The 144,179-nt window shown below is 46.3% G+C and overlaps 1 protein-coding gene across 2 annotated transcripts; it reads left to right on the top strand.

Annotated features, from left to right (window-relative positions):
- Window positions 1-22,294: 22,294 nt before the first annotated feature.
- ARSA (arylsulfatase A) lies at window positions 22,295-107,566 on the top strand. Of its 2 annotated transcripts, XM_063926634.1 has the most exons (10): window positions 22,295-22,472; window positions 22,678-22,842; window positions 23,610-23,931; window positions 25,801-26,041; window positions 26,194-26,412; window positions 66,521-66,690; window positions 85,351-85,475; window positions 86,365-86,492; window positions 102,597-102,699; window positions 106,721-107,566. In XM_063926634.1, the coding sequence occupies exons 3-10, from the start codon at window positions 23,711-23,713 to the stop codon at window positions 107,038-107,040; spliced, it is 1,527 nt and encodes a 508-aa protein (XP_063782704.1). In that variant the 5' UTR covers window positions 22,295-22,472; window positions 22,678-22,842; window positions 23,610-23,710; the 3' UTR covers window positions 107,041-107,566. The 2 variants fall into 2 exon arrangements, with proteins under 2 accessions (XP_063782704.1, XP_063782705.1); XM_063926635.1 differs by having other exon boundaries at window positions 22,295-22,842; window positions 23,613-23,931.
- The last annotated feature ends 36,613 nt before the right edge of the window (window positions 107,567-144,179 follow it).

Consider the following 144,179-nt stretch of genomic DNA (forward strand, 5'->3'; position numbering starts at 1 on the left):
GTTGGTCGACAGTAAGTAGGTCAACATGGTTTCTAGGTCGACAGGGACTCTAGGTCGACATGAAAAAAGGTTGACATGAGGTTTTTTTACATTTGTTTGGTGTTGTTTTCTTTGTACAGTGACGGGGAACCCCAATTAGTGCACTGTATACCCTCGCATGGCATACTTCGCTCGCTATGCTTCGGGCGCGGTGTCTCGCTGCGCTCGGCACAGGTTACCGTTCCCAATTGTAGTCCACGTGGAACGTAAAGTATAAATAACTTCACAAAATGAAATTTTTTTTAACTCATGTCGACCTTTTGTCATGTCAACCGGCTAGTACATGTCGACCTAGAGTCCCTGTCGACCTAGAAACCATGTTGATGTACTTACTGTCGACCAATAGTGGTCGACCTAGAGACCGAATCACCCTCTGATTGACTCTTCTGTCCTCCTTCCAAGTTCCAACTGTCAGTTGTATGTGTTTATATCTTGGCTCCCTATGGCCTCAATTACGATAAGGAGGGTGTGTGTGTGCTGTGTGTGTGTGTGTGTGTGTGTGTGTGTGTGTGTGTGTGTGTGTGTGTGTGTGTGTGTGTGTGTGTCTCGACACCAGTAGATAACCATGTTGAGCTCGGTGTATGCCATTCTTTGAACTTGTTCTGGAGGCAGATCATTTGTGTTACTCATTTAAGCGAATACCTTATCCTTTGCAGCAGGTATGGTCAGCAGCAGAGGGCCAGCAGTTCTCATTTCCAAGAGAACCGCAGAATGAGTATGACCAAGGGCGTAGCTACCATAGATGCAGGGAGTGCAGCTGCTATGAGGCCTAGAGCTGAGAGGGGCCCACCTTCTTTGCAAAAGTTAAATGTGTTATATACATTTTTCACCACTGGGTGATACATTGGTGCCCTACCAAACTTTTGCCTAAAGGGTCCCATACACTAGAACGAAAATGACCGATTTTAGCCAATTTAGGGAATTCGGGTGTATATGTATACGATGCGATGCGCGTTCCTGTGAGGGTCGGATCGGCTCCCCTAGATCGTTAGTGCTATACTTGTGATATGTCAGTTCCCGCAGGCATGGCTGGGATTGCATACGATATATTGCATGCAAAATGTACCAAATCGTATGGAATCGTATGGAACCACTCCCGGGACACTCCCAGCAGAGTTCAAGGGAAATCGCCTCCGACTTCAGCCTCAGACATATCGTTCTAGTATATGGGGCTCTTTAGGATCTGCAATATATCTTGGTATACCCTGGACCAGTTCTGGTATGAACGGTCAACCATATTAAGGTCGACATAGACATGGTCGACATGGACTTATAGTCGACACATGAAAATGGTCGCCACATGGCAGGTCAACACATTAAAATGACGACATGGATTTTTTAACTGTTTTTGGTGTCATTTTTTCCATAACATGACCAGGAACCCCAATTAGTGTACCATAGGGGTAATTCCAAGTTGATCGCAGCAGGATTTTTGTTAGCAATTGGGCAAAACCATGTGCACTGCAGGGGAGGCAGATATAACATGTGCAGAGAGAGTTAGATTTGGGTATGGGGGGTAATTCCAAGTTGATCGCAGCAGGAAATTTTTTAGCAGTTGGGCAAAACCATGTGCACTGCAGGGGGGGCAGATATAACATTTTCAGAGAGAGTTAGATTTGGGTGGGTTATTTTGTTTCTGTGCAGGGTAAGTACTGGCTGCTTTATTTTTACACTGCAATTTAGATTGCAGATTGAACTCACCACACCCAAATCTAACTCTCTCTGCACATGTTACATCTGCCCCCCTGCAGTGCACATGGTTTTGCCCAACTGCTAAAAAAATTCCTGCTGCGATCAACTTGGAATTACCCCCATGGTGTGTTCAATCTGCAATCTAATTTGCAGTGTAAAAATAAACCAGCCAGTATTTACCCTGCACAGAAATAAAATAACCCATGCAAATCTAACTCTTTCTGCACATGTTATATCTGCCTCCCCTGCAGTGCACATGGTTTTGCCCAATTGCTATCAAAAATCCTGCTGCGATCAACTTGGAATTACCCCCCATGTCCCCTTTCATGCGGGCAAGGTTACCGTTCCCAGTTGTAGTCCACGTGGATGGTAAAGTATGAAAAAGTTAAGAATCTATTTAAAAAAAAAGCCATATCGACCTCTTCATGTGTCGACCTGTCACGTGTCAACCATTTGTCCATGTCGACCATTTCAATGTCGACCTAATGATTGTCAACCTTAACATGGTCGACCATCCAAAAGGATACCTCCTGGACTGGCTTATTGTAATGTGGTATAAAATAAACTGGAGGACATTATAATGTTACATAATATGAATTGGGGCAATGCAATGTGCCAAATATGAAGTGGAGGCACTACAGTGTGGCATAATGTGAACTGGGGGCACTTTAGTGTGGCATAATGTGTATTGGCAGCCCTACAATGTTACATAATGTGAACTAGTGCACTACTATTGTTCAGAAAATGCACCAGGGCACTATTATGTGGCATACAATGAACAAATGCTCTAGAAAGGAGTCTCTCTTGAACCACATGGACAAGGCCCCCTTCAATATGTTGCTATGGGGCTCACAAAGTTCTGGCTACGCCCCTGAGTGTGACACAAACCGGGATGGGATCGGGAAGGTCATTACTCCAAAAACTTAGGGAATTTAGCATACTAAGGGCATTTGTTTCTGTCTGTAAGGTCACAGTATGATTCTTTTGAGAGATGATGAGCACATTGGCTCAGAGGATGAATATAGAAGCAATAAGGAAGCAAATACTTCTCCTATTCATACTAATGGCAGAAAATAATTTTATAGTGCTCAATACTGTGCTCAAATGTTCTGTGACTCATGGTTATGGGTTAAAGAAAGTTTTGTTGGTGTTGATCATAAAACTAAATGAAGTGGAATCCTCCATAGCTTTTAAAAATACATTTGGCAAATCTTTCCTTATAAAACATGGGCAGAGTAATGCTCATAGTAACAACATGGAAGCTTTGTCCAGGTGCCAATCTGCTTGTTTAGACATACAGTACTCCCACAAACAGCAACTATAGACTAAACAGAGACAATGCTTCTGGGAGCTAACGTGTAGTTTTATGCTAGAACAAGACATGTCAGTGTTGAAATTAGAGGCTTTTCTAAAGTTTCTAAAGAGTTTGCTGAAGAAAGAAGTAATAGAAAAGTCCAAGCTAGGAAAGCACGCTGTGGGTCGTCAAAGTATTGCAATTATATTTTGTGAACAACTTTGAATAATCAGGTATTTTTTGTTGTGATAGACGAGACAACTGATATTTCTTTTATAAAAAAAACAGCTTGCATTTTGTGTTCTTTTTTGTGACAATAATATTGACAATAAAAGAGATCTGTTAGATCTTGTGGAAATTGCTGACTAATGAAAATTATATATTTTTGGCAAAGAAGAACAGTAGCACCCCCCCACCCCCCTCTTATTGACCACATTTTTTTTCCAGAGACAGACGTGTCTCTGTCGTTCCAATGGCCGCAGGCCCGGCTGGGCAGCGCGCTCACAGATCTGAGCTCTGAGAGGGAGGATCTCCACCGCCAAGCAGTCCAGCAGGGTCACGAAGGAAGTCCACAGCTTCTATTGCAGCATCAAAGGACAAGCTTTATGAATACCCAGAAACCACCACCACATGGGATAATTGTTTTACATTTCACAATGGCTATGAGAGCATGCACTATGTTATTAGGGGGCCAATAACACATGTTCCATTGTATCCCAGTCCTCTCCTAATAGACCTGTGAATCACTGCATTTTGCAGTGAGTGAGAGGTGCCTACTAACATGGCACCCAGTCCTGCCCATTAGCAACCTGCAGGTGCTGAAAGGTATGTGTGTTAGATTTATGACATATACATGTGTGCCATATAGATAGATAGATAGATAGATAGATAGATAGATAGATAGATAGATAGATAGATAGATATACATCTGTGTATGACCGGCGCTCAATATCATCTGTGCAATAGCCCCGGTGCATTCGCTTGCTGCATGCAATAACGAGTTTTATGGTAAGAACTTACCTTTGTTAAAACTCTTTCTGCGAGGTACACCGGGCTCCACAAGGATAGATATAGGGGGCTGTAGAGTAGGATCTTGATCCGAGGCACCAACAGGCCGAAAAGCTTTAATTGTTCCCAGAATGCATAGCGCCACCTCCTCTATAACCCCGCCTTCCTGCACAGGAGCTCAGTTTTTAGTTAACCAGCCCAATGCAGTAGCAGGAAAAGAGACGACAACGGTTAGTAGCCACATACACCACACTCTCACGACAGGAGAAGTGTCAGCGGCTATACTCGTTTTCTGCTGCGGGGTACACTGGGCTACACAAGGATAGACATAGGGGATGTCCTAAAGCAGTTCCTTATGGGATGGGATGCACTGTAGCGGGCACAAGAACCCTGCGTCCAAAGAAAGCATCCTGGGAAGCGGCAGTATCGAAGGCATAGAACCTTATGAACATGTTCACAGAGGACCACGTAGCCGCCTTGCACAATTGTTCAAGGGTCGCACCACGGCGGGCCGCCCAAGAAGGTCCAACAGACCGAGTAGAATGGGCCGTAATGTGAGCAGGAGCCGAGAGACCAGCCCTCACATAAGCATGTGCAATCACCATTCTAATCCATCTGGCCAAAGCTTGCTTGTGAGCAGGCCAGCCCCGTTTGTGAAATCCAAACAGCACAAAGAGAGAATCAGATTTTCTAATAGAAGCAGTTCTCTTCACATAGATACGGAGAGCCCGTACCACATCCAAAGACCGCTCTTTGGGAGACAGATCAGGAGAAACAATGCCGGAACCACAATCTCTTGGTTAAGGTGGAACGAAGAAACCACCTTAGGTAAATATCCTGGACGAGTCCTAAGAACCGCCCGGTCACGGTGAAATACCAGATATGGGGAACTACAGGACAAGGCACCCAAATCCGACACTCTTCTAGCTGAAGCAATAGCCAGCAGAAACACCACCTTAAGGGAAAGCCACTTAAGATCAGCTGAAACAAGAGGTTCAAACGGAGACTCTTGTAATGCCTCCAAAACCACAGACAAGTCCCAAGGAGCCACAGGCGGGACATAGGGAGGTTGGATACGTACACACCCTGAGTAAAGGTATGCACATCAGATAAGGTCGCAATCTTTCTCTGAAACCACACCGACAAGGCAGGTATTTGAACCTTGAGGGAGGCCAGACGCAGGCCTAAGTCCAGGCCCTGCTGAAGAAAAGCCAACAACTTGGCTATACTAAACTTGGAAGCGTCATAATTGTTAGATGCGCACCAAACAAAGTAAGAATGCCAGACCCTATAGTAAATCCGAGCCGAAGCCGGTTTCCGGGCCCTCAACATAGTTTGAATGACCGCCTCAGAAAACCCTTTAGCCCTTAAGACGGAAGCTTCAAGAGCCACGCCGTCAAAGACAGCCGGGCTAGGTCCTGGTAGACACAGGGGCCCTGAACGAGGAGGTCTGGGTGTTGTGGAAGTAGAATTGGATGCTCTGACGATAGGCCTTGCAGGTCTGAGAACCAGTGCTGTCTGGGCCACGCTGGAGCTATGAGGAGCAGAATTCCTTTTTCTTGCTTGAACTTCTGAATTACCCTGGGCAGGAGTGACACTGGAGGGAAAACGTACGGCAGTTGAAACCTCCACGGCACCGCCAGCGCATCCACGAATGCTGCATGAGGATCCCTTGTCCTTGCTCCGAAGCCCGGTACCTTGTGATTGTGTCGAGATGCCATCAGATCTACGTCTGGAAGGCCACACTTTTCCACTAGGAGTCCGCTTCCAAATTCAGGACTCCCGGAATGAATATTGCCGATATGGCCGGTAGATGGCGTTCCGCCCAATGTAGAATCTGTGAGACTTCCTTCATTGCCAAACGGCTTCGAGTGCCGCCTTGATGATTTATGTAAGCCACTGTGGTGGCGTTGTCCGACTGTACTTGAACAGGACGGTTCTGAATTAAATGCTGGCCCAGGTTCAACGCATTGAAGACCACCCGCAATTCCAGAATGTTGATCGAAAGGAGGGATTCCTCCTTGGTCCACCGACTCTGAAGGGAGTGTTGCTCCAGCACCGCGCCCCAACCTCTTAGACTGGCATCTGTTGTCAACAGGACCCAGTCGGATATCTAGAAGGGACGGCCCCTGCACAATTGTCGGTCCTGGAGCCACCAGAGCAGTGACAGACGGACCTCTGGAGTCAATGAGATCATGTGAGACCTGATCCGGTGAGTCAAGCCATCCCACTTGGCTAGAATCAGCTTCTGGAGGGGGCGAGAATGGAATTGAGCATACTCCACCATGTCGAATGCTGACACCATGAGGCCCAGCACCTCCATCGCCGAATGTATCGACACTTGCGGACGAGAAAGGAAGCAACGAATCCTGTCCTGAAGCTTCAGGACTTTCTTCTGAGACAAGAACAACCTCTGGTTGTGAATGTCCAATAGCGCTCCCAGGTGCACCATGCTCTGAGCAGGGACCAGGGAGGATTTCTTCCAGTTGATGAGCCACCCGTGGGCTTATAGAAACCGGACAGTCATATCCAGATGACGTAGGAGAAGTTCTGGGGAATTTGCCAGGATTAACAAGTCATCCAGAAATGGCAGTATCCTGACCCCTTGACGGCGGAGTACCACCGTCATAACTTTGGTGAAGACTCGCGGAGCCATAGTTAAACCAAAAGGTAACGCCTGAAACTGGTAATGGAGGTTGCCAATCGCAAACCTCAGGTATTGCTGATGTGACGCTGCTATAGGAATATGCAGGTAAGCATCCTGTATGTCCAGGGAGACCATGTAGTCCCCAGGTTCCAAGGCCAGAACTATAAAGCGAAGGGTTTCCATACAGAACTTGGAAACCTTCACAAACCTGTTCAATGCCTTGAGGTTGAGAATGGGCCGGGAGGACCCATTCGGTTTTGGGACTAGAAACAGCGGAGAATAGTACCCCCGGCTCCTCTGCGCAAGAGGCACCTGTACTACGACTCCTGTATCCAGGAGGGTCTGTACCACCGAATGTAAAGCGTTTGCCTTTGTCCGGTCCAACGGGACGTCTGTCCGGCAAAATCGATGAGGGGGTCGGTTTTTGAAGGCTATGGCGTAACCTCGAGTGACGACTTCCCGTACCCAGGCATCTGAAGTGGTCTTCAACCATATACCCTAGAAGCCAGCCCCCCACACTAGGATCCCCCAAGGGGAGGCCCGCCCCGTCATGCGGCAGGCTTATCGGTCTTGGAAGCTGGCTGACAGGCCGCCCAGGCTCTTTTGGGCTTCGACTTACCAGGTTTGGAAGTTCGGGCCTGCTTGTTGTACGCCTGACCTTTTGCTGTACCTGAAGGATGAAAGGGGCGAAAGGAAGTACCTTTAGCCTTCGACACCGAAGGAGCGGTACTTGGCAGACATGCAGTTTTGGCAGTAGCCAAGTCAGCCACTATCTTATTTAAGTTCTCCCCAAGCAGAATATCTCCCTTGAAAGGGAGTACCTCCAGGGTTTTTCTAGAGTCCAGATCCACAGACCAGGATCTCAGCCACAATATCCGGCGAACCAGTACTGATGTAGTAGAGGCCTTGGCTGCTAAGATACAGGCATCAGAAGCCACCTCTTTAATATAGCGAGAAACTGTGACAATATATGACAAGCATTGTCTAGCATGGTCAGAGGAGATTTCAGTTTCTAACTCCAAGGCCCATGCTTCAGTAGCCTCTGCAGCCCATGTTGCTGCAATAGTGGGCCTGTGTGCAGAACCCGTGAGGGTGTAAATCGCTTTCAGACAACCCTCCACACGTTTATCCGTAGGCTCTTTTAGAGATGTGACGGTAGTGACAGGTAGAGCTGAGGAAACCACCATCCTAGCCACATGTGAGTCTACTGGAGGAGGCGTTTCCCAATTTTTAAACAGCTCTGGAGCGAGGGGATAGCGAGCGAGCATCTTTTTTTGAGGCAGAAACTTCTTACCCTGGTTTACCCAGGGTTCCTGACGTATATCCACTAGGTGGTCAGAGTGAGGTAAAACTTGTTTAACCACCTTCTGACGCTTGAACCTATCTGGTTTCTTAGGAGGGATGGATGGCTCGGGATCATCCGTAATCTGTAAAATTAATTTAATAGCCTCCAAAAGATCAGGAACATCCACATGTGAACTACCCTCCCCATCAGCAGTATCTGTGTCAGAATCTGTGGGGTCAGTGTAAGTGCCATCTTCATCAGACGAGGTGTCAGTGATAGCAGTGGATTGTGAGGAGATAAGAGCTCGCTTAGAGGACCCCTTGGGTTTAGGCGAGCGAGGGTCAGACTTTTTAGTAGTCACGGACTGGTTCAACTTCTTCAATTGAGCAGATAAATTGTCCGCCCACGGCGGGTTAGCTGCAGGGACCACATACGGTTGCACCGGCATAGAGGGTCACATAGGGGGTGTTAGTTTATTAACTAGCGTATGTAGAAGTGTGGAAAAAGCAGCCCACGGTGGGTCATTATGTACCTCCGTTGCCACAGTCCCACTGGGGGGCAAGGAGCCCCCAGAACCAGAGCCCACAGCTGCTATATTCTCCTCATATGGATCTGTGGCTTCAGCAACACCGGCAGTGTGTTCCGCCCCAGAACCGTTACCTTCAGAAGCAGACATGATATAACTTGCAGTATCAGGTAACACAGTACAATTGGTAGGCAGCACAGTACCTCTTACCCAAACCCCTGCGCAGTGTAGTCAGCACAACCAGAGATATAGGAGAGATATGGTGACTAAAATCACAGAAAAATACGTATCAGAGTATATCTTGTGAAAATCCTATATAAATGTAAAAACCTGACGCACCAAGCCCCCTATAGAATATAGGGATAGCAAGTTGAGTGAGAGACACGAATGGAAACCACTCAGCAAGCTAATGCACACACATATAGGGCCAGATGTACTAAGCCTGAAAAGTGATAAATATCACAGAGATAAAGTACCAGCCAATCGGCTCCTAACTGTCATTTTTCAAACACAGCCTGTGACATGGCAGTTAGGAGCTGATTGGCTGCTACTTTATCACAGTGATATTTATCACTTTTCAGGCTTAGTACATCTCCCCCATAGTCACATTTGTACAATGCAGAGGTTATTACTAACAATAATACTGCACTGGACCAGCTTTTATAGCTATGTAGTCAATAGATATAACACTGCACAGTAAGAACTGGATGTATATCACAGGGTAATTGTACTAGAAATCCTTGCCTAAATGCACTCTTTCTTAACTAACACTGTCTAATTGACAGGTAGAATACTTAAGTGTCATGTAAAGTCACAGTGTAGCTGAGAGAAATGGTGCCCAAACACTGACAGGGAGTGAGGGAGAGACAGATATGCAGCTCCAGGGCGGGAACATTTGCGGGAAATGGCGCCCTGGGGCTGGGGGAGGGGCTCCAGGTCTAAGCCTTATCCCCCTGCTGGCAAAACTAACGGGTACTGCGGGCTACTAGTAAAATGGTTTTAAGGGAAAACCTTACCTGCACCCATGCCCTGGTGATCTAGTGGGATCGCCTGTACTGCCACAGTGTCCACCGCCAGCGCGCGCGGCCCGCCTCCCACTGACCGCGCCGGATCGCGATAAAGTACGGGTCCCGCAAGCGGGACCCACTCACCATCTCCCGAAGCGCGGCCACGTGATCCCGGAGAGCCCCCGTCGTGTGTGCCTGACCATAGAAGAAAACCGGAGCCTCCTGCTGTAGTTACCCGGCAACCAGGGCTCAGGAGTGTACAGCACCGCTGGGGAGAGATGGAGCTGCAGCAGTGGATTTCACTAGATATGTACACACTGCTGCAGCCCTTGAAGTCTTCCCTTTTCTTCTCAAAAGCTCTACTTAGGGCTTCCCAGAGCAGCCCCTCTGTTATGTGCCTGCTATCTGCGGCACCAACTACAAAACTGGGCTCCTGTGCAGGAAGGCGGGGTTATAGAGGAGGCGGCGCTATGCATTCTGGGAACAGTCAAAGCTTTTCGGCCTGTTGGTGCCTCGGATCAAGATCCTACTCTACACCCCCCTATGTCTATCCTTGTGGAGCCCAGTGTACCCCGCAGCAGGAAGTATGTATAGAGAAATGGGCGGCACTCACAGAGGAATGAACAACCAAAGTAAACACGGAGACTATGCTCTCTATTGCGTTAACGTTTCAGTTATATTTGAACTTTCGTCAGACCAACAGAACATTAACAATGTCATACCTTTGTACCTCCCTCGAACCTCGTGCAGCGTCCTTCTCGGACCGGTGCGCCGGCGGGGATAGATCATGCCATCGCTCATCACCGTGTGAGACATGCTCACATCCCCTGCCACGTTCCGGTAACCTGGGCAACCCATAAACAAAAAGACATAGTGTGAAACAAACCAATCCATTACATGAAACAAAGTACTGTCAGAAGAAAATACAAAATATTTAAAAAAGAAGATATAAACAGATTGTTACACAAGAGGACATATTAAACCAATGTCGTTAAATATAACAGTTCAATACCAACTGTTAATTAAGTCCTGCTAGAGATATTGTATTGAGGCGATGGATCCATCTTGCCGCTCGCTGTAATAGCAACTTATTCCTGTTGCCACCCCAAATATTTTCTGGCTGCTGTTCAGTAATTTAATATTTCAGGCTAGACAAATTATGTTTATACCTGGCAAAATGCCGTGCCATTGGTTGTGCCTGACTCTCCCCGCCTAATGCTGCCCTTATTGCGGACCTGTGCATGGCCATCCTCTCTCGAAATTGTCGGGCTGTCTTCCCCACGTACAGAAGCCCACATGGGCAGCGAATAAAATATATAACGTGGGTGCAAGTAAAAGTCAAAACTTTGTCTATTTTAGTAAATCTGCCTGAGTGTGGATGCGAGAAGCCGGGTCCTACTTCCATGTAGCTGCATGTAGTACAGCCTACACATCTGTAGCACCCCGGCTTCTTGGTAAGAAATGTCCTTACAGGGATAGATTTATAACCTGAAATATCGTTATGTACGAACAGATCTTTCAAATTTCTATTCCTAGTATAACTGGGTAATAGTGACTTATCTTTCAGTGCCTCTAAATCCTTGTCATTGGTTATTACTGGCCATGTCTCCTTCACATGTTTATTAATATCCCTACTAATCGCAGAAAATCTCTGTACAAAGAGAATCTTATTGTGAAGTGTTCCTACTTTTTTAGTAGACTCCTGAAGTAAAATCCTTCTATCAATGCCCAAGACCTTCTTCTTGGTACGCATTAATTCTGTCCAGTCATAACCCCTCGTCCTAAAACTCAGAGCCATTGCCTGGATCTCAGACTCTGTGTTAATGAGATTGTCCGATATCCTATGGCCCCTGAGAAATTGAGAAAACGGTAAACTATATTTCGTAGATGGAGGGTGAAAGCTAGCCGCTTGTAACAAATACAATATCTCCAGCAGGACTTAATGAACAATTGGTATTGAACGGTTATATTTAACTACAGTGGTTTAATATGTCCTCTTGTGTAACAATCTGTTTATATCTGCTTTTTTTAATTGTTTGTATTTTCTTCTGACAGTACTTTGTTTCATGTAATGGATTGGTTTGTGTCACACTATGTCTTTTTGTTTATGGGTTGCCCAGGTTACCGGAACGTGGCAGGGGATGTGAGCGTGTTGCACACGGTGATGAGCGATGACGTCATCTATCCCCGCCGGCACACTGGGCCGGGAAGGACGCTGCATGAGGTTCGGGGGAGATATAAAGGTATGACATTGTAAATGTTCTGTTGGTCTAACGAAAGTTAAAATATAACTGAAACGTTACCGCAATAGAGAGCATAGTCTCCGTGTTTACTTTGGTTGTTTCAGTCCTCTGTGAGTGCCGCCCATTTCTCTCTCTCTCTCTCTCTATATATATATATAACAGCAGTCAGACGCTACTCACGGCGAGAAGAAAGAAACACAGACACCTTGCGGAGCTGTCAACGTTTCAATGCATACAATACATTTTCGTCAGGACAACAAGGCATAAGAAACCAACATACCTAAATAGTCTTCTCCGTCTGTGCATGGCGCCGTCCGCCCGCCGCGTCCCGCTCAGCCGAATGACGTCATCCACAGGCGCCGGCGTCCGGCGTCATGACAACCAGACAAGATTCACCATACATCTAGTACAAAAAGAAGGAAATTACATACACACAGTGCTCATATAGAAAAATCTAAAAGCACCATACAGAATCAGCTATCTCCGCAAGTCTGTGTACAGTAAATCTATAGCTACTAGGAGATTTCTATACAAAATAAACTTCAATAACTTATATAGTAAATACATAGTACCAATTCCGCAATAGGAGCACTTCTCCTTGTTGCAGAGTTGGTCCAACAATCCAGCAAGAGATTTCGGCAGGTATATGTACCAAGACAAGTTTATGACAAAGTACAACAGAAAATCATAAAAGAATATAAATTAATAAACAGTGAAAAACATATGGAGAACATCCAAACACCACACCTAACAAAAAAATATGAAAAAATGAAAAAGAAAAAAACCCACAAGGTTATGACTGTAGAACACAGGTATCAGATAAACCCAGATGAATCAAGTAAGATAGACCAACCCATGATGTATCAAATAAAGCAGGCTAGCCCATGATGTTCGTTAAGGCCCCGAGGGGATAACGTATCTAATAAGTGAATCCACTTCGCTTCCCTTTTTAACAAAAGCAGACCTCTATCCCCACCCCGTTTAAGGGGCGGAATGTGGTCTATAATACGGTAACGCAATTGTGCCAAGGAATGGCGTGCTTCAATAAAGTGGCGGGGTACCGGCTGGTCACTTTTACCTGTATTTAAAGCTGCCCTAATGGAGGACCTATGAGCTGCCATTCGCTCTTTGAAGGCACATTCCGTCTTCCCTATATAGTGAAGACCACAAGGGCAGCTGAGTAAATACACCACAAATCTGGTGGTGCATGTCACCCGATGTAGAATCTTGAATTTTTTCCCGGAATAGGGATGATGGAAACTATCCCCCGCAATCATATGGCTGCAAGTTGTGCAACCTAAACATTTGAAGCAGCCCAAACGGGCGGGGTTAAGGAAACCTACATCCCTAACATTACTCAATGGTGGAAACTGTATGTCTGTTTTTATAACAAGGTCTCTAATGTTCCTTCCCCTTTTATAAGCTGGCATAATTCTGGTTTTATTGAGGCTCCTAAGCTGTTTGTCTGATCTGACTATACGCCATAAGGATTTACTGAGATTATTGACCTGATTACTTTGGCTGTGAAACTTGTTAACCCAGATCAAGCGATTCTCAGTTTTCTTCACAGCAGGGGTTAGTGCCACAGATCTAGGAATCTTAAGCACCTTAGTCTTAGTTGCCAGAAGATCCTCTAGGGGGTAGCCTCTCCGGTGGAACTTAGTTACCATAGAATCTAATATATTCTCTACCTGGCTCTCCTCATTGATAATTCTGTGCACCCGCAGCATCTGTGAATAGGGAAGGCCTTTTTTAAGGGATACAGGGTGATGGCTCGAAGCCAACAGCATGTTATTCCTGTTGGTAGGCTTCACATAGAGCCCAGTGTTAACCTTTCCATCATTGATGGTAATGCGTACATTCAGAAAATTGACACTATTATGGTCAATGGTATGGGTAAGCTTTACAGGAGAGTCCGAAGAGTTATGATCTATAATCAAAGACTCAAGATCCTCACGTGGCCCTCCCCATAAGACCAATAGATCGTCGATATATCGTACATATAGTACGATCTGTCTGCTGATTCGTGGGCATTTAAAGAACAAGGACTCCTCCACCGCAAACATGTAACTGTTCGCGAATGAAGGGGCCACATTGCTGCCCATGGCACAACCCTGGAGTTGGAGGTAGTACGCATTATTGAACATGAAATCATTCCATTGCAGTGCCAGTTCAAGTAAACGCATGAAAAGGTTAACATCTGGACCCTTGTACAATGGATTATCCTCAATGAGTGATCTAACCGCCAATAACCCCTCCTGATGGGGTATGCATGTGTACAAGCTCTTAACGTCAATAGTAGCCAAAAGACAATCAATAGGGATGTCATGAAGCTCATCCAGCCTTTTTTAAAGCATGGTGGTATCCTTCAAGTATGACGCCTTGGCCTGTACACATGGCTGGAGAAAATAATCCAAATATATGGAAATTTTCTGATACATAGATCCTCTAGCCGATATAATGGGCCTAGCAGGGGGACAGCAAGGATCTTTGTGGAGTTTGGGTAGCGAATAAAGTAATGGTGTTACCGGGAAGGTAGTGGTCAAGGCATCACAGGTAGACTGTAAAATAAACCCATCAGAAACCGCACCCTTCAAAATTAGATCCAATTCTACTTTGAAACTTGAGGTGGGATCCGAAGGAAATTTACAATAGACACTGCCATCACTCAATTGTTTATCTAGTTCCAAAACATAGTCGGGTACATTTTGAATGACTATGGCCCCGCCTTTATTGGCGGGCCTAATAACGATATCATCATATTTACTGAGTGACTTCAGTGCCTCCCACTCTTCACGTGAAAGATTGGAATGTTTCATAGTAGGATTAGATGTAAGCTGTTGTACAGAGCTATCTAAAGTACGACAAAAGATCTTAATAGATTGATTATGGGAAACAGGATCAAACCTTGATTTTTTACGTAATGCCAGAGGGAGATCAACACAAGAATCTGAAGTTATAGACTTATCATTAAAGTATTCCTTGAGACGTAGCTGTCTCCCTAACTTGTGCTGTTCAATCTTCCACTCAAACGGGTCAAACCGGTTGGTGGGTACAAAGTTAAGTTCCTTGGATAATACCAAGGTTTCCGCAGGTGTCAGAGTTCTCCCTGATAAGTTAAATATTACTTGTTCTTCTTCTTGTAACGGGGACGTCCGGCCCCTCGACCTTTTGTTCTGCCCCCCCTCCGCGTGCGTTGCCTCCGGGATTTGCCAGCTGGGCTCTTGTAAGCACCCCTAAAGGGGGACGACCAGAGATGTTCCCTTGTAAATCCACATCACTTGCAGATCCATTCCCATCCGTGGAGGTATCTGTATCCAATGGGATCTGGTTATTATGATGGGGGTATCGTCTTCTGGTAAACCTGGCTGAATTTGATGTGCCAGTAATCCATGGATACACTTGCTTGCGGGTATAGTCCATATTGACTTTTTCAAGCTTGTTACGTTTATATTGGATAAGCTCCTTTCTGTATTTATCCACTTGCGTGGACAAGCTTCCCAACCAATCATTAGTTTGATCTGCCGTGAGAGTAGATTTGTGGGAATTTTCAAATATCTCTATTTGAGCTCTGATACTAGCCAACTCACGTGTGACCTCTTCTATCACCAATAAAATTAAGTCGTAAGAACACTTGTTCAAAATGGAGATCCATTTTTTGCAGAATGGTACATTGAAGCGACCAATGGTGGGAACATTTTTTATCCGAAAACCCCGGGGAATTTTCCCATCCCGGTGGTAGTCGGACAGTGTTACACCATGATAGTAGTAGTCCAATTCGCGCTTTTTTAATTTCAATAGATCTCTAAACAAGTGTAAATTGTCAACAGCACCACTCGTGGTGCTCAATTTATCTTTAAATCGAATGGAATCTGCGTCCCCATCTGAGTAACTGAAGGTCTCACCCTGTGTGAGATCAATAACAGCCAATAATGCGTCCAAATCTGTGTCAGCATGATATGTCATAATGCCAAAGTACACAGCCGTGTCCCAGCTGACTCACAGGATGATGCAACAAACAAACAGTGATAGTGAGCTAAAATCACGTCCGACCAGAGAAGATCCAAATGCTATAATGCAATGGCGGGTGCCTTCCACAGGTTCATTCAAACAAGCTTGCTTGTAAACGAACCATATCCACCCTGCATATCAGGCGGCACTCCATAAACTCGAAGTATAATCAGTAATGCCGGTGCCCTCCACAGGGAAAAGGGACAATCCCCCTCCAAATGTATAACAGCAGTCAGGCAGCACTCACGGCGAGAAGAAAGAAACACAGACACCTTGCGGAGCTGTCAACGTTTCAATGCATACAATACATTTTCGTCAGGACAACAAGGCATAAGAAACCAACATACCTAAATAGTCTTCTCCGTCTGTGCATGGCGCGGTCCGCCCGCCGCGTCCCGCTCAGCCGAATGACGTCATCCGCAGGCGCCGGCATCCGGCGTCATGACAACCAGACAAGATTCACCATACATCTAGTACAAAAAGAAGGAAATTACATACACACAGTGATCATATAGAAAAATCTAAAAGCACCATACAGAATCAGCTATCTCCGCAAGTCTGTGTACAGTAAATCTATAGCTACTAGGAGATTGCTATACAAAATAAACTTCAATAACTTATATAGTAAATACATAGTACCAATTCCACAATAGGAGCACTTCTCCTTGTTGCAGAGTTGGTCCAACAATCCAGCAAGAGATTTCGGCAGGTATATGTACCAAGACAAGTGTTTCTTTCTTCTCGCCGTGAGTGCCGCCTGACTGCTGTTGTACATTTGGAGGGGGATTGTCCCTTTTCCCTGTGGAGGGCACCGGCATTACTGATTATACTTCGAGTTTATGGAGTGCCGCCTGACATGCAGGGTGGATATGGTTCGTTTACAAGCAAGCTTGTTTGAATGAACCTGTGGAAGGCACCCGCCATTGCATTATAGCATTTGGATCTTCTCTGGTCGGACGTGATTTTAGCTCACTATCACTGTTTGTTTGTTGCATCATCCTGTGAGTCAGCTGGGACACGGCTGTGTACTTTGGCATTATGACATATCATGCTGACACAGATTTGGACGCATTATTGGCTGTTATTGATCTCACACAGGGTGAGACCTTCAGTTACTCAGATGGGGACGCAGATTCCATTCGATTTAAAGATAAATTGAGCACCACGAGTGGTGCTGTTGACAATTTACACTTTTTAGAGCTCTATTGAAATTAAAAAAGCGCGAATTGGACTACTACTATCATGGTGTAACACTGTCTGACTACCACCGGGATGGGAAAATTCCCCGGGGTTTTCGGATAAAAAATGTTCCCACCATTGGTCGCTTCAATGTACCATTCTGCAAAAAATGGATCTCCATTTTGAACAAGTGTTCTTACGACTTAATTTTATTGGTGATAGAAGAGGTCACACGTGAGTTGGCTAGTATCAGAGCTCAAATAGAGATATTTGAAAATTCCCACAAATCTACTCTCACGGCAGATCAAACTAATGATTGGTTGGGAAGCTTGTCCACGCAAGTGGATAAATACAGAAAGGAGCTTATCTAATATAAACGTAACAAGCTTGAAAAAGTCAATATGGACTATACCCGCAAGCAAGTGTATCCATGGATTACTGGCACATCAAATTCAGCCAGGTTTACCAGAAGACGATACCCCCATCATAATAACCAGATCCCATTGGATACAGATACCTCCACGGATGGGAATGGATCTGCAAGTGATGTGGATTTACAAGGGAACATCTCTGGTCGTCCCCCTTTAGGGGTGCTTACAAGAGCCCAGCTGGCAAATCCCGGAGGCAACGCACGCGGAGGGGGGGGGGGGGGGCAGAACAAAAGGTCGAAGGGCCGGACGTCCCTGTTACAAGAAGAAGAACAAGTTATATTTAACTTATCAGGGAGAACTCTGACACCTGCTGAAACCTTGGTATTATCCAAGGGACTTAACTTTGTACCCACCAACCGGTTTGACCCGTTTGAGTGGAAGATTGAACAGCACAAGTTAGGGAGACAGCTACGTCTCAAGGAATACTTTAATGATAAGTCTATAACTTCAGATTCTTGTGTTGATCTCCCTCTGGCATTACGTAAAAAATCAAGGTTTGATCCTGTTTCCCATAATCAATCTATTAAGATCTTTTGTCGTACTTTAGATAGCTCTGTACAACAGCTTACATCTAATCCTACTATGAAACATTCCAATCTTTCACGTGAAGAGTGGGAGGCACTGAAGTCACTCAGTAAATATGATGATATCGTTATTAGGCCCGCCGATAAAGGCGGGGCCATAGTCATTCAAAATGTATCCGACTATGTTTTGGAACTAGATAAACAATTGAGTGATGGCAGTGTCTATTGTAAACTTCCTTCGGATCCCACCTCACGTTTCAAAGTAGAATTGGATCTAATTTTGAAGGGTGCGGTTTCTGATGGGTTTATTTTACAGTCTACCTGTGATGCCTTGACCACTACCTTCCCGGTAACACCATTACTTTATTCGCTACCCAAACTCCACAAAGATCCTTGCTGTCCCCCTGCTAGGCCCATTATATCGGCTAGAGGATCTATGTATCAGAAAATTTTCATGTATTTGGATTATTTTCTCCAACCATGTGTACAGGCCAAGGCATCATACTTGAAGGATACCACCATGCTTTTAAAAAGGCTGGATGAGCTTCATGACATCCCTATTGATTGTCTTTTGGCTACTATTGATGTTAAGAGCTTGTACACATGCATACCCCATCAGGAGGGGTTATTGGCGGTTAGATCACTCATTGAGGATAATCCATTGTCCAAGGGTCCAGATGTTAACCTTTTCATGCGTTTACTTGAACTGACACTGCAACGGAATTATTTCATGTGCAATAATGCGTACTACCTCCAACTCCAGGGCTGTGCCATGGGCAGCAATGTGGCCCCTTCATTCGCGAACAGTTACATGTTTGCGGTGGAGGAGTCCTTGTTCTTTAAATGCCCACGAATCAGCAGACAGATCGTACTATATGTACGATATATCGACGATCTATTGGTCTTATGGGGAGGGCCACGTGAGGATCTTGAGTCTTTGATTATAGATCATAACTCTTCGGACTCTCCTGTAAAGCTTACCCATACCATTGACCATAATAGTGTCAATTTTCTGGACGTACGCATTACCATCAATGATGGAAAGGTTAACACTGGGCTCTATGTGAAGCCTACCAACAGGAATAACATGCTGTTGGCTTCGAGCCATCACCCTGTATCCCTTAAAAAAGGCCTTCCCTATTCACAGATGCTGCGGGTGCGCAGAATTATCAATGAGGAGAGCCAGGTAGAGAATATATTAGATTCTATGGTAACTAAGTTCCACCGGAGAGGCTACCCCCTAGAAGATCTTCTGGCAACTAAGACTAAGGTGCTTAAGATTCCTAGATCTGTGGCACTAACCCCTGCTGTGAAGAAAACTGAGAATCGCTTGATCTGGGTTAACAAGTTTCACAGCCAAAGTAATCAGGTCAATAATCTCAGTAAATCCTTATGGCGTATAGTCAGATCAGACAAACAGCTTAGGAGCCTCAATAAAACCAGAATTATGCCAGCTTATAAAAGGGGAAGGAACATTAGAGACCTTGTTATGAAAACAGACATACAGTTTCCACCATTGAGTAATGTTAGGGATGTAGGTTTCCTTAACCCCGCCCGTTTGGGCTGCTTCAAATGTTTAGGCTGCACAACTTGCAGCCATATGATTGCGGGGGATAGTTTCCATCATCCCTATTCCGGGAAAAAATTCAAGATTCTACATCGGGTGACATGCACCACCAGATTTGTGGTGTATTTACTCAGCTGCCCTTGTGGTCTTCACTATATAGGGAAGACGGAATGTGCCTTCAAAGAGCGAATGGCAGCTCATAGGTCCTCCATTAGGGCAGCTTTAAATACAGGTAAAAGTGACCAGCCGGTACCCCGCCACTTTATTGAAGCAAGCCATTCCTTGGCACAATTGCGTTACCGTATTATAGACCACATTCCGCCCCTTAAACGGGGTGGGGATAGAGGTCTGCTTTTGTTAAAAAGGGAAGCGAAGTGGATTCACTTATTAGATACGTTATCCCCTCTGGGCCTTAACGAACATCATGGGCTAGCCTGCTTTATTTGATACATCATGGGTTGGTCTATCTTACTTGATTCATCTGGGTTTATCTGATACCTGTGTTCTACAGTCATAACCTTGTGGGTTTTTTTCTTTTTCTTTTTTTCATATTTTTTTGTTAGGTGTGGAGTTTGGATGTTCTCCATATGTTTTTCACTGTTTATTAATTTATATTCTTTTATGATTTTCTGTTGTACTTTGTCATAAACTTGTCTTGGTACATATACCTGCCGAAATCTCTTGCTGGATTGTTGGACCAACTCTGCAACAAGGAGAAGTGCTCCTATTGCGGAATTGGTACTATGTATTTACTATATAAGTTATTGAAGTTTATTTTGTATAGAAATCTCCTAGTAGCTATAGATTTACTGTACACAGACTTGCGGAGATAGCTGATTCTGTATGGTGCTTTTAGATTTTTCTATATGATCACTGTGTGTATGTAATTTCCTTCTTTTTGTACTAGATGTATGGTGAATCTTGTCTGGTTGTCATGACGCCGGACGCCGGCGCCTGCGGATGACGTCATTCGGCTGAGCGGGACGCGGCGGGCGGACCGCGCCATGCACAGACGGAGAAGACTATTTAGGTATGTTGGTTTCTTATGCCTTGTTGTCCTGACGAAAATGTATTGTATGCATTGAAACGTTGACAGCTCCGCAAGGTGTCTGTGTTTCTTTCTTCTCGCCGTGAGTGCCGCCTGACTGCTGTTATACATTTGGAGGGGGATTGTCCCTTTTCCCTGTGGAGGGCACCGGCATTACTGATTATACTTCGAGTTTATGGAGTGCCGCCTGACATGCAGGGTATATATATATATATATATATATATATATATATATATACTTCATACTTGCCTACTTTCCTGGAGTGGCACTCCCGACCACCTGGAAGAGAAGGCAAGTCTCCCGGAGATGGTCTGATGCCGGCTCCATCCCTACATTCGCCTGCACCCCCCCCCCCCCACTCCCCTCCAACATCCGCCCTCACACTGCCCGCGTGTAGACTAAAAGAGGGTGGGTTGATGATGCAACTTGTGCTGAATCGCGTCATCGTAACCCTGTCCCCCACTTTGCAAGCCGTTAATCTCTGCATTTTAAAGCGCTGGGGGAGCCACGATTGCATCTCCATGCCCCTATATATGGGTGCTTCAATAAGCAAGATAACAAGACCTCTCACTTGTGTAATGTTCTCTATTGTATTCTCATTTCCCTCCAGGCCAGAGCAGGTAGACCACTGCTCCCCCCTCACGGCCATTAGACTGCGCCTTATATCAGTCATACTGTCCCAACATCAGTGTAAGATGGCGGGGATGGTGGAAACATGGTCAAACATTGAGGCGCAAAGTGTGATCAGATTTCTGCGTGTAAAGGGCACATCAGCAGCTGAAATTAATGACCAACTAATTACGGTGTACATATATAATATAATCGGCAGGATGTACTAATTGACATCACCGTCAATCATGCGATGCTAATCGCATATGCACTTACATATGTGATTAGTATTTTGAAGGACAGTTCTTCTGATAACAGCTGTCCTTCATGATCTCCGGCGAGCCCTGGACTTCCATTTTTGACCTGGGACTCGTTCTGCGCATACGCAGAGTAACGAGGTGGCCGCTGGGCATGTTGGGATCCCTCACACCAGCGCTGCAGAGAGAAGCCCATAGGCTTCTACGGGATAACAGTAGCAAAGGTTGGCGTTCCCATCCGCGGCAGTGCCCAGTGCATTTGGAAAATGTGGTAAACGGGGGTTTTACCGCATTTTCCATTTAGTAAATCCTGCCCCATGTCACAGAAACAGGTTTGGGTTTGGTGCACTGCCTTTGATAACAGCAGCACATACATTCAAGACGCCAAGCACTAAACTGTTATGTAAGTACAATTAAGTTTACCAAGCAATAACACATACACAAGTAACAGAATTGTTTTGACAATGGAATTACCACAAAAGTCTTATGTTATCCTCGGGAATATGCATTTGCAATTTTTGCAAAATACAAAAGTCAGTTATAACAAAATCTGTATTTGAATTTAAATTCACTTAATTCCAGCAGTAGCTCCAGCCACTGGTACACACAGCACTGCTGATCCCCATGGGAACCAGCCAGCACATATACTACATACATCAGAACATGTATGTTTATATGTGCTAAGTAGTTCCCCCCTGCACTATAAGGTTGGCACTGCAGCCCAGGGATTGCACCACTGCTTAATTCTGGGATTTTATGAGGGTCAGTCTCTATATGGGTATTTACTATTTAGCATAGGGAGGGGGTGGAGACAGGACACGAAAGGCGAAAGGAATGGGGAGGGGTAGAGTAGTTGAACAGTGCAAGCAACAGCAGGAATCTAGTCACTGTAGCTTTTTGTTGCTGACTGCAATAACAAAGAAAATCATACAGAGATTTTCATTTTGTACATTCTGAGATTACATTTGGCTTTTAAAGCATCTATTGCAGTGTTTTAACTGAACGGAATGTACAGAGTAAAAAAAAAAGGGAATTCTGAGATTTTGACCAGGGAAAACAGGTCACACCAGGGAATTCTGAGATTTCAAAGAGAAAACACTGAAGGTAATTGAACACATCGATTATGTGTGTACAACAGCAGCAGCCTCTTCTCCCAGCCTCTATAACTACTCCCTGAGGCGGGGAGAGAAGCAGAGACCCTGCACAATACACACACACACACACACACACACACACACACACACACACACACACACACACGTCTAGAGAGGAGGAGATCATGGCATTGTCACTTCCATCTCGCAAACAGGAAGTAACAATCACATGAGGTAAATGAGAAATGGGCAGGACGCCTGAAGCAGGGGACAAGGACATCAGCAATATCATTGGTTGGATCCCTGTTGGTACTTTTTAGAGAATACTACAATTCCCTATATACTTTGCGACCTGCTGACTGGATGAGGAGACAGCTAAGGTACTTAATACTACTACTACTACTACTACTACTACTACTACTACTACTACTACTACTAATGATGATGATGCCAGGGCATGAATTTGTAAACCATACAGGGAAGTGACAATACTGATATTTATATAGTCAGGCCCTTATGGCACAATGCACACTGTTTACATACAGAACTATTCCAGGAGGGACAAAATGCTCTGTTCCTGGACTCCCTTCTTAAATTAGGATTGCCGTCACGTCTGGTGAAACACCTTTATTATTAATATCCTAATTCAACACAGGTGATGGCAATCCTAAATTAAGAGGGCCCAGGAACAGAGCATTCTTTTCCTCCTGGAATGGGTCATGTTGGGAGGTATGTGTGTGTTTGGAATGATGCTGCAGAAAGTTGCTTGGAACGCTGATCTATACACAGTGAGTGGAAGCAATCACTGATGTCATGCTGCCACCTCTCTGCCGCAGCTGCTGTTCTATTATGTTGCTGCTTTGCTCTCATACTTCTACAGCAGAGGTTCTCAAACGCAGTCCTCAAGGTAACCCATTGGTCCAGGTTTTAAGTATGTTCATGACTCAGCACAAATGTTTAAATCAAATTGACTGAGGTACTAATTAAGTCACCTATGGCCAAGCATAGATTTAGTTAAAACCTGGACCATTGTTGTGCCTTGAGGACCACATTTGAGAACCTCTGATCTACAGTACATTAGTCCTCTCCTCTTTACCTTGGTTACTGGTATCAGTTCCTAATGATGTCTAACTTTGTCTTATGCCAGCAGTGTATTTCCTTCTCTCTGAGCGCTCAGACTTCTTTTCTGTTGGTAAGAGAAGAGACAAGGAAGCAGTTCTGCATTCCCCACACAAAGAAACACTAAACATGACACCCTGGATCATCTGTACAGTTGGGTTTCTTCTCTGCCCTGTTGTATCATCTGACCCCCCAAACATCATCCTGATACTTGCTGATGATCTGGGCTATGGTGACTTAGGGTGCTATGGACACCCAAGTTCCCTGACTCCTAACCTTGACCTAATGGCAGCAAAAGGACTACGGTTTACAGATTTCTACTCTACGGGTGCTGTGTGTTCACCTTCCAGGTAAGATATTCATTAATTCTATCCATCCATCCATCCATATGTGTGCTTATCATAATTTCCCACATTAATCCTCATTGTTTAGGACTAGTTCTCAGGATTGGAGGCTACAATACAGATTTTATAATATGTTCCTTGGAGACTGGGGGGGTATTTATCAAAGCTTGGCAAGAGATAAAATTGTGAGAGATAAAGTACCAACCAATCAGCGCCTAACTGTCATTTTTCAAACACAGCCTGTAACATGTAAATAAGAAGCTGTTTTGTTAGTACTTTATCCCTGACAATTTTATCATTCTTCAAGCTTTGATAAATACCCCCCAAGGGGCCTATTTATCAAGTGGCAAAAAGTCCCTTTTTCCCTGAGTTTTTTTTGCAAGAAAATGCTCTGTTCTTCCACTTCCCAGTGGACTGGTGGTCTGCACGGAGGTCTCCTGCTCTGATGAAACACCTCTGAGAGACCAACAAACAATTTATAGTTATAGTTTATGTTGTAACTTTAATGTACTTAAGTACATTTTAGATGATAATTTCTATATTTAAATATAAACAAATATGCCAAGTAGGACAAAAATGTAAATTGTGAAAGCAGATATACACAGTTTTTTATGATACATGATAATTTTATTCATTTTCTTGTTTTCATTAATTTTCTTGTTTAAAGCAATGTTTACACCACTACCTTAAACTGCAAGACCCATAAAACAGGGTGGGTGCACAATATATAGTACATATAGCATATAGCACCTACTTTGCTGCCTTGCATGTACAAAAGAACGCGGCCATAGTACACTTGCATTTCTGATCTTGGGGGTCATTCCGAGTTGATAGCACGTAGCAACTTTTTGCTGCCCGTGCGATCAACTAGACGCCGCCTATGGGGAGGGCTTTTTAGCATAGCAAGGCTGCGAACGTTTGTGCATCCCTGCTGTGGAAAAAATGTTTTGTGTAGAAGTAGAGCAGGGTAAGAGTTACTTACCCTGTGCGATCGATCCAGCAATGTAGGTCCCGGAATTGACGTTAGACATCTGCCCTCCAAACGCCTGGACACGCCTGCGTTCAGCGCACCACTCCCAGAAAACGATCAGTTGACACCCCTGAACGCCTTCCTCCTGTCAATATTCTTGCGGTCGCCACTGCAACCGCTTTCTTCATTCGCGGCGTCACTGCCCGACGACGGCTGTCGCCAGGCAACGACATGCCTGTGCAATGCGGCCACCACGTATGCGCATTTCTGAACCAATCGCAAGGCTGCGAAGAACTGCAGCGTGCGATCGGGCTAGAATGACCCCCCTTGGACAAAGTATAAAGTCAGTCCTGATCTCTTAGACCAACCCTTAATTACGTTCAAGTGTTTTCCTTTTTATTTTTTAATATAATTTTTTTTATTATAAAATACAACATCTTGAATACTCGCTTAGGTCTTAAATCATGAGAATAATTATCTAAATTTTTTGTGATTGAAAAATATTTAAATCACAAAAAGTCATATATAAAGTATACTGGCCTTTTTAACCCCTTCACCACTGAGGCTTTTCTCACTGAACCTATTTTGTCACTTGGAACTTGTGACATACCAACATCAATATCCATATACACAAATGACACCTTGTTTATTTTTTCAAAATATTTATTTTCAGAAAATACTATTAATTTGTTTCATATGTCCACAAAAATGGCAAAAAAGAGGGCAAGTAAGCCCTCCCCCTTTGAGCTCCTACAGTGTTTAGGCCAAGTTTTGATGAATATTTTGAGGACGGGTTGCACTTGTCTATATAACTGATGTTGTTAAAATTTAAAGCCACGGCCTATTTCCACTATAACTCAGAACATGAAGGGAAGACATTTTACTTTATCCTTGGTTTCTTGCAGAGCCAGTCTTCTGACAGGTCGCTTTCAGACTCGTTCTGGAGTGTACCCTGGGGTGTTCTACCCCAGCTCAGTAGGTGGACTTCCTCTCAGTGAGATAACAATTGCTGAGCTACTAAAATCGCATGGATATGCCACAGCCATGGCAGGCAAATGGCATCTGGGCCTAGGGCAAAATGGAAGTTTCTTGCCCACGCAACAGGGATTTGAGCACTTCTTGGGGGTTCCCTATTCACATGATCAGGTAAATGGCTGGCTTGAAGACTGTACGTTTATTTTGTAACTCACTGGGTCAGTGTTGTGTGGTCACAAGTATAGTGAGAATGTGATAGTGAAGATACAAACTACTTAGGAACATACTGTTTTCCGCTAATCAGGATGGTTGCTCTTCTGCAGGGCCCCTGTCAGACCTTGATATGTTTTCCCCCAAGCACCCATTGCTATGGGACGTGTGACTTGGGAGAGTCTCTTCTGCCTGTGTTCAATGATGAAAGGATCCTACAACAACCTGTGGACTTAACTGAACTTGTTCCAAATTATGAACAATTTAACAAGGCATTCATATACCAATCCGTGATGAAGAAGAAACCATTCTTTCTGTATTATGCTTCACATGTGAGTGACCAAGAAATATTACTGTAGTAATTACTGTAATATACATAGTTAATATATTCAAATTGTTGTTGGTGCTGTGGAAATATGTGGTTCAAGAAATCTTACTTTTGTTTTGCAAAGTTGTGTCTGTTTCAGAGCAGTAATGTGTTACATTTTTTAAGTTGTAGACGGTGAGGTGCAGGAATTTGCCTTGCTTGCGTGTTGGTGGTGTGCGTTGGCAGGGACGAAACTTGGATTTCCGTCACCCGGGGCAAGGCAGTAATTTGGCGACCCCATTCACAACTAAAAAAAATTCCAAACAAACAAAAACAGAAAAACAAACCCTGTCAGACTAAAATAATCATATTATCAAAAATTTTGAAAAAAAGGGGATGCTATTAGACAATATTCCCCTATGTGCCCCAAATACCCTAAGCATCACGTGACCCACCCCCCAGCAGCGTGTTCCACTACATGGCACACTGTGTGTCATCATACATTGTACTATATCACGGCACTATATCATAACACTTCATTACTGCACTACATTCCCCTATCCGCTGCACTACATCACTATACTACATCTCCTAGACACTGAACTACATCACTACACTACATGCCCCTATACACTGCACTACATACACTATATGCTACACTACATCAATGTACTGCATGCCCCTATATACTGCAATACATTACTACAGTACATACCGTATATGGTACACTACATCACTACACTACATCCCCCTATAAGTTACACCAAATCCCCCCCATCTGGGAGGCAAAGCGGAGGTTGATAATCGCTTCTATAGCTTGCACATGCACCGCACACTAGTCGCAGCACTGCATGGCAAAGAAGAAAGTTTAAGATAGTAGCTGGAATAGGAGAGATCCCAGGTACTGGAGCTCATTCGCACAGCGTCGGAGCCAGCTGCAGGTAGACAGGTGGGTCAGAGACATTGCCCTTGGAGCTGTCTCCTGTCTCACTTGAGTAGCACAGCACTGTTGGTAAAGAAAAACAAAAACCTACTCCTCTGCATCTCCTCAGTGCCCCCTCAAATCCTGCCCCCGAGGCGCATGCCACCTTAGCCCCCTATAGTTGCGATCCTGGGGTTGGGGATCTTTAGAGTTGATGTGTTCCACAAAAGTATAGTAAGTGTATGTGTTCCCTTTTTATATGAAAAAGATGTTCCCTGTGTTGCTCGTCATAGTCCCAGGTTGGTGCTGTGGGGATTTTTGTTCCTGATGTGGTTGTCTTCCTATTTTGGCATAAAAGATTGGTGTACAGTAGCTCAGGTGTAATGTTGGTGCGGTAAATCACTGCATCTAATAGAATACCGCCTGGAACCAATATAAAGTGTCCTCCCCGGCTGTGGCATTACCTCCCTGGCTAGTGGAGTCCAGTGCTGGTTTCAAAAAATATGGGGGAACACTACAGTACATCTTTTTTCCCTCCATATTTTTTAAACCACGACCGGTCCAAGAGGCCGTGCTGGTTGTTAAATACAGGGGGATCCTACACAATTTTTCCCCTGTGTTTTTTTTTCAACCAAGACCGGCTCAAAAGCTGGTTATGCTTTGGGGAGTGGGGGTGGGGGGGTCTGCATTCATGCTTTTTATTTTTTATTTAACTCTTGCTTTACTTTTCCTGACTTGCACCTTGTAATGAAACTTGCATTACAAGGTGTGAATTTACTAGCAAAAAACCGTCTCCCTACATCGCACTTTGTAATATCCTTGAGCTTACAAACTTGCAGGCTATTACATTGTGTGAGTTGCAGGACAAACTCCCACCTTTTCAAGTGCGAGTTTGTCCTGCATAAAAAAACTCAACTCTATTACATCTCGCCATTGGTGTGAAATCAATAAATAAAGTGACTTGGCATGTGGATTACTGATTGGTACTGAGGATGAGTCCAAGTAAGTTTTATAGTATTCAAATTGGAGGGAATAATATATATATAAAAAAACAATAAAGCAGAATAGTATTTCCCTGAACAGTGAGTATCTTTGTTCTACAGTATAGTTATGCAGGGTCTACAATCGGTGGACTTTTTAACATAAAATAGCTTTGATTTGCTTTCGCGCCAGCGGTGAGATTGCATTTAAATAATTCTGCTTTCATCTCCACTTTACTGTTGGTGAGGTGCATATCATGTCCTTCACACACGATTAACCATTGCCCATTTTCTCCGTCAGTTTTCAACTTTCAATTATACTCATCTTTTCTGAAATTGTGCTTCTGCAATTTGATCATGTAAAATCAGTACAGGTTGAGTATCCCATTTCCAAATATTCCGAAATACGTAATATTCCGAAATACGGACTTTTTTCAGTGAGAGTGAGATAGTGAAACCTTTGTTTTTTGATGGCTTAATGTACACAAACTTTGTTTAATACACAAAGTTATTAAAAATATTGTATTAAATGACCTTCAGGCTGTGTGTATAAGGTGTATATGAAACATAAATGAATTGTGTGAATGTTGACACACTTTGTTTAATGCACAAAGTTATAAAAAATATTGGCTAAAATGACCTTCAGGCTGTGTGTATAAGGTGTATATGTAACATAAATGCATTCTGTGTTTAGATTTAGGTCCCATCACCATGATCTCTCATTATGGTATGCAGTTATTCCAAAATACGGAAAAATCCGATATCCAAAATACCTCTGGTCCCAAGCATTTTGGATAAGGGATACTCAACCTGTAGTAACATAGTTTATGAGGTTGAAAAAAGACCATTAGTCCATCGAGTTCAACCTATTAGTATTCTCCTACTCAGTATTATTTTCCTGACTAGTTTTATCTGTTTGATAAAGTCTGCCGTTGTATTGTATTCCCTCATTTTATTATAACTATAGTACGTGATCTATCTTCCATAACCCTGTATATCCTTATCCATTAGGAATTTATCTAGCCCATTCTTAAAAGTATTGACCGAGTGTGTCATCACTACTCTCTCAGGCAGGGAATTCCAAACTCGTATTGGCCTTACTGTGAAAAAAAAAACTTTTCACCTCTGTGTGCGGAATCTTCTCTCCTCTAACCTAAGTGGGGGTCCACGTGTCTTCTGTGGTGTTCTTACCAAAAACAGATCCCCTGCAAGCTTTGTGTATTGTCCCCTTAAATATTTATAGATGTTGATCATGTCTCCTCTTAATCTCCTCTTTTCCAGTGTGAACATGTCAAGCCTTGCTAGTCTTTCCTGGTATTCCAGCGTCTCCATCCCCTTAATTAGTTTGGTCGCCCGTCTTTGGACCTTTTCTAGTTCCAGGATATCCTTTTTGTAGTAAGGTACCCAAAATTCTGCGCAGTATTCCAGATGGGGCCTCACTAGGGATTTATATAGTGGGAGTATAACACTCTCATCCCTTGCATCAATACCCCTCTTTATGCCTGCTAGCACCTTGTTTGCCTTTTTTGCTGCGATCCTACATTGGGAGCTGCTGCTAAGTTTGTTATCTTTGTGAACACCTAAGTCTTTTTCCAGTACGGAGTGCCCTAACATCACCCCATTTAGTATGTAGGTGTTATTTTTGTTCTTGCTACCAAGGTGCATTATCTTGCACTTGTTTGTATTGAAACTCATTCTCCGTTTTGCTGCCCATGACTCTAGTTTGAATAAATCTTTCTGGAGAGACTCAGCATCTCCCACCGAATTTATAACCTTACATAGTTTGGTATTGTCTGCAAAAATTGACACCATGCTCTCTAGACCTTCTGCTAGATCGTTAATGAAAATGTTGAACAATAGTGGTCCAAGTACAGACCCTTGTGGCACACCACTTAGTATTTCAGTCCAGTTTGAAAAAGATCCATTTACCACAACACGTTGCTCCCTATTATCTAACCAATTTCTAACCCAAGTGCATATTGTGCTCCCTAGCCCCAATTTTTGTAACTTCTAGATAAGTCTCATGTGTGGCACTGTGTCGAAAGCCTTAGCAAAGTCTAAAATGATTTCATCCACCACCTTACCCTGATCAAGGTTTGCACTAACTTTTCTTAATAAAAGTCTAGTAAGTTTGTTTGACATGATCTATCCTTCACAAAAACATGTTGGTTCCTAATAATAATGTCACGATCCGGGTATCTGGACGCCATTACTTACCCTTCAGATGCCTCCTAAGGCTGGCTCAGCGTTCCAGGACCGGATTCCGCTGTTCCTGAGTTTCCACATGCAGAATGTCAGAGTGGTGATTTCATCAGCCGCGGCCTCCGCTGTGCCCGCGTGGTTAAATGTGCGCTTGTCAGTCTGGCGTCTCCTGTCTCCTGTGGCCGGCGTCGCCATTACTGTTTCAATTCTCACATGGATTACAAACCAAACTTCCCTCCAAGTGTCTGCATGGGCGCAGCCATCTTGGATTTTGTCATCTGATTATTTCCACCAATCTGCTGTCTGTATTGTTGATTTGCATAATTGCCTAGCCAACCCCTTCCTTGCTGCAGGTATAAGTATGCTGTGCCTGAGCAAGGAAGGCGTCAGTGCTTTGGTTGTCTAACCTAGTTCCAGTTTGTCTCTCTCCTGTGGTTGTCTTCCAGGTTCCAGCTCCTGTCTCCAGACTTCTGCTATAGAGACCCGTACCAGCATTCCATCTGCGGTGTAGCCTGACTCCCAGATCCATTCTGGACTCACCTGTTTCCAGCTACAACAATCACCTGCTTCCAGCCCAGCTTCCAGCAGTGTACAGCTTCTCTTAAAGGGCCGGTGTCCTTTCTGCAGTTTACCACTCTCCACCGGTATTATTATTTCACCGCTCTCAAACAATCACCTGCTTCCAGCCCAGCTTCCAGCAGTGTATAGCTTCTCTTAAAGGGCCGGTGTCCTTTTCTGCAGTTTACCACTCTCCACCGGTATTATTATTTCACCGCTCTCAAACTCCAAACTTCATTATTATTTAATCGCTCTCAAGTTCGTTTATTATTTAACTGGTTCCAGCCAGTATCCACTCCGTACCAACAACAGTCTGGTTCCAGCCAGTATCCACAGCAGCCGTTTTACCTTCAGCAGCCCAGCCTTTCCTGGAACATCAGCTGGTACGATCCTGGGTTCTCTCCATTGCTACAGTCAGGCCTGGTAAGGACTTTCCAACTAGAAGATTATAAGAACTGTCTCACACTACCAGTGCCTGTGGCCCTTGCCACCCTGTAGTACCCAGGAATAGTATTTATCCTCTGTTGACTTTTATGTTTCCTTTTACTGCTGCTGTGTTACGGAGTTTGTCATAATAAACATCATTGACTTTTATCCTGGTTGTCGTGGTCACGCCTTCGGGCAGTTATTCTACATGTTACTTACATGTCTAGGGGTCTGATACAACCTCCCAGGTTCCGTTACATCTCAGCCCCTACAACTGAGGCTGCCTCCCGTCAGCTCAGGCCCTCAGTTGTGACAGTAAGCACTGACCTAATGAATCCAGCCGGAGACCAGGATCAAGCGGCCAGGCCGATGCAAGAACTGGCAGCCCGACTTGAACATCAGGAGGCTGCACAGGGCCACATCATCCGCTGTCTCCAGGATCTCTCTACACGGCTGGATGGGATTCAAACGACCCTCCGTGGACCTGGCACGTCCGGTGCGTCCACTACAGTGACACCAGCTGTAACCCCACCCACCTTACCCATTTCCAGTCCACATCTTCATCTTCCAACGCCAGCAAAATTTGATGGATCTCCAAGGTTCTGCAGGGGATTTCTCAATCAATGTGAAATCCACTTTGAGCTTCTACCTGGCAATTTCTTCAGTGACCGTACCAAAATTGCCTATATCATCTCCCTTCTCAGTGGCTCAGCCCTTGACTGGGCATCACCTTTATGGGAGAAGTCTGATCCCCTGCTATCCTCCTATACTGACTTTGTAGCTACATTCAGGCGCATCTTCGACGAGCCAGGCCGGATAACATCTGCTTCATCTGAGATTCTCCGTTTACGCCAGGGAACACGTACTGTGGGACAGTATCTTATACAGTTTAAAATCCTGGCATCCGAACTGGCATGGAACGACGAGGCCCTGTATGCTGCATTCTGGCATGGCTTATCAGAACGCATCAAGGATGAGTTAGCTACCAGAGACTTGCCCTCTAAGTTGGATGAGCTAATTTCTCTTTGCACGAAGGTTGATCTACGTTTCAGAGAGAGAGCAACCGAGCGAGGAAGATCATCTACTCCTAAATCTTCTGCTCCTCCTCCTCGTCAACCATCTCCATCCAAGGATGAGCCTATGCAAATTAGTCGTTCCCGTCTATCTCCCGCTGAGCGCCGAAGACGTCTCTCTGAGTCTCTCTGTCTCTACTGTGCAGCTCCGTCGCACACTATCAATGCCTGTCCCAAACGTCCTGGAAACTCCAGATCCTAGCTCGCCAAGGAGAGGGCCGGCTAGGAGTAATGATATCCTCTCCATCTCCTCATGACTGTAACCTCCCAGTGTCGCTCCAAATTGCTCATCGTTACAGGAACGTCATTGCCCTCCTTGATTCCGGAGCAGCTGGGAATTTCATAACCGAAGCTTATGTTAAACGGTGGTCCCTACCCACCGAGAGACTGTCCTCGTCCATCTCTTTGACTGCCGTGGATGGCAGCAAGATTTTTGACGCAGTCATTTCCTTAAGGACTCTTCCAGTTCGTCTGAGAGTGGGAGTTCTTCATTCTGAGTATATTTCTTTTTTAGTGATTCCAAGAGCCACACATCCAGTGGTTTTAGGCCTTCCATGGCTCCGTCTCCACAACCCATCAATTGACTGGACGACTACGCAAATACTGGCATGGGGTCCCTCCTGTGCTGAGACTTGTTTAGCCAAAGTTCTTCCTGTTTGTTCTTCCTTCCCCAGGTCATCTGATGTTCCGCCTCCTCCATATCAAGACTTCACGGACGTGTTCAGTAAAGCCTCTGCTGATATCCTTCCTCCTCATAGAGAATGGGACTGCCCAATCGACCTCATTCCAGGGAAGGTTCCACCGCGAGGCCGAACTTATCCGTTGTCTCTGCCTGAGACACACTCCATGGAAGAGTACATCAAAGAGAACCTGGCGAAGGGTTTCATCCGACCATCTTCTTCTCCAGCCGGCGCAGGCTTCTTCTTCGTTAAGAAGAAAGACGGTGGTCTGCGTCCGTGCATCGATTACAGAGGTCTGAACGACATTACCGTCAAGAACCGATACCCTTTACCCCTGATTACCGAGCTCTTTGATAGAGTTAGTGGTGCAACTATTTTCACAAAGCTGGACTTGAGGGGTGCCTACAATCTCATCCGAATCCGTGAGGGTGACGAGTGGAAGACCGCCTTTAACACCCGTGACGGACATTATGAGTACCTCGTCATGCCCTTCGGATTGAGCAACGCTCCAGCAGTCTTCCAGCACTTCGTGAATGAGATTTTCAGGGACATCTTGTACCGCCATGTCGTGGTTTATCTAGACGACATCCTCATCTTTGCTAATAATCTCGAAGATCATCGTTTCTGGGTAAAAGAGGTTCTTTCCCGTCTCCGTGTCAATCACCTCTATTGTAAATTGGAGAAGTGTGTGTTTGAAGTTAAAACCATTCCGTTTCTAGGTTACATTGTGTCCGGTTCCGGACTAGAGATGGATCCTGAGAAACTCCAAGCAATCCAGAATTGGCCTATACCCTTAAGCCTCAAAGGGGTCCAGAGGTTCTTAGGGTTCGCCAATTATTATAGAAAATTTATACAAGACTTTTCCACCATCGTGGCGCCTATCACTGCATTAACCAAGAAAGGTGCTAATCCGTCCAAGTGGTCCGAGGAAGCTACACAGGCCTTTCACCTTCTGAAGCAACGGTTCATCTCTGCACCAGTTCTGAAACAGCCCGACACCGACTCTCCTTTTATCTTAGAGGTAGATGCCTCCTCCGTTGGAGTAGGAGCGGTGTTATCCCAGAGGGCCAAAGATGGACATCTACATCCTTGCAGTTTCTTCTCCCGGAAGTTCTTCCCAGCTGAGCGCAACTATGCCATTGGCGATCAGGAGTTGATAGCCATCAAGCTCGCTCTGGAGGAGTGGAGATACCTGTTGGAGGGAGCTTCCCACTCAATCACCATACTTACCGACCACAAAAATCTTTTATATCTCAAAGGCGCACAATGTCTGAATCCTCGTCAGGCCAGATGGGCACTTTTCTTTTCTAGGTTTGACTTTAAACTCCAGTTCTGTCCGGGTTCTCAGAATCGTAAGGCCGATGCCCTTTCCCGCTCATGGGAGCAAGAAAATGAGTCAGAGTCTTCAGACAAGCATCCTATTATTAATCCGTTGGCATTCTCCACGGTAGGGATGGACTCTACGCCTCCACCAGGGAAAAGTTTTGTTAAGCCAGTTCTAAGGAAGAAGCTCATGCATTGGGCCCATGCTTCCCGTTTTGCTGGACATACAGGCATTCAGAAAACCCTTGAATTTATTTCTAGGTCCTACTGGTGGCCAACTCTGAAGAAGGACGTTATGGAATTTATTGCCTCCTGCCCAAAGTGTGCCCAACACAAAGTCTCCCGCCAGTCGCCTGCGGGGCAACTGGTTCCATTATCTGTTCCCCGTCGACCTTGGACCCATTTGTCGATGGACTTTGTTTCCGATCTACCTATCTGCAACAAGTTTAATAGCATCTGGGTGGTAGTTGACCGGTTCACCAAGATGGCACATTTCATCCCTCTCACCGGTCTTCCGTCAGCTTCCAAGTTGGCTCAAGTGTTTATACAAGAGATCTTCCGACTTCACGGTCTTCCTGAAGAGATCATCTCGGATCGTGGAGTACAATTTGTAGCCAAATTTTGGCGAAGTTTGTGTCAAGCCCTCCAAGTCAAGTTAAAGTTTTCCACGGCTTACCATCCTCAGACCAATGGTCAAACCGAGAGGGTGAATCAGGATTTGGAGGCCTTCCTCCGTATATATGTGTCTTCCTCTCAAGATGACTGGGTTCAACTCCTTCCTTGTGCCGAGTTCAGCCACAACAATCAATACCATTCCTCATCTTCTTCTACACCATTCCTCATTAATTATGGATTCCACCCTAAAGTCCCAGAATTCCAACCGCTTCCCGCAACTTCTGTTCCAGCAGTGGATGTCACCTTGCGTCAGTTTTCAAATAACTGGAGGAACGTCCGCGCAGCCCTGCTTAAAGCCTCATTCAGGTATAAGAAGTTTGCCGATAGGAAGCGTAGAGCGGTTCCTGCTCTCAAGGTGGGTGATCGTGTGTGGCTGTCCACGAAGAATTTGAGGTTGAGAGTTCCCAGCATGAAATTTGCACCTCGCTACATCGGACCCTTCAAGATTGAACAAGTCATCAATCCTGTTGCCTACAGGTTACAGTTACCATCCTTCTTGAAAATACCCAGGACATTTCATGTTTCTTTGTTGAAACCGCTGATCCTGAATCGGTTTCATTCCGCACTTCCTCCAGCTCCCAAAGTTCAGACTCAACGGGGAGTCGAGTACGAGGTGGCCAAGATTTTGGACTCACGTTTCCGTTACGGTCAGTTACAATACCTCATTGACTGGAAGGGCTATGGTCCTGAAGAACGCTCTTGGACCAATGCCTCAGACGTCCATGCTCCTGCCTTGGTCCGAAATTTCCATGCAAAGTTTCCTTTAAAGCCTAAGAAGTGTCCTGGGGCCACTCCTAAAGGGGGGGTGCTGTCACGATCCGGGTATCTGGACGCCATTACTTACCCTTCAGATGCCTCCTAAGGCTGGCTCAGCGTTCCAGGACCGGATTCCGCTGTTCCTGAGTTTCCACATGCAGAATGTCAGAGTGGTGATTTCATCAGCCGCGGCCTCCGCTGTGCCCGCGTGGTTAAATGTGCGCTTGTCAGTCTGGCGTCTCCTGTCTCCTGTGGCCGGCGTCGCCATTACTGTTTCAATTCTCACATGGATTACAAACCAAACTTCCCTCCAAGTGTCTGCATGGGCGCAGCCATCTTGGATTTTGTCATCTGATTATTTCCACCAATCTGCTGTCTGTATTGTTGATTTGCATAATTGCCTAGCCAACCCCTTCCTTGCTGCAGGTATAAGTATGCTGTGCCTGAGCAAGGAAGGCGTCAGTGCTTTGGTTGTCTAACCTAGTTCCAGTTTGTCTCTCTCCTGTGGTTGTCTTCCAGGTTCCAGCTCCTGTCTCCAGACTTCTGCTATAGAGACCCGCATCAGCATTCCATCTGCGGTGTAGCCTGACTCCCCGATCCATTCTGGACTCACCTGTTTCCAGCTACAACAATCACCTGCTTCCAGCCCAGCTTCCAGCAGTGTACAGCTTCTCTTAAAGGGCCGGTGTCCTTTCTGCAGTTTACCACTCTCCACCGGTATTATTATTTCACCGCTCTCAAACAATCACCTGCTTCCAGCCCAGCTTCCAGCAGTGTATAGCTTCTCTTAAAGGGCCGGTGTCCTTTTCTGCAGTTTACCACTCTCCACCGGTATTATTATTTCACCGCTCTCAAACTCCAAACTTCATTATTATTTAATCGCTCTCAAGTTCGTTTATTATTTAACTGGTTCCAGCCAGTATCCACTCCGTACCAACAACAGTCTGGTTCCAGCCAGTATCCACAGCAGCCGTTTTACCTTCAGCAGCCCAGCCTTTCCTGGAACATCAGCTGGTACGATCCTGGGTTCTCTTCATTGCTACAGTCAGGCCTGGTAAGGACTTTCCAACTAGAAGATTATAAGAACTGTCTCACACTACCAGTGCCTGTGGCCCTTGCCACCCTGTAGTACCCAGGAATAGTATTTATCCTCTGTTGACTTTTATGTTTCCTTTTACTGCTGCTGTGTTACGGAGTTTGTCATAATAAACATCATTGACTTTTATCCTGGTTGTCGTGGTCACGCCTTCGGGCAGTTATTCTACATGTTACTTACATGTCTAGGGGTCTGATACAACCTCCCAGGTTCCGTTACATCTCAGCCCCTACAACTGAGGCTGCCTCCCGTCAGCTCAGGCCCTCAGTTGTGACAAATAATCTTTTTGGCTTCAAAGATTTTCTGTACACTATCCCTTCGAATGCTTTCTAGCACTTTCCCCACTATAGATGTAAGACTAACTGGTCTATAATTGCCTGGTTCAGCTTTACTTCCCTTTTTGAAGATCGGCACTACTTCCGCTATACGCCAGTCTTTGGGAACCATACCTGATGAAAGTGAATCATTGAAGATTAAAAATAGAGGTCTTGCTAATTCCGAGTGTAGTTCCATGAGAACCCTTGGGTGAATTTTGTCTGGTCCAGGTGACTTGTTAATCTTAGTTTTTTCAATCGGTCACAGACTTCCTCCTCACTTAAATAAGCAGTTATCAGTGGGACATTATCCTTATTGAGGTTGGGTATAAGTTCATGCATCTGGTCCTCTATTGTAAATACCAATGAGAAAAACTTGTTTAATTTATCCACTATATTGTTATCATTTTTGATTAGGACTCCCAGTTTGTCCTTTAAAGGGCCTATACGCTCCTTCTTTAATATTTTGCTGTTGATATATTTTTTTTTTAAAATTGGGGTTTGATTTACTTTCCTTTGCTACTAGCTTTTCAGTTTATACTTCAGCAGCTCTTATTTCTTTTTTGCATATTTTGTTACAAACCTTATAGTACTGGAATGACTCCACCTTCCTGTCTGATTTGTATTTTTTGAATGCTCGCCTTTTTTTGGCCCATTAGTTCCTTGATATTTTTGTTAAGCCACATTGGTTTGGAGTTTTTAGTCCTTTGTTTGCTGTCCTTGGGAATAAATTTACGAGTAATCATTGTACTCCCTATTGCTACAACAATACTTGTATTGTCTGGTGCCTGTTTTTTTTTTGTTTTTTTTAGCTGCTGTGCTGTCAAGTATGTTTCATATTTCTTGTGAGAAATTACTTAGTGTGTGTGCACACAGCTTTCCTAACTTTAAACAAAGTGTGCTCAACTTTTCTTTTCCCCAGATAATTTGTAAAAATTTCATTAGTTGCTTCATTCTTTCCTCTTTGCCTTTATTTTTTTATTTTTTTTTATTTAAAGCTCAGCAGTTTTCTGCTCCTTTTTTTTCCTGCTTTCCCTATGAGATACTTGTTTTGGCTTCTTGTGTAGATCCTCCAGCATCTGTCTCTGATAATTGTATACAACACCTATGACCAGAGGTAAACAGTTGATCAACCTCTTTCATAGGCAAATTAATGCTAGAAGTGGATGCCCTCAAGATGCCAGTGGGATGGCAGAAAAGCTGTCACTTTTCAGCCTCCACCATTGTTTATTTTTCCTTGAATCCATAGAGGTGCGCAGTAGGTTTGACTATGGTTGGGTACTGTGAGCAACCATGACGTGCACTGCTATGCATAGAAAATAATTGAATACCTCTGTTTATTTGTCACCAATCAATCTTGGTAATCTTATTAAAGGCCATCATACTGTTCATGCTGTTTCTCTGGAGCCCTTCCAGGCTTAGTTCATCTGCTCCTAAGCTTTCTCCTCCACTCCCCACTAACTAACCGCCTCTTCTAAACCAAAACCATCAGTTACTAATAGTGATGACAGTTAGAAGTGTAAAAATAGGAATTTAATACCTACCGATAATTCCTTTTCTCGTAGTCCGTAGGGGATACTGGAATGATCTAGTATAATGGGGTATAGATGGGGTCCATCGGAGCATGGCACTTTAAATTTCTTCAGAGTGTGCTGGCTCCTCCCCTCTATGCCCCTCCTGCAGACTCAGTCTAGGAAAAGTGTGCCAGAGGAGACAGACATACTTTGAGAGGAGGAAAATCGACAAGAAAGTGGTGAGAAATGAACCAGCACACAATACAAGAGGATAGCAACGCTAACCACAATTTGAAAATAGGGACAGCAACAGCAGACCCAAACAAGAACAACACTTGCAGAAATACAAAGCACAGAGGTGGGCGTCCAGTATCCCCTACGGACTACGAGAAAATGAATTACTGGTAGGTATTAAATTCCTATTTTCTCTAACATCCTAGGGGAAACTGGGATGGTCTAGTATCATGGGGAAGTCCCAAAGTTCCCAGACTGGGTGGGAGAGTGCTGAGACCCCTGCAAAACCAATACTGAAGTTCCTCTCTAGCCAAGGTGTTGAACCTTTAAAATTTTACAAATGTGTTCGAACCTGATCAAGTAGCAGGTCGGCATAACTGTAAGGCTGAGACACCCCAGGCAGCCACCCAGGAAGAACCCACCGACCTTGTGGCTGAACAGACCTCGGCAGTGACAAAGTTGCCGAAGAGTAAGCCTGTTGGATTGTAAGCCTGATCCATATGTGCAATTGACTGCTTTGAAGCAAGACAACCAATCTTGGTATCGTCATAGAGAACAAAAAGCAAATTAGATTTCCTGTGATGGGCCGTTCTCTTGACCAAAACCTTCAAAGCCCGAACCACGTCCAAGGACTTTGGCATAATAGATGTGTCAGACACCACAGGAACCACTATCAGTTGATGTCAAACGCCGATACCACCTTAGGCAAAAATTGCGGGCGAGTTCTGAGCTCCGCTCTATCCTCGTGGAACACCGGATAAGGGCTCTTACAGGACAAGGTACCCAAACTCCGAAACACACCTTGCCAAGGCCAACAACATGACAGTTTTCCATGTCAAATACTTCATGGTGGTTGAATACGAAGGACCACCTTCAAAAACATCTGGACTTCTGGGTTAACAGCCAACTGTCTCTGGAAGATGGACAAGGCCGAGATCTGAACCTTGATGGAGCCTAAGCATAGGCCCATATCCACACCTGCAGGATATGGGCCTACGCTTAGGCTCCATCAACGTTCAGATCTCGGCCTTGTCTATCTTCTTCCAGAGACAGTTGGCTGTTATCCCGGAAATCCAGATGTTTAAGAGTAAGAACCGATCCAGATGAAAAGCCACAGTAGAATACTGCCATACCTCACACCAAGAAACAAACTTCCTTCATATGCGATGGTAATGCCTCGACATGACCACCTTCCTGGCCTGGACCATAGTCGAGATAATCTTGCCTGGGAGACCTTTCCTGGCTAAAATCTCCATCTCAACTTCCACGCCGTTAAACGTAGCCACGGTAAGTCTTGATAGACGAATTGCCCTTGCAGAATAAGATCTTCCTGAAGTAGCAGAGGCCAGGGTTCTTTGAGGGGCATGGTCAGCAGGTCCGCATACCAGGCCCTGCGAGGCTAATCCGGGAAAATGAGAATTACCAGAACGTTTTCTCTTTTTAGTCAATTCAGAACTCTGGGAATGAGAGGAATCGGAGGGAATAAGTAGACCAGCCGGTAAATCCACGGCGTTGTCAGAGCCTCCACCGCTGCAGCCTGTGGGTCCCTTGTCCTGGAACAGTAACGCAGCAGCTTCCTGTTGAGCTGAGAGGCCATCATGTCAATCTGTGGCCAGCCCCACCGATGAATCAGCATCTGAAACACTTGAAGGTGAAAGCCCCATTCCCCCGGGTGCAGATCTGCTGAGGAAGTCTGCTTCCCAGTTGTCAACACCCTGAACGAATATGGCTGATATGGCCCTGGCATTGCGTTCCACTCAGAGGAGTATTCTGTACACCTCTCTCATTGTGGCCCTGCTTTTTGTTCCTCCTTGTCGGTTTATGTACGCCACCGCCATTGCGTTGTCCGACTGGACCTGTATGGACTGATGTTGAAGGAGAGAAGATACCTGTAGAATGGCATTGTAAATCGCCCTGAGTTCCAGAATATGTATCAGAAGAGAAGCCTCCTGAGGCGACCACTGTCCTTGGAACTTAGCCCCCTGGGTTACCGCACCCCAACCGCGGAGACTCGCGTCCGTAGTCAACAGAATCCAAGCTTGAAATCCGAAGTGACGACCCCCCACTAGTTGGGAAATGTGCAACCACCACAACAGGGAAATCCTTGCCTTCGGTGAAAGGCATATCCTCTGGTGCATGTGCAGGTGTGACCCTGACCATTTGTCCAGCAGATCCAGCTGGAACGGACGGGAATGGAATCTTCCATATTGGATTGCCTCATAGGAGGCCACCATCTTTCCCAGGGGGTGTATGCAAAGAATAACCGATACCTTGGGTGGTTGCAAAATGGAGCAAATTATTGATTGAATTGTTATTAATTGTCCATAGGAAGGAACACCTTGTGAGACATCGTGTCCAGTAACATCTCCAGGAACTGAAGTCTCTGCGAAGGTATCAATTGGGACTTCTGCAGGTTTAGGATCCACCCATGATTCCTAAGGAGCTGCGTAGTCAGGGCGATACTCTCCATCAAATGTGTTCTGGACACTGCTTTTATGAGGAGATCGTCCAGGTACGGAATGATGTTTACTCCCATCACTCGGAGTTGGAGCATCATTTCTGCCATCACCATCGTGAACACCCTCGGTGCCGTGGAGAGGCTGAAAGGTAAGGCATGGAACTGGAAGTCATTGTCTTGCAGGGCAAACCTGAGGTACGCCTGATGAGGCGGCCATATTGGGATGTGAAGGTATGCATCCTTGATATCCAGGGATACCAGGTATTCTCCTCCTCCAGTCCAGCAACCACCGCTCATAGAGACTCCAACTTGAACACCCGCAAGTACGAGTTCAGAGATTTGAGGTTCAAAATCGGTCAAACCGAACCGTCTGGTTTCGGTACCACAAACAGGCTGGTTTCGGTACCACAAACAGGCTGAAAGGTAAGGCATGGAACTGGAAGCCATTGTCTTGCAGGGCAAACCTGAGGTACGCCTGATGAGGCGGCCATATTGGGATGTGAAGGTATGCATCCTTGATGTCCAGGGATACCAGGTATTCTCCTCCTCCAGTCCAGCAACCACCGCTCATAGAGACTCCAACTTGAAACCCGCAAGTACGAGTTCAGAGATTTGAGGTTCAAAATCGGTCAAACCGAACCGTCTGGTTTCGGTACCACAAACAGGCTGGAATAAAAACCTTTGTTTTGGAGTACAGGTGGAATGGAACAGTGACCTGTATGTGCTGCAGGTGTTGAATGTCTGTTTGCAAGGTAACCCTTGACACAGGTGAAGCTGGCAAGCTTGACTTGAAGAATCTGTGAGGTGGGAGCGTTTGACGCTCCAACCGGTATCCCTGGGAGTCGAGCACCCAAGGATCCCGGCAGGATTTTGCCCAAACATGACTGAAATATTTTAGGCACGCACCCACCTGTAAGTTCTCCCGAAGCTGGGGCCGACCGTAAGGCGGAGGGTTTGGAACAGGCGGAGCCAGAGCTCTCCTCCAGGGATCCAGCGGCTGCTGGTCTGCGTGGCTTTCCTCTGGAACCTCTAGCAGCATTGGAAGCACTCCTATCCTTGCACCGAAACCTGGCTACACGAAAGGACTGAAGAGAGGGGCCGGGGTAAGCACGTCTAGCCGATGGGGGCCACCGATGGCAGGTATGTGGACTTACCTGCCGTCACTTGAGAAATCCACTTATTGAATTCCTCACCAAATAAAGCCTCCCCTGTAAAGGGAAGATTCTCAACACCCTTTTTGGAATCAGCATCTGCTGGCCACTTTCGCAGCCATAAAGGGTGCATTTATCAGCCCAATTTCCTTGATTGCCTCACTCATGAAATTAGCAGAATCTTGAACATGCTGCAGAAGTGGGATAAGTACATCCCGGGGCATAGTGTCTTAAGGACATAGCTCCCAGTACTGGCCGCACGAGCTTATGTGACAGCCTGGACACCGAAGTATCCACTATAGGGGAATTTTCCCACACCTTTCTATCCTCAAGGGGGAAAAGGAAACTATGTCAGTAACTGCTTAGGTATCTTAAATTTCTTATCAGGATTAACCCATGCTTCTTTAAAAAGCGTGTTTACTTCTTTAGAGACCGGAAACATACCAGTAGACTTTGGTTTTACATTCAAATATGACACTTCCACTTTTTCCGTCTCTTTTTCCGGGATATTCAGAACATCCCGAATAGAGTATATAAGGACTAGCACTCTCTGAGACAGAGTGCCGTCTCCCTTGTCAGCCTTCACATCCCCCTTGTCAAAGTCGAAAAATATTACAGAGCACACATCACGTACAAAATACACACACATGCCCACTGCGCGTGCACTTGTTCCGCCGTGCGTGCACATAACTGCAATTTGCGTATGGTCGCTCCCGCGGTCCTGCACGTGGTGTGGGTATTTACGGCGGAGTTTGTGAACGCATGGAGAGCTATCAAAACATTACATATTTAATCCAAATAGTGCACATTGTACACATAGTCCCCCTGCACCACATCAGAAAGTATCAACAGTTTAAATGATTCCAGAACAAGGGGATTCACCTTTACAGGATAGGAGGGGACAGACTAAGGTTATAAGGTGGTGTTTGGTATCCAGCTGTAGGGTATTTTAAGGGAAACATTCCGGTGTTGGTCTGCGGAAGATCGCATGTTCCTGCGGATAGTTAGGTGCAGAAGCAGAATATAGATATAAACTGTATTTACTGTATATTATGTATGCAGCGGGAATCCAGAGGAGACCACCCACAAGAACAGTTGAGAAAGACATTGCCCACCTGTTCAAATCAACCTGTGACCTCTCCTGTACTGTAAAGGTGCATCCCTGTGTCCAATGGACAAATGGATTACAGTATCCATTGTATTGCTTTTGGAAGTATTGTATCAAAAGCCTGTTGCAACCTGGCCGGGCACAAGACTCTCAACGCTATCAACCTGATAGCGGAGGACCGGACCGGGAAGCGCACGCGAATATTCTCACGTATGTACATTGACTGTAGCCATTTACTCTGTTGTATTGTAGTGCATAATTTGTATTGTTAACCCCCTTTCAGAAATATTACTCTGTGATGTCGGAACCCAGTGATTAACTACAAATCGGTGTTGTGTCCTCTTTTCCCTGCTAAGGTTTTAAAGTGTATTACATTGCCTAACTGTATAAGGTTTAAAAGCGTATTGATTGGGTGTGTACGCGCTGCGTGTACTTTGTACCCCCAGCGCGGCGTTTGTACGCAAAGTCCGTACAGTGATACAGTGTATAAAGTACGTAGCGTGTGTACTAAATTTAGCGGCCGCAGCGGCTCCATGGTAAAAGTGTGTTTAAAGGTATAGCTTTATGTTTTAAGATAAAATCGACATTATCAATTGGGGGCATCGTCCGGTTTTTCCACATACCCGCAGACTAGCAGGTTAAAGCAGACTTTATCTATCAGCAAAGGGCGGACAGGTATCCTACGTAAACCTTTTTCTGGCTGGTGGATACACTGGAAACCCTATTTTATTGCTGATTAGATGGCGTCTGCTCTGCATGGTTTGTAGGGATGCTGGTGGGACCCGTAAAGTAAATACGCAAAGCTATTTAAAAAAGTCTGTGAATTTCTGTTTGGCGCCAAATGCGCACACAACACAAGCGTACTCCTGTACTCTGTATACCCGCTCACATTGTTGCCATAAGTACTGATTACTAGATTCATTTAGTCCTGTGTAAAAAACAAACAAAAAAAAAACGGAGAAATTTGTTGCTATTTAGTTAAAATATAGAATAAATATTAAGGAAGTAAACGTAAAACACAAACACAGTCTGGCCTAGTTAAAAAGGTTTATACAGAAAGAAACTGTGTTGTGTTAAGTGAGCGATTATAGGTAATATCGCTTACATTTATAGAAGTGTTGGATTTGTACTATTGCGGATGAACGTTTTTTGTACACGTGTCTCGGACAAAATACGGGACTGCGTACGCAACGTAAAGACATACACACGGTCGCGTGTTTACGCAACGTGCGTAAGGGTACGACCGCTAAGTACAAATTACACAATAGTATCGTTTAGTTTAGGGGCGGGACAGTAGTCACGCTACATTAGCACAAATTGCTTGGTTTCCAAGATTTAGTCTAAATAAAACCTTTTTTACTGTATTGCCTCTGGGAGTAAAGCTGTTTATCTGAATGAAAGATAATTTTCTGTACAGAAAAACCAAAGTGTATTTGAGTGACCGAACGTGAGTGAGCGAACGTAACAGAGAACGTAGTGGACCCAGGGAATTTGGGATCCCGTCGAGTGGTACATCAAGTGAGTGGAGACTTGGTGGCGTGAGGCAGCTGACTCATGTTAATATAGATTTAAGTACAAAGGAGCAAGGTAGGCAATTGTGTTAGAGTACCGCGGCCCAGGGGGTTAGAGAGGTTTACCCATTTAGGTTTTTTTTATACGCTCCCGCTGAGGTTTCGCAGCTTGTGATTCGATTCCAGTGGTCGTACGGCGGATAAGTAACAAGTACCTATACGCCTTCGCTATCGACAGTGTATGGTAGTACTGGCCAACGGGGGCGGTGAGCGGGTGAAGAGCGCTCGGAGAACTTTCACCGTTGCCTTATATTGAGTATTTTGTTTTTTTGTGGGATTAGCCGAAAGGGCAATACCTGCAAATTATGGGGGCCAGTTGCTCAAGTAAGGGACGTTCAACCAGGGTTCAGGTTGACATGCCATGGCCCAGAGGGTCAGCGAGGTTCATAATGTGTGAGAAGCATGGACCACACACAGAAGTTTTATGCAATGAATGGGAACGTATGACTGCGGAAGATAGGGAACCATTCCCTAAGGTAGGCAGTTTTGAACCAGAGGTATTTCAGAATTTAAGGATTAGGATATGTCTGATAAAATCCCGAAAACAAAGGGTCAGACACACAGATTGTTTAAACTTATGGCAGCAAGAGGGTGATATGCAAAGAGAATTAGCTCACGCAGCAGGTTCCAAACCTAGCAGGAAAATGATGGCAACCGCACCACCACCACCGTATATTGTGGGGGAGACAGTGGTTACAGACAATGGCATATTGGTATCCGATAAGAGTATAGTTGATAAATGTACTAACGCTAACCCTTGCCAGTTGTATCCCATTTTTAATTTTCCTCAGGACTGCGAGCAAGAAGATGAGCCCAGCACGATATCGGCACTCTCACTGGTAGCCACCATACAGAATACTCAGGTGGGCACGGCCCAACCAGCAAGAGCAGTAGTAAGGCCCCCTAGCGGAGGGATAAGTGAGGTCGTGTCCACAGGTAAGTATGGTACCATACATTATGCATAGAGAGTAGCACCTCACATTGTTAAATCCTGTCAGGGTGATCGCAGTCCCCAATGGGAGGACTGACGCTCAAGGAGTCATTCCCATCAGGAACTTTGCTATGTATTGTCCCTGGTCCCGGACAGAATTGAGGTCAATTATGTCAGAATTTCCCGATCCCAGAAAGAATCTAGTCGCATGACAGAGGTTCATTAAAGAGTTAGGTAACGCCACCGAACCCACAAACAAAGATTGGCGAACAGTGCTACGAGTATGTTTACCTTCCAATATTGACCCCGCGAAATTCATTACTGATTGTAGATTAGACGCAGAAGTACCTCTCACTGATGAGTACACTCAGGAGAATGTACGACAAATCAATTTGCAATTAGGGGTATATTTCCCTACTGTTGTCAAATGGAATAAAATCTTTTCCATAAGACAAAAAGAAGTTGAAATGGCATCTGAATATTTCCATCGAGCACTGCAGGAAATAGCTAGATACACTGGGATCGAGGACATTAAGGACAATGTACATCACAGGGAGGTAGCTGTGTCAGTATTAATGGATGGGTTAAAAGAGGCATTAAGAACAAGGGTACAAACCTCTCTACCTAACTGGAGAGGTATCTCGGTGGCTGCATTAAGAGAGTCCGCTATCGAGCATGACCGGAACGTCATTAAGCACAGGGAGTCTCAGGGGGACAAGCTGATGACAGTAAGTATAAATGCTCTTACAACAAAACCGCATCAGCCAAAACCCCAGACCCCTGATGGTAAGTCACGTGTAGTAGTATCCTCTAACTGTCAGAAGGAAGGACATTTTGCACAGAATTGTAGGTATAAAGACACACATAAGGTATACCGACCCCCTAGACCAGGATATGAACCACACTATAATACACATAATTGGGATCAGGGACCGCATAGGAGAAGTTATGAGCCACATGCAGGGGAAACAAGGAGGTACCCACCTAGGAGGGACTGGCAGACCTCCGAAAATTCTCAGTTACCCCCCTCACATATTGTAGCTGCCAGTGCGCTGCGGGAGGGTCACAATATACAATAGGGGTTGGGCCACACCTGTAGTCTGCAGCCAGTGAAGTTGATTGCTAGCCTTGGTAGTGAACCGGAGGTCACAGTTGATGTAGCTGGTAGATCATTACCTTTTCTTGTAGATACAGGGGCGGCCAGGTCAGTGTTAAATTCGACGGTAGGTATGAAAACCACAGGTAAAACAATTTCGGCAATGGGAGTAACAGGAATAGTGCAACACTACCCTTTGAGTAGACCTGCGGAGATTACGATAGGACCTTTGCAGACCAAGCATTCCTTTTTGCTGGCTGCATCGGCTCCGACTAATCTACTTGGGAGAGATTTATTGTGTAAAATGAGATGTGTCATATATTGTACTCCTGAGGGTGTCTTCTTGGATATACCCGAGAATCACATTCAGGAAGTGCAGGATATGTTAGACACCCCACAAAGGCTAATGTCACACTCAGCTGTTATAGACCGGTGTCCATCAAAGGTAGAGGAAATGATCTCACGAATACCAGGTTCCCTCTGGACCAAAGATGGACAAGACACTGTATTGATGGCGAATGTAGCTCCAGTAGTAGTGCAAATAAAAGATGGTAGGATAGCTCCAAAAATCCCTCAGTATCCTCTGAAGCCAGAGGTGGAATTAGGAGTGTACCCAGTCATAGAGCACATCCTAGTCAGGACGTCCAGCACTGCCAATAGTCCCATCTTCCCTGTGAAAAAGAATGGGGGGAGGGGTTACAGGCTAGTGCAGGATCTAAGAAGGATAAACAAGATAGTTGAGAGCCAATTCCCCGTAGTGCCAAATCCAGCTGTCATCCTCATGCAAATCCCCCCTACTGCAAAAATTTTCACTGTCATTGACCTCTGTTCTGCTTTCTTTTCTGTCCCTCTGCACCCTGACAGCCAGTACCTGTTTGCATTTACATACAGGGGAGTACAGTACACCTGGACTCGCCTACCCCAAGGTTTCATTGACAGCCCAAGTATTTTCTCCCAGGCTTTGCATGACTGTTTACAATCCTTTCAACCTGAGAGTGGATCAGTATTAATACAGTATGTAGATGACTTATTGCTGTGTTCTGATTCACTCGAATCGTCCTTGAAAGACACGAAACAGCTTCTGTTTCACCTTTCTAATACGGGACACAAGGTTTCAAAGGATAAGTTGCAGCTGTGCCAGACCAGGGTAAAATATTTGGGACATTGCTTGACGCAAGGATTGAGACACCTCACCGCTGATAGAATACAGGCGATTCGCGACATGACTCTGCCACAAACCCAGCAACAGATCCGCACCTTTCTTGGAATGTGTGGGTACTGCCGAAACTGGATCCCAGGGTTCTCCATACTAGCTTTACCTTTGCAAGAGATTGTCTCTTCGAACAAACCAGATCGGATCTCGCACACAGATGAGTCCGAACTGGCATTTGAGAGACTCAAATAGTGCCTATCACAGGCACCTGCATTAGGCATGCCAGATTATGGGAAACCCTTTGAATTGTACGGTACGGAAAGTGCTGGGTGTGCGGCAGGTGTCCTAACCCAGAGACATGGTGATGCCAGCAGGCCGGTAGCTTACTACAGTGCACAGTTGGACACCATAGCGCGGTCTCTCCCCACATGCTTGCGAAGTGTTGCAGCGATAGCTTTGCTAGTAAGTAAAAGCGAAGACGTAGTGTTAGGACACAACCTGACAATCCATACACCTCATGCAGTATCAGCCTTACTGAACTCCGCCCAAACCAGACATGTCTCATCGGCACGGTTTACAAAGTGGGAATTAGCACTAATGGCCCCTGTAAACATCACCATAAAGAGATGCAGCGCACTAAATCCTGCAACTTATCTGCCAAGTGTGCCTGGACAGGCACAAAGGGTGCATGATGAGAATGATGGTGAAGGAGGATTTAGTGCAGACACTGATACGCATGATTGTATGGAATACCTGAACCAGACTTTCACTGCAAGACCTGACATTAGTGACAACCCACTGGAAGGCGTAGATTTTACTTTTTACACTGACGGTAGTTGCCACAGACAGACGGACTCGGGAGACTTGTGCACTGGGTACGCAGTTGTAGACGACAGAAGTATCATAGCAGCTGAGGCCCTGAGCCCACTGCACTCAGCACAAGTTGCTGAGCTGGTCGCCCTAACCAGAGCATGTGAATTGGCCAAGGGTAAGTCAGCCAATATATACACAGATTCTAGGTATGCCTTTGGAGTAGTGCATGATTTCGGGGCCCTATGGTGCCTCAGAAATTTCATGACGGCAGCTGGCACACCTGTAGCGCATGCATCCCACATAAAAAGGCTGCTAACAGCGATACAAGAACCAGACAGAGTGGCTGTTATCAAGTGCAAAGCACACACTTACAACCAAGACCCAATCTCACTTGGTAACAGCCGGGCAGACGAAGCTGGTAAATCAGCAGCCAGCACCCCCATACAAACGAATATCACATCACTGATGACATTCAACACAATCAACACACAAAAATTAATTGAAATGCAAAATTTGTGTCCTCCACAGGAAAGGGCGGTCTGGAGGTCAAAGGGGTATGTCCAGGAGTCCTCAGGACTCTGGACAGGTGGACAGGGTAAGCCAATGGCCCCCAGAGCATATCTTCCAAGCTTTGCTGAGGCGGCACACGGTCTGACTCATCTGGGTAAAGAGGGTATGTGTAAGCTGGTGAGAGCCTACTGGTGTGCGCCAGGATTCTATTCTCATGCGGGTAAGAGAGCAATGACATGTCTTACTTGCTTGAGGAAGAATATTGGAAAGTCAATACCAACAGAACCATCCCATATCCCTCCGACAGACGGCCCTTTTCAGGTAATACAAATTGATTTCATACAGTTACCACCCTGTAGGAATTAAAAATATGTGTTAGTCTGTATTGATGTGTTTTCCAATTGGGTAGAAGCGTTCCCTGCTGCCACAAATACTGCTACGTTCACTGCAAAGAAAATTGTGCAGGAATTTGTGTGTAGATATGGTATCCCTAGAATAATTGAAAGTGATAGGGGTACCCATTTTACAGGTGAAGTCTTTCAGGTTATGTGCAAAATGATGGGAATTAATAGCAAGCTGCATACTCCGTACCGACCACAGGCGAGTGCGAAGGTGGAGAGAGTGAACAGCACTATTAAGAACAAGCTGAGCAAAGTGATGGCTGAGACTGGATTGTTGTGGCTAGAAGCTTTGCCACTAGTATTATACAGCATCAGAACCACTCCCAGGTCCCCCCTTAACCTATCACCCTTTGAGATTCTTTTTGGCCGACAACCCCATGTAATGATAGACCCCCAGGATGATTTGAAATGCAATAACGAAGTGACTGTAAAATATTTGGTTAAGATGAGCCAGCAGCTGATAAATCAAAATAGAAATCTAAAGCTGGTGATTCCTGACTTACCGAACAGTAATTGTCTTAACATTGAACCTGGGGATTATGTAATGATTCGAAATTTTCTACGCTCAGGTTGCCTCATTGACAGGTGGGAAGGACCGTACCAAGTCTTGCTAACCAGCACGACAGCATTAAAGGTTGCCGAAAGAGAGACTTGGGTCCACTCGTCCCACTGTAAGAAGGTCGCTGACCCGGAGAGAACCCGTGACAAAGAGCAGAGTGTAGAGAACATCTGGAGTGTCTGTTCCGGGAAGGTTGAGAGGCAGGACTGTTGAGACGGCACCTGAGCGCGGAGAACAACAAGACCAGAGGCAGTTGTCGCACCAGTTTTTCTTTATTATTTTCTCCATCTCCCACTACCCTCCTTCTCTCCCCCCCCCCCCCCTCCTTGTTTCCCTTCTCTTTCCTTAACAAGATGGACTTACCCCAAAGAGACTGCGTTCTGGGTTTTCCTGTTAATCCTGTTGTTGACCAGGACAATCTGTTTCGGTGAGGGTCCCAGAGAGGTCGAGAAAGGATCTGGAATGGGTTCTGATGGCGAGGATGGATTTGTAGAATCTCAAGAGCAACACATCACTCGAGCAAAGGCGAGTATCAGAAAGCGATCTGATAGTCAGGGAGCTCGGAGGTACTGTGAAGGGTTATTGGCTGAGGAAAATTGCATTTGTAAGAATTGTGAGAACATAGTCGAGGATGGGTCCAGCCTTAATATCAACATGGACCGTCATCCATTGAGTGATTACCACTCACTAGTGGATACACCCATCCGGAAAAGACATCGACCATACCCAAGAATGTTTATGAAAATGTTATGTGAATGTATTTTTGTCTTATCTTCATCTCTACAACCTTCAGTTAATGACACACATAGTCGACAGGTGATATCCACATATACTAGCACTCACATATGTTCCCCCTCCATGTATCATCAACTAAATGTGCACCCCATTTGTTGGAACAAGAAGACGAAAAGAGCTCGGTAGTGTTTGTTGGCCAATTTACAGACCCTTAATACGGGATAAGAAGGATTTAATGTATACTTCGCAATACCTCGAAGCTTATCTAGAACATATACGGCACGATGATACATGCCCCTCAGACATGGATTCATACATACATGCTTTTTACTATCCCACTAGGTCATACATTTCCCGCCTACAACTCTCCTCCTACCATCCAATCATCTGTAGATATTGTATTGATATTTTTCTGTTTAGTGATTAGATAGTGGCAGTTATTGTTGACTGCCAAAGGGTGGACTGTCAAAGTCGAAAAATATTACAGAGCACACATCACGTACAAAATACACACACATGCCCACTGCGCGTGCACTTGTTCCGCCGTGCGTGCACATATCCGCAATTTGCGTATGGTCGCTCCCGCGGTCCTGCGCGTGGTGTGGGTATTTACGGCGGAGTTTGTGAACGCATGGAGAGCTATCAAAACATTACATATTTAATCCAAATAGTGCACATTGTACACATAGTCCCCCTGCACCACATCAGAAAGTATCAACAGTTTAAATGATTCCAGAACAGGGGGATTCACCTTTACAGGATAGGAGGGGACAGACTAAGGTTATAAGGTGGTGTTTGGTATCGAGCTGTAGGGTATTTTAAGGGAAACATTCCGGTGTTGGTCTGCGGAAGATCGCATGTTCCTGCGGATAGTTAGGTGCAGAAGCAGAGTATAGATATAAACTGTATTTACTGTATATTATGTATGCAGCGGGAATCCAGAGGAGACCACCCACAAGAACAGTTTAGAAAGACATCGCCCACCTGTTCAAATCAACCTATGACCTCTCCTGTATTGTAAAGGTGCATCCCTGTGTCCAATGGACAAAGGGATTACAGTATCAATTGTATTGCTTTTGGAAGTATTGTATAAAAAGCCTGTTGCAACCTGGCCGGGCACAAGACTCTCAACGCTATCAACCTGATCGCGGAGGACCGGACCGGGAAGCGCACGCGAATATTCTCACGTATGTACATTGACTGTAGCCATTTACCCTGTTGTACAGTGTACAGTGTATAAAGTACATAGAGTGTGTACTAAGTTTAGCGGCCCCAGCGGCTCCATGGTAAAAGTGTGTTTAAAGGTATAGCTTTATGTTTTAAGATAAAATCGACATTATCACCCTCCTCTAGGTCTAGCATATGGTCATCTGAGTCAGACTGGAGAACATGGGGCAGCGTGCGTTTCTGTGAAACAAGCATAGGGGGTTGAGAAGCTGGCCTATGGTCAGCATTTTGTAACATAAAATCATCCATAGATTTTTTTTTTAAATCCTTCCTGTCCTGTCTGGAAGTAGCCAGTTCAAAGGACATGTCTGTAATCTAGTGATGAGCGGGTTCGGTTTTACTAGGTTTTACTCGGTTCTCAAAACGGCATCTTATTGGCTCACGGATGTCACGTGTTTTGGATAGCCCCTAAGGTTCTGTTTTGAGAGCCGAGTAAAACCGAACCCGCTCATCACTACTGTAATCATCCCTTTTATTGAGTCCAGCCATTCTGGCTCCTGAGTGTTGCTTCCTTGTGAAGGGGGGCTGCACTGTGCACACAACAGAAACCCTCTGGGGAAGGGTGCTGCAGTACTGACATATTATTTTCTTGCCTGACATACTGTACAGCAGAACACACACACCCGGGAACAGTTTAATACACAGTAACCCAGAGATCCTGCAAAGAATGAGACAGAGATGGAGAAACCAGCACACCTTTGCCAGTACAGCCTAAGCAGTGCTTTGCACGGCAGTAACTAGGAGCCTTGGATAAGGAACCTAGATCATCAAATACACACAGAGTATATCGCTCCACCCCACCACAAACCCCCTTGGTACCAAACAAGGTGTTTTGAGGGTCCCTAGGAGGAGCAGCGCTTCCTTGCAGACAGCTTGAGTCTGTGATTTAGTTGGAAATGGCACCCTGAGTTGCTGGTCCCGCTCTCTGGGAAGCACCGCACCCTTAATGGCGTGTGGCGTTCCCGCAATAGATTATACTGGCAGGTTAATATTTGCAAAGAAAATGGGGTAAAAACTCCTTTTCAGCGCCAGTGTGGGTTCTCATAGGGGGACAATAGAAGCATTTAAGCTGTGTGCCCGCTGCCCTAATGCCGCCATCTGAACCGGGGACCCGCTAACCGGGACCCCGGTTTTGTACTCACCAGCATCTTCAGCTTAGCAATCAGGGGTGGCGGCATGCTGTGGGGAAGAGCGCACACCGCTATGGGTGAGCAAAACAACCCCCTTCAGGAACTATGTCCTGACAGCAGGGATCCGGACCATAAACCATTCAAGAGGTTGGTACCGCTCCCCTCCCCCCCCAGTTCCCCCCCACCCAAGTCTTACGATGCAGGCAGACTTGTGCCAACCAGTTGTACCTGAAAATAACAAACTAACATACATTTTGAAGAAAATTCTCTGGAGCTCCAGAGAATGCACCCGGCTCCTTGGGCACATTTTTCTAAACTGGGTCTGCGGGTGGGGCATAGAGGGGAGGAGCCAGAACACTCTGAAGAAATTTAAAGTGCCAGGCTCCAATGGACCCCATTTATACCCCATGATACTAGACCAGCCCAGTATCCCCTAGGACGTTAGAGAAAAATTATTTATCATCCATCAGGTTTCAGTTTCAATTGAATCCCGACATTAATATCAGTCGATTTTTGAATCTCTAAATGCCATTAATTTTGATCTTTCAGTTCAAAGCCGACGGCAAATAGAAGTGGGAAAACTACGGCAAGCCCGTCCAAATAGAAGCTCATATTGCACTGTGCAAGCTTCGTTAGGTGAAACTAAAGGAAAGAGTTAAAACTCATCTGCCTCAGGCAGGTCTATTGTTTGGGCGTTTTGTTGCCATGGTCTGTTTTAAAACCGATCTTTAGTAAATCTGAAGATCCTATTCTTTATTTGCTGGTCCCGCTCTCTGGGAAGCCCCGCCCCCTTAATGGCGCGCGGTTATGTAGAATTTTTTTTTTTTTTAATTGATAGTTGGTCTAATGTTCTAAAGCGTTGGTTTCTAAATTCGGGTTTGTAGTCCGTTTTGACTTTAGTAAATGTGAAGTTTAAGGGCTTAATTCAGACCTGATTGCTAGCAGGCGATTTTTGCACTGCTGCGATTAGATATTCGCTGCCTACAGGAGGAATGTATTTTAGCTGTGCAAGTGTGCGAACGCATGTGTAGCCATAGGTGCCGATTTATATTTTTGCTGGTGGGTACTCGGCGGGAGGCGGCAGCGGGAATGAACGGGCGACCGCGGCAGTGTCTAATGCCCATTACACGTTATGCAACACACCGTAATGCCCATTACACGTTATGCAACACACAGTAATGCCCATTACACAATATGCCACACACCATAATGCCTATTACACAATATGCCAGACACTAACACCAATTACATATTATGATACACACAGTTATGGCCCTGACACCATTTTATGCCCACACACAATAATGCCACTTACATTGCTAGGGGTCTCCTGTGCATTACCAGGGGTTTCATGCGCACTGCTAAGGGGTCTCCTGTGCATTGCCAGGGGTTTCATGCGCGTTGCTAGGGGTCTCCTGTGCGTTGCCAGGAGTTTCCTGCGTGTTGCCAGGTATCTCCTGGCCGATGCCCCAGTAAAATTAAGGACGGTGGGTGCGGGCATCAGTGCTAGTAGAATGAGACGCCGTGGGGGCTGCGGAAGCGCTTCTGTACCATAGCAATGTAAAAAAATCACCCTCTTAAAATGCCCGCCGCTGAGGAGACAGGCGCTAGAGGTCACATGTGACTTCTAGCATCTGAACCTCCTCGGCGGTGGCCATTTTTGGTTGTTTTTTCACATTGCTATGGTACAGAAGCGTTTCCGCAGCCCCCAGCGCGTCTCAATCTACTGCGGGGGCAGCGGCGGCTAGCTCTACTGGGGCAGCGGCTGGGTCCGTGGGTGCTCGGGCACAGGATCACCCACGGATCGGCGCCTATGTGTGTAGCAGTGCTGTATAAACCGATCTTGTGCAGTCTCTGCACAGCCCAGGACTTGCTCAGCTGTTGCGATCACATCAGCCTGTCCGGGACCGGAATTGACATCAGGAACCCTCCCTGCAAACGCATGGACAAGCCTGCGTTTTTCCAACTACTCCCTGAAAACGGTCAGTTGACACCCACAAATGCCCTATTCCTGTCAATCTCCTTGCGAATGGATTCTTCGCATAAACCCATTGCTGAGCGGCGATCCGCTTTTCGACCTGATCGCCCGCTGTGCGAAAACGCAGCCTAGCGATCAAGTCTGAATTTGCCCCTTAATCTGTTTGCAAAACCAATGGAATATATTCAATACACACATCTGAACTTCAGTAAATTTACCCTCTAGACTTCTCAACTCTTCACTGAGCATCTCATTAGCTCCTCACTGAGCTATCTAATCTCCCTTCTGTGCAGCAGATGGGTGTGGCATGCATCTTCAGTCTTTACGGTGGATCCCGAATTCTAGGGCGTGGGCAGGTAGGAAACCAGTGCCAGCTGGTCTGCAACAACTGCAGCATATTCCATGAGATAGATTTGTTCTCAGTCAATATTTACAAGTCACTGATGATCACTGGCTTTGAGTTCTAGATTTAAAGAGGTAACAAACATAATTGCTAAACCAGACACTAAGGGGGTTATTCAGGTTTGCTAGAAAACCAAAAAAGCACACTAATGGGCAAAACCATGCTGCACTGCAGGTGGGGCAGATGTAACTTCTGCAGAGAGATTTAGATTTGGGTTGGTTATACAGGTTGAGTATCCCATATCCAAATATTCCGAAATACGGAATATTCCGAAATACAGAATTTTTTGAGTGAGATTGAGATAGTGAAACCTTTGTTTTCTGGTGACTCAATGTACACAAACATTGTTTAATACACAAAGTTATTAAAAATATTGTATTAAATGACCTTCAGGCTGTGTGTATAAGGTGTATATGAAAATAAATGAATTTTGTGAATGTACACACACTTTGTTTAATGCACAAAGTTATAAAAAATATTGGCTAAAATTACCTTCAGGCTGTGTGTATAAGGTGTATATGAAACATAAACGCATTCTGTGCTTAGATTTAGGTCCCATCACTATGATATCTCATTATGGTATGCAATTATTCCAAAATACGGAAAAATCCCATATCCAAAATACCTCTGGTCCCAAGCATTTTGGATAAGGGATACTCAACCTGTATATATATTGTTTCTGTGCAGGGTAAATACTGGCTGCTTTATTTTTACACTGCAATTAAGATTTCAGTTTGAACACACCCCACCCAAATCTAACTGTCTCAGCACATGTTATATCTGCCCCATCTGCAGTGCTCATGGTTTTGCCCATTAGTTTGCTTTTTTTAGTTTGCAAACAAGCCTAGATAAGGTCCTAAATCCACCGGCCAAAGCTGCCACTTATTGGATGCCAGCGACTGATTGGCCCACGGGGACACCATGACAGATTCCGTTGGGCCGGACCCATACCCCCGTCAGCCAGGCCGTTTCACACTCAGGCTGGCCTGGCTCACACTGCTTCCAGTACTTGTGGTTCATTAGAACGCAATCTGGAAGTTAGGCTAGCGGGCACTTCCAGGTGCCCCTAGCTGTGAGAAGTGATGAAGCTGTTCTACCAACGGGGGACCTGGAGAAAGTTAACCAGCCCAGCAGCATCCTCTCTCTGGCCCCGGCCAAAGGTCTCTTCAACGAGCCCGGGAGCAGCAGCATAGCGATGGTCAGAGCCGGGTTCACTACACCCACCGCCACCCCAGCTCCCCCACTCTCACTGATCTCACTGAACTGGCCAGAGTGGAGACTGAGCACTGAAGGGGACCCGGCAAAGAGGTTATTTTTAATTACATTATTTGCATTATCATGATGGTGTAAGGGTTAGCGCATCCCCGGTAACAGTGTATGGTTTGGGGACTGGACAGGAGCAGGATATACCTTGTTCTCAGGATGCCAGCTGACCAGGCAGCACTCACAGCCAGCCCTGGGACAATTTCTAATGCAAAGTCCTTCAGCCTTATAGCTGCCCAATGTCTGTCCATAATGATGGGCCAATTTATATAATGCGGTGTCTACCTATGTAATGTGGTGGCTATGTACTGTATGTAATGTGGTGCTATTTGTGTAATGAGGTGCTCGTGTAAGGTGGTGCTATTCATGTAATAATGTGGTGGCTATGTATGTAATCAGGGGCAGATTGGCCACTGGGATAGATTCCACTGCACTGGTCCACTGTGTCTGTGTTTCACTACTTGTGTGTGCTCCCTCCCTGTACTGTGCTGAATGTAGTGTGTGCTCCCTCCCTGTACTGTGCTGTATGTAGTGTGTGCTCCCTCCCTGTACTGTGCTGAATGTAGTGTGTGCTCCCTCCCTGTACTGTGGTGTATGTAGTGTGTGCTCCCTCCCTGTACTGTGCTGAATGTAGTGTGTGCTCCCTCCCTGTACTGTGGTGTATGTAGTGTGTGCTCCCTCCCTGTACTGTGCTGAATGTAGTGTGTGCTCCCTCCCTGTACTGTGCTAAATGTAGTGTGTGCTCCCTCCCTGTACTGTGGTGTATGTAGTGTGTGCTCCCTCCCTGTACTGTGCTGTATGTAGTGTGTGCTCCCTCCCTGTACTGTGCTGAATGTAGTGTGTGCTCCCTCCCTGTACTGTGCTGAATGTAGTGTGTGCTCCCTCCCTGTACTGTGCTGAATGTTGTGTGTGCTCCCTCCCTGTACTGTGGTGTATGTAGTGTGTGCTCCCTCCCTGTACTGTGCTGTATGTAGTGTGTGCTCCCGCCCTGTACTGTGGTGTATGTAGTGTGTGCTCCCTCCCTGTACTGTGCTGAATGTAGTGTGTGCTCCCTCCCTGTACTGTGGTGTATGTAGTGTGTGCTCCCTCCCTGTACTGTGCTGTATGTAGTGTGTGCCCCCTCCCTGTACTGTGCTGAATGTAGTGTGTGCTCCCTCCCTGTACTGTGCTAAATGTAGTGTGTGCTCCCTCCCTGTACTGTGGTGTATGTAGTGTGTGCTCCCTCCCTGTACTGTGCTGTATGTAGTGTGTGCTCCCGCCCTGTACTGTGGTGTATGTAGTGTGTGCTCCCTCCCTGTACTGTGCTGAATGTAGTGTGTGCTCCCTCCCTGTACTGTGGTGTATGTAGTGTGTGCTCCCTCCCTGTACTGTGCTGTATGTAGTGTGTGCTCCCTCCCTTTACTGTGGTGTATGTAGTGTGTGCTCCCTCCCTGTACTGTGCTGAATGTAGTGTGTGCTCCCTCCCTGTACTGTGCTGTATGTAGTGTGTGCTCCCTCCCTGTACTGTGCTGAATGTAGTGTGTGCTCCCCCTCCCTGTACTGTGCTGTATGTAGTGTGTGCTCCCCCTCCCTGTACTGTGCTGTATGTAGTGTGCTCCCCCTCCCTGTACTGTGCTGTATGTAGTGTGTGCTCCCCCTCCCTGTACTGTGCTGTATGTAGTGTGTGCTCCCCCTCCCTGTACTGTACTGTATGTAGTGTGTGCTCCCCCTCCCTGTACTGTGCTGTATGTAGTGTGTGCTCCCCCTCCCTGTACTGTGCTGTATGTAGTGTGTGCTCCCCCTCCCTGTACTGTGCTGTATGTAGTGTGTGCTCCCCCTCCCTGTACTGTGCTGTATGTAGTGTGTGCTCCCACCCTGTACTGTGCTGTATGTAGTGTGTACTCCCCCTCCCTGTACTGTGCTGTATGTAGTGTGTGCTCCCTCCCCGTACTGTGCTGTATGTAGTGTGTACTCCCCCTCCCTGTACTGTGCTGTATGTAGTGTGTGCTCCCCCTCCCTGTACTGTGCTGAATGTAGTGTGTGCTCCCCCTCCCTGTACTGTGCTGTATGTGGTGTGTGCTCCCCCTCCCTGTACTGTGCTGTATGTGGTGTGTGCTCCCCCTCCCTGTACTGTGCTGTATGTAGTGTGTGCTCCCCCTCCCTGTACTGTGCTGTATGTAGTGTGTGCTCCCCCTCCCTGTACTGTGCTGTATGTAGTGTGTGCTCCTCCTCCCTGTACTGTGCTGTATGTAGTGTGTGCTCCCCCTCCCTGTACTGTGCTGTATGTAGTGTGTGCTCCCCCTCCCTGTACTGTGCTGTATGTAGTGTGTGCTCCCCCTCCCTGTACTGTGCTGTATGTAGTGTGTGCTCCCCCTCCCTGTACTGTGCTGTATGTAGTGTGTGCTCCCCCTCCCTGTACTGTGCTGTATGTAGTGTGTGCTCCCCCTCCCTGTACTGTGCTGTATGTAGTGTGTGCTCCCCCTCCCTGTACTGTGCTGTATGTAGTGTGTGTGCTCCCCCTCCCTGTACTGTGCTGTATGTAGTGTGTGCTCCCCCTCCCTGTACTGTGCTGTATGTAGTGTGTGTGTAAGAGGGCGGCGGTGCGTGTGGTGGTGCCTGCTGCCGTGCAGGTGTAGTTTCGGTACTCACCAGGCGCCGCTCTCTCTCACCTTCAGGTACCGGAACCTTCAACGGACCTGGCAATCTTCAGCCGGATCCGGACACGGCAATTCCCTCTCGGAGCTGACAGACGAACGAGCTGAGGAGAAAATAGTCTACCTTAAGGGGGGGTATCAACCCTTCTTCCACCGGAAAAGGGGATAACCCAGGGGTGACGGCGACCTTCACCGGTTGGGTGAAAGGTCATCACTGGCACAAAGCCTCAGCCACCCAGATTTCACACACTCACTCTCGCGCGTAGTGTGATGAAGGGGATTCTCACGTCCGTGAGCAACCCCTATTCCTGCGCTCGGGGACAGACAAGGGACAAACGTACACAGATGCTACTCACCGTCAGTTCCGCACTGCGAACGTCTTCTTCTCTTACAGGTCTCTGTAAGGAGGCAAACAAACAAGCAAACAGCCGTGCAGGGCCTAACTCCAACCTCGTGTCACACCCCTATACTAACTACAACGGCAGAGCCCTCAAACTAGCTCTGTGTGCGTGGTGCAACAAAACTAAACACAGACTTAACAAGCTCACACTTTGCCCTGCACGGTAACAGCATATCCAATCACACTCCACAGCGCACGCAACTACCACGGTGCTGTCCCTTTAAGTACCTGAATCAGAACACCAAGTAGTGGGGGCCGCACAGCTCACCCACCTCCCGTACTCTGTCTTTCCAGGGGCCCAGGCCGAGCGGGCCTGCCTGCCTAAACACCTTGGAGTGGACTGGGCCTAGTGCCCAGTGCCACCTGTATTCACCTTCGGGGGTACCTCTTCTTGCCTGGGCCTATTGCCCTCTATTTGCGCACGGGCCCGAGGCCCAACATTACCCACGGGCCTAGCGTCCGCCTAACTCGTCACCCGTTGGGTGACCTGGGCCTAGTACCCAGTGTCACCTTATATCCACCTAATTTTGCCAACATACACTAGGTCCTAATGCCCTCTAATGCCCCACAGGCCTATTGCCTGATATGCCCCTCGGGCCTATTGCCCGCCTAACATGCTGTTGAGGTGGCTTGGGCCTAACGCCCAAACCACCAAATCAAATGGTGACCCCAAACTCCTAACTGCGCCACAGGCCTAGTGCCTGAACTGTGCCCACGGGCCTAATGCCTGTCCCTGATGGTCTAGGGAGGAAAAGGGGAGGGAGTGCGAGTAGCCTCACTGAGGCCTCACCTGATCCGGGGGTCTCAGGCGCCCTCTTCGGCTGCTGACCCGTCCTGGCCAACGGCGTCGCCTCCGCTCCTCCGCGTCCAGCCGCCGCTGGACATCTTCTTCCAGGGGCTCGGCGTCTTCCGGCCTCTTCAGCGGCCTCCGGAGCTCTTCTTCCCGCGTCCGATGTCTTCTCCCTCCGTCCGGCTCTTCGCCGCTCTTCCACGCTGCCTCCTTCCTCTCCGCGGTCCGGGCTGCGTCCTCAGCGCTCCTGCGCATGGTCTTCTTCTTCGGCTCCTGCCCGGCGTCTGACATCAGACGCCGGGGGCGGGGCCTATGACGCGGCGAGCGCCGATTGGCTCGCCGCGCCCGCCTCCGATTGGCCGGCGTCCCGTGAGCCGTGATTGGCTCGCAGATGGCGTCGGATTTCAAATCCCGCCGCTGCTGTAAATCCGGTGCAGGCAAAAGTCTAATCCCTGCACCGGACACCCGCCGCTGTTGCTTACTGACAGGCGCTAGGGACAGACACACTGTCCCAGCGCTGTCAAAGACGCCCTCCCGCAGGGGACACAGATCCCCTGCGTGCTGTAACTGGGATGTGTCCTGGGGAACAGGACACATCTCCACATGTGCTCCCTCCCAGTACTGTGCTGAATGTGGTGTGTGCTCCCTCCCTGTACTGTGCTGTATGTAGTGTGTGCTCCCTCCCTGTACTGTGCTGAATGTAGTGTGTGCTCCCTCCCTGTACTGTGCTGAATGTAGTGTGTGCTCCCTCCCTGTACTGTGCTGTATGTAGTGTGTGCTCCCTCCCTGTACTGTGCTGTATGTAGTGTGTGCTCCCTCCCTGTACTGTGCTGTATGTAGTGTGTGCCCCCTCCCTGTACTGTGCTGAATGTAGTGTGTGCTCCCTCCCTGTACTGTGGTGTATGTAGTGTGTGCTCCCTCCCTGTACTGTGCTGTATGTAGTGTGTGCTCCCGCCCTGTACTGTGGTGTATGTAGTGTGTGCTCCCTCCCTGTACTGTGCTGAATGTAGTGTGTGCTCCCTCCCTGTACTGTGGTGTATGTAGTGTGTGCTCCCTCCCTGTACTGTGCTGTATGTAGTGTGTGCTCCCTCCCTTTACTGTGGTGTATGTAGTGTGTGCTCCCTCCCTGTACTGTGCTGAATGTAGTGTGTGCTCCCTCCCTGTACTGTGCTGTATGTAGTGTGTGCTCCCTCCCTGTACTGTGCTGAATGTAGTGTGTGCTCCCCCTCCCTGTACTGTGCTGTATGTAGTGTGTGCTCCCCCTCCCTGTACTGTGCTGTATGCAGTGTGCTCCCCCTCCCTGTACTGTGCTGTATGTAGTGTGTGCTCCCCCTCCCTGTACTGTGCTGTATGTAGTGTGTGCTCCCCCTCCCTGTACTGTGCTGTATGTAGTGTGTGCTCCCCCTCCCTGTACTGTGCTGTATGTAGTGTGTGCTCCCCCTCCCTGTACTGTGCTGTATGTAGTGTGTGCTCCCCCTCCCTGTACTGTGCTGTATGTAGTGTGTGCTCCCCCTCCCTGTACTGTGCTGTATGTAGTGTGTGCTCCCTCCCTGTACTGTGCTGTATGTAGTGTGTACTCCCCCTCCCTGTACTGTGCTGTATGTAGTGTGTGCTCCCTCCCTGTACTGTGCTGTATGTAGTGTGTACTCCCCCTCCCTGTACTGTGCTGTATGTAGTGTGTGCTCCCCCTCCCTGTACTGTGCTGAATGTAGTGTGTGCTCCCCCTCCCTGTACTGTGCTGTATGTGGTGTGTGCTCCCCCTCCCTGTACTGTGCTGTATGTGGTGTGTGCTCCCCCTCCCTGTACTGTGCTGTATGTAGTGTGTACTCCCCCTCCCTGTACTGTGCTGTATGTAGTGTGTGCTCCCCCTCCCTGTACTGTGCTGTGTGTAGTGTGTGCTCCCCCTCCCTGTACTGTGCTGTATGTAGTGTGTGCTCCCCCTCCCTGTACTGTGCTGTATGTAGTGTGTGCTCCCCCTCCCTGTACTGTGCTGTATGTAGTGTGTGCTCCCCCTCCCTGTACTGTGCTGTATGTAGTGTGTGTGTAAGAGGGCGGCGGTGCGTGTGGTGGTGCCTGCTGCCGTGCAGGTGTAGTTTCGGTACTCACCAGGCGCCGCTCTCTCTCACCTTCAGGTACCGGAACCTTCAACGGACCTGGCAATCTTCAGCCGGATCCGGACACGGCAATTCCCTCTCGGAGCTGACAGACGAACGAGCTGAGGAGAAAATAGTCTACCTTAAGGGGGGGTATCAACCCTTCTTCCACCGGAAAAGGGGATAACCCAGGGGTGACGGCGACCTTCACCGGTTGGGTGAAAGGTCATCACTGGCACAAAGCCTCAGCCACCCAGATTTCACACACTCACTCTCGCGCGTAGTGTGATGAAGGGGATTCTCACGTCCGTGAGCAACCCCTATTCCTGCGCTCGGGGACAGACAAGGGACAAACGTACACAGATGCTACTCACCGTCAGTTCCGCACTGCGAACGTCTTCTTCTCTTACAGGTCTCTGTAAGGAGGCAAACAAACAAGCAAACAGCCGTGCAGGGCCTAACTCCAACCTCGTGTCACACCCCTATACTAACTACAACGGCAGAGCCCTCAAACTAGCTCTGTGTGCGTGGTGCAACAAAACTAAACACAGACTTAACAAGCTCACACTTTGCCCTGCACGGTAACAGCATATCCAATCACACTCCACAGCGCACGCAACTACCACGGTGCTGTCCCTTTAAGTACCTGAATCAGAACACCAAGTAGTGGGGGCCGCACAGCTCACCCACCTCCCGTACTCTGTCTTTCCAGGGGCCCAGGCCGAGCGGGCCTGCCTGCCTAAACACCTTGGAGTGGACTGGGCCTAGTGCCCAGTGCCACCTGTATTCACCTTCGGGGGTACCTCTTCTTGCCTGGGCCTATTGCCCTCTATTTGCGCACGGGCCCGAGGCCCAACATTACCCACGGGCCTAGAGTCCGCCTAACTCGTCACCCGTTGGGTGACCTGGGCCTAGTACCCAGTGTCACCTTATATCCACCTAATTTTGCCAACATACACTAGGTCCTAATGCCCTCTAATGCCCCACAGGCCTATTGCCTGATATGCCCCTCGGGCCTATTGCCCGCCTAACATGCTGTTGAGGTGGCTTGGGCCTAACGCCCAAACCACCAAATCAAATGGTGACCCCAAACTCCTAACTGCCCCACAGGCCTAGTGCCTGAACTGTGCCCACGGGCCTAATGCCTGTCCCTGATGGTCTAGGGAGGAAAAGGGGAGGGAGTGCGAGTAGCCTCACTGAGGCCTCACCTGATCCGGGGGTCTCAGGCGCCCTCTTCGGCTGCTGATCCGTCCTGGCCAACGGCGTCGCCTCCGCTCCTCCGCGTCCAGCCGCCGCTGGACATCTTCTTCCAGGGGCTCGGCGTCTTCCGGCCTCTTCAGCGGCCTCCGGAGCTCTTCTTCCCGCGTCCGATGTCTTCTCCCTCCGTCCGGCTCTTCGCCGCCCTTCCACGCTGCCTCCTTCCTCTCCGCGGTCCGGGCTGCGTCCTCAGCGCTCCTGCGCATGGTCTTCTTCTTCGGCTCCTGCCCGGCGTCTGACATCAGACGCCGGGGGCTGGGGCCTATGACGCGGCGAGCGCCAATTGGCTCGCCGCGCCCGCCTCCGAATGGCCGGCGTCCCGCGAGCCGTGATTGGCTCGCAGATGGCGTCGGATTTCAAATCCCGCCGCTGCTGTAAATCCGGTGCAGGCAAAAGTCTAATCCCTGCACCGGACACCCGCCGCTGTTGCTTACTGACAGGCGCTAGGGACAGACACACTGTCCCAGCGCTGTCAAAGACGCCCTCCCGCAGGGGACACAGATCCCCTGCGTGCTGTAACTGGGATGTGTCCTGGGGAACAGGACACATCTCCACATGTGCTCCCTCCCAGTACTGTGCTGAATGTGGTGTGTGCTCCCTCCCTGTACTGTGCTGTATGTAGTGTGTGCTCCCTCCCTGTACTGTGCTGAATGTAGTGTGTGCTCCCTCCCTGTACTGTGCTGAATGTAGTGTGTGCTCCCTCCCTGTACTGTGCTGTATGTAGTGTGTGCTCCCTCCCTGTACTGTGCTGTATGTAGTGTGTGCTCCCTCCCTGTACTGTGCTGTATGTAGTGTGTGCTCCCTCCCTGTACTGTGCTGTATGTAGTGTGTGCTCCCTCCCTGTACTGTGCTGTATGTAGTGTGTGCTCCCTCCCTGTACTGTGCTGTATGTAGTGTGTGCTCCCTCCCTGTACTGTGCTGTATGTAGTGTGTGCCCCCTCCCTGTACTGTGCTGAATGTAGTGTGTGCTCCCTCCCTGTACTGTGCTGTATGTAGTGTGTGCTCCCTCCCTGTACTGTGCTGAATGTAGTGTGTGCTCCCTCCCTGTACTGTGCTGAATGTAGTGTGTGCTCCCTCCCTGTACTGTGCTGAATGTGGTGTGTGCTCCCTCCCTGTACTGTGCTGTATGTAGTGTGTGCTCCCTCCCTGTACTGTGCTGAATGTAGTGTGTGCTCCCTCCCTGTACTGTGCTGAATGTGGTGTGTGCTCCCTCTCTGTACTGTGCTGAATGTGGTGTGTGCTTCCCCTCCCTTTTAAATATAAAAGGTTAAAAAAAGGGGTTTGTAGAATGAAAAATCAATAAAATCGGAAGTAGAGTAAAGGCATGACTGCAGTGTCAGTAGACAGTGAAAGTGGGATATCAATCCTTGTATAGTCAGACGTACAGATGTACATCAGGGAAGGGCATTGTAGCAGCATATGCATAAAGTTGCGGGTAAACATTAGCATAACGTAAAGCAAAGGAGGCCCCAATTGTGTCTATCTCAGAATCAACACCTCTGAGGAGTGACCCTGCCCTCTTGACAGGCCCCTCCCTTCAACCGACTCCGCCCCATTAGCGTTGCTTCCATAAATTTCCCGTGCTGGTGTTCGATCCCAATCCGCCCCTGTTGGATGCTTTGAAAAACTGCTGGATAGTAAATCTGTCCCAATGTGTTCAAAATCTCCCATACACAACTTGTGTTTTTCTCTAACTGCTGTATTTCTTTTCCCCCCACAGCACACACACTACCCTCAGTTTGCAAGTGCTCAGTATGCAGGACGTTCTGCAAGGGGAAAGTTTGGAGATGCTCTGCTGGAGTTTGATGGAACAGTGGGGAAACTGTTACAGACTGTGTGGGACATGGGGATTCAGAACAACACCCTGTTCATCTTCACCTCTGACAATGGGTTAGTGAAAGATTTTGGAGAGGATCAGATGCAACTCTAGAACTTAAACAAAGTGCTATTATTTGTTGGAAGACAATTGAAAAGTTTGCACCTACATTCGAGACTCTTAAGGTATATATTTATGAAGTGGTGGTTTTTGCAAGCTGACGTTTCATGTCAGGTTTGACCGAAAAACTGAAAATGGCACTAATTAAATGCAAATCCTGGAATGTTTTTCTATTAATATTTCTCTTACGTCCTAGAGGATGCTGGGGACTTCGTAAGGACCATGGGGTATAGACGGCCTCCGCAGGAGACATGGGCAATATAAAGAACTTTAGATGGGTGTGCACTGGCTCCTCCCTCTATGCCCCGCCTCCAGACCTCAGTTAGATCCTGTGCCCAGAGGAGACTGGGCTCACTACAGGGAAGCTCTCCTGAGTTTCTCTGAAAAAGACTTTTGTTAGGTTTTTTATTTTCAGGGAGCACTGCTGGCAACAGGCTCCCTGCATCATGGGACTGAGGGGAGAGAAGCAGACCTACTTAAATGATAAAGAAGAAAATTTCCAGCGCTTTTCTTTGTATGAACACAATGAAAAAATTTCATAAAAACAACTTTATAAATATATATTGTTCTTTTATTGTTGTCACAAATTATATAAACGCTTCTTCAAATAAACAGTTTAAAATTATGCTTGTGATCACAAGAAAGTATTCGTTATAAAATACCGGTACGTCTATTTGACTCACATACACAATACATAAACACACACAAACATTAGACACATGTAACTAATTGCTGGTAACTATTTCTGATTTAAAGGGAGTTGATACACTTTGTAGCGGTTTACTCTTCTCCCCTATCCTTTTAAGGATGTTACAGCTTCCAATTATCAAAAGGTTGGGACCATTAATTCCTGGTTTCTTTGTTTTCATGTTAGTACTTCAGTGTACTTTGTATCTTATTTACAGTCTATTTTAAAGACAGGTTCGGGAAACGTCCCGTGATGAAGCTAGTGTCAGTTCAATGTCTCATTGGTTATTCCGCAATGCAATACAGTGTTAGTCTGCCGGCAGACTTTTCTTCCGCTTACCGCGTCCTCCTCCTTGGTCCTGTGCTCCCCGTTCTCGGTGTCCGGCGTCAGGTGAGGATCTGCGGGTTTGGCGGCGATCAGTGTTCTCTGCAATGTCTCTGCAATGAGACATTGAACTGACACTAGCTTCATCACGGGACGTTTCCCGAACCTGTCTTTAAAATAGACTGTAAATAAGATACAAAGTACACTGAAGTACTAACATGAAAACAAAGAAACCAGGAATTAATGGTCCCAACCTTTTGATAATTGGAAGCTGTAACATCCTTAAAAGGATAGGGGAGAAGAGTAAACCGCTACAAAGTGTATCAACTCCCTTTAAATCAGAAATAGTTACCAGCAATTAGTTACATGTGTCTAATGTTTGTGTGTGTTTATGTATTGTGTATGTGAGTCAAATAGACGTACCGGTATTTTATAACGAATACTTTCTTGTGATCACAAGCATAATTTTAAACTGTTTATTTGAAGAAGCGTTTATATAATTTGTGACAAAAATAAAAGAACAATATATATATTTATAAAGTTGTTTTTATGAAATTTTTTCATTGTGTTCATACAAAGAAAAGCGCTGGAAATTTTCTTCTTTGTTTTGTGTTGCATAAACTGTTTAGGGGAAGGAGTACCCCTGACAACCCTATACAGGTTGAGTATCCTTTATCCAAAATGCTTGGGACCAGAGGTATTTTGGATATCGGATTTTTCCGTATTTTGGAATAATTGCATACCATAATGAAATATCATGGTGATGGGACCTAAATCTAAGCACAGAATGCATTTATGTTTTATATGCTCCTTATACACACAGCCTGAAGGTAATTTTAGACAATATTTTTTATAACTTTGTGCATTAAACAAAGTGTGTGTACATTTACACAATTCATTTATGTTTCATATACACCTTATATACACAGTCTGAAGGTCATTTAATACAATATTTTTAATAACTGTGTGTATTAAACAAAGTTTGTGTACATTGAGCCATCAAAAAACACAAGTTTCACTATCTCACTCTCGCTCAAAAAAGTCCGTATTTCGGAATATTCCGTATTTCGGATATTTGGATATGGGATACTCAACCTGTATTTCCAATAGCAGCTTCTTTGTAATAACGTTTAGAAAGAGTTGAGCGCAGCTTGCCACCATCCAAACCCTGCTACTTAAATGATAGGCTCTGCTTCTTAGGCTACTGGACACCATTAGCTCCAGAGGGTCGGAACGCTGGTCTCACTGTCGCCGTTCGTCCCGGAGCCGCGCCGCCGTCCTCCTCACAGAGCCGGAAGATAGAAGCCGGGTGAGTATAAGAAGAAAGAAGACTTCAAAGGTGGCATAAGACTTCAGATCTTCTCTGCGTAACGCTGCGTGCCATTGCTCACACACACACACACAGCGGGCAATGAAGGGTGCAGGGCGCATGGGGGGGCGCCCTGGGCAGCAATAATAAACCTCTAGGGACTGGTTAACATATATATATATATGCTGCGGAGGCAGTATATTAAATAATCCCCCGCCAGTATTGGAAATTTGAGCGGGACCGAAGCCCGCCGCTGAGGGGGCGGAGCTTGATCCTCCAGCACTAACCAGCGCCATTTTCTCCACAGCACACTGCAGAGAAGCTGGCTCCCCGGACTCTCCCCAGCTGAACACGGTGACAGAGGGCAAAAAAGAGGGGGGGGGGCACTTTAATTGGCGCAGTGAGTGTATATATATATATATATATATATATATATATATATATAAAAGCGCTGTTTTAACTGGGAATTTTGTTTCCAGTGTCAGGTGGCGCTGGGTGTGTGCTGGCATACTCTCTCTCTGTCTCTCCAAAGGGCCTTATTGGGGAACTGTCTCCATATAGATATATCCCTGAGTGTGTGGGGGTGTCGGTACGCATGTGCCGGCGTGTCTGAAGCGGAAGGCTCATCTAAGGAGGAGGTGGAGCAGATGATTGTGGTGTCTCCGTCGGCAACGCCGACACCTGATTGGTTGGATATGTTGAATGTTTTAAATGCAAATATGTCTTTATTACATCAGAGATTGGACAAAGCAGAGTCCAGGGATAGAACAGGGAGTCAATCCATGGCTTTGACTGTGTCTCAGAGCCCTTCAGGGTCTGAGAAATGTCCCCTGTCCAAAGTAGCAGACACTGATACCGACACGGATTCTGACTCCAGTGTCGACTACGATGATTCGAGGTTACACCCAAGGGTGGCCAAAAGTATTCATTATATGATTATTGCAATAAAGGATGTTTTACATATCACAGATGACCCCTCTGTCCCTGACAAGAGGGTACACATGTTTAAGGAAAAGAAACCTGAGGTAACCTTTCCCCCATCTCATGAGCTGAACGCTTTATTTGAAAAGGCTTGGGAAACTCTAGACAAGAAACTGCAGATTCCCAAGAGAATTCTTATGGCTTATCCTTTCCCTATGCAGGACAGGTTACGGTGGGAATCCTCACCCAGGGTGGACAAGGCGTTAATGCGCTTGTCCGAAAAGGTGGCGCTACCGTCTCCAGACACGGCCGCCCTCAAGGATCCTGCTGATCGCAGACAGGAAACGACCTTAAAATCAATTTATACACATACGGGTGCCTTGCTCAGACCGGCAATAGCGTCGGCTTGGGTTTGTAGTGCTGTTGCGGCTTGGACGGATACTTTGTCAGCTGACATTGATACCCTGGATAGGGATACCATTTTATTGACCTTAGGTCACATTAAAGACGCAGTCTTATATATGAGAGACGCTCAGAGAGACGTTGGTCTGCTAGGTTCGAGAGCCAACGCCATGGCGATTTCTGCTAGGCGAGCCCTGTGGACCCGTCAATGGACGGGTGATGCAGACTCAAAGAGGCATATGGAAGTTTTGCCTTACGAAGGTGAGGATTTATTTGGGGAAGGTCTCGCGGACCTGGTTTCCACAGCTACCGCGGTTAAATCTACTTTTTTACCTTATATTTCCCCACAGCAAAAGAAAACGCCGCAATATCAGATGCAGTCCTTTCGGTCGCATAAGGCCAGAAGAGGTCTGGGCTCTTCCTTCCTCGCGCTGGTGGGGGCACGTCTTCGACTCTGGGTTCAGTCAGACGTGGATCCTTGGGCAATGGAAATTGTATCCCAAGGTTACAAGCTGGAATTCGAAGACGTGCCTCCTCGACGGTTTTTCAAATCGGCTTTACCAGCTTCTTCCCCAGAAAGGGAGATAGTTTTAGCTGCAATTCAAAAACTGTGTCAATAACAGGTGGTTGTCGAGGTTCCCCTAGTTCAACACGGGAAGGGGTACTATTCAACCCTATTTGTGGTCCCGAAACCGGATGGCTCGGTCAGACCCATTCTAAATTTAAAATCCCTAAACCTGTACTTGAAAAAGTTCAAATTCAAGATGGAATCGCTCCGGGCAGTTATCTCCAACCTGGAAGGGGGGGATTTTATGGTGTCACTGGACATAAAGGATGCATACCTTCATGTCCCCATATATCCCCCTCATCAGGCGTACCTGATATTCACGGTACAGGACTGTCATTACCAGTTTCAGACGTTGCCGTTTGGGCTTTCCACGGCCCCCGAGGATTTTCACCAAGGTATTGGCGGAAATGATGGTGCTCCTGCGCCGGCAGGGAGTCACAATTATCCCGTACTTGGACGATCTCCTGATAAAAGCGAGATCGAGAGATCAGTTGCTGAAAAGCGTGGCGCTCTCCCTGAGAGTGCTGCAGCAACATGGCTGGATTCTGAATCTACCAAAGTCACAGTTGGTTCCAACAACTCGGCTATCTTTCTTAGGCATGATTCTGGACATGGAACAAAAGAGGGTTTTTTTCCCAATGGAAAAAGCCCAGGAACTCCAGAACATGGTCATAGACCTGTTAAAACCGAAAAGAGTGTCAGTCCATCAATGCACTCGAGTACTGGGGAAAATGATGGTGACCTACGAGGCCATCCCCTTCAGCAGGTTTCATGCGAGGATGTTTCAGTGGGATCTTCTGGACAAGTGGTCAGGGTCCCATCTTCAAATTCATCAGAAAATAAGCCTGTCCCCCAGGGCCAGGGTGTCTCTCCTGTGGTGGCTACGGAGTGCTCACCTTCTAGAGGGTCGCAGGTTCGGCATTCAGAACTGGGTTCTGGTGACCACGTACGCGAGCCTCCTAGGATGGGGAGCAGTCACACAAGGAAAAAACTTTCAGGGACTATGGTCAAGCCAGGAGGCTTGTCTACACATCAACTTACTGGAATTGAGGGCCATATACAACGGACTACGTCAAGCGGAGAATCTTCTTCGCGACCTACCGGTTCTGATTCAATCAGACAACGTCACAGCCGTGGCTCATGTAAACCGCCAAGGCGGGACAAGGAGCAGAGCGGCAATGGCGGAAGCCACCAGGATTCTTCGCTGGGCGGAAACTCACATAAGCGCTTTGGCAGCAGTCTTCATTCCGGGAGTGGACAACTGGGAAGCAGACTTTCTCAGCAGACACAATCTCCATCCAGGAGAGTGGGGACTTCATCAAGAAGTTTTTGCAGAGATAACAAGTCATTGGGGACTTCCTCAAATAGACAAGATGGCGTCACACCTCAAGAAGAAGCTTCAGAGGTATTGTGCCAAGTCAAGGGACCCTCAGGCAGTAGCAGTAGACGCCCTGGTGACACCGTGGGTGTTTCAGTCGGTCTATGTGTTCCCTCCTCTTCCACTCATCTCAAAGATATTGAGAATCATAAGACGAAAAAGCGTGCGGACAATACTCATTGTTCCAGATTGGCCTCGAAGGGCCTTGTATTCAGATCTTCAGGAAATGCTCACAGAAAATCCGTGGCCACTTCCTCTCAGAGAGGACCTGTTGCAACAGGGGCCCTGCGTGTTCCAAGACTTACCGTGGTTACGTTTGACGGCATGGCGGTTGAACACCGAATCCTAGCTGGGAAAGGCATTCCAGAAGAAGTCATCCCTACTCTGATAAAGGCTAGGAAGGAGGTGACGGCGAAACATTATCACCGTATCTGGAGAAAGTATGTATCTTGGTGTGAAGCCAAGAATGCTCCTACTGAGGAATTCCATCTGGGCCGTTTTCTCCACTTTCTAGAGACAGGAGTGGATATGGGCCTAAAATTAGGCTCCACTAAGGTACAGATTTCGGCCCTATCAATTTTCTTTCAGAAGGAATTGGCTTCTCTCCCAGAAGTGCAGACTTTTGTAAAGGGAGTGCTGCACATACAGCCTCCTTTTGTGCCTCCAGTGCACCATGGGACCTTAACGTGGTGTTACAGTTCCTAAAATCTCACTGGTTTGAACCTCTTCAAACGGTTGAATTAAAATTTCTCACTTGGAAGGTGGTCATGTTGTTGGCCTTGGCATCTGCAAGGCGGGTGTCCGAATTGGCGGCTTTGTCTCACAAAAGACCCTATCTGATTTTCCATGTGGATAGAGCGGAATTAAGGACTCGTCCTCAATTTTTGCCTAAAGTGGTTTCATCGTTTCATATGAACCAACCTATTGTGGTACCTGTGGCTACGGATGACTTGGAGGATTCCAAGTCCCTTGATGTAGTCAGGGCCTTAAAAATGTATGTAGCCAGGACGGCTCGGGTTAGGAAAACAGAAGCACTGTTTATCCTGTAGGCAGCCAACAAGGTTGGCGCTCCTGCTTCTAAGCAGACTATTGCTCGCTGGATCTGTAACACGATTCAGCAGGCTCATTCTACGGCTGGATTACCGTTACCAAATTCGGTAAAGGCCCATTCCACTAGGAAGGTGGGCTTTTCTTGGGCGGCGGCCCGAGGCGTCTCGGCTTTACAGCTGTGCCGAGCGGCGACTTTGTCGGGTTCAAACACTTTTGCAAAATTCTACAAGTTTGATACCCTGGCTGATGAGGACCTCATGTTTGCTCAATCGGCTCTGCAGAGTCATCCGCACTCTCCCGCCCGGTCTGGAGCTTTGGTATAATCCCCATGGTCCTTATGGAGTCCCCAGCATCCTCTAGGACGTAAGAGAAAATGAGATTTTAAACCTACCGGTAAATCTTTTTCTCCTAGTCTGTAGAGGATGCTGGGCGCCCGTCCCAGTGCGGACGTATTTCTGCAAGGCTTGTATATAGTTATTGTTTACACATGGGTTATGTTACAGTTGAGATCAGTCTCTGGCTGATGCTGTTTTTGTTGATACTGTTGACTGGTTGCGTATATTCCAGGTTATACGGTGTGGATGGTGTGGGCTGGTATGAATCTTGCCCTTAGATTAACAAAAATCCTTTCCTCGTACTGTCCCTCTCCTCTGGGCACAGTTCTCTAACTGAGGTCTGGAGGAGGGGCATAGAGGGAGGAGCCAGTGCACACCCATCTAAAGTTATTTATAGTGCCCATGTCTCCTGCGGAGCCCGTCTATACCCTATGGTCCTTACGGAGTCCCCAGCATCCTCTACGGACTAGGAGAAAAAGATTTACCGGTAGGTTTAAAATCTTATTTTTTATTATTATTAATATTATTTATTATCATTATTATTATCATTGCCAGTTTAAACTCTGAGGTCAAACCCACTTTGTAAATTAATTCCTCTGTGAGTTGTCATTGAAGATAATCCAAAAGCATAAATTAAACTAATCTAAAATACAAAAAGTTTTGCTGTTATTTTAACTATTTCACCAATCTGAGTGTGTCTTGAGGAAGGGGTATTCTAGTATTTTTTTTTTATTTTTTTTAAATTTTTTTATTAAATGCCCGAATTTTTACAGTCAGTTTAATTAGAGTATAACATTAGTACAAAATGTAGATGTTCTGCCCATGATAGCTTGCAATATAGAGAGAGGACTATGTAATGCATTTTTTTTAAATTATTATTATTATTATTATTATTATTACAGCAAATTCATTCTTTTCTGCTTCCACCTTTCTTTCTGCGTATCCATTATTAGAACCCCTGTAATAAACCCTGCCTCTTATTTCTTAGGCACATTATTATTTATTTCCATTACTTTGCCTGTTGGTAACTTGCAATTTGCTCTACTTTCCAATGGTATGATGTTGCAGATTTTTTAGGCACCTTTTAAATAAGTGATGATAATAATAATAGAAGCACAAGGTGTTGCTGTCGTTGTCCTCACCATTTATTTATAAGGTGCCACAAGTGTGCTGTAGGAAACTGATACATGAGTACAGACTAATAAAGACTGTATATAAATTCACATACAGTAGATACAAGATAGCAGTGTGCAGTTAGTATAATTATGTAGAGAAGATGAAGGGGAAAGCGCTTTCATACTATCTTATAAGTATAGGGGATATGTGCAGACCCAATGGGAGAAGAGGGCAGGGTTGGTTAGGTAAAGGGGTTGGTAAGCTAGAATGAAAAAGTGAGATTTAAGGCTGGGAGGCTGGATGAAGGTCTAAAGCTGGGTATTCACTGAGCGATATATTGGCCGTTCGAGCCGATATGTTGCTGGAGGGTGTGTACACCTGATATGTCTGTGAATAATGTGAGACATATCACATCAGGCGTGCAGCACAGCCGATGGCTGATATACTGACTGCCCATGCACTTGATGCAGGGACTGGCGTCACAGCTGGCTGGGGTAGTTCAAATTGCTGCCCAGCTGGATAACAGAACTGACATATCGAGCGGCCAATCGTTAAGTGTATATGCTTACCTGGATTGGTGTTATGGCGGGTCTGCTGACATCTTGGGGTGATGTGTACCCAGCCTTACAGTGAGAGGAAGAGCATTCCAGATATTAGGAATGGCACAGGATAAATCCTGAATCCAAGAGTAGGAAGTGGTGATCAAGTAGGAGGTGAGGTGGCAATCATTAGTGGAGTGAGGAGGATCGGAACAAGTATGTGAGGAAAAGAGGCTGTAGATGTAGAAAGGAGCATTGAGGTGGAGGTTAGAAAGAATAGTTTGATAAAAATTCAGTACTGTCTGGGTCTTAGCTCTGCTTGTTCTGTCCAAAGGTGTCATGTGCTTCTCCTGGCAGTACTGTGCTGCCCTGCAGTGTTCATAGTCTGTCCGGCTGCATGCATGCAGCCATATTGGATTCTATCAGGTGACTCGCTAGTCCAATCAGATCCAGGACTGGGTTTACATGATCCGTTCCACCAATGGATGTTAGGAGCGCCCATATTTAAACCAGCCCCAGTGACTTTCACATTAGTGTATGCATCCCCAACTGTAGCAGACGTACGGTTGTGGTACTAGTGTATTTAAAATCACACTGCATGCACTTGGTGCAGCCATCCACTGCACCAGAACACATACCTCACCTTCTACTGTCTTCACTCTTCTCTGGGCACGTCCCAGGCCCACTCCTCGTTCCGTACGTGTGACATCATATGCTCATGCATCATGACATCACACGCACAACACACTAAATAGGACACAGGCAAATTGGGGTGTTGCCTGGAGTAGCTGGGAGAAAGTACCATCTTTCTGGCTCTCCCGCTAATATCCTTCATTTATCCTGATTCTCGCAGTCGTTCTGGTACTGAGCGTGCTCATCTATAGGGGAACTGATTCCTGATTGCTGGGAGTCTTGAGGTGGAATCGCGGTGTGGTGAGTTCCTGAGTGGCCGGGCCTTCCCTCAGTGCGGCCTGGTATCCTAGCTCCCGACTCCCTCCACTGCATTGTGGCTCACTACTTACCTGTAAGCTCCCTCCTTTGGGTGTGGTTCATTAGGCTGACATGAGTTAGATTGACATACATTGGGTCGACCATGTTTGGTCCACATGCATTAGGTCGACGTGATCACTAGGTCAACATGGTCATTAGGTCGACATGTGCTTGGTCGACATGGAAAAAGGTTGACGAGGTTTTTTTTAACTTTTTTTTGGTGTCGTTTTCTGCATAAAGTAACTGGGAACCCAAATTAGTGCACCGTGTTCGCTCACCATGCTTCGGGCAATGTTATAGTTCCCATTTGTAGTCCACGTGGGTCGTTAAGTATGAAAAAGGTCAAAAAATGAAGAAAAAATCATGTCGACCTGATGACCATGTTGACCTAATGATCATGTCGACCTAATGCATGTTGACCAAACGTGGTCAACCCAATGTATGTCGACCTAACTCATGTCGACCTAATGACCGCCATCCGTTTTCAAGATGGTCAGCACTCTACAGCATATAATTCAACCTATTGCTGCTTCCACTCAGAGGCTTCTGACTAAGCTGGAAGACATAATGGATATATCTCCTAGTTCTCTGGCTACTGTTCATATGTTCCCTATGACAGAATTCCTCTCCACTGTATCCTGTTCAGAGGCAGCGGATACTATTGATCTAGACTTTAACACAATTTCTGGAGGTTCTGACTTTTTAGTGGAGTATCAGAAGGATCGATTAAAATCTCTGCTGGTTGGATTACGGTTCAGGGATTTGCCCTTTTAAGTGCTTCATCTATAATTTTGTGTTTCCTCAGATGGCTGGAGGAGTTCAGGATTTTTTTTATGTCAGCCCTCCATGCACTCATGTGTAGGTTATTGGATATTCGGAACTGGGACTGGTTTTGTAACTACATCGGAGGTTGAGACTTGGCCTGATTAATAGGTTGTAACTCGTCACTTTATACTAATGTTCGTTCGCTCTATAGGCTTACTTCATATGATTTTTTTTATCCCGTCCTTTTGTTTATTTCTGCCTGTGCTGTATGCATAGCACTACGACATCTGGTGTTAAGTAAGTGAGAACTATAATATTTTTATACAGTGGGAGAGCTGGGCCTAATCTAGCTCAGGTCATTAATACATTGCCCTCCGTCAGTTATGTGTCTTAATATCCTTTATTGTGTCTTAAGATCTGTCTTGGGGGGGGGGGGGGGGGGCTAGTTAGCATAGTTTAGGGGGGGGGGGCTGGGGTTTTAGGGATCCAAGTATACCTAAGTTGGGGGGTAGGCTATACAGGGTGGGGGGTTACTGGGGTGGTTTGTTTTTGAGGGTTTTGTTTTATTGTCTATGGATGCTTTGGCAGATGTCTTGTATTTTAACTATGCTTGACAATATGTATATCTACTCTGACAGATATATGGGAACATGTACTCCCCTCTTTATTATGTGGTTACAATGCGTGGACTCACATGGCTCCTGTGGGCCTCTACCAGGGACGTGCGGTGAGCTAAATGGCTTAGGAGCCACTAGCTAGCACCAGAGCCAGATTTACATGCAGTATATGAGCCAAAGGGTACATCTGGGCATTATACGCAGGTGCAGCAGTATAAACTCCTGGAAATTTGGTTAGTGTTAATCAGAGATGTGCGGAGAAAATAATCAGGTGAGGCACTGCCATAGACTTTTCACTCCAGAGTTTTGGCTATAAAAATTATTAGAATAATGCAAAGAAGACATTTCAAACAAATTCTTTGTATTTTCCATATACTTTATACAGTCAAAACGTTGGCACAAACGTTAGTATGGCAGGAAAGGCTCTGCCTCACCTGAACGCACGTCACTGGCCTCTACGTATTTTGGTATTGTGAGATACTTTATTTCTACTTAACTGTCTGTCCTGTGTCTTCTTGATCTATATATATTGCTGTGTATTCTATAATCTGCCTCATATACCTGTATTCATTGTTTCCATTTATTTAATATTTTTTTTGGTTGTTTGTATTATTTGTGTTTCTGAAAAATGTAAAATTTCAACAAAAATTACTGAAGTAAAAAAATAAAAATAAAAAATAGGACACAGGCGAGTGCTGAAGCTGGCATCCGGCAGCTGTCTAATCACTGACAGCCTGCCGGGAGTATTCAGCCAGTCCAGCGCTCAGCCTTTTTCAGCGAAAATCAGAAATGCCCTCCTGGCTCCATGATTCAACCCACTGGGCCATAAGCGGCCACCTGGGTTGCTTGCAGCAAATCCGCCTCTGCCTTGTAGTACCATAAATTTATTAATAATGATACTAATAATAATAATAATAAATAAGATTTTACTCACCGGTAAATCTATTTCTCGTAGTCCGTAGTGGATGCTGGGGACTCCGTAAGGACCATGGGGATTAGCGGCTCCGCAGGAGACTGGGCACAACTAAAGAAAGCTTTAGGACTACCTGGTGTGCACTGGCTCCTCCTACTAAGACCCTCCTCCAGACCTCAGTTAGGATACTGTGCCCGGAAGAGCTGACACAATAAGGAAGGATTTTGAATCCCGGGTAAGACTCATACCAGCCACACCAATCACACCGTATAACTCGTGATACTATACCCAGTTAACAGTATGATAACAACTGAGCCTCTCAACAGATGGCTCAACAATAACCCTTTAGTTAGGCAATAACTATATACAAGTATTGCAGACAATCCGCACTTGGGATGGGCGCCCAGCATCCACTACGGACTACGAGAAATAGATTTACCGGTGAGTAAAATCTTATTTTCTCTAACGTCCTAAGTGGATGCTGGGGACTCCGTAAGGACCATGGGGATTATACCAAAGCTCCCAAACGGGCGGGAGAGTGCGGATGACTCTGCAGCACCGAATGAGCAAACTCTAGGTCCTCCTCAGCCAGGGTATCAAACTTGTAGACTCTTGCAAGAGTGTTTGAACCCGACAAAGTAACAGCTCGGCAAATTTGTAAAGCCGAGACCCCTCGGGCAGCCGCCCAAGAAGAGCCCACTTTCCTCGTGGAATGGGCTTTCACAGATTTAGGGTGCGGCAGTCCAGCCGCAGAATGTGCAAGTTGAATCGTGCTACAGATCCAGCGAGCAATAGTCTGCTTAGAAGCAGGAGCACCCAGCTTGTTGGGTGCATACAGGATAAATAGCGAGTCAGTTTTCCTGACTCCAGCCGTCCTGGAAACATATACTTTTTAGGGCCCTGACTACGTCCAGAAACTTGGAATCCTCCAAGTCCCAAGTAGCCGCAGGCACCACAATAGGTTGGTTCACATGAAAAACTGCTACCACCTTAGGAAGGAATTGGGAACGAGTCCTCAATTCCGCCTTATCCATATAAAATACAGATAAGGGCTTTTGCATGACAAAGCCGCCAATTCTGATACACGCCTGGCCGACGCCAAGGCCCACATCATGACCACTTTCCACGTGAGGTATTGTAGCTCCACGGATTTAAGTGGCTCAACTCAATGCGACTTCAGGAAATCCAACACTACGTTGAGATCCCACGGTGCCACTGGAGGCACAAACGGGGGCTGACTATGCAGCACTCCCTTAACAAAAGTCTGAACTTCAGGCAGTGAAGCCAGTTCTATTTTGGAAGAAAATCGATAGAGCCGAAATCTGGACCTTAATGGAACCCAATTTTAGGCCCATAGTCACCTCTGACTTGTAGGAAGTGCAGAAATCGACCTAGCTGAAATTCCTCCTTTGGGGCCTTACTGGCCTCACAGCACGCAACATATTTCCGCCATATGCGGTGATAATGGTTTGCGTTCACTTCTTTCCTAGCTTTAAGTAGCGTAGGGATAACTTCCTCCGGAATGCCCTTTTCCTTCAGGATCCGGCGTTCAACCGCCATGCCGTCAAACGCAGCCGCGGTACGTCTTGGAACAGACAGGCCCCCTGCTGCAGCAGGTCCTGTCTGAGCGGCAGAGGCCATGGGTCCTCTGAGATCATTTCTTGGAGTTCTGGGTACCAAGCTCTTCTTGGCCACCCGGAACAATGAGTATAGTTCTTACTCCTCTCCTCCTTATTATTCTCATTACCCTGGGTATGAGAGACAGAGAAGGGAACACATACACCGACTGGTACACCCACGGTGTTACCAGAGCGTCCACAGCTATCGCCTGAGGGTCCCTTGACCTGGCGCAATATCTTTGTAGCTTTTTGTTGAGGCGGGACGCCATCCTGTCCACCTGTGGCCTTTCCCAACGGTGTACAATCATTTGGAAGACTTCTGGATGAAGTCCCCACTCTCCCGGGTGGAGGTCGTGTCTGCTGAGAAAGTCTGCTTCTCAGTTGTCCACTCCGGGAATGAACACTGCTGACAGTGCTAACACATGATTTTCCGCCCATCGGAGAATCCTTGTGGCTTCTGCCAACGCCATCCTGCTTCTTGTGCCGCCCTGTCGGTTTACATGAGCGACCGCCGTGATGTTGTCAGACTGGATCAGCACCGGCCGGTGTTGAAGCAGGGGTCTAGCCTGACTTAGGGCATTGTAAATGGCCCATAGTTCCAGAACATTTATGTGTAGGGAAGTCTCCTGACTTTTCCATAGGCCTTGGAAGTTTCTTCCCTGTGTGACTGCCCCCCAGCCTTGAAGGCTGGCATCCGTGGTCACCAGGACCCAGTCCTGTATGCCGAATCTGCGGCCCCCTAGAAGATGAGCACTCTGCAGTCACCACCACAGCGACACCCTGGCCCTTGGAGATAGGGTTATCCGCCAATGCATCTGAGGATGCGACCCGGACCACTTGTCCAACAGATCCCACTGGAAGATCCTTGCATGGGACCTGGCGAATGGAAATTCTTCGTAAGAAGCTACCATCTTTCCCAAGGCTCGCGTGCATTGATGCACCGACACCTGTATTTGTATTAGGAGGTCTCCGTCTAGAGACGCCAACTCCTTGGACTTCTCCTCCGGGAGAAACTCTTTTTATCCTGTTCTGTGTCCAGAACCATACCCAGGAACAGTAGAGGCGTCGTAGGAACCAGCTGCGACTTTGGAGTATTCAGAATCCAGCCGTGCTGTTGTAGCACTTCCCGAGATAGTGCTACTCCGACGAACAACTGCTCCCTGGACCTCGCCTTTATAAGGAGATCGTCCAAGTACGGGATAAGTACTTCAGCCATTACCTTGGTAAATACCCTCGGTGCCGGGGACAGACCAACGGCAACGTCTGGAATTGGTAATGACAATCCTGTACCACAATTTTGAGGTACACCTGGTGAAGAGGGTAAATAGGGACATGCAGGTAAGCATCCTTGATGTCCAGTGATACCCTGAAATTTCCCAGGCTTGCAATAATCGCCCTGAGCGATTCCATTTTGAACTTGAACCTTCGTATATAAGTGTTCAAGGATTTCAATTTTAGAATGGGTCTCACCGAACCGTCTGGTTTCGGTACCACAACCTTTTGGAATAGTAACCCCGGCCTTGTTGAAGGAGGGGTACCTTGATTTCACCTGCTGGAAGTACAGCTTGTGAATCGCCGCCAGTACTACCTTTCTCCGAGGGCAGCAGGCAAGGCTGATGTGAGGCAACGGCGAGGGGGAGTCGCCTCGAACTCCAGCCTGTATCCCTGTGATACTACTTGCAGAACCTAGGGATCCACCTGTGGGCAAGCCCACTGGTCCCTGCAGTTCCCGAGACGCGCCCCCACCGCACCTGTCTCCACCTGTGGAGTCCCAGCATCATGCGGTGGACTCAGAGGAAGCGAGGGAAGATATTTGATCCTGGGAACTGGCTGACTGGTGCAGCTTTTTCCTTCTTCCCTTGTCTCTGTGCAGAAAGGAAGCGCCTTTGACCCGCTTGCTTTTCTGAAGCCGAAAGGACTGTACCTGAAAATACGGTGCTTTCTTAGGCTTTTGTGAGGAAACCTGAGGTAAAAAATTTTCTACCCAGCTGTTGCTGTGGATACGAGGTCCCAGAGACCATCCCCAAACAATTCCTCACCCTTATAAGGCAGAATCTCCATGTGCCTTTTAAAGGCAGCATCACCTGTCCACTGCCGGGTTTCTAATACCCTCCTGGCAGAATGGACATTGCATTAATTCTGGATGCCAGCCGGCAAATATCCCTCTGTGCATCCTTTATATATAAGACAACGTCTTAAATATGCTCAATGTTAGCAAAATATTATCCCTGTCTTTTAATATTATCTGACAGGGTATCAGACCACGCTGCAGCAGCACTATTTATGCTGAGGCAATTGCAGGTTTCAGTATATAACCTGAGTGTGTAAATATACAGACTTCAGGATCGCCTCCTGCTTTTTATCAGCAGGTTCCTTCAAGGTGGCCGTATCCTAAGACGGCAGTGCCACCTTTTCACAAACGTGTGAGCGCCTTATCCACCCTAAGGGATATCTCCCAACGTGACCTATCCTCTGGCGGGAAAGGGTACGCCATCGGTAACTTTTTAGAAATTACCAGTTTCTTATCAGGGGAAACCACGCTTCTTTACACACTTCATTCATTCATCTGATGGGGGAACAAAACACTGGCTGCTTTTTCTCCCCAAAAATAAAACCCCTTTTATGTGGTACTTGGGTTCATGTCAGAAAATGCGTAACACATTTTTCATTGCCGAGATCATGTAACGGATGTTCCTAGTGGATTGTGTATATGTCTCAACCTCGTCGACACTGGAGTCAGACTCCGTGTCGACATCTGTGTCTGCCATCTGAGGTAACGGGCGTTTTTTGAGCCCCTGATGGCCTTTGAGACGCCTGGGCAGGCGCGGGCTGAGAAGCCGGCTGTCCCACAGCTGTTACGTCATCCAGCCTTTTATGTAAGGAGTTGACACTGTCGGTTAATACCTTCCACCTATCCATCCACTCTGGTGTCGGCCCCACAGGGGGCGACATCCCATTTATCGACCTCTGCTCCGCCTCCACGTAACCTTCCTCATCCAACATGTCGACACAGCCGTACCGACACACCGCACACACACAGGGAATGCTCTGACTGAGGACAGGACCCCACAAAGTCCTTTGGGGAGACCGAGAGAGAGTATGCCAGCACACACCAGAGCGCTATATAATGCAGGGATTAACACTATAACTGAGTGATTTTTCCCCAAATAGCTGCTTGTATACATATATTGCGCCTAAATTTAGTGCCCCCCCTCTCTTTTTAACCCTTTGAGCCTGAAAACTACAGGGGAGAGCCTGGGGAGCTGTCTTCCAGCTGCACTGTGAAGAGAAAATGGCGCCAGTGTGCTGAGGGAGAAGCCCCGCCCCTTTTTTGGCGGACTTTCTCCCGTTTTTTTCGGGAATACTGGCAGGGGTAATTTTACATCTATATAGCCTCTAGGACTATATATGATGTAGATTTGCCAGCCAAGGTGTCATATATTGCCCTCAGGGTGCCCCCCCCCAGCGCCCTGCACCCATCAGTGACCGGAGTGTGAGGTGTACATGAGGAGCAATGGCGCACAGCTGCAGTGCTGTGCGCTACCTTGGTGAAGACCGAAGTCTTCTGCCGCCGATTTTCCGGACTCTTCATGCTTCTGGCTCTGTAAGGGGGACGGCGGCGCGGCTCCGGGAACGAACACCAAGGTCGGGTCCTGCGGTCGATCCCTCTGGAGCTAATGGTGTCCAGTAGCCTAAGAAGCCCAAACTACCACCTGTTAGGTAGGTTCGCTTCTTCTCCCCTTAGTCCCTCGCTGCAGTGAGTCTGTTGCCAGCAGATCTCACTGTAAAATAAAAAACCTAAATATACTTTCTTTCTAGGAGCTCAGGAGAGCCCCTAGTGTGCATCCAGCTCAGCCGGGCACAAGAATCTAACTGAGGTCTGGAGGAGGGTCTTAGTGGGAGGAGCCAGTGCACACCAGGTAGTCCTAAAGCTTTCTTTAGTTGTGCCCAGTCTCCTGCGGAGCCGCTAATCCCCATGGTCCTTACGGAGTCCCCAGCATCCACTTAGGACGTTAGAGAAATAATAATTATAATAATATTCTATTGTTAAAACACCAATTAGTGATTCGCTGACGATGTGTTAGTGTATATTGGGAACCCCAAAGATTCATTGCAGGATATTCTAGATCTATTAGACAAATTTGGACAAATTTTGGGTTTCCAAGTTAATCTTTCAAAATCTATAGGGCTATATTTAAAACACGGGGTAAAATGCCCAGGATGGGGGAGACAGATTCCTATAAACTGGGCTAACACTTACATAACATATCTGGGCATTAAACTTCCGAAATATCTCTCGGATTTATATAGGTTGAATGTAAAGGAGGCAATAACCCTCATAACGAAAGAGCTGGAAGGATGGAAGCATTTAATGCTTTCGTATTTAGGGAGAGCTGCTTTGATAAAAATGTGTACATTTCTACGGTTATTATATATTTTACAATCCCTCCCGGTATTACTCAGTAGATCGGATCTGACCCACATAACTAAACTGTTTCGGCAGTTTATATGGAAAGGCAAGAGACCTCGTATAGCCATGCATAAACTGCAACAACCGAAAGCTAATGGCGGCATTAACTTCCCAAACATTTTACTTTATACCCACGCATCTTTATTGAGATTCCTGAGAGACTGGTTAAACGATAAGGACACATATGCAAATACACAACTTGAGGCACAATTCATAAAATCTAAAAATTTGACAAACTTCCTCCACTGTATGGAGGCGGACTGTGATCAGGATCTGAAGGATAATCCCCTTCTGAGGTCGGTCTATCGCCTTTGGCACTCCTTGATACGATCCGGAAACTTGGGGGGACACAAATCCTTGTATCTGTGGTTTCTGGGTAATCCTGGCTTCCAGCATGGGGAGGCGGGGTTCCCCTTTACGATGTTCCATAATGAAGGTCTGCGGGACATAGGACAAATAGTTGATACAGAAACAGGAAAACCTCTCACATGTACTCAGTCACAGGAAACATATCCGTTCCTACATGATTATCCATTGACTTAAATGTTTTTTTTTTTTTTAAATTAAGTGCGGATTGTGTGAAATGTATCTGATTTTTCTCTATACCAGGCCCGAGACAATGCGTGAGGAGAGAGGTGGTAGCTCTGGACTCCTGAAATGTGGCAAAAGTACAACTTACGAAGGAGGCCTACGAGAACCTGCGATAATGTACTGGGAAGGGAAGATAAATCCAGGTAACAACAATCTATTTGCACAAAGTTCTAGTTAACAAATATCAGCTTAATCTTGGTGTTGCATTCATATAACAGAGAATAACAACATTATACACCTTTACTTATGGGGCCTATGTTTCATGCATTGCTATGTATCATTTATTTACTACGTATTTTCTGTTTCTACTATAATATTAGCGCTTGATTTTTATATTTGCTATCAAGTATGCATTAAACTAAGCTACTTCTCTACTTAGCTCAGCATAGTGATTAATACAGATGTGTCCACATACATCAAGTATTCCTGCATGTTAAACAGCCCTTCTAGTCACGCCATGCTGTGGAGTGGCTCTGTAGTGCTTTACGTCTTTACAAGCAGATTTTTTTTTTTCATTAAAATGCATCTAATTTACAAAACGCTGCAAATATGCTGATTAAAATGATATGCGGTACGCCTATATTCTGTGTGCGACTAAAGCTGTATGTGCATATGAAATGGTACGTTACAGTGTTTCCTAGAAAACACTGTAACATACCATTTTGTATGCAGTTATAGCCACAGACGCACACAGAAAATAGACATGCCGCATATCATTTTGATCTTCAAGAGTCTGCTTGTGAGTCTTATATGCATAGCGATGCAAATAAGGCGCATTTTAGCACAAGAAAAGACGCTTGATGCTAATGGAGTTGAATGGGACCTGCCAGGCATCTCCCGCTACGTGGCATATTGAGGCAAGATGGTTGAGGACACATCTGTAGGGATTTCTACCAAGAGATAATTGTGGCAGGGGGTCACAATTCCAAGAGTTTTGTCTCTGGAGCTTCATGTTTCTGTATTTTCCTATCAATTGTTATTGGTTATTGTACCCCTTCTATTGTATACTTTGTCTCCTGTAATGATATCTAGGAGTGACCTCTGAGCTGGCCAGCACCTTGGACATCCTGCCCACAGTAGCGGCTGTGGCAGGAGCCCATCTTCCCAATGTCACTTTGGATGGATATGATCTTACTAAACTTCTTTTTAATGGTGACAAGGTGAGTAATTCTAATATATATGTGTAAAAGGGGAACATATTCAGGAGTCATGAAGTTTATAATGTCTATATGTATCACACCTGTAGAATTTTATATGATGACAGTTCCAGTACATAAAATCTTTAGTAATTGAGAGGAACAGGGTTGATGTGTGGGTGGAGTTGATGTGTGGGTTTGATGTGCACCACATAGGGCAATAGTGGATCAATAGATACGCAGCCAAGATATTGAAACACAACCTATAGACTCCTGGGAGAACTGATAGCAAAGGTTTAATAACTGGCACAACCCAGAGACTTTGTTGGGTGACCAGTCTTTAAATCATAATGAAAAAAATAAATAAAATGCAGATGCACACTCTATAGCACTGCTAATCAGAATAATTGTAATAAACTCTGTAATCTAACATACAGCAAAACTGAGGCACTCGGCATAATTTTTGGCCAAAAATATGTGCCACCAACAGCGACCATATTTATGGCCAAACACTATGCTAAGCACCTCAATTTTTCTCTCTGTTAGATTGCAGAGTTTATTCTGATTAGCATTGCTTAGTACTGTAAAGTGTGCATCTGCATTTTATTTTTTTGTGTGTGGAAAAACAAGTCTCAGCATGATAACACCTCTTATTGTGTTTGAAATTAAGGTGTGCATTCCAATGTGTCCCCTCTCCATCCCAATTAAACCATAATGGTAAAGTTTTTTCTCTAAATATAACATAATCACTGTGTAATCTTTTGAAATGCAATGAGGTGAAGTGCTCATATGTTTACGGCCACCTTGTTCAAAATATAATGGTGTAGTGGACAGCATCTCACTGTTGTCCCCTGGATATAAAATATATAGATTTTTTTCAGAATCTACATAGGGAAAAGAGTAAAGACACACACAGCATGTTTACTTGCATCACTAGTTCTACTACTAGGTCAGAGTAATCCAGCTCACAAATAGTAGCATTTGCGCCAGGCACACATTAGGTGTAAGTAGTTTCTATGATTACTCCTCAGTCCTCACAATAGCATACAGATAACATAGACAATGTGACTTCACAGTGTTTGCAGTAAATGCTAAAGTCACATTACACTATTTTCACACCGTATAATGGGGGCATTCCGAGTTGTTCGCTAGCTGCTGTTGTTGTTCGCAGCGCAGCGATCAGGCTAAAAATTGGCATTTCTGTGCATTCGTATGCTCTGCAATGTGCACGCGCGACGTACAGGTACAAAGCCCGTTGTGATTGTGCACAGGTTCTAGCGAAGTTTTCAGTCGCACTGACGGCCACAAGAAGATTGACAGGAAGGGGGCGTTTCTGGGTGTCAACTGACCGTTTTCAGGGAGTGTTTGCAAAAACGCAGGCGTGTCTGAAAAAACGCAGGCATGGCTGAGCGTTCGCTGGGCAGATGTATGACGTCAAATCCAGACACTAATAGGCTGAAGTGATCGCAAGCGCTGAGTAAGTTCAGAGCTACTCAGAAACTGTACAAACTGTTTTCGCAGAGCTCGGCTGCACATGCGTTCACACTTCTGCTAAACTAAAATACACTCAGTGGGCTGCGGCATAGCATTTGCACGGCTGCTAAAACTAGCAAGCGAGTGATCAACTCGGAATGAGGCCCCATAATACTAGTTACCAGCCTGTCAACATAATAGTAATATCAGCGCTGGCGGCTGTGCGTACCCAAATCAAGCAAAACTTGAATTGCCTTGTCGGGCGCCATCTAGTGGCTGCTGGTGTGCAAAATACTTGAATTCCCTCCATATTGATGGTGATTACTTAATGTGAACTTTGAATATTCCATATAAAGTGTAATGCAATGATACAAATATTTGTTATTTTGTCCTATGCAATTCTAATTCTATTGTGGGAGGAAACCAGAGTGCCTGGAGCAGTAGTGCACGCAGGGGGGGGGGTCCGAGTACCTGGAAACCTCCCCTGATGAGCTGAATTTCTTTTTTTGAGACAGACACTTCCGCCGCCTGCACCTCCGCCGCCTGCACCACCGCCGTCTGCACCACCGCCGAAGCCCGCACCTCCGCTGACGCCCGCACAGTGATTGACAGCGGATCCAGTGACGGATCTGCTGGCCAATCACTGTGGCCTCACTGACAGGGGCATGCTTTCATGGGTTGAAAGCACGTCCCTGTATGAAAGCGGCACCTCTAATGGTGCAGCTTTCCCATGTAATGGGCTTTTAATGCCCATTGCTAGGCCCCGCCCACCCCCTGCTCCCACACCTTTCCCCATTCACACCGGGAGGCACCATAATCGGTGCCTCCCAACCCCATTTAGGCAGGGATAATGATTACATTATTATAAAGGAGATACTTATGACACAGAATGTGTGTCATACGTATCTTCTTTATATTATTTTAATCATTAATGACAGGGGAGGAACTCCCCTGCCAACCCTGACTGCATGTCCCTGTGACACACTCACAGTCAGGGATTAATTTACAAAGTAAATAGTAAATAACTCCTAAAAGGAGAAGGAAAAAATGAACAAAAAGTAAAAAAAAAATCATGCCCCTGGAATCCAGATCCTAAACACAATAGTGTAAAATCAAAATGTACTTGGCTACGCAGTATGCCACATATTTACATACAGTGACCAGACAGAAAAATCGTGCTATGTGACACCTATCATATAAAATCAATAGTAAGTGTTACTGGTAACGTATAATGTTAAATGTTATAGTAGTGGTGCTATGAAAAAATGTGCACACTCTCCTTCTCATGGATGCTATACTAACGGTGTTTGTGAGCCTTATTGTGTCCCCCTTTTTAAAAAAATTAAAACCGGGGATTCAAGGTAAACAGGTAGGGGAGTTTAACCGTAAATACAAAGAAAATGTGAACCTAGCAATAGAGTGAAATTAAACTACTCGAGCCAAGGACCAAGTAGTAAAGTACAATGGTGTGTTTAGGCCGCGCATACAAAAAAAATGTGAAAAACAAAAAAAAAAAACAATTCAAGTGTATCTGGCCATTGAGTGATGTTAAAGTACAGGAGCCAATGACCATGCCATCACAAAGCGGGGACAACCTTTCGTATTAATTTATGCTACTAACTTAGTAAAGGAAAGACTAGCACGCTGTCCCTCCTGTAGAGTCAACCTAATGCGTTAGCGCTTAGACATTCTATTACAGTTAAATTCCCCTACCAGAGAGATCCCTCCTAAAATGTGTTCCAATTATAAATCACCCCTGCCTGCAATGTTCCACATCTTCAGATGTAAAGCTATACAAGTCATTGATTACATAGAATGCACATTGTTTTGTTGCACATATGCATTATGGAAATGCGTATCTTATACAAAATATAAAAACTGATGAGTAATTTATTACTATTTTAAAGCACAAATGTAACAAATTCCCTTAAGATTCTGGGCTAGATGCATCATCGCTTGGAAAGTGATAAAATGGAGAGTGAAAAAGTACCAGCCAATCAGCTCCTGACATTTTTCAAACACAGCCTGTGACATGGCAGTTAGGAGCTGATTGGCTGGTGCTTTTTCACTCTCCATTTTATCACTTTCCAAGCGATGATGCATCTAGCCCCTCTGAAACCAAATGTCCCACATTGTTTGTCTTGTTCCTCTAATCATTTGGCATGTTATTCAACTGCTGCCATTTAGAGCGTTCCCTCTGTTGGGTTGTCCACAGCTTGGAGCGATACTTCTGGGTAAATACAGTACTAGTGGCAAGAGATCTGTTGATATTGTGCAGACCCTTACATCCTGCATATTTCAGTGGACAGCATTAATCCCTATTCCATACCTCCCAATATTGGGAGATGACGAGGAGGGACACCATGGCGCTGCAAAGAAGGGGTGTGGCTTACAGAAAGGCTGCGTTGCTTCGTAGGAGTGCTGTGATCGCGAGTCACGCTCCCGTTTTCTGCCACTATGGGGGTGTGGCAACAATTGGACATGAACTCATTATTTCACCTAGCACATGTAAGAGCTTTGCAATCATTTTTCTAATTGTAAGTCTAAAGGGATATCCCGAAATATGACCTGTTCAACTTCAATGTGACTGTAGTTATTAACCTTGATCAGTCTAATGCTGAGAATCTCATCCCTCTCACCAAGTACAGTAATGAATTGCTGTGGATTACCTTACACAATTCTACTTGTACTATTTTATCATTACTACATTTTTTGCATTTTTGCATACAATACATGCCCAGATGTGACTTGCTGACTACAGTATAGACTGTTTGTCCTATTTAATGCCGTCTTTAGGGTTTTTAAGAGACAGTGGGGGACATGTACTAAGCAGTGATAAAAGTAGAGAAGTGAGCCAGTGGAGAAGTTGCCCATGGCAACCAATCAGCTGCTCTGTATACATTTATAGTATGCAAATTATAAATGTCACGTTAATGCTGATTGGTTGCCATGGGCAACTTCTCCACTAACTCACTTCTCCACTTTTATCACCGCTTAGTACATGTCCCCCTAGTGAGAGAACCCTCCTATAAATGCACATCAGTCTCATGGCTCCATGAGAATTAATGTTATTTCTAGCATCCACTCCTGGCTCTTATGGGTCTGAGTATGGCCCCAGTGGCGCACACCGGGGGATTTCCAATTATCTGTTTTAGTAAAAGCTGCAACCGCGGAGCTGCTGCAGCAGAGAGCTATGTAGCTCTATGCTTAGAGAATGTACTAGGATAGCTGCTGGCTGCCCATTCTCATCCACAGCAGCTCCCTTCGTTTACACAGTGCCATCTGTCTGCTCCCGCCTCTGATGGTACAGTACTGTATGTATTAAATACGCAATATGTACTGTATGTGAAGTTTGTGTGTGTATGTATGTGTCTGTGCATGTATATGAATGAATGTGTGTTCTCTCTCATAATATATATATATATATATATATATATCTCCATGTAGGGTCGCACTCGCATGGCAACGGTTAGGCAACAACTGGGGTGACTCCCAAGAAATCCAGAGTACAAGTCCAGACATCCACATATAGAAAGCCAAAATAAGGGGGCACTCACCAGAGAAAAATTTTTTGCACTTAAAAAAGCATTAACTTTAATTCATACTTATCAGTACAGTTAGAGAAGATAGTTTTATCGATGTTTCGATCCCTCCGGATCATCATCAGGATATGCAGCAGAAACAATTTATGCAACCATATGCAGCTATTAGCATGTGCCAGTGTCAAAACAGTCAATGCCTAACAGGCCCCTTAATATACCTTAAACACAACTGGGATAGGTGGGAATGCCAATCAAAACCAATTGCTGTGCCTGGACTGACCCATTACCTTAGAAGGGAAGGTATAAATGGAACAAACACCTAGGACTGTAATGAATATAGGGCAGGGAAACTAAAATAGCCCTATCATTTTGTCTGTCTCTCTTCCTTTTATATATATATATATATATATATATACACATATACATATATATATATATATATATATACATACATACACACACACACACACACACACACACACACACTCACACTAAGTGTGTGTGTGTGTATATATATATATATATATATATATATATACACACAGAGAGAGAGAGAGAGAATATACACACCAGGGACGAGCAGTCAGGGTAGGCCAGGGATGGCCAAACAGTCGATCGCGATCGACTGGTTGATCGCGGACAAGCGACCAGTCGATCGCGATCCGCCACCCAGCCACCCGAAGCCGCGCCTCTCCTGCCTGCCGCTCTGCCTCCTCATTCTGGTCTGCGGCAGTGACGGCCGAGTGTATAGCTCAAATCAAGTGCCGGTTCGTTAGACAATGAGAGCTCGCGGACCGGCGCCTGATTTGAGCCATACACGCTGCCGTCACCGCCGGAGATTAGACTGAGAAGCAGGGCGGCAGACAGGAGAAGCACGTGCTGCGCTCTCCACTCCGGTGAGCTCTACTATGGGGGCACATGGCTCAGTGGGGGCATATCTGGCAATGTGGGGCATATCTTGCACTGTGGGGTAATATGTGGCACTGGGGGCATATCTGGCTCTGCGGGCACAATGACTGTGGGGTGCATATCTGGCACTGTGGGGGCATATCTGTAATCTGGCGCTGTGGGGGCATATCTGGCACTGTGGGTACATGGCACTACGGGGGCATATCTGTATCTGGCACTGTGGGGGCATATTTGTATCTGGCACTGTGGGGACATATCTGGCACTGTGGGCACATGGCACTATGGGGGCATATCTGTATCTGGCACTGTGGGGGCATATCTGCATCTGGCACTGTGGGGTCATATGTGGCACTGGGGGCATATCTGGCTCTGCGGGCACATAGCACTGTGGGGGCATATCTGGCACTGTGGGCACATGGCACTGTGGGGGCATATCTGTAATCTGGCGCTGTGGGGGCATATCTGGCACTGTGAGCACATGGCACTGTGGGGGCATATCTGTATCTGGCACTGTGGGGGCATATCTGTATCTGGCACTGTGGGGTCATATATGGCACTGGGGGCATATCTGGCTCTGCGGGCACATAGCACTGTGGGGGCATATCTGGCACTGTGGGCACATGGCACTGTGGGGGCATATCTGTAATCTGGCGCTGTGGGGGCATATCTGGCACTGTGGGCACATGGCACTGTGGGGCATATCTGTATCTGGCACTGTGGGGGCATATCTGGCACTGTGGGCACATGGCACTGTGGGGGCATGTGTATCTGGCACTGTGGGGGCATATGTGTTTGAGGTTTTTACCTGTGGGGGCCAATGTGTTACTTCGTCTGAGGCAGTCATTACACTCTGTGCAGCAAGGCTACGTCCCTTTTTTTTGTTATACCACGCCCACTTTGTTATACCACACCTACTTGTTATGCCACGCCCCTTTTTGCGTGCGCGCCTATGGGGCGCGCTATTATTCCCCCTAGGTAGATCACAAAAGCTTTTTAGCTTTCAAAGTAGATCGCCGACTCCAAAAGTCTGGCCGCCTCTGGGGTAGGCAGTGCCTCCCCTGTCATAATGTTTAAAATAATACAAAGGAGATATTTATAACATAAATTCTGTGATAAATATCATCTTTTATGATTCTAATCATATTGGGTGGGAGGCAGCAGGAGAGGTGCGTCCCACTGCTAACACTAAAATTCGGGAAGCGGGGGGCGAGGCCAAGCCATGGGCTGTAAGAGCCCACTGAAAAAACATAGTGAAGCGACACCAGTACAGATGCCTCAATGACAGGAGCGTCCATTCAGCCCACATGAATGCACGCCCCTGTCATTCCCGAAGATATGATTGGACCAGCAGATCCACTGGATCCGCTAGCCAGCGGGCACAAATGCGGCGGCGCGACGTGACAGCGGCACCCGGCAGAGAAAGGGTGGCTGGCTGCAGACCTGGATCCGAGAGGATCCAGTCCGTTCCAGCCATTCTGCAGAGTTCAGTAGCGTAAAAGGCAGCTTCCCATTTAAAAAATGACGCCTCAGCATAATTTTTTAAATTCAGGATGGCCACCGCAAGCCAATCACAGCTCGCCGCATCATCACCCCGCCCCCTCAACTGGCTTATATAAGCCAGTGGAAAGGTAGCAGTGGCTAGTCCGGCGGCGGGGAGGGAGCAGGAAAGAGCTCCAGAAGACGCCGGAAGTCCCGGGGAGGCAGCAAACATGAAAAAGAGCTTAAAGGCCGCCGCCCCACAGGTGAAGGTGCTGCTTAATAAACTATTTAAACATTAGGTGTTCTGCTTTTATTTTAATATTTTCTTTACAGGCAGACTACGGGTGCCAGCGGGCCCTTAATGTCTGGGCATGCTGGCACTTGTGGTTCTCCAAGTGCCGGCATGTTGGGGCAGGCTTGCTGGGACCAGTAGGCCGACTGTAAAAAACAATATTAGCATATCATGAACTCTGCACCCACCGCCACCAGGGGAGCTGGGCATAGCACGGGGCTGGTTGTTGCTCAGGAGGGGTAACGTCATTTACATTTCTCTAACGTCCTAGTGGATGCTGGGGACTCCGTAAGGACAGGGCCGTCTTTTCGTATGGGCTCAATGGGCACTTGCCCAAGGGCCCCAGGAGTATAAGGGCCCTATGATGAAAGCTGAGGGTCCCCTCTTTCCAGGGGTACCAGATTTTTGAAAATTGGACCTGGGGAACCGGAGATATCCCACTGCAAAGTAGTCGTCCCTATCCAAGCCTGTTAATTGCTCTTCCCAGCCAGATATCTCGGGTTCTGTTTGTTTTTATAGTTTTTCTGAGGGTATATGCCAAAAGATGGGACTCTCCCCTTTTGGTGAACACTGGCAGCTTGTCTCTACTATGCCCAGAACCAGGAATATCAGCCTTCCAGCAGCTGGTCCCTACTCCAGATCCACACGCCTGGTATGCAGTTTTATATTTTCTTTGGTGGATTGCTCTGGCTCCTGAACTCTGATCCCCATATCCCCAGAACCTCCTGACAGGTGGTACTCTCTAGTGTTTTATCCCTTCAAAGCTAAGAAATCTATTTCCAGGAACTGCAGATATCTGCAGTCGAGCAAGTTGCCCTGCCTCCGGAAAATGCTGAATATCAAGCCCACTCCACTATCCACCCCTCTCCTGCGTATTAAACACCCCCTACTACCCAGGAAGTCATGTACCAGGGCCCCTTCATTCAGCCCAATGCCCCCTTATACAGTTTAGTGTTCTCCCTCTTGCCCCATCTCCCACCATCTGTGCAGTAAAGGAGTAATTAGCAGAAATTACTGCTCCAGGTCCTACATGCTGAGCAGAAGATAGAACACCCCCTACCGCCCGCAGGACATCAAAGCTGCCGCTGATAGCACCCCCCATCCCTACCACTGAGGATAGGTCGGGGTCCCAGTGCATTGTTGTGCCCAGGGGCCCACACTGCTGTTAAGACGGCCCTGCGTAAGGACCATGGGGAATAGACGGGCTCCGCAGGAGATAGGGCACTTTAAGAAAGCTTTGGATTCTGGGTGTGCACTGGCTCCTCCCTCTATGTCCCTCCTTTAGACCTCAGTTAGATCCTGTGCCCAGAGGATGAAGGGCGCACTGCAGGGAGCTCGCTTGAGTTCTTTGCTAAAGAAAGCATTTTTGTTTTGGATTTTCACTTTTTTACAGGGAGCACTGCTGGCAACAGGCTCCCTGCATCGAGGGACTGAGGAGAGAGGGGTAGACCTACTTAACTGATAGGATCTGCTGCCTCAGCTACTGAACACCATTAGCTTCAGAGGGGGTGAACACAGGTTCGTCCTGGGCGTCCACCCCCGGAGCCGCGCCGCCGTTCTCCTCACAGAGCCAGAAGAGCGGAAGCAAGAAGACGTCTCAGGCGGCAGAAGCCTTCAGCTTCACAGAGGTAACGCACAGCACTGCAGCTGTGCGTCATTGCTCCACATCACCTCACACACTCCGGTCACTGTATGGATGCAGGGCGCAGGGGGGGGCGCCCTGGGCAGCAATAGTTACACCTCTTGGATGGCAAATAGGTATATACATGTACAGCTGGGCACTGTACATGTATATAATTGAGCCCCCGCCATTTTTTCACGATTTTGAGCAGGATAGAAGCCCCCCACCGAGGGGGCGGGGCTTCTCCATCAGCACTCACCAGCGCCATTTCTCTCTCCACAGAACGCTGAGAGGAAGCTCCCCGGACTCTCCCCTGTTTACACACGGTGAAGCGGGTTTAAAAAGAGAGGTGGGGCACATAATTGGCGGATACAATATAATACAGCGCTACTGGGGGAAAAACATTCTGTGTTGGTCTCCAGGTTGTTGCGCTGGGTGCTGGCATACTCTCTCTCTGTCTCTCCAAAGGGCCTTTCAGGGGATACTGTCTTCAGAAAAAGTTTCCCTGGGTGTGTGCAGTGTGTCGGTACGGGTGTGTCGACATGTTTGATGAGGAAGGCTCCCTAAATGTGGAGGGGGAGTGCTTGAATGTCAGGTCGCTGTCGGCAACGCCGACACCGGACTGGGTGGATATGCTAAATGTCTTGAATGCAAATGTAAATCTGCTGCATAAAAGATTAGACAAGGCTGAAGCTAGGGATCAGTCAGGTAGCCAGCCCGTGCCTGTCCCTGGGGAGCCAGGACCTTCAGGGTCTCAAAAGCGCCCCATATCCCCAGTCGCTGACACCGATACCGACACAGATACTGACTCTAGTGTCGACTATGAGTATGCAAAATTACAGCCGAATGTGGCAAAAGGTATTAGGTACATGATTATTGCCATAAAGGAGGTATTGCATATCACGGAGGAACCCCCTGTCCCTGACACGAGGGTTCACATGTATAAAGGGAAAAGGCCTGAGGTCACGTTTCCGTCCTCATTTGAGCTAAGCGAATTATGCGAAAAGGCTTGGGAATCTCCAGATCGGAGACTACAGGTTCCCAAAAGGATTCTCATGGCGTATCCCTTTCCACAGAAGGATCGGATACGATGGGAATCTGCGCCTAAAGTAGACAAGGCGCTGACACGCTTATCCAAGAAGGTGGCACTGCCTTCTCCGGATACAGCTTCCCTCAAGGATCCTGCTGATCGCAAGCAGGAAATCACCCTGAAGCACATTTACACACATTCAGGAACTATAGTTAGGCCGGCCATGGCGTCGGCCTGGGTTTGTAGTGCTGTCGTGGCATGGGCAGACTCTTTATCTACGGAGATTGACACCTTAGATAGGGATACCATCCAAATGACCATGGAGCATGTCAGAGATGCTGCCTTGTATATGAGCGATGCTCAGAGAGACATTTGTTTACTAAGCTCTAGAATAAACGCTATGTCTATTTCTGCTAGGCGGCTCTTGTGGACCCGACAGTGGACGGGAGACGCCGACTCGAAGCGGCATATGGAGTCATTGCCGTACAAGGGGGAGGAGTTGTTTGGAGAAGGCCTCTCGGACCTAGTCTCTACTGCTACGGCTGGTAAATCAAATTTTTTACCTTATGTTCCCCCGCAGCATTCTAAGAAGGTACCGCATTATCAAATGCAGTCCTTTCGTTCCAATAAAAACAAGAAGGTACGTGGATCGTCCTTCGTTGCCAGAGGTAAAGGCAAGGGAAAACGGCTGCACTCAGCTAGTTCCCAGGAGCAGAAGTCCTCCCCTGCTTCCGCAAAGTCCACAGCATGATGCTGGGGCTTTCCGGGGGGTGGGGGTCAGATCAACTGGGGGTACGTCTTCGTCTTTTCAGCCACGTCTGGGTTCAATCACAGGTGGATCCCTGGGCAATAGTTAATTGTTTCCCAGGGATACAGACTGGAATTCGAAGACATGCCCCCTCGCCGGTTTTTCAAATCGGCTCTGCCAGCTTCCCCGTCAGAGAGGGAGCTAGTGTTAGCGGCAATTCACAAATTGTACATTCAACAGGTGATAATCAAGGTTCCCCATCTCCAGCAAGGAGAGGGTTATTATTCATCCCTGTTTGTGGTACCGAAACCGGACGGTTCGGTCAGACCCATTCTAAATCTAAAATCCCTGAACCTGTACTTGAAGAGGTTCAAGTTCAAGATGGAATCGCTCAGAATGATCATCGCCAGCCTGGAGGGAGGGGATTGGATGGTGTCCCTGGACATAAAGGATGCGTACCTTCATGTTCCGATTTTCCCCCCTCACCAGGCGTTTCTGAGATTTGCAGTACAGGATTGTCACTACCAATTTCAGACGTTGCCGTTTGGTCGCTCCACGGCCCCGAGAATTTTCACCGAGGTAATGGCGGAAATGATGGTGCTCCTGTTCAAGCAGGGAGTCACAATTATCCCGTACTTGGACGATCTCCTTATAAAGGCGAGATCTCGGGAGAAGTTGCTGGACAGCGTGTCTCTGTCCATGAAGACGTTGCAGAGGCACGGTTGGATTCTCAATTTACCGAAATCCCAGCTAGTACCTGCAACGCGTCTGACCTTTTTGGGCCTGATTCTAGACACAGACCAAAAAAGAGTTTTTCTTCCGGTGGAGAAGGCTCAGGAGCTCATAGCCCTGGTCAGGAACCTTTTAAAGCCAAAAAAGGTTTCGGTGCATCATTGCACAAAGGTTCTGGGGAAGATGGTGGCTTCATACGAGGCCATGCCCTTCGGCAGGTTCCATGCGAGGACCTTCCAATGGGACCTATTGGACAAATGGTCCGGGTCCCATCTACATTTGCAGAAACGGATCACCTTGTCTCCCAGGGCCAGGGTATCTCTCATGTGGTGGCTGCACAGTGCTCACCTCCTAGAGGATCGCAGGTTCGGCATTCAGGACTGGATCCTGGTGACCACGGACGCGAGCCTACGAGGTTGGGGAGCTATCGCACTGGGAAGAAATTTCCAAGGTCTCTGGTCAAGCCTAGAGACTTGTTTCCACATCAATGTCCTGGAGTTAAAGGCCATTTACAACGCCCTATGCCAGGCTGAGGAATGGCTTCAGAACAAACCGGTTCTGATTCAGTCTGACAATGTCACGGCAGTGGCTCATGTAAACCGCCAGGGCGGCACAAGGAGCAGAGTGGCCATGGCAGAGGCGTCCAGAATTCTGCGCTGGGCGGAAGGCCATGTAAGCGCGCTATCAGCAGTGTTCATCCCGGGGGTGGACAACTGGGAGGCGGACTTCCTCAGCAGGCACGACCTGCATCTGGGAGAGTGGGGACTTCATCAAGAAGTCTTCACACAGATCGTGGATCGGTGGGAACTGCCTCAAATAGACATGATGGCATCCCGTCTCAACAAAAAGCTAAAAAGGTATTGCGCCAGGTCAAGAGACCCTCAGGCGGTAGCGGTAGACGCTCTGGTGACACCATGAGGGTTCAGTTCGGTCTATGTGTTTCCTCCTCTGCCTCTCATACTCAAGGTGTTGAGATTAATAAGACTAAGAAGGGTCAGAGCAATTCTCATTGTTCCAGATTGGCCAAGGAGGACTTGGTATCCGGATCTGCAAGAGTTGCTCACAGAAGATCCGTGGCCTCTTCCTCTAAGGCAGGACCTGCTGCAACAGGGGCCCTGTCTGTTCCAAGACTTAGAGCGGCTGCGTTTGACGGCATGGCGGTTGAACGACGGATCCTAGCGGAAAAAGGGATTCCGGAGGAGGTCATTCCTACCCTGATCAAGGCTAGGAAGGATGTGACATCGAAACATTATCACCGTATATGGCGGAAATATGTTTCTTGGTGTGAGGCCAGAGCTGCTTCGTCGGAAGAGTTCCATTTGGGCCGTTTGCTTCACTTCCTTCAAACGGGAGTGAATTTGGGCCTAAAATTAGGGTCCATAAAGGTCCAAATTTCGGCCTTATCCATTTTCTTTCAAAGAGAATTGGCTTCTCTTCCTGAAGTACAGACTTTTGTGAAGGGCGTGCTGCATATTCAGCCTCCCTTTGTGCCTCCGGTGGCGCCTTGAGATCTTAAGGTGGTATTAAGTTTCCTCAAGTCACCTTGGTTTGAACCACTCAAAACAGTGGAGTTGAAATACCTCACTTGGAAAGTGGTCATGTTGTTGGCCTTAGCTTCTGCAAGGCGTGTTTCAGAATTAGCGGCTTTATCATATAAAAGCCCATACCTAATTTTTCACGTGGATAGGGCAGAGTTGTGGACTCGGCCTCAATTTCTGCCCAAGGTGGTCTCATCTTTTCATATGAACCAACCTATTGTCGTGCCTGTGGCTACTCGGGACTTGGAGGACTCTGAGTCCCTGGATGTGGTCAGGGCTTTGAAGATTTATGTGACCAGAACAGCTAGGATCAGGAAGACTGAAGCTCTGTTTGTTCTGTATGCGGCCAACAAGGTTGGCGCTCCTGCTTCAAAGCAGACTATTGCTCGCTGGATCTGTAACACGATTCAGCAGGCGCATTCTACGACAGGATTGCCATTACCTAAATCGGTTAAGGCCCATTCCACTAGGAAGGTGGGCTCTTCTTGGGCGGCTGCCCGAGGGGTCTCGGCATTACAGCTTTGTCGAGCGGCTACTTGGTCAAATTCCAACACTTTTGCGAAGTTCTATAAGTTTGATACCCTGGCTGAGGAGGACCTTGTGTTTGCTCAATCGGTGCTACAGAGTCATCCGCACTCTCCCGCCCGTTTGGGAGCTTTGGTATAATCCCCATGGTCCTTACGGAGTCCCCAGCATCCACTAGGACGTTAGAGAAAATAAGATTTTACTTACCGGTAAATCTATTTCTCGTAGTCCGTAGTGGATGCTGGGCGCCCGTCCCAAGTGCGGACTTCTTCTGCAAGACTTGTATATAGTTATTGCTTCAATAAGGGTTATATTATAGTTGGTCGGTCTTGAACCGAGGCTATGTTAATTGTTCATACTGTTAACTGGGTAGTTTATCACTAATTATACAGTGTGATTGGTGTGGTTGGTATGAATCTCGCCCTTAGATTCCAAAAATCCTTTCCTCGTACTGTTCATATCCTCTGGGCACAGTTTCTCTAACTGAGGTCTGGAGGAGGGACATAGAGGGAGGAGCCAGTGCACACCCAGAATCCAAAGCTTTCTTAAAGTGCCCTATCTCCTGCGGAGCCCGTCTATTCCCCATGGTCCTTACGGCGTCCCCAGCATCCACTACGGACTACGAGAAATAGATTTACCGGTAAGTAAAATCTCATTTTTTGGGGGGTCCCCGCTTTCAGAGGAATTCCAACCCAGGACTGACTGGTTTTGGGGAGGGGAGGTGTTTAATGCTATGGCAGGGGGACCCCATACTGAGTGTCTCCCCTGCTATGGCATTATCCCCTAGTGCTGGTTTGCTTAAATAAGCGGAACCCTATGGGTTTTTTTGTTTGTTTTGGCGGTTGTTGTGGCGGTTACGTGTGATTGCATTATCGCTGAAACGTGCCCAGAAACGCTATATTTCACTGACAGATAGTTACAGTCAAGGTGTTTTCAACTTGGAATAGAACGAACATTCACAAAGCTACTGTACATAAATTTGCTGCTGCACATGCACTTTATGCAAAATGGTGCCATTTGTACCGTTAAGAGAGGTCCATGTGACACACAATCAGCCCAGTAATGTGGGCTGAATACTTTCTATCCAGGTTAGTAAATATTCAAGAGCAGTGTAAGCAAATTGTTAATGAAGCACATTTAATTGCGCTAGCAGCCTAAGGGAATACTGAAGCTTATGTCCATATATAGGCTGTGAATAGTAAATTAAGTGTTTACTAACTGGAGCCTGTATATACTGTTACATCAAATTCTGCATCAGCACCTACAATATATATATATATATATATATATATATATACACATTTTAAGAGCTGTATAATTCTGTGCCTGATGTCTAGAGACACAACAGAAAGGTCAGGATCTCAGCCTGTTATTCCTTCAGTAGTTGTGTCAGTGCCTTGATTACTCATTCTGGTTTAATTTTATTACATTTTTCCAGCTCTTTAATAAAACTGGTCAAAACCTAAGACTACATAAAAGCTAATAGCTGAAAACTGTAAATATATATATATATATATATATATATATATATATATATATATATTTATTCTGATGTCATAACTAAAATGTATACAGTTACATTTTCTCTGTCTTGGTGTAAGCCAGGCATGTGCAAACTGCGTCCCTCCAGCTGTTGTGAAACTACATATCCCAGCATGCCCTGACACAGTTTTGCTGTCAGAGAATGCTAAAGCTGTGTCAGGGCATGCTGGGATGTGTAGTTTCTCAACAGCTGTAGGGCCGCAGTTTGGACATGCCTGGTGTAAGCAAAGGCTATGCTTGCCTTATTGCGGTATGCATGTCAGGGTATGGGTCGTTGGGTCGACACAACTTTAGTCGACAGTCATAGGTCGACCACTATTGGTCAACATGAATTAGGTCGACAGGGTCACTAGGTTGACATGTACTAGGTCGACAGGTCAAAAGGTCGAAATGAGTTTTTTTTTACTTTATTTGGTGTCGTTTTTTTCGTAGACTCACTTCGCTTACCATGCTTCAAAGTTACCATTCCCAATTGTAGTCCACGTGGATCGTAAAGTATGAAAAAGTCCAAAAATTTAATAAAAATAAATAAAAAAACTCATGTTGACCTGTCGACCTAGTGACCTTGTTGACCTAATGCATGTCAACCACTAGTGGTCGACCTAATGACTGTCGACCTGATGACTGTATCCCTTCATGTTACACGTGTGCATTTATTTTCTACTGAAACCTGTCTGTGTAACCTGTATCCATTTAGAGTCCAAGGAACACAGTTTACTACTATCCACCATCTATTGATCACAACCGAGGTATCCATGCACTGAGACTAGGAAAATACAAGGCCCATTTCTACACTGAAGGTGAATATTAATTTTTGTGTAACATGGGTATCCATCCACTTCTGTTTTTTGCATTACTTTAGCTAGGCTGACCATATTATCCCTTTAACCTGGGACACCCATGAATTGCACAGGTTCTGGGACTGGCTGACTACAAGCCTGCATTTCACCTGGTTTTAAGCAGCCACAGAACCTGTGTAATTCATGAGGGTTGAAAGGAGGGGGCCCTAGTTTTCACACCATAATTAAGTAATGAAGTGCTACTCTGCTTGAGACTTGATACAGTATACAAGGGTAAAAAAAATGCAGGTGCACTATCTCACACTAGCTCAACCTGTAATAACCATTTAGCATAATCTTGGCCGGGGCCATGAGCTTACACACTGCGCCAAGGTAGCCTCTCATTGGGTAAGTCCCTAACACTAACTATAGGGGTTCAGGTCCGGGGGGCAGGACACCCCAGAGCCACCCAGCCAAACAACCCCAGGGCACTGTAAGAGTGATACAAATAAAGGGTTAAAGAGGTAGGAGCAGCTGCTGCTGCATGTGTGAGTGATGTGAGGAGTAAAAAGAAAATTATGTGAAAGTGTTACATATATATATATAAAATAAACTATAAGTGCCATAGTGTATTGAAATAGTGTTAGATTGCGATGCCCCGGGGACACCCAGCCATAGGCAGGTACAGGGAGCCCCGCACCCCAGAGAATCCCCCCCAATATTGACTATCATAGTAAACAAATGTAGGAGTCTTACCTCAGTGTGCTCACTCCACATATGTAAGTCAGAGTGATGGGCTATCTAATTAAAATCAGTGAGGGGAGGGTGGGGCAGGGTGCTAAACTAGGCTGAAGGTGTCTCATGCCTTCAGATATATGTATAAATACATAGAATCAGTTATGAAAGGAGGGGGCCCTAGTTTGCACACCATAATTAAGCAATGAGGTGCTACTCTGCTTGAGACTTGATACAGTATACAAGGGGAAAAAAAGTTGCAGGTGCACTATCTCACACTAGCTCAACCTGTAATAACCAAAAGTAATTTAGCTAGTGTGAGATAGTGCACCTGCAACTTTTTTCTCCTTGTATAATTCATGAGTGTCCCAGGTTAAAGAGATAATATGGTCAGCCTACAAGTTTAGCTATAGCTTTTTTTTATTAGTTTTTTTGTTCCATATATCGGTGACATAAATTGTATAGGAATGGTAATAACAATAACAATTAGGGGGAGATGTACTTGGAGAGTTATAACGATAAAAGACCTAATTCAGACCTGATCACAACTCTGAAACTTTGCAGAGGTTTGCGATCAGATAGCCGCCGCCCAGACAGAGTAAACTCCCTCCCCCAATGCAAGTCTGCGTACGCCATGTGAAAATCTCTGCGATCGCCAGTCAGCTGCAAATCCATTCTCAACTCTCCATCTAATGTTTTTCCTGTCTGTGTGCAGGCTGATGGTAACGTCGGGTGTCTGTGAGCGGTGTGACCTATGGTGGTATAGTGCTGCTCCCGCTGGCTCACCTTGTAGCTCGGATGGTCACGGCTGGCTGGTGTTGACGTCAGACACTGTTAGTGGTATGACCGCTGGTAGTGTAAATGCTGCTTCTGCTGTCCCACTTTGTGTCGCCAACACATTTCGTAGCTATGTGCTACTTTCTACATTCTTGAGCTACAAGGTGAGACAGCGGGAGCAGCACTATACCACCAACGGTCACACCGCTCACAGGGGCAGATTTATTAAGCCTGGTGAAGTGATCAAGTGGAATGTGATAACGCACCAGCCAAACAGCTCCTAACTTCCATGTTACAGGCTGGGTTTGAAAAATTACAGTTAGGAGCTGACTGGCTGGTGCGTTATCACCTTCCACTTATCACTTCACCAGGCTTAATAAATCTGACCCACAGACACCTGACGTTACCATCAACCTGCCGCGGCCGCAGCAACCGGAGCTGTCAGAGCCGCTAGAGAGCCAGGACCCAGATAAAAGCTCCAGTAAGTGGAATCGGTTCTCTGAGGACACCACTGATTAGGGTAAGATTAGGGTCAGCTCCACTGGGACTGTAAAAAATCTTACAACTGCAAAATACCTGCACCCCACTACAAAAATATCTCAAAAGAGAGCTGTAAACATTTGCTTTACATTATTTTTTTTATTTTTTTTTAAACAAATTTTATTGACAAGATGAGAGGGCAACAATAAGACATGAAATACAAATTCGACCTACACAGAGGCCGCATATAAACATCCAAAAATGTAAACCTTTACGATAGAATACTACAATATCAGTTTGCTACTGGATAAAACACGAAAACGTCCAAGTAGTAAGAAATAGTCATAAATATTCTCATCCCTTTTTTATTATATCAAAAGTAACAAGATAAAAAGACTAGAGAAGCAGAAAGCACAGGAAAATAAATAAAGAGTAGAATTATGTAAGAAGAAGAAAGAGGGAAGCATGAAAGATCTAGGAAAAAGAGTAAAAGGTAGAAGTAAGCAAAAGGATTGATGGGGAGGGAAGAGGGGAAAGGGAGAAAGGGCAACCCAACTAGTCTCTACTGCTTTACATTATTTCAAACAATTTTTTTTGTGGTTTACATGTTTCTTTTTTTCAGCGCTTGTTATTTCACCAGTTCGTTCATCTATCTAAACTGAGCATCTTTTTTATCATACAAACATAGCGCAGTTAGCTGTTTTTCTAAATTATCCAGTCTCCCATTCAGTCTTCTCCCTTGACAGGTGCTAGGAGTGTGTGGAGCCCATACTGCAGCGCTTACATGCTTGGTCAACAGTCCAAAGAGACATCGCCGGTGGCACTTCAAATGAGGTGCCAGCCAATCAGGAGTGACTGCTCCTGATTGGTTGCCTTTTCACAAGCTCTGATTGTCTGGTGGCCGGTGCCACATTTGAAGTGCCACTGGCGATGTCTGTCTCCATGGCAGCACCATGCACATCACAACGCCCCCCCCCCCCCCATCACCTCTCCATTAATCCAACCCTGAAATGATTGGCATTAGTGCACACCCCATGCACACCCCTATGGTCACAGGTGCAGTGAATGAGGGGGGCTGTTAGAGGAGAGAAGACAGGAGAGGGTAGCCTGTTCACGGGGTGCCGCGAATAGCACGGATGCGGGGCTTGGTGCTGTGAGGGAAAGAGACAGGAGGGGGTAGCTTGTGGTGGGTAAGGGTTTGGAGCTGTGGGGGAGAGAGAACATGAGAGGGTAATCTGGGGGAAGGGGAGGTCACGGGTGCCGTGGATGGGGAGGGTGTGTGGAGCGGTGAGGGGAACCTGAGGGAGGGGGTGTTGCATTTGTTGTGGGAGGGAGGGAAGACGGCTGGGACTGGTGTGACAGGAAGGAGGGAGGCAGCCCAAGAAAGTAGAAGCCACTCACTGTGCATGGCAATGTGGCACTCCCTGTGCTGCGCTGTTCTGTCTGGGTGGGTACTGGCCGGGGACTGGATGAACTCTGTCTTGTGAGATGACAGCCTATTCTCGCGGCTGCAGAAGCACAGAGCTCTTCCAAGCTACAGCCTCTGACATATCCCATTGGGCTACCAATGCCTGTCAGTAATTATGATGAGTGTCACGTGTTACAGGGGGCGGGGTCACATGCTGCATTTGACCTGCAGTCCGCCCGGCCTACTGGGAAACTTGCCTGTTACTTTAAGGGCCAATCCGCCCCTGTGTACAATATTTTTATTGGTGAAAAGTTTTGTTTTGCAAAGGTTAGAGCTCATACTCACATTATAACGGGATGCAGTTAATTTGCCAGCAAATGGGATCTTGACGGTCAAGATACCGATGCCGGAATCCCGACCGCTGACAATGCCGACAGCCGGAATGCTGGCTAATAGGAGCTATTCCCACTCGTGGGTGTCCACGACACCCATAGAGTGGGGATAGAACCTGTTGCGAGCGCAGCGAGCCCACAAGGGGACACTCAGCGCTATACTGCCGGCCGGGATGCTGTTGTCAGTAAACTGATGGCCGGCGATATATCATACCCTACCCATTATAACTCCTGTTTTATGTTCCCAAAGGGGCAGCTCACAGTGAGACAACGCCAGATCCAGCCTGCCATGTGACTGCACTACTCACAGAACATAATCCACCTCTGCTGTTTGACCTTGGCACGGACCCTGCAGAGAATTACAACTTGTTAAATTCAGGAGTCCCTGTAGAGCTGAAGCCTATTTTATCTGAAATCCAGAATGAGCGTGAACGGTTCAACAAGCATATGATTTATGCAGAAAGTGAGATTAACAAAGGCAAGGACCCTACATTGAGGCCATGCTGCAACCCGGATTGTACTCCTAAACCAACTTGCTGCCACTGTCAGATGAAAGATGTGTATTTGTAAGTGTTTCTCTCAATGGGATCAACTGCAAGTCCTACGTCTGTCAGGAAACTTGCATTCATCAGACCTCCGTGAATTTTGCTGCAAATCCTTCATTTTTCTACCTCCTATACTCACTATTTTTTTTTTTTTTTTAATTTCTAATCACTTATCTAATGTTCATGCCATTATGTACTGCTACCTTTTTAATGTGGCTTTCCTGTGCAACTTGAAGTACGATATTACTTAGGAATCTGAATGAAACCAAAAGCCACCATGTACTACTGGAGCTAAAACTGCTGATTAATTTCAAGCAGTTTGAAATCACGTTCAAAATAATGACGTTCAAAACCCTCAATACTACAAGTAAATTCACTAATACTGTTGCTATATTCTATATTTTGTATGAGGGTGATAAATGAATGATGAAATATCTTTCAGATTATTGCTAACCCCTACCACCCCCCAAAAAAATAAAACTAAACAAGAAACTAATGTTATCAAATGATTGTTTTTAATAAAATAATAACGTTTTTGTTTGTTACTTAGACGCTTTGCTTAGCATGTTACTGAATGGTCACTTTCACACATGACTTATTACACACACAGAATCGTCCTTTTTCCTAACAGTAAGGGCCTAAGGGGCCTAATTTAGAGTTACCTGAGTCCAACTCCAGGCCACAAAAATATGCAGTAAAATAAAGTACTGTCGAACTTTGAATTAACTAAAACTTGCCCTTGCCCTAAAGGCATGCACACTCAGTACCTGGTCTCTTTAGACTACAGTAGGCCTTATTTACAAATAGGCTTCTTAGTAGAATGTATAATAATAGTAATCCTGAAGCCGTGATGTGTTGATAAATTTGGATGATGATGATCATTAGCATGTATCTTTACTACTAACAAGAATAATGAAAAAAATAGGATTTTGATAACCTACCGGTAAATCCTTTTCGCCTAGTCCGTAGAGGATGCTGGGGACGATATCAAGACCATGGGGTATAGACGGGATCCGCAGGAGACATGGGCACTCTAAAGACTTTTCATTGGGTGTGAACTGGCTCCTCCCTCTATGCCCCTCCTCCAGACCTCAGTTGTAGGAACTGTGCTCAGGGAGACTGACATTTCGAGGAAAGGAATTACTTAACTAGTGGTGAGATATCTACCAACTCACACCCTCAACCATGCCGCACACATGGCATTCAACATAACACACGCCAACAGGCATGAACTAATTGCAGCAACATGCTGAAACCAAGATAACACAACTTGTGTAACTGTAATAACTAAACTGAAGGTAAAGTACGCACTGGAACGGGCGCCCAGCATCCTCTACGGACTAGGAGAAAAGGATTTACCGGTAGGTTATCAAAATCCTATTTTCTCATATGTCCTAGAGGATGCTGGGGACGACATCAAGACCATGGGGTCTATACCAAAGCTCCAGTACGGGCGGGAGAGTGCGGATGACCCTGCAGCACCGATTGACCAAACTTTAGGTCCTCATTGGCCAAGGTGTCAAACTTGTAGAATTTTGCAAATGTGTTTGACCCTGACCAAGTAGCTGCTCAGCAAAGTTGTAATGCCGAGATCCCCCGGGCAGCCGCCCAGGAGGAGCCCACCTTCCTAGTAGAATGGGCCTTCATCGGTAACGGCAATCAAGCCGTAGAATGAGCTTGCTGAATCGTACCTCTGATCCAGCGCGCAATAGTCTGCTTGGAAGCAGGACACCCAATCTTGTTGGGAGCATACATGACAAACAAAACCTCTGTTTTCCATATTCGAGCTGTTCTAGCAACATAAATCTTCAAAGCTCTAACCACATCTAGAGACTTTGACTCAGCGAACGTGTCAGTAGCAACTGGCACCACAATAGGTTGGTTTATGTGGAAAGAGGAAACCACCTTTGAAAGAAAATGTTGATGAGTTCTCAACTCTGCCCTATCTTCATGGGAGATCAGGTAAGGGCTCTTGTGGGACAAGGCCCCCAATTCAGACACCCGCCTTGCAGATGCCAACGACAAAGGCATCACCACTTTCCAAGTGAGAAACTTCAACTCTATTTCTTGTAGAGGCTCAAACCAACCCGATTGAAGGAACTGCAACACCACATTAAAGTCCCATGGTGCCACTGGAGGCACAAATGGAGGCTGGATGTGCAGAACCCCTTTCACGAATGCCTGAACTTCTGGAAAGGAGGCCAATTGTTTTTGAAAGAAAACTTATAATGCCGAAATCTGGACCTTGATTGACCCCAATCTAAGGCCCGCATCCACACCAGCCTGCAGAAAATGGAGAAAACGTCCCAACTAAAACTCTTCCGTAGGAGCTTTCTTGGATTCACACCAAGACACATATTTTCTCCAAATACGTTGGTAATGTTTAGACGTTACTCCTTTCCTGGCCTGAATTAGAGTGGGGATGACTTCCTTGGGAATACCCTTTCGGCCGTCAAACTTAGCCGCGGTAAGTCTTGATACACACACGGCCCCTGCTGTAGTAGGTCCTCTCGAGGAGGAAGAGGCCGAGGATCTTATATGAGCAACTCCTGAAGATCTGGATACCAAGCCCTCCTTGGCCAGTCTGGGGCAATGAAGCTTGCTCAAACTCTTGTTCTTATTATTATTTTGAGAACTTTTGGAATCAGTGGAAGTGGAGGGAAAACATATACCGACCGAAACACCCACTGGGTCACTAGTGTATCCACTGCCATTGCTTGAGGGTCTCTTGACCTGGAACAATATCTCTGAAGCTTCTTGTTTAGACGAGATGCCATCATGTCTACTTGAGGAACTCCCCAAAGACTTGTCACGTCTGCGAAGACTTCTTGGTGGAAGCCCCACTCTCCTGGATGGAGATTGTGTCTGCTGAGGAAGTCTTCTTCCCAGTTGTCCACTCCCGGAATGAAAATTGCTGACAGAGCTCTAACATGTCTTTCTGCCCAGAGGAGAATCCTTGTCACCTCTGTAATTGCCGCTCTGCTTTTCTTTCCGCCTTGCCTGTTTATGTACGCAACTGCTGTTACATTGTCCGACTGGATCTGCACAGGATCTTGAAGAAGATGTACCGCTTGTAGAAGGCCGTTATAAATGGCTCTCAATTCCAGAACGTTTATGTGAAGGCAGGCTTCCTGACTTGACCATTTTACTTGGAAGCTTTCCCCCTGTGTGACAGCTCTCCAGCCTCGGAGACTTGCATCCGTGGTTATTAGGACCCGGTCTCGAATCCCAAACCTGCGTCCCTCTAGTAGGTGAGAACTGTGTAGCCACCACAGGAGCGAAATCCTGGCTTTGGGGGACAGGATTATTTTTCGGGGTATGTGTAGGTGGCATCCGGACCACTTGTCCAACAGGTCCCACTGGAATACTCTGCCGTGAAAACGGCCAAACTGTATGGCCTCGTAAGCCGCTACCATTTTCCCCAACAACTGAATGCATTGATGGATCAACACGCTTGTTGGTTTCAATATTTGTTTGACCATTTTCTGGATTTCCAGAGCCTTTTCCACTGGAACAAATACTCCCTGTACTTCTGTGTCCAGAATCATCCCTAAAAGGGACAATCTTGTCGTCGGTTCCAACTGTGACTTTTGGAAAATTTATGATCCAACTGTGTTGTTGGAGTATTGACAGGGAGAATGCGATGTTCTGCACCAACTGTTCCCTGGATCTCGCTTTTATCAGGAGATTGTCCAGATAAGGAATTATATTGACTCCTTTTTAACAAAGGAGGACCATCATCTCCGCCATCACCTTGGTGAATACCCTCGGTGCCATGTAGAGTCCGAACGGCAACGTCTGAAACTGGTAATGGCAATCCTGTACTGCGAATCTCAGATAAGCTTCTTGAGGAGGATAAATGGGAACATGCAAGTAAGCATCTTTTATATCTACTGACACCATGAAGTCCCCCTCTTCCAGACTAGAAATCACTACCATCAGGGATTCCATCTTGAACCTGAACCTTTTCAGATAGAGATTCAGATTTTCAGGTTTAAAATTGGTCTGACCTAGCTGTCCGGCTTTGAACTACGAAGAGGCTTGAATAAAAAAACCTTCTCCTTACTGTGCCAAGGGTACCAGAACAATGACCTGATCCTGACATAATTTTTGAATTGCTGTTGTTACTGCCTCTCTTCCCGGAAGAGAAGCTGGCAAGGTCGATTTGAAAAATCGGCATGGGGGGACGTCTTGAAACTCTAGTTTGTACCCATGGGACACTATTTGTAAGACCCATTGGTCCAGGCCAGATTGAATCCAGATTTGGTTGAAAAGTTTCAGACGTGCTCCCGCCCGAGCGGACTTCCACAAGGGAGCCCCAGCGTTATGCTGCAGATTTGGCAGAAGCAGGGGTGGACTTCTGCTCCTGCGATCCGGGAGACAAAAAAAGGGGAGACCTTTGGCCTTTTTGTATGTGTTGGGCCGAAAGGACTGTATGTGAGAGTGATGTGTCTTTTTCGCCGGTGTTGGAGCATAAGGCAAGAATGTCGACTAACCTGCGGTAGCCGCAGAGACTAACGCATCCAGACCATCACCAAACAAGGCCTCACCTTTATACGGGAGAGCCTCCATATTTTATATTGGAATCTACATCAGCATTCCACTGGCGAATCCACAACGCCCTCCGAGCCGATACTGCCATGGTAGCGGTTCTTGATCCCAAGAAACCAATATATTTCATGGATTCTAGTACGTACGCAGCAGCGTCTTTGATATGACCTAACGTTAGGAGTATCTCGTCTCCATCTATTGTGTCAATGCTAATGACAAGTTTTCTGACCACGTTTCAATAGCACTACTCACCCACTCACAGACAATGGTAGGCCTGAGTAGTGTCCCATTGGCCACATCAATAAATCACCTCACTCACTTGCGGTCTGTCGGCTCCTTAAGTGAAGTCATTTCAGGCGCAGGGAGAAACACCTTTTCTCTCTTATGACAGGGCCCTGTCTAAAATGCAGGGCGACTCCCACCTTTTTTGGAAAAAGGTAAGCTGCCTGAATTCCTTTTGGGAATCTGAAATTTAATTTCAGGTTAAATCAGACCTGAGGTGGAGGGAAAATTACATTACTTCTTTACTAAAGTAAACCCTCTCCTTGTGGTAAAAGAGGGGGCTTCGTAACTTCTAACACCTCCTTTATAGCTAAAACACGTTTTGAATGCTTTTTTGCTAACTTAGGACCTATTCCCCTGGAATCACTAGTGTCGACACTGGAATCAGAGTCCGTGTCGGTATCAGTTTGTACTACTTGTGCAAATTTGCATGTGACCCAGAAAGGTCCGTGTGGATGAAAGGCAGAACTATTAAAAATCACATCTTCAACAGATTATTTTCATTTTCTGTATGAGATTCAGTCCAACCTCTTACTGATATGATTCACACTATCATGTACCCTTTCACCCAGTCAGGCTCTTGATGTCATATTACACCTCTGTGTCCCTAACATATCTCCACAGAGTTCCCTGCCACAGACATGTCACACACGTGCAGAACCACACCACAGACACTCCGGGACTTATAGGGGGACAGACCCACAGTAAAATCTGACAGAGGGACACAGGTGGGATTTACCAGTTCACAACCCAGCGCCAGTAACACAATGTCTGTGAACACAAAATGCCCACTGACATTCAGCGCTTTTATAATGTTAATCACACAATTATATAGCACCAAATTCACTGTGGCCCTCCTTGTTTTGCACCCTGATACTTGTTCAGTAGTGGAGGATGTTTTGTTCATATGTTTGTAAATCCAGTCATCAGGACACAGAGACATGTGAGTCATAGGCGTGCGCACGGGGGGTGCCTTGTGCGCACAGGCACCCTCTAATGTCTGGCACCCCCTGCACGCCTACAGCACAGTGATCGTCTGCTGCTCCATGCCTGTTCCTCCTCCCGCTGCGCCCACCGCAACCACCTCACAGTCAGGATGGACTGAATGTCTGGGACGGGAGTCACGGGACTGACCGGCGCGGCTACACTTGGTGGCAGTGGGTGCATGACTGAAGTAAAAATCTCCCAGCTCTGCCCCGCGGTGTGACATAAGGTCACCCCGCCCACCATCCCCACTCGCCTGCACTCGCGCTCACCATTGAGTGCCATCACAGCTGCACAGCGTTCCTCAGTCAGGAGGAGTCGCGGGGCCGAGGACAAATTCAGCTCAGCAGACGTTCAGCTGCGACAAGAAAGTAACTGTCACCGCTCAGTCAGTGACTAAAGTAAGTTAACTGCAGTGCTGCAGCTGATATGTCTGCTCCTGCAGAGGAAAGACAGGTGCCGGTCAGGGACAATATACATACTGTGTACATGAAGTTGCCCCCAAACATTTTTCATATAAGATCTTTAAGTGTACTCAGCAAAAAGAAAATTAAAGAAAAGGGTTATACAAATTATATTAGCTGTTTATTAGTAGTTTCCTGAGTGGGGTTTTAAGGGTATCTGGCACTGCTGGGGCATACCATGTGGCGGAATATGAATTTCAGCTCATACTGTGTGGTGTAATCTGTATTTGGCTCATACTACAGTATGTGGGGTAATGTGAATTTCAGCGCATACTGTGTGGAGTAATGTAAATTTCCGCTCATACCGTCTGGTGTAATGTGAGTTTCAGCTCATACTGTGTGGCGTAATGTGAATTTTAGCTTATACTCTATGGCGTAATGTGAATTTTAGCTCATACCGTGTGGCGTAATGTGAATTTTAGCTCATACCGTGTGGCGTAATGTGAATTTTAGCTCATACTGTGTGTCGTAATGTGAATTTTAGCTCATAACATGTGGCGTAATGTGAATTTCCGCTCATACCATGTGGCGTAATATAAATTTAGCCTCATACTGTGTGGCGTAATGTGAATTTTAGCTCATACCGTGTGGCGTAATGTGAATTTTAGCTCATAACGTGTGGCATAATGTGAATTTTAGCTCATAACGTGTGGCATAATGTGAATTTTAGCTCATAACGTGTGGCGTAATGTGAATTTTAGCTCATACTGTGTGTCGTAATGTGAATTTTAGCTCATAACATGTGGCGTAATGTGAATTTCCGCTCATACCATGTGGCGTAATATAAATTTAGCCTCATACTGTGTGGCGTAATGTGAATTTTAGCTCATACCGTGTGGCGTAATGTGAATTTTAGCTCATACTGTGTGGCGTAATGTGAATTTTAGCTCATAACGTGTGGCGTAATGTGAATTTCCGCTCATACCTCCGGCGGTGCACCCCCTAATAAAATTGGCTGCGCACGCCTATGATGTGAGTTCACTGCTGTGCTGTTTTATTTCATCACCAACTCCAGGCACACTGCACACTGGACCACCCACTTCCCAGCATCCCTCTGGTCCCAGGGACCATCACTGAAGATTCAGGCTTACACAGATTAGTAAGGGAGTGTCTACAAATATTAAGCATTCTAATACACTAACATCACATCCTCTTTTCTTTAAAGATAAGCCCTGTACGCTTCAATGCAACAATTAACAACATCATATTAAGAAAATCATCTAACACATTTCAATGAGTCTCTCAGGTCTGCGTATTTCCCTTTTGGGTCTTTCATACACAGTCTGTGTTTCATCTACCATTTTGGACCTTTCTAGAAACGTGGTTTGTTCACCATTATGAGGATCATCATACATGTCAGATGAAGGGTATTCTTCAGTCATGTTGTCTTCATTATGGTTAGGTTGAGATCTTAAATCCACCCGATTTCTTCTTACTTCCGTTCCATGCTCTGTACATATAGTATAAGATCTTGGTGCTACTTGTGCTAGCACAATACCTTTCTGCACCCAAATACCTTTCTCGTGATCTCTGAGACAGACTTGGTCACCCGATTTTAGATCAGATAAGCTTTTTGCTCGCCTGTCATGGAACAGTTTCTGTTTCGCCTGTTGATGTTCCTTACTCAGTCTGACCAACGCTGCGTTATGTGTATTAAGCAGTTCATCATGTATCGGGAGATTTGCTCTAATACTCCTTCCCATCAGCATTTGTGCAGGAGAAAGTCCATTCTGTAAAGGTATACTGCGGTAGATTAAAAGACTTTTGTAGAAATCTTCTTTACCTTCTTGAGCTTTTTTCATGAGACTTTTTACCGTTTTTACTGAACTTTCCACCAACCCATTTGAGCGTGGATAGTGGGGACTTGACATAGTATGGACAAATTCCCACTCATCAGCAAATTGTCTAAATTCAGCACTGGAAAACTGAGGACCATTGTCAGTGAACACTTCCATAGGAACACCATGCCTTGCAAAGATTGACCATGCAATTGATTACGGCTTTACTAGTAGTTGTATGTAGTGTCTTCACCTCAGGGTAGTTAGAGTAATAATCAGTCACGACAATGTACGTTTTCCCATTACAATCAAACAAATCTGCGCCAACTTTCTGGTACGGTCTCTCTGGCACTGCGTGAGGACTCAGTGGCTCGACTTGTTGTTTCGGTCTATACGTAAGACATAATTCACATGTAGCTGTAGTCTGTGCTATGTCTTGGTTCATTCTTGGCCAATACATAACTTCACGCGCTCTCCGCTTACATTTTTCTTCTTCTAAGTGGCCTTCATGTATCTTGCACAGCATAGTTTTTCTTAGTCGTGCAGGTATGACAAACATATTGCCTTTGTAAATAATACCATCGACAACTGTATGGTCACTGCGGTACATCCAATAATCATGGATAGACAGCGGGCACGCATGTTTTTCTGCTGGCCAACCTTTCAAAATGATATCTTTCAACACTTTTCATTGTGTCATCTGTCTCAGTTTCTTTCCTAATCTGTTCTTGTCTTGCAAGAGACACTGGTAGAGAAGCTACGATCAAATTAACATAGGCTTCTATCTCTTCATCCATCAGACTTTTGGAATCTTCACTTTTGTCCACAGCACGAGAAAGTGTATCAGCAATGTACATGTATTTGCTGGGACAGTACAGCAAGTGTACATCATATTTCTGTAGTCTGATAAGCATTCGTTGAATTCTCATGGGACAGTCATGAAATGATTTAGTCATGATAGCTACCAATGGCTTGTGGTCAGTTTCCACTATAAATGTTTGACCATACACAAACTGATGAAATCGCTCACATGCATTTGTGATCGCTAGAAGTTCTTTTTCTATCTGAGCATACCTTGTTTCAGCACTTGTCAGTGCTCTTGATGCATAGATTACTGGTTGCCATGTATACTCATGTTCTTGTAATAGCACTGAGCCTAGGCCAAATTGTGAAGCATCTGCTGAAATTCTTATTCTTTTCGCAGGATCAAAGAATTTTAGCACTGGTTGCTCTGTAATGATCTGTTTCAAGTTTTTCCAACTTTCTTCTTGTTCATGTGACCACATCCACTCGTTATCTTTGTCCAACAACCATCTAAAAGAATATGGAATTTGGAGTAACTCGTTGGGCGCTGAAAGTTTTTTGGTGCTGCCTTGGACACACTGAGGGGTTTCCCTTACCCCCAAATGAAACAGATATGAGAATGTATGCTAGAGTGACCTGGGCGCCCCCTTTCAGTGGCTGGGTGCAAAAGTAATTACTGATGATTCACTTTTTTAACCAGTATAATCAGTAACTATCTCAAAATGAATGTCATCCAATTATATAAAAAAAATGACAATAAATTTAATACAATGAGATAAAACAAACATGCATAAAATATTTCTAAGGACAAATGTCCCAAACTCAGAATGAAATCGTACCCATAGGGTAGCAAAGGAGCCGCAGGTGGTATATACGGCAGGGTGGTCCAGACTTCACCCTGCTCTGGCTCCTAAGCTTACCAGTGGAAATCTATCCGCAAACGTCCTGGATCCGGAAGTGTGGATGTCCAATAGCCAAACGTGTAGATGTCCAATAGCCGATTTCATTCTGAGTTTGGGACATTTGTCCTTAGAAATATTTTATGAATGTTTGTTTTATCTCATTGTATTAGATTTATTGTCATTTTTTTAATATAATTGGATGACATTCATTTTGAGATAGTTACTGATTATACTGGTTAAAAAAGTGAATCATCAGTAATTACTTCTGCACCCAGCCACTGAAAGGGGGCGCCCAGGTCACTCTATCATACATTCTCAAACCATCTAAGAGAGGCTATTCGGTCAGAGAGTTGAGAAATAAATTTTCCTAAGTAAGTAATCATTCCTAGGAATCTTCTGACGTCGTCTTTGTTGTTAGGATATTCCATGTTCACTATGGCTGATATTTTCCTTGGGTCTGGTTTTACACCTTGATCCGAGACCACGTCGCCCATAAAGGTAAGTGTATTCACGACAAATTCACGTTTGTCCTTGTTTAGCTTTAGATTCACTTTCTTGACAAGTTCCATTACTTGTCTCAATCTAGAATCATGTTCTTCCTTTGTAGATCCCCAGACAATAATGTCATCCATCATTGTTTCAACACCTGGAATATGTTCAAAAATCATGTGTATCTTTTTGTGATATACTTCTGGAGCAGACGATATTCCATATGGTAGTCGAAGAAATCTGTATCTACCTTCTGGTGTATTAAATGTACAAAGCTTTGAGCTGGCCTCATCTAGCTTCATTTGCCAGAATCCTGAAGATGTGTCCAATTTACTGAACCATTTTGCTCCCGCAAATTGCAACATGATTTCATCTCTGGTTGGTAGTTTGAAATGTTCTTGTTTAATAGCTTTGTTTAAATCTCTGGGGTCTAGACATATTCTGAGTTGTCAATTTTTCTTTTCAACAATTACTAAGGAGCTTACCCATTCAGTAGGCTCGTCAACTTTCTGTATCACACCCAAGGCTTCCATGCGATTTAACTCTTGTTTCAGTTTTTCTCTTAGCGCACATGGCACTTTTCTACAGAAGTGTATCACTGAAGAAACTTGCGTGTCTATATTTATTTTATGCTCTCCAGGTAAACAACCTAGACCTTCAAACAAGTCTCTGTATTCTGTAAACATCAATTTGCAGTCATCTTCTACTTGTGATGTCACCATAAAAACTTTCTTTAGCAAGCTTAGGCCCTCATTCCGAGTTGTTCGCTCGCTATCTGCTTTTAGCAGCATTGCACACGCTAAGCCGCCGCCCTCTGGGAGTGTATCTTAGCTTAGCAGAATTGCGAACGAAAGATTAGCAGAATTGCGAATAGAAATTTCTTTGCAGTTTCTGAGTAGCTCCAGACTTACTCCGCCATTGCGATCAGTTCAGTCAGTTTCGCTCCTGGTTTGACGTCACAAACACACCCAGCGTTCGCCCAGACACTCCCCCGTTTCTTCAGACACTCCCGCGTTTTTCCCAGAAATGCCAGCGTTTTTCCACACACTCCCATAAAACGGCCAGTTTCCGTCCAGAAACACCCACTTCCTGTCAATCACACTACGATCACCACAACGATGAAAAATCCTTGTTATGCCGTGAGTAAAATACCTACGTTTAAGTAAAATAACTAAGCGCATACGCTCTGCGAACATTGCGCATGCGCAGTAAGCGGAAAATCGCAATATAGTGAAAATCGGCAACGAGCGAACAACTCGGAATGACCCCCTTAGTTTCTCATAGGAACTTAATCCTAGAATCGGTTGCACATTTTTATCTACAATCAGTAGAGATTTTTAAACTGTTGTCCATTATATTTCAGTGTCACTAAGCATGTACCTTTCACAGGAATTTCCTCCCCAGTGTACCCTGTAACTTTCACTTTGGCTGGATGAATTTTAGGTTATACTCTAAAAGTCTTATAGTCTTTAAACAATATTAAATTCACCTGCGCACCAGTATCAAGCTTAAAGTGAATGACAATCTCGTTCACAGTTAAAAGGACAATCCATTCTTTCTTATCTGCACTGCAAAGTTCAATGCAATCCACAAAGAATTCCTGTTTGTTTAACAGCATGCACATTGGTTGTTTCACTTTTGATTTTACAGCATTTGGCAAAGTGATTAAGTCTACCACATTTCATGCAGGTTTTACCATAAGCCGGGCACATTTTAGGATTGTGAGCATTTCCACATCTACTACAAATTTCCTTATTAGACTGTGGCTTAGACTGCTTCATGCTTGATAATGAAGGTTTGCTTGGCTCTGTTTCCTGCACTACATGGACAGCAGCATCAACTTCCTTGTGTAACATTTTGGCTTGAAATCTAGTTATTTCTGCATATCTAATCCATCTACAGACTTCTGATCACATGTGAAATACTTATATCTTTCATATGTCACATTTTTCCTTGGCACAAAGTAATCTTCAAACTTTTGCATTATAGAAGATAGCACCATATTCTGCCCCTCATCAAACTAAAAACTATTATAAATGTCCAGCACATCCTCTCCTATCACATGGAGGAAAATGGATGCCTTCATTTTGTCAGCCTCTGTATCAGCTCCACATGCAGCAAGATATATATTAAACCTTTGCTTAAATCTTTTCCAGTTCTCGGACAAGTTACCAGACATCAGCATGCTGGTTGGAGGAGCAAGTTTATCCATGGTTACTCACTGTTTAAAGAGAGGAGCACACAGCAGGCTTTGCAGACACTGAGTATCACAGCCTTACAGACTTCTACAAGATTCTTTCACACTCTGAGAGCACTAGCAGTCCAAGTTAAACTTCTTCTGACACCATGTTTTGTTCATATGTTTGTAAATCCAGTCATCAGGACACAGAGACATGTGAGTTCACTGCTGTGCTGTTTTATTTCATCGCCAACTCCAGGCACACTGCACACTGGACCACCCACTTCCCAGCATCCCCCTGGTCCCAGGGACCATCACTGAAGATTCAGGCTTACACAGATTAGTAAGGGAGTGTCTACAAATATTAAGCATTCTAATACACTAACATCACAGAGGAGGACCAGTGTTGTCTCTGCAGCCTGAGGAGAGAGATAATGGCGCTGAGCAGTGTGCTGGCTGACTGAGGAGGAAGCTCCACTCTTCAATGGTGTGTTTCTACTCAGTTTTTAACTTTTTATGAGGTAATTTTTTATACTGGTGGGGGTAGGACTGTGCCTCAGCAACTTATGCCCCTTATTTATGACAGTTTCCATAGGTTTCATGCTGCCCAGGACACCCCCTTCCCCCCCCGCGCCCTGCACCCTGCAGTGCCTATGTATGTGTGGGCAACATGGCGCGCTGCGCTCCCGCCAGCCGCGTGGTACTTTTAGCCGTCACTTTCTTGATTGAAGATCTGTCTTCTAACACTCACCTGTCTTCTGGCTCTGTGAGGGGGGTGACGGCGTGCTGTGGGAGTGAGCATCTAGGCACGGCTAGCATTCAGTTCCCTTCAGGAGCTAATGGTGTCCTGTCAGCCAGAAGCAGAGCCATGAAACTCTTTAGGAAGTTGGTTCCTACTTCTGCCCCCTCAGTCCCACGAAGCAGGGAGTCTGATGCCAGCAGATCTCCCTGAAAATAAAAAACCTAATATAAGTATTTTCAGAGACACTCAGTAGAGCTCCTTAGAGTGCATCCAGTCGACCTGGGCACATTTCTAAAACTGAGGTCTGGAGGAGGGGCATAGAGGGAGGAGCCAGTTCATACCCAATGAAAAGTCTTTAGAGTGCCCATGTCTCCTGCGGATCCCTTCTATACCCCATGGTCTTGATGTCGTCCCCAGCATCCTCTAGGACGTATGAGAAAGTATTTTTAAATTTGCTTATATCCTGGTCTGGTTATCACTCTTTTTGGGATAATAGGGTGTGGGGGCTCTCCGCAAAGCGGTAATCAGTCGCCATGCTAACTAGGAGACCTTTGGTGGCGGACTCTGTCATGAGTGCCAGCCACTGACTGGTCAACATGTGGTGGATATCTCCAGGGGATTCAGGCCTGTAAGAAATGAATAGCACTTGGGCTCTTCCTGTCACTCTGGGCGGGATGAACTTAGCTTTGAAAAGTGATAATTTCACTGTGATAAAGTACCAGCCAATCAGCTCCTAACTTCCATGTCACATGCTGTGTTTGAAAAATGACAGGAGCTGTTTACTGGTACTTTAGCACTGTGAAATTATTACTTTTCAAGGCTTAGTACATCTTGCCCTCACTGGGCTGGAGGGGGGCCAAGTTATTGTGCAAATGTTAGAAAATTATTAAGAACTACAAGTACCATCATTCCTAGGCCATCTGGTAAATGGAAACAAGAACCAGTGTGCCTTTCCACCCTTTACTCTACTCTAATTTTAATCATGTCATCACGCAAAATGAAATCCTGTTTTTGCTCAAGTGGGTTCTTTTATGTTCCTAGCATTCAACAAGGAATGCCTCCAGTCTTTCCAATTTTAATTTTGTTTATACAGTATTGTCATGGTAATGGTGAACACTGAGGCATCATAGCGGGGAGCCGCGCCTCTACGTGGCACGTGATGATGTCATCATGAGCCCTCGCCGGGTCCGTGGTCCGGATGCCAGAATGGCATGACTACACTGTGGGGTGATGCCATTATAAGGTTAGATTTATAGTTATCCCAGACATGTACTAAGCCTTGAAAAGGTATACATTTCACAGTGATTAAGTACAAGCCAATCAGCTCCTAACTGTAATTTCAAACCCAGCCTGTGACATAGCAGTTAGGAGCTGATTGGCTGGAACTTTATCACTGTGAAATGTATCACTTTCCAAGGCTTAGTACATCTCCCCATTAGCCTGATGAAAATACCTTAGTAAAGGCATTGAAACATTGCATCTTAAAACTGTATGTAATTTGTTCTATTGGAGTCTGGAGTGCCGCACCTATAGCTTCTTATATCTGTGTTATCGGCGGCACTCAGGGACATAAACAGAAGATACACTACTCTCTGACATAGACGCTCTGAGTGGTGTACTGTATCTTCTTTTCTTGTCCCCGAGTGGCGCCGATTACGCAGTTGTATTACTCTGCTTGTTTATGGAGAGAGATTAAATACAGAGGGCAACGGGCCACGTATATATACTTTATAGTGAGTGCCAGATATACATTTCTTGTTTGTGTGTGTGTGTGTGTGTGTGTGTGTGTGTGTGTATGTGTGTGTATATATATATTATATATATATATATATATATATATATATATATTTATTAATACGGGCTGGAGGGGATTATGCTGTTATTTCAAGCCCCCCTGCTGTGCGGACATAAGTGCCATGTTTAACCTGATTTGGATTATCTACTGTAACTCTTGTCATTGACATGCTGCTATTTTCTGAATATGAAGCACTGAAGTTAAAGGTGATGTGCTGGCCTCTTTTTTGGCTGCTGAAAGCGTGCTGGGAAATATTGGATATATGCTTACTATAGGACTGCAGCACCTGGACAGTTAAACATTGAAATGTGCGCGTTTTTTCTTCTGATATATATATATATATATATATATATATCCTCCTGGATGTCCCAGCGCTTTCTTAAACTCAACATGTCCAGCCTATCCTCCCAAAATCTCATTATCTATTGATGGCACGACTATCTCCTCTAGCCCCCAGGTGCGCTGTCTTGCTGTAATCCTTGACTCCTCCCTCTCCTTCAAACCACACATTCAGCACCTCTCACAAACCTGTCATTTTCATCTCAAAAACATTTCCAGGATTAGACCCTTTCTCACCCAGGATGCCACCAAGACCATTATCCACTCACTGATCATTTCCAGACTAGTCTACTGCAATCTCATCCTAATACCTTTCTTCACTCCAATCTATCCTCAGTGCTGTAGCCTGGCTCATCTTCCTCACCAAACGCACTACGTCCACCTCCCGGGATCCGGTCTGAAGAGCGACAGTGTCTAGGTCGACAATGTTTAGGTCGACAGTCACTAGGTCAACAGGGACTGAAGGTCTACAGGATTTCTAGGTCAAAAGGTCGACATGAGTTTTTCTCATTTTTTTTCTATTCTTGAACTTTTTCATACTTAATGATCCACGTGGACTATGATTGGAACGGTAACCTGTGCAGAGCGCAGCGGTAGGGAAGCGAGGCACCTTGCCCGAAGCATGGCGAGCGGACACGGTGCACTAATTGGGCTTCCTGGTCACTGTACGGAGAAAACAACACCAAAAAAACATGAAAACTCATGTTGACCTTTTGACCTATCGATCTAGAACATGTCAACCTAGAAACCCTGTCGACTTTCAGTCCCTGTCGACCAATAGTGGTCGACCTAAACATTGTCGACCTAGACACTATCGATTTGATGATCCACACCCCACCTTCCCTCTCCTACAAGCCCTTCACTGGCTTCCCTTCCCTTTCAAAATCCAATACAAAGCTCTTACCCACTCCTCTCCCATTTACATCTCTTACCTTATCTCCCTTTACACTCCCACCCATCCTCTACACTCTGCTAATGCACGCCAACTCTCTAGTCTTCTGATTATTTCCTCCTACTCCTATCACCAAGATTTTCACCTCTCTACAGAACTTCAAACAGGCTCTTAAGACCCACTTCTTTACCATACCCAGCCAAATTTCATCCTAACCCTCTGTCCCATGTTCGGTCTACCTTATCTGTGTCACCCCTGTCTGTCTGCCACTCCCCTTTAGCATGTAAGCTCTCACGAGTAGGGCCCTCTTCCCTCATGTGCTTATCCTTTTCTTACTGCAATCATCCTCAACTGCACCAAATCCTGCAGTTTTCTGTTATCCTGATACTTATCTCAGAGTCATCTGCTGATGTAGTTATATGTTTAGTTATCCTGTACATATCCTATATTGTCTTCAACTGTAAGTCACAGCTTTCCTGTTTTGATTATTTGCATATGCACTCCGTAATTGGGCGCTGTAGAACCCTTGTGGCGCCATGTAAATAAAGGATAATAATAATAGAGACCTGCAGAAAATATATTGTGTATATTACAGATATTGTGTGTGTGTGTGTGTGTGTGTGTGTGTGTGTGTGTGTGGTGTGTGTGTGTGTGTGTGTGTTTTTATATATATATATATATATATTAGTGCTGGGCAACGATTACAATTTCTAATCGCGATTAATCGCAGGATTTTCTGCGATTAATCGCGATTAATCGTATTGTTAGGCACTAAAGTCAATAATTAATTCAAAAGTGGTGTATTGCGCACTTTTAGTACTTCTATATGAACAACAGTGCAATAAAATTTGGTTTGCAGTTTTCCTTTTACACAGTAGCATTTAAAAACAGTAAAAACAGAAGAAAAAAAAAAGTGTGAGGTCCCCCCTCCTAAGCATAACCAGCCGGTCCTGGTTGTAAAAATACAGGGGATAAATTGTGTAGGGTTCCCCCATATTTAAACAACCAGCACCGGGCTCTGCGCCTGGTCCTGGTTCCAAAAATACGGGGGACAAAAGACGTAGGGGTCCCCCGTATTTTTAAAACCAGCACCGGGCTCCACTAGCTAGAGAGAGAATGCCACAGCCGGGGGACACTTTTATATAGGTCCCTGCGGCCGTGGCATTACCCCCCCCCCCTCAACTAGTCACCCCTGGCCGGGGTTCCCTGGAGGAGTGGGAACCCCTTCAATCAAGGGGTTCCCCCCTCCAGCCACCCAAGGGCCAGGGATGAAGCCCGAGGCTGTCCCACCACCACCCACCCATCCGTGGGCGGTGGATGGGAGGCTGATAACCTTTGTGTAAAAAATAGAATATTGTTTTTTTGTGGCAGAACTACAAGTCCCAGCAAGCCTCCCCGCAAGCTGGTACTTGGAGAACCACAAGTACCAGCATGCGGGGAAATAACAGGCCCGCTGGTACCTGTAGTATATATATATATTAGTGCTGAGCGGGTTCGGTTTCTCGGAATCCGAACTCCCCCGAACTTCACCCATTTTACATGGTTCCGAGGCAGACTCGGATCCTCCTGCCTTGCTCGGTTAACCCGAGCGTGCCCGAACGTCATCATCCCTCTGTCGGATTCTCGCGACATTCGTATTCTATATAAGGAGCCGCGCGTCGCCGCCATTTTCACTCGTGCATTGGAGATGATAGGGAGAGGACAAGCAGCGTTCTCTCAGTTTCTGTGTTCAGTGTGCTGCAAATATCTGTGCTCAGTGTGCTGCAAATATCTGTGCTCAGTGTGCTTGCAAATATCTGTGTTCAGTGTTCTGAAAATATCTACGTTCTCTGCGTGAAAAACGCTCCATATCTGTGCTGCATTGTAGTATAGGAGGACAGTGCAGAATTTTGCTGACCAGTGACCACCAGTATTATATCAGTACGGTACAGTAGTCCACTGCTCTACCTACCTCTGTGTCATCAAGTATACTATCCATCCATACCTGTGCTGCATTTTAGTTGTTGTGCGCATTATATATAGTAGGAGGACAGTGCAGAATTTTGCTGACCACCAGTATATAATATATAGCAGTACGGTACAGTAGTCCACTGCTCTACCTACCTCTGTGTCGTCAAGTATACTATCCATCCATACCTGTGGGGCATTTTAGTTGTTGTGTGCATTATATATAGTAGGAGGACAGTGCAGAATTTTGCTGACCACCAGTATATAATATATAGCAGTACGGTACAGCAGTCCACTGCTCTACCTACCTCTGTGTCGTCAAGTATACTATCCATCCATACTGCATTTTAGTTGTACGCAGGATATATAGTAGGAGGACAGTGCAGAATTTTGCTGACCACCAGTATATAATATATAGCAGTACGGTACAGTAGTCCACTGCTCTACCTACCTCTGTGTCGTCAAGTATACTATCCATCCATACCTGTGGTGCATTTTAGTTGTGCGCAGTATTATATAGTAGGAGGACAGTGCAGAGTTTTGCTGACCACCAGTATATAATATATAGCAGTACGTTACAGTAGTCCACTGCTCTACCTACCTCTGTGTCGTCAAGTATACTATCCATCCATACCTGTGGTGCATTTTAGTTGTGCACAGTATTATATAGTAGGAGGACAGTGTAGAATTTTGCTGACCACCAGTATATAATATATAGCAGTACGGTACAGTAGTCCACTGCTCTACCTACCTCTGTGTCGTCAAGTATACTATCCATCCATACCTGTGGTGCATTTTAGTTGTTGTGCGCAGTATATATAGTAGGAGGACAGTGCAGTATTTTGCTGACCACCAGTATATAATATATAGCAGTACAGTACAGTAGGCCACTGCTCTACCTACCTCTGTGTCGTCAAGTATACTATCCATCCATACCTGTGGTGCATTTTAGTTGTTGTGCGCAGTATATATAGTAGGAGGACAGTACAGAATTTTGCTGACCACCAGTATTATATAATATATAGCAGTACGGTACAGCAGTCCACTGCTCTACCTACCTCTGTGTCGTCAAATATACTATCCATCCATACCTGTGGTGCATTTTAGTTGTGCGCAGTATCTATAGTAGGAGGACAGTGCAGATTTTGCTGACCACCAGTATATAATATATAGCAGTACGGTACAGTAGTCTACTGCTCTACCTACCTCTGTGTCGTCAAGTATACTATCCATCCATACCTGTGCATTTTAGCTGTGCGCATTATATAGTAGGAGGGGATAGTGCAGAATGTTGCTGTGACCACCAGTATATATATAGCAGTACGGTACAGTAGTCCACTGCTCTACCTCTGTGTCGTCAAGTATACTACAAAAGTCCAGTAAAATTACCCAAAAATCCAAATTAAAAGCGTCTGATGAGAAGCATAAACTTGCCAATATGCCATTTACGACACGGAGTTGCAAGGAACGGCTGAGGCCCTGCCCTATGTTCATGGCTAGTGGTTCAGATTCACATGAGGATGGAAGTACTCATCCTCTCGCTAGAAAACTGCAGTGCCACTCCTAGATGGGCCAGGTGTTTGTGTCGGCCACTTGGGTCGCTTAGCTTAGCCATCCAGCGACCTTGGTGCACCTCTTTTTTTCTTTGCATCATGTGCTGTTTGGGGACTATTTTTTTGAAGTGCCATCCTGCCTGACACTGCAGTGCCACTCCTAGATGGGCCAGGTGTTTGTGTCGGCCACTTGGGTCACTTAGCTTAGCCATCTAGCGACCTTGGTGCTCCTCTTTTTTTATTTGCATCATGTGCTGTTTGGGGACTATTTTTTAAATCTGCCATCCTGTCTGACACTGCAGTGCCACTCCTAGATGGGCCAGGTGTTTGTGTCGGCCACTTGGGTCACTTAGCTTAGCCTTCCAGCGACCTCGGTGCAAATTTTAGGACTAAAAATAATATTGTGAGGTGTGAGGTGTTCAGAATAGACTGGAAATGAGTGAAATTATGGTTATTGAGGTTAATAATACTATGGGATCAAAATGACCCCTAAATTCTATGATTTAAGCTGTTTTTGAGGGTTTTTGTAAAAATAACACCCGAATCCAAAACACACCCGAATCCGACAAAAAATTTTCAGGGAGGTTTTGCCAAAACGCGTCCGAATCCAAAACACGGCCGCGGAACCGAATCCAAAACCAAAACACAGAACCCGAAAAATTTATATATATATATATATATATAAATTATATATATATATATATATATATATAAATAATCACACACACACACTTCCCCGGAAACCCCCTGCGTATAGCTTATCATTTGGGATTTCTTGTATGCAGCTGAACTTAATTCGATTCTCTTGTTAGTGATATCTTCTAAACCTATCCTAGCTGGACTAAAGGGGACTACACTGTGGGCGATATCGTTCAGAAATGAATGATAAATCGGTCATATCTTTCAGTGTGGATGCATCAACGGTGAACGATGCACGTGCCCACAATCGATCATCGTTGATACATGCCAGTCAATTTGGACGATATAGATGTATGTACTTTCATAACGTCCAAATGGACCATCGATATCGTCCAGTGTGTAGTAAAAATCGACAATCGATAATAACACAGTTGGTCAATAATATCAATGGTCAAAAACATTGCCCAGTGTGTAGGCACCTTTATTCTTTTAATGGCTTGCAAAGCATATGCTAATGCAATGGATCAGCAATATAGCCCTGTCACTCAACAGTTTGTGAACTATTATTTACAAATTAGTAATGAGAAGATTGTCATCAGCTAGCGGCAGCCACTCAGAATTCTTCAAAACGACATCCTGTTATTCTGAACACCAAGTTACATGATTTTTATCATGCTTGTTAATTCTTGGGGTTTTTGGGCTTTTTATTGTTGCGTCCTGTCCGTGAGCTACAGTGTGACTCCCTACCATTACGGTGCAAGCTACTGAAGGCCACATTTCAGGATTCAGTTAACCGAAAGTTTAAGAGCAAGTGATCCTGATGTAAGTTTGGCTAAACCAGGGATGGGGAACCTTCGGCCTATCAGCTGTTGTTGAACTACACATCCCAGCATGCCCTGCAACAGTTTTAGCATGGCCAAACAGCAAAACTGTAGCAAGGCATGCTGGTATATGTAGTTCAACAACAGCTGGAGGGCCAAAGGTTCCCCATCCCTGCGCTAAACCTATCATTATAACTAGAGATGAGCGGGTTCGGTTCCTCGGAATCCGAACCCGCCCGAACTTCATGTTTTTTTTCACGGGTCCGAGCGACTCGGATCTTCCCGCCTTGCTCGGTTAACCCGAGCGCGCCCGAACGTCATCATGACGCTGTCGGATTCTCGCGAGACTCGGATTCTATATAAGGAGCCGCGCGTCGCCGCCATTTTCACACGTGCATTGAGATTGATAGGGAGAGGACGTGGCTGGCGTCCTCTCCATTTAGATTAGAAGAGAGAGAGTGAGATTGATTTGAGACAGAGACACTTGATTTACTGGAGCTTAGGAGTACTGTAGAGAGTGCAGAGTTTAGTAGTGACTGACCACAGTGACCACCAGACAGTGCAGTTTTATTTAATATAATCCGTTCTCTGCCTGAAAAAAACGATACACAGTGACTCAGTCACATACCATATCTGTGTGCACTGCTCAGCCCAGTGTGCTGCATCATCTATGTATATATCTGACTGTGCTCACACAGCTTATAATTGTGGGGGAGACTGGGGAGCAGTGCCAGTTATAGGTTATAGCAGGAGCCAGGAGTACATATTATTAAAATTAAACAGTGCACACTTTTGCTGCAGGAGTGCCACTGCCAGTGTGACTGACCAGTGACCTGACCACACTGACCACCAGTATAGTTAGTAGTATACTATATTGTGATTGCCTGAAAAAGTTAAACACTCGTCGTGTGACTTGTGTGGTGTTTTTTTTTTTATTCTATAAAAAACTCATTCTGCTGACAGACAGTGTCCAGCAGGTCCGTCATTATATAATATATACCTGTCCGGCTGCAGTAGTGATATATATATATTTTTTATATCATTATTTATCATCCAGTCGCAGCAGACACAGTACGGTAGTTCACGGCTGTAGCTACCTCTGTGTCGGCACTCGGCAGTCCATCCATAATTGTATACCACCTACCCGTGGTTTTTTTTTCTTTCTTCTTTATACATACATACTACATCTCTTTATCAACCAGTCTATATTAGCAGCAGACACAGTACAGTAGTCCACGGCTGTAGCTACCTCTGTGTCGGCACTCGGCAGTCCATCCATAATTGTATACCACCTACCCGTGGTTTTTTTTTCTTTCTTCTTTATACATACATACTACATCTCTTTATCAACCAGTCTATATTAGCAGCAGACACAGTACAGTACAGTAGTCCACGGCTGTAGCTACCTCTGTGTCGGCACTCGGCAGTCCGTCCATAATTGTATACCACCTACCCGTGGTTTTTTTTTCTTTCTTCTTTATACATACATACTACATCTCTTTATCAACCAGTCTATATTAGCAGCAGACACAGTACAGTAGTCCACGGCTGTAGCTACCTCTGTGTCGGCACTCGGCAGTCCATCCATAATTGTATACCACCTACCCGTGGTTTTTTTTCTTTCTTCTTTATACATACATACTACATCTCTTTATCAACCAGTCTATATTAGCAGCAGACACAGTACAGTACGGTAGTCCACGGCTGTAGCTACCTCTGTGTCGGCACTCGGCAGTCCGTCCATAATTGTATACCACCTACCCGTGTTTTTTTTTTCTTTCTTCTTTATACATACATACTACATCTCTTTATCAACCAGTCTATATTAGCAGCAGACACAGTACAGTAGTCCACGGCTGTAGCTACCTCTGTGTCGGCACTCGGCAGTCCATCCATAATTGTATACCACCTACCCGTGGTTTTTTTTTCTTTCTTCTTTATACATACATACTACATCTCTTTATCAACCAGTCTATATTAGCAGCAGACACAGTACAGTACGGTAGTCCACGGCTGTAGCTACCTCTGTGTCGGCACTCGGCAGTCCGTCCATAATTGTATACCACCTACCTGTGGTTTTTTTTTCTTTCTTCTTTATACATACATACTACATCTCTTTATCAACCAGTCTATATTAGCAGCAGACACAGTACAGTAGTCCACGGCTGTAGCTACCTCTGTGTCGGCACTCGGCAGTCCATCCATAATTGTATACCACCTACCCGTGGATTTTTTTTTCTTTCTTCTTTATACATACTACATCTCATTATCAACCAGTCTATATTAGCAGCAGACACAGTACGGTAGTCCACGGCTGTAGCTACCTCTGTGTCGGCACTCGGCAGTCCGTCCATAATTGTATACCACCTACCCGTGGTTTTTTTTTCTTTCTTCTTTATACATACTACATCTCATTATCAACCAGTCTATACTAGCAGCAGACACAGTACGGTAGTCCACGGCTGTAGCTACCTCTGTGTCGGCACTCGGCAGTCCATCCATAATTGTATACCACCTACCCGTGGTTTTTTTTTCTTTCTTCTTTATACATACATACTACATCTCATTATCATCCAGTCTATATTAGCAGCAGACACAGTACAGTACAATAGTCCACGGCTGTAGCTACCTCTGTGTCGGCACTCGGCAGTCCATCCATAATTGTATACTAGTATCCATCCATCTCCATTGTTTACCTGAGGTGCCTTTTAGTTGTGCCTATTAAAATATGGAGAACAAAAATGTTGAGGTTCCAAAATTAGGGAAAGATCAAGATCCACTTCCACCTCGTGCTGAAGCTGCTGCCACTAGTCATGGCCGAGACGATGAAATGCCAGCAACGTCGTCTGCCAAGGCCGATGCCCAATGTCATAGTACAGAGCATGTCAAATCCAAAACACCAAATATCAGTAAAAAAAGGACTCCAAAACCTAAAATAAAATTGTCGGAGGAGAAGCGTAAACTTGCCAATATGCCATTTACCACACGGAGTGGCAAGGAACGGCTGAGGCCCTGGCCTATGTTCATGGCTAGTGGTTCAGCTTCACATGAGGATGGAAGCACTCAGCCTCTTGCTAGAAAACTGAAAAGACTCAAGCTGGCAAAAGCACCGCAAAGAACTGTGCGTTCTTCGAAATCCCAAATCCACAAGGAGAGTCCAATTGTGTCGGTTGCGATGCCTGACCTTCCCAACACTGGACGTGAAGAGCATGCGCCTTCCACCATTTGCACGCCCCCTGCAAGTGCTGGAAGGAGCACCCGCAGTCCAGTTCCTGATAGTCAGATTGAAGATGTCAGTGTTGAAGTACACCAGGATGAGGAGGATATGGGTGTTGCTGGCGCTGGGGAGGAAATTGACCAGGAGGATTCTGATGGTGAGGTGGTTTGTTTAAGTCAGGCACCCGGGGAGACACCTGTTGTCCGTGGGAGGAATATGGCCGTTGACATGCCTGGTGAAAATACCAAAAAAATCAGCTCTTCGGTGTGGAAGTATTTCACCAGAAATGCGGACAACATTTGTCAAGCCGTGTGTTCCCTTTGTCAAGCTGTAATAAGTAGGGGTAAGGACGTTAACCACCTCGGAACATCCTCCCTTATACGTCACCTGCAGCGCATTCATAATAAGTCAGTGACAAGTTCAAAAACTTTGGGCGACAGCGGAAGCAGTCCACTGACCAGTAAATCCCTTCCTCTTGTAACCAAGCTCACGCAAACCACCCCACCAACTCCCTCAGTGTCAATTTCCTCCTTCCCCAGGAATGCCAATAGTCCTGCAGGCCATGTCACTGGCAATTCTGACGAGTCCTCTCCTGCCTGGGATTCCTCCGATGCATCCTTGCGTGTAACGCCTACTGCTGCTGGCGCTGCTGTTGTTGCTGCTGGGAGTCGATGGTCATCCCAGAGGGGAAGTCGTAAGCCCACTTGTACTACTTCCAGTAAGCAATTGACTGTCCAACAGTCCTTTACGAGGAAGATGAAATATCACAGCAGTCATCCTGCTGCAAAGCGGATAACTGAGGCCTTGACAACTATGTTGGTGTTAGACGTGCGTCCGGTATCCGCCGTTAGTTCACAGGGAACTAGACAATTTATTGAGGCAGTGTGCCCCCGTTACCAAATACCATCTAGGTTCCACTTCTGTAGGCAGGCGATACCGAGAATGTACACGGACGTCAGAAAAAGACTCACCAGTGTCCTAAAAAATGCAGTTGTACCCAATGTCCACTTAACCACGGACATGTGGACAAGTGGAGCAGGGCAGGGTCAGGACTATATGACTGTGACAGCCCACTGGGTAGATGTATGGACTCCCGCCGCAAGAACAGCAGCGGCGGCACCAGTAGCAGCATCTCGCAAACGCCAACTCTTTCCTAGGCAGGCTACGCTTTGTATCACCGCTTTCCAGAATACGCACACAGCTAAAAACCTCTTACGGCAACTGAGGAAGATCATCGCAGAATGGCTTACCCCAATTGGACTCTCCTGTGGATTTGTGGCATCGGACAACGCCAGCAATATTGTGTGTGCATTAAATATGGGCAAATTCCAGCACGTCCCATGTTTTGCACATACCTTGAATTTGGTGGTGCAGAATTTTTTAAAAAACGACAGGGGCGTGCAAGAGATGCTGTCGGTGGCCAGAAGAATTGCGGGACACTTTCGGCGTACAGGCACCACGTACAGAAGACTGGAGCACCACCAAAAACTACTGAACCTGCCCTGCCATCATCTGAAGCAAGAAGTGGTAACGAGGTGGAATTCAACCCTCTATATGCTTCAGAGGTTGGAGGAGCAGCAAAAGGCCATTCAAGCCTATACAATTGAGCACGATATAGGAGGTGGAATGCACCTGTCTCAAGTGCAGTGGAGAATGATTTCAACGTTGTGCAAGGTTCTGATGCCCTTTGAACTTGCCACACGTGAAGTCAGTTCAGACACTGCCAGCCTGAGTCAGGTCATTCCCCTCATCAGGCTTTTGCAGAAGAAGCTGGAGACATTGAAGGAGGAGCTAACACGGAGCGATTTCGCTAGGCATGTGGGACTTGTGGATGGAGCCCTTAATTCGCTTAACAAGGATTCACGGGTGGTCAATCTGTTGAAATCAGAGCACTACATTTTGGCCACCGTGCTCGATCCTAGATTTAAAACCTACCTTGGATCTCTCTTTCCGGCAGACACAAGTCTGCTGGGGTTGAAAGACCTGCTGGTGAGAAAATTGTCAAGTCAAGCGGAACGCGACCTGTCAACATCTCCTCCTTCACATTCTCCCGCAACTGGGGGTGCGAGGAAAAGGCTCAGAATTCCGAGCCCACCCGCTGGCGGTGATGCAGGGCAGTCTGGAGCGACTGCTGATGCTGACATCTGGTCCGGACTGAAGGACCTGACAACGATTACGGACATGTCGTCTACTGTCACTGCATATGATTCTCTCAACATTGAAAGAATGGTGGAGGATTATATGAGTGACCGCATCCAAGTAGGCACGTCACACAGTCCGTACTTATACTGGCAGGAAAAAGAGGCAATTTGGAGGCCCTTGCACAAACTGGCTTTATTCTACCTAAGTTGCCCTCCCACAAGTGTGTACTCCGAAAGAGTGTTTAGTGCCGCCGCTCACCTTGTCAGCAATCGGCGTACGAGGTTACATCCAGAAAATGTGGAGAAGATGATGTTCATTAAAATGAATTATAATCAATTCCTCCGCGGAGACATTGACCAGCAGCAATTGCCTCCACAAAGTACACAGGGAGCTGAGATGGTGGATTCCAGTGGGGACGAATTGATAATCTGTGAGGAGGGGGATGTACACGGTGATATATCGGAGGATGATGATGAGGTGGACATCTTGCCTCTGTAGAGCCAGTTTGTGCAAGGAGAGATTAATTGCTTCTTTTTTGGGGGGGGTCCAAACCAACCCGTCATATCAGTCACAGTCGTGTGGCAGACCCTGTCACTGAAATGATGGGTTGGTTAAAGTGTGCATGTCCTGTTTATACAACATAAGGGTGGGTGGGAGGGCCCAAGGACAATTCCATCTTGCACCTCTTTTTTCTTTTATTTTTCTTTGCGTCATGTGCTGTTTGGGGAGGGTTTTTTGGAAGGGCCATCCTGCGTGACACTGCAGTGCCACTCCTAGATGGGCCCGGTGTTTGTGTCGGCCACTAGGGTCGCTTATCTTACTCACACAGTCAGCTACCTCATTGCGCCTCTTTTTTTCTTTGCGTCATGTGCTGTTTGGGGAGGGTTTTTTGGAAGGGCCATCCTGCGTGACACTGCAGTGCCACTCCTAGATGGGCCCGGTGTTTGTGTCGGCCACTAGGGTCGCTTATCTTACTCACACAGTCAGCTACCTCATTGCGCCTCTTTTTTTCTTTGCGTCATGTGCTGTTTGGGGAGGGTTTTTTGGAAGGGCCATCCTGCGTGACACTGCAGTGCCACTCCTAGATGGGCCCGGTGTTTGTGTCGGCCACTAGGGTCGCTTATCTTACTCACACAGTCAGCTACCTCATTGCGCCTCTTTTTTTCTTTGCGTCATGTGCTGTTTGGGGAGGGTTTTTTGGAAGGGCCATCCTGCGTGACACTGCAGTGCCACTCCTAGATGGGCCCGGTGTTTGTGTCGGCCACTAGGGTCGCTTATCTTACTCACACAGTCAGCTACCTCATTGCGCCTCTTTTTTTCTTTGCGTCATGTGCTGTTTGGGGAGGGTTTTTTGGAAGGGACATCCTGCGTGACACTGCAGTGCCACTCCTAGATGGGCCCGGTGTTTGTGTCGGCCACTAGGGTCGCTTATCTTACTCACACAGCTACCTCATTGCGCCTCTTTTTTTCTTTGCGTCATGTGCTGTTTGGGGAGGGTTTTTTGGAAGGGACATCCTGCGTGACACTGCAGTGCCACTCCTAGATGGGCCCGGTGTTTGTGTCGGCCACTAGGGTCGCTTATCTTACTCACACAGCGACCTCGGTGCAAATTTTAGGACTAAAAATAATATTGTGAGGTGTGAGGTATTCAGAATAGACTGAAAATGAGTGTAAATTATGGTTTTTGAGGTTAATAATACTTTGGGATCAAAATGACCCCCAAATTCTATGATTTAAGCTGTTTTTTAGGGTTTTTTGAAAAAAACACCCGAATCCAAAACACACCCGAATCCGACAAAAAAAATTCGGTGAGGTTTTGCCAAAACGCGGTAGAACCCAAAACACGGCCGCGGAACCGAACCCAAAACCAAAACACAAAACCCGAAAAATTTCCGGCGCTCATCTCTAATTATAACCCGGGGCATTAGATTCTAAACAATGAAAAAAGTATTTTATTTGTTGACTAGGAAGGATCCCAAACTCTCCACTTACTGTAGCAGCAACATCTACTACTGCAGACTCCTTTTACCTGTACAGATCATACATACACATTATCTTACAAATCACCTCTTCAGGCTGCCAGGCTTGTTCTGCATCTCTCTACATTTTAGGGCGTTATCCATCTAAGACCCTAATTCAGAACTAATAGCAAAAATAAAATCTTTCTCTAATGGGCAAAACCATGTGCACTGCAGGTGGGGAAGATGTAACGTGTAGAGAGAGCTAGATTTGGATGGGTTATTTTGTTTCTGTGCAGGGTACATAGTGGCTGCTTATTTTTTACACTGCAATTTAGATTTCAGTTTGAACCAGACTTGCCTACGCTCCTGTTTTGTGCCTAAGTCTCCCGCTGCCCTGCATATAGAACTGCAGCTCCCGGATTTACACTGCACTGATCAGGACACCCACCCGCGCTCGCTCCCCTATGAAAATCTGGGCTGCGCATGCCTCTGCCAATGCATACCTTCCAGCTGTCATGTCTGCTGAGAAGGGAAATGCCGCGCCTCCTACACGGAGTCAGCTGGAAAGGGGGTGGGGCTTCGGGTAGAGGGGCGGGACTGTGAGTTGAGGGGGCATGGCGACGTTTTCGTCATAATGTGTCGGGCATTACGGTGTGTGGTATACAATATCACGGGCATTGTGGTATGTGGTATAATGTCTCAGGGTCATTGCGGTGTGTGTCATAATGTGTCACAGGCATTGTATGTGCTATAATGTATCAGGGGCATTGCAGTGTGTAGCATAATGTATAACGGGCATTGCCATTCCTGTCATAATGTGTCACAGGCATTGCGGTGTGTGGCATAATGTGTCGCGGGCATTATGGTGTGTGCATATTGTGTCATGTGCATTATTGTGTGTGGCAGTATGTGGCATAATGTATACTGGGCATTACTATAAAAATGAGAAATAATGTAAGGGGCATGAATCAGGATTATTTTTCTTTTCTGTGGTGGCCAACGTCTGGGCGTGCAGGTTGCAAAACTGGGGTATAAGGTAGTCTTTTCCTGCAATGCCATGCCCCTTTATGTGAAGCCACGCCCATTCCAACAAAACCACGCCCCCTTTTTGCAGCGCGCGCAGGTTCATCCCATTACTAGTGCCAATTATGGGGATGAGGGGGGGCCGTCGGAGAGTTTTTTTGGCTTGGGGGAGAAACATTTCTAGTTACGCCACTGCCTACTCCTATCTTGTGATGCCTGCAGTCTGTTTAGTTCCTGGTTTGACGTCACAAACATGCCCTGCGTTTGGCCAGCCACTCCTCCGTTTCTCCAGCCACTCCTGTGTTTTTGCCTGGTACGCCTGCATTTTTTAGCACACTCCCTGAAAACGCTGAGTTGCCGCCCAGAAACACTCACTTCCTGTCAATCATACTACGAACACTCGAGCGACTGAAAAACGTCGCTCGAGCTTGGGTAAAACTACAAACTTTTGTGTGAAAGTACTTAGCGCATGCGCGATGCGTACCATGCGCATGCGCATAAATGCCGATTTTTCACCTGATCGCTGCGCTGCGAAAAACATCAGCGAGCGATCAACTCGGAATGAGGGCCAATACTGGGGTTAATTCAGAGTTGATCACAGCAGCAAATTTGTTAGCAGTTGGGCAAAACCAAGTGTACTGCAGGGGGGGGCAGATATAACGTGCAGAGAGAGTTAGATTTGGGTGGGGCATGTTCAAACAGAAATCCGAATTGCAGTGTAAAAATAAAGTAGCCAGTATTTACCCTGCACAGCAACAATATAACCCACCCAAATCTAAATCTCTCTGCAAATGTTATATCTGCCCCCCCCTGCAGTGCACATGGTTTTGCCCAACTGCTAACAAATTTGCTGCTGCGATCAACTCTGAATTACCCCCATTGTTTTAATCCAGTTTAGGCCAAAAGGTTGCACCGAGGTAACTGGATGACTAAGATAAGCGACAAAAGTGGGTGGCACAAACACCTGGCACATCTAGGAATGGCGCTGCAGTGGCAGACAGGATGACAGTTTTATAAACTATGCCCAAAAAAATGCTCCAAAGAGCACATAACGCATAAGGTGCAAGATGGAATTGTCCTTGGGCCCTCTCACCTACCCTTATGTTGTATGTATTAAACAGGACATGCGCAGTTTAACAAACCAATCATTTCAACGACAGGGACCATCACTTGTGGCTGAAATGATTGGTTTGTTTGAGCCCTCACAAAACAATTTTTAGAAGGACTTCCTCTTGTACAATAAATTTCACGTCTTCGTTGCAAGTGACGTAACATGGAGGAGGTGCCTAGATGGCTAATGTTGCTACCTCGACTAAATTTGGCCTCACAAATGGAGCAGATGCTTTCATAAACATTGACAGGATTGGGGTAATAACTATCCCACACCCAAGAGGTGGCTTTTTTTGGTTTAACGCCAAGGCATCGCAATAGCTTTCTTTTTATTACGGTCAACAACAACTGCATCCACCGGTGGCTGACTTACACAATTAACATCATCATCAACATCCTCACTATCAGATAGTACATATCCCCCTCATCCTGTCCCACTTCCACACACAAATCCTCAATTTGTATTATGTCCTCCTCATCAGATTCATCACCATCTTTAATTGTATTGCCCCACACACGTTCAGATGGTTCAGAAATGGAGGGAGGTGAAAGAGGCTTCTCTATGAGGACAGTGTGAGAAATGTCAGCTGACGTGGACACCCCTAAACGTTCCTCAAGAATGTCTAATGGTTCTGATTCTAAATGCGCAGTTTGTCTTACTGCCTCTGCAGCTAACTTTCCTTATGTTTTTCTTTTCTTTACCACTCTATAATTAAATTATTTTACATACCCTGGCCTAAGCCCTCTATGCCCATGGGCTTCTGCCTTAGCAGATGACATTGACGGACTTGCATTGTCAATGTCATGACTAGTGGCAACAGCTTCAGCACTAGTAGTAGCCTCCATTATCAACACAAAGTGGGGTTGACCTACACCGACAGCGTCGTACAAATTAGTCAGAAATATATATAATAAATAATGACACACTGCAGTTGACTTCACAAACAGCATAGCACAAATGAGTCAGAAATGTATATACTAATTACACACTGATTGACTTTACTGACAGTGCAGCACAAAAGAATCAGAAATGTACTGTATATAATAATAATAATAATTACACAATGCGGTTGACTTTACCGACAGCATCGCACAATATGTGTATGAGTAGGAAGTACTATACTGTGGTCTGACTGGCAGTGTCACAGTACTTATGAAAATAAAATGAAAATTGTATAGTACACTGGGGTACAGCACAAACAAAACGAAAATTAAAATAAAAAAATCTTTTTATAATTATAGTTTTAGGGTTTTTGTTTTTAGCTTTTATTATTTTCATTTTACACTGGGGCAGAGCCCCTGGATGGATGGACAGATCACCACTTTCAGATACAGCAGACAGGGCATCCTGGGACTGATATAGCAGACTTAGCAGCACCCCTGGACTGATATGGCAGACAGGGCGGGCACCCCTGGACTGATATAGCAGACATGGCACCCCAGGACATATACAGCAGACAGGGTACCCCTGTACTGATACAGCAGACGTAGCAGCACCCCTGGACTGATATGGCAGAAAGGGCACCCCAGGACTGATATGGCAGACAGGGCACCCCTGGATTTATACAGCAGGCAGGGTAGCCCTGGACTGATATGCAGACAGAGGACCCCATGACTGATATGGCAGATAGGGCACCCCTGGACTGATATGGCAGACAGGGCACCCCTGGACTTATACAGCAGACAGGGCACCTCTGGACTGATATGGCAGTCAGGGCACCCCTGGACTGATATAGCAGACAGGGCACCCCAGGACTGATATGGCAGACAGGGCACCTCTGGACTGATATGGCAGACATGGCACCCCAGGACATATACAGCAGACAGGGTACCCCTGTACTGATACAGCAGACTTAGCAGCACCCCTGGACTGATATGGCAGAAAGGGCACCCCAGGACTGATATGGCAGACAGGGCACCCCTGGATTTATACAGCAGGCAGGGTAGCCCTGGACTGATATGGCAGACAGAGGCCCCCATGACTGATATGGCAGGAAGGGTAGCCCTGGACTGATATGGCAGATAGAGGACCCCATGACTGATATGGCAGATAGGGCACCCCTGGACTGATATGGCAGACAGGGCACCCCTGGACTTATACAGCAGACAGGGCACCTCTGGACTGATATGGCAGTCAGGGCACCCCTGGACTGATATAGCAGACAGGGCACCCCTGGACTGATATGGCAGACAGGGCACCTCTGGACTGATATGGCAGACATGGCACCCCAGGACATATACAGCAGACAGGGTACCCCTGTACTGATACAGCAGACGTAGCAGCACCCCTGGACTGATATGGCAGAAAGGGCACCCCGGGACTGATATGGCAGACAGGGCACCCCTGGATTTATGCAGCAGGCAGGGTAGCCCTGGACTGATATGGCAGACAGAGGACCCCATGACTGATATGGCAGATAGGGCACCCCTGGACTGATATGGCAGACAGGGCACCCCTGGACTGATATAGCAGACAGGGCACCCCAGGACTGATATGGCAGACAGGGCACCTCTGGACTGATATGGCAGACATGGCACCCCAGGACATATACAGCAGACAGGGTACCCCTGTACTGATACAGCAGACTTAGCAGCACCCCTGGACTGATATGGCAGAAAGGGCACCCCGGGACTGATATGGCAGACAGGGCACCCCTGGATTTATACAGCAGGCAGGGTAGCCCTGGACTGATATGGCAGACAGAGGACCCCATGACTGATATGGCAGGCAGGGTAGCCCTGGACTGATATGGCAGACAGAGGACCCCATGACTGATATGGCAGATAGGGCACCCCTGGACTGATATGGCAGACAGGGCACCCCTGGACTTATACAGCAGACAGGGCACCTCTGGACTGATATGGCAGTCAGGGCACCCCTGGACTGATATAGCAGACAGGGCACCCCAGGACTGATATGGCATACAGGGAACCTCTGGACTGATATGGCAGACATGGCACCCCAGGACATATACAGCAGACAGGGTACCCCTGTACTGATACAGCAGACGTAGCAGCACCCCTGGACTGATATGGCAGAAAGGGCACCCCGGGACTGATATGGCAGACAGGGCACCCCTGGATTTATGCAGCAGGCAGGGTAGCCCTGGACTGATATGGCAGACAGAGGACCCCATGACTGATATGGCAGATAGGGCACTCCTGGACTGATATGGCAGTCAGGGCACCCCTGGACTGATATAGCAGACAGGGCACCCCAGGACTGATATGGCATACAGGGCACCTCTGGACTGATATGGCAGACATGGCACCCCAGGACATATACAGCAGACAGGGTACCCCTGTACTGATACAGCAGACTTAGCAGCACCCCTGGACTGATATGGCATACAGGGCACCCCTGGATTTATACAGCAGGCATGGTAGCCATGGACTAATATGGCAGACAGGGCACCCCATGACTGATATGGCAGACAAGGCACCCCTGGACTGATATGGCAGACAGGGTACCCCTGGACTTATACAGCAGACAGGGCACCTCTGGACTGATATGGCAGACAGGGCAACCCATGACTGATATGGCAGACAGGGCCTCCTGGACTGATATGGCAGACAGGGCACCCCTGGATTTATACAGCAGACAGGGCACCTCTGGACTGATATGGCAGTCAGGGCACCCCTGGACTGATATGGCAGACAGGGCACTCCATTACTGATATGGCAGACAGGGCCTCCTGGACTGATATGGCAGACAGGGCACCCCTGGACGTATACAGCAGACAGGGCACCTCTGGACTGATATGGCAGTCAGGGCACTCCTGGACTGATATGGCAGACAGGGCACCCCATTACTGATATGGCAGACAGGGCCTCCTAGACTGATATGGCAGACAGGGCACCACTGGACTTATACAGCAGACAGGGCACCTCTGGACTGATATGGCAGTCAGGGCACCCCATGACTGATATAGCAGACAGGGCACCCCTGGACTGATATGGCAGACAGGGCACCTCTGGACTGATATGGCAGAAAGCTGCAGCTCCAGCTTCCCCATTGGTTACCACACAGACTTGCTGTTAAAGCCACGGCGGGTCCTAGTGCCTGCCGGCTCTTTTATCAAATCTGACTGACGGAAATAGCAGTAGTGCTGCTGTTGTTCTCCTTTTGAAAAAAGAAGAAGTCAGAAACGACAGGGGGTGCACGGGCCCGAGTGCCCCCCCCCCCCCTGGATCCGCCTATGCCCTGAACTGATATGGCACACAGGGCACCCTTGGACTAATACAGCAGACAGGGAACCCCCGGACTGATATGGTAGACAGGGATCCTGGATTGATACAGCAGACAGAGCACCCAGGACTTATACAGCAGACAGGGCACCCCTGGACTGATATGGCAGACAGGGAACCCCTGGACTGATATGGTAGACAGGGCAACCCTGGATTGACACAGCAGACAGAGCACCCAGGACTAATACAGCAGACAGGGTACCCCTGGACTGATATGGCAGACAGGGTACCCCTGGACTGATATGGAAGACAGGGCACCCCTGGACTGATATGGCAGACAGGGCACCCCTGGACTTATATAGCAGACAGGGCACCCCTGGACTTATACAGCAGACAGGGTACCCATGGACTTATACGGCAGACAGGGTACTCATGGACTGATATGGCAGACAGGGGACCCTTGAACTGATATGGCAGACAGGGCACCGCTGGACTTATACAACAGACAGGGAACCCCTGGACTGATATGGTAGACAGGGCAATCCTGGATTGATACAGCATTTAGAGCACCCAGGACTTATACAGCAGACAGGGTACCCTTGGACTGATATGGCAGACAGGGCACCCCTGGACTGATATGGCAGACAGGGCACCCCTGGACTTATATGGCAGACAGGGCACACCTTGACTTATACAGCAGACAGGGCACCCCTGGACTTATACAGCAGACAGGGTACCCCTGGACTGATATGGCAGACAGGGAACCCCTTTCAAATACAGTAGAGAGAGCACCCCTTTTAGATACAGCAGACAGAACACCTGCTCCACAACATGCCAGAACACCCGGCCCACGCCATGCAGACACAGCACTGAGACGGACACGTCCATCCAGTACACTCTCCAATGCCGGAGTGAAGATGGCACTGATCACCGAGGACGTATATAGGTGGTCATTCCGAGTTGATCGCAGCCAGCAACTTTTTGCTGCTGCTGCGATCAACTAGTACACGCCTATGGGGGAGTGTATTTTAGCTTAGCAGGGCTGCGATTGCTTGTGCAGCCCTGCTAAGCGAAAAAATTTCAAGCAGAACAAGACCAGCCCTATGCCTACTTACCCTGTGCGATGGATCCAGCGATGATGGGCTCGGCTTTGACTTCACTCCTCCGCACTCCGTTCAGCTGGACACGCCTGCATTATACTCACCACTCCCTGAAAACGGCTTCAAACGCTCCGGATCTGCCCAGCCACACCTCCTTCCTGTCAATCTTCTTAGTGGTCGGCTCTGCGACCTCTTCCTTTGTAAGTCGCGACGTAACCCAGCAACCCCTGTCGCCAGGCAACGTTGCGCACGTGCACTACGCCTGCCACGCATGCGCATTCTGCACCCGTTCGCACCGCAGCGATAAAACGCTGCGTCAGAACGGGTCGGAATGACCCCCATAGAATCCAAAACCAGCGAGAATCTGACAGCGGGATGATGACATTTTGCCTCAATGACATTGAGGCATGCGGAAAAAACAGAGCTGGGCTCAGTTCAGGGGGGTTCGGTTCTCAGAACCTGCTCATATCTAGCAGGAACAGAGTGATAGCTGCAAGGCTATTTCAACCTGCACCCACTGCACACATAACATTCATTCGAGTTCCATCCATAGTACTCTGGGCTGGGCGGAGTTTTGCGAAATGATGCTGCTGTGTCATGATGTCACCTTAGGAGTCCACGGTGTTAAGGGAGGAGGGGGCAGGCACCATCTGAGCAGAGCAGCAGTAATGGCAGCACTGAGAAGTATGTGCTCTGCTCTCTTCTCGTCCTGTACCTGGCATAATTAGTATAAGGAGCTCTGCCTGACGTATTGTGTATATCGTGCTCTGCCTGACGTATTGTGTATAGGAGGCTTTGCCTGGCGTAATGTGTATACAGCGCTCTGCCTGGCATAAGCCTTAATCCGTTGGTGAAGCCGGTGATACACAGAGTAGCCAGCCTCTGAATGAGTTGGAGTTTGTTAGATGCTTCTGCTGATGAAGGTGATTCACCCACCCAATGGGCTGTCACAGTCATATAATCTTTAGTTTGCCCACTACCGCTTGTCCACATATCTGTGGTTAAGTGGACAGTGGGTACAATGGTATTTTGTAGGGCAATAAATTAGTTTCTTTTTAACGTCCTGGTACAGCCGAGGAATGGCTTTTCGGCTAAAATGGAACAGAGATGGAACTTGGTACCGGGGACACAGGCCCTCAATTAACTGTGTAAAACCCACTGCATTAATGGCGGAAATTGGACGCAGATCTATTACTAGCATAGCAGTCATGGCGTCAGTGATCCACTGTGCAACTGGGTGAGAACTGTCATATTTGCCCCCC

This window comes from Pseudophryne corroboree, chromosome 6 (genome assembly GCF_028390025.1).
Source record: "Pseudophryne corroboree isolate aPseCor3 chromosome 6, aPseCor3.hap2, whole genome shotgun sequence".
NCBI lineage: Eukaryota > Metazoa > Chordata > Amphibia > Anura > Myobatrachidae > Pseudophryne > Pseudophryne corroboree.

Bases quoted from the DNA above. Each gene is read 5' to 3' on its own strand.
- ARSA (XM_063926635.1), top strand. From the start codon at position 23,711: ATGACACCCTGGATCATCTGTACAGTTGGGTTTCTTCTCTGCCCTGTT. The intron at 26,042-26,193 runs GTAAATGGCTGG...GCTCTTCTGCAG, and splicing joins TTCCCTATTCACATGATCAG to GGCCCCTGTCAGACCTTGAT. The intron at 66,691-85,350 runs GTTAGTGAAAGA...TCTCTATACCAG, and splicing joins ATCTTCACCTCTGACAATGG to GCCCGAGACAATGCGTGAGG.